Source organism: Phyllostomus discolor, chromosome 7 (genome assembly GCF_004126475.2).
Source record: "Phyllostomus discolor isolate MPI-MPIP mPhyDis1 chromosome 7, mPhyDis1.pri.v3, whole genome shotgun sequence".
Taxonomy (NCBI): Eukaryota; Metazoa; Chordata; class Mammalia; order Chiroptera; family Phyllostomidae; genus Phyllostomus; species Phyllostomus discolor.
Genome location: NC_040909.2, coordinates 31360339 through 31503368, shown reverse-complemented (window position 1 = coordinate 31503368; position 143030 = coordinate 31360339). Strand labels below are relative to the sequence as shown.

General features: G+C 46.6%; 3 protein-coding genes across 17 annotated transcripts; 2 read left to right on the top strand and 1 right to left on the bottom strand.

Moving 5' to 3' along the window:
- The first annotated feature begins 23314 nt into the window (after positions 1-23314).
- On the top strand, positions 23315-70554 carry KY (kyphoscoliosis peptidase). The gene is made up of 11 exons (XM_028518578.2): positions 23315-24136; positions 27275-27331; positions 31742-31804; positions 42611-42685; positions 44461-44523; positions 47458-47540; positions 50588-50696; positions 52054-52171; positions 60277-60465; positions 61856-62046; positions 66049-70554. Exons 1-11 carry the CDS (start codon positions 24001-24003, stop codon positions 66942-66944), a joined length of 1980 nt encoding a protein of 659 aa, XP_028374379.1. The 5' UTR covers positions 23315-24000; the 3' UTR covers positions 66945-70554.
- Positions 70555-88054: 17500 nt separating this feature from the next.
- Positions 88055-130455, bottom strand: CEP63 (centrosomal protein 63). Of its 12 annotated transcripts, none has more exons than XM_036030679.1 (16): positions 129777-129842; positions 127234-127271; positions 121747-121815; positions 120420-120597; positions 112137-112232; positions 111215-111337; positions 107188-107301; positions 102081-102314; positions 101692-101831; positions 100513-100647; positions 97163-97277; positions 96170-96367; positions 94675-94761; positions 91074-91279; positions 89993-90287; positions 88055-88435 (listed from the first exon to the last, which is right to left on the bottom strand). In XM_036030679.1, the coding sequence occupies exons 2-16, from the start codon at positions 127260-127262 to the stop codon at positions 88277-88279; spliced, it is 2178 nt and encodes a 725-aa protein (XP_035886572.1). In that variant the 5' UTR covers positions 127263-127271; positions 129777-129842; the 3' UTR covers positions 88055-88276. The 12 variants fall into 12 exon arrangements, with proteins under 12 accessions (XP_035886572.1, XP_035886568.1, XP_028373985.2 ...); XM_036030675.1 differs by lacking the exon at positions 129777-129842 and adding an exon at positions 129466-129738; XM_028518184.2 differs by lacking the exon at positions 129777-129842 and adding an exon at positions 129466-129737 and having other exon boundaries at positions 89993-90275.
- Positions 129891-137397, top strand: ANAPC13 (anaphase promoting complex subunit 13). Of its 4 annotated transcripts, XM_036030686.1 has the most exons (4): positions 129898-130017; positions 130763-130860; positions 132589-132714; positions 136707-136880. In XM_036030686.1, the coding sequence occupies exons 3-4, from the start codon at positions 132616-132618 to the stop codon at positions 136830-136832; spliced, it is 225 nt and encodes a 74-aa protein (XP_035886579.1). In that variant the 5' UTR covers positions 129898-130017; positions 130763-130860; positions 132589-132615; the 3' UTR covers positions 136833-136880. The 4 variants fall into 4 exon arrangements, with proteins under 4 accessions (XP_028373988.1, XP_035886579.1, XP_035886581.1 ...); XM_028518187.2 differs by lacking the exon at positions 130763-130860 and having other exon boundaries at positions 129891-130017; positions 136707-136865; XM_036030688.1 differs by lacking the exons at positions 129898-130017; positions 130763-130860 and adding an exon at positions 130538-130561 and having other exon boundaries at positions 136707-137397.
- Positions 137398-143030: the final 5633 nt, after the last annotated feature.

Here is a 143030-nt window from a genome sequence, read left to right as displayed (position 1 = left end):
AATATGATTGCAGGCTCATTTTTCCATTATGTATGTTTTAGCTAAAAGGTACCCAGAGTGACCAGCTGACCCCAGAATTCAATTCCCTGAGGCACTTGGACGTGACAGGATGTGGGAATCAATTCTTTTAACCTGCTCTTAAGTGAAACCAATTTGTGACTCAGAAAGGCCATTTACTGAGTGGAGTAGCAGGTAGAGTAGACCAGACCCCGTCCCTGGCATCGCCCAAGGACCTCCCTCCCAGGGGACCCACCCACTGAACACGGAAGGGAGGCAGAGAGCCTCCAAATGGCTGGCAGGGTGCAATGAGAGCAGGCCCAGGGTTCCAACAGGGCTGGGCTGCTGCTCCAGCAAGGTCTGTCTGCTACGTGGGTGACTCCCGGCAGAGTCCTAACTTTTCTGAGCCTCGGTTTCTTCGCAAGTAAACTGCAGCCGTGATACTTGCCCCATGGAGTCGCTGTGGGGACTGACTGAGGTCAGACGTGTAGAGTGCCTGCCGCATCCACGGATAGTGCAGCCTCATTGTTTCGATGCCCTTCCTCCTCCGGGGAAACACTTCTGTGCCCAGAGTCAGCAGCAGCCCCCGGGGGCATCTCCCTCCACAGTGACGGGTCGACTCCAAGCAGTTTTCAGGCTGAGCTTCTTTCCCCAGCTTCCACCATCTCCTGCAGTGACAGCATGGCAGTCGTCCCACTGAAACGCACCCATGGAGGTACCAGTTCAACACTCACCATATTGCACCCCAATCAGAGCTTCTTAACGTTGTAAGTGTCAGACCTACTTGAGAACCTAGTGAAAGCTATGGCCCTTAACCCTGTAGAACTGCCCACACATGTGGGTGTGATTTCCATGGGCTCTTGGACTCCAAGAAGCCTCTTTAGAGGACTTCTAGGGCCACATGTGCCTCAAGGTTAAGATCCCCTGCCTTAATTGACCTTCTGCAGCGCCTGGGCTTGGCTGGCACTCCTGCCAGCCACATGTTCACAAGTCATCCTTGAAAGGTTCAGGGTGACAGTCCCTCCCTCACAGTTTATCAAGTGCCACAGAACAAAGTGACATGTTCTCACCCCTAATTCTACCCCTCCTCAGGTCTCTCTCCCTGGTGTCTATCTCAGAAAATGTGCTTTTCTGGCTCTCCCCTCCAGACCAGAGGGCTTCTCACAGGCACTGAGCCTGCAGAGGGTCCACCTCTCTACCCTCCCCACCCCTGGCTCTCCCAGCCTTGAACCTCATCCCACCCGGAGCCCCGCCCCTGCATGTTCCCAGGCTCCTGTCCCAAGAGCCACCTGTCCTGTGGCTTCACTCACAAGTACCGCTGTCCTGCAAAGCTCCTCCAGGCTCAGCTGCCAAGGCAGGAGGGAAGAATTGAGATACCAGAGTTGAAAGATATCAGGCTTCAGACGCAAGATCTAAACAGACTGAAATAGCAGAAAGTTTCAAAGGTACTCGCAGAAGTCCTTGTAAAACTCCAACCACCTCCCCTGTGAGCTGGCAGTTCCCGCTCTTTCAGATCGCTTTGACCAAGCTCCTTGTCGAGCCATCAGCTCCGGTCCTGCAAAGGAACCAAAGGGCCTTTTGTACTTAATCCTTTCAGTAGAGAGAGACTGGTGGGGCCTTGGACTCTCCCCACCTGAAACATAAATATCTCATAGCCTCAGTAAGCTGGAAATTTCCCACCCTCTCCCATCAGGAAATGACGGCATTTGGGGGTTGGAAGGGAACTTTCATCATATGTCTCAATGTGCTCACCTTGCAGATGAAGAAACCGAGACAGTAAAGTCTGGTTATTTTCTCTGCCCCCTGAGGGAGCAAGTGGTCAAGCTGGACATGCTCATGCTTGTCCAGGATTCTCACCTCATTAGAATGCTGCACAGTGCACAGCCTCCTCAAAGGGTGACTTCAACAGGAGTTACAAAGCCCGTTCCTCAACAGCCAGCGTTTTCAGAAACTTAACATTGTGGATAAGACTAGGACTATTGAAAACCTGAGCATAAGCAAACAGTCACAGAATTAAACGGAGTCTTAACATGCATGTGTGCATTAGTTTGCTAGGGCTGCCATAACAAACCACCACAGGCTGGGAGGCTTAAACGACGGACGTTTGTTTTCTCACCACTCTGGAAACTGGAAGTCTGAGATCAAGCTGTCAGCAAGGTCGATTCCTTCCGAGACCTCTCTCCCCGCCTGCAGACAGCCACCTTCTCTCTGTGTCCTCACACGGCCTTCCCTCTATGTGTCTGCACCCTGGTGTCTCTTTCTCTTCTGATAAGGACACGAGTTTTATTGTGTTAGGGCCCCACCTTCTGCCCCATTTATTTTAGCTACCTGGTTAAAGACCCTGTCTCTGAATACAGTCACATTCTGAGCGATTAGGAGTTAGGACTTCAATATATGAATGTGGGGGGGGGGGGGCGGTGGATACAGTCCCCATAATCATATATATGTTTTTAAAAGAGAAAATGTGTCCTGACCGGCATGGCTTAGTTGGTTGGGCATCGTCCCAAAAAGCAAAGGATTTCAGGTTCAATTCCCAGTCAGGACACATGCCTGGGTGGTGGACTTGGTCCCCAGTTGGGGTGCAGGCAAGAGGCAACTGATCAATGTGTCTCTCATACATCGATGTTTCTCTCCCTCCCTTCCCCTCTCTCTAAATAAAACTTTTTAAAAAAGAGAAAATGTAACTATCTTGGTGATACAAGAGGACAGTGGGAAACCCTCATGGGGGTTAGTGGGGTTCAGCAGCACACTGTGGGAACAGAGTCCTGGTCTGTGCTGAGACACTAATTACAGAGCATCTCCTGCCACCCACCCGCTGAATGACAGTGCACAGTGAGTCAGCCTGTTGGCCAGATAGTGTTTGGATGCTCACATCAAGCAAGGATGAGTGCAGGCTTAGAACAAGCAAACCTGGTCCTAATGAACTGTGGGGCCAGGGGCAAGTTCCTTATTATTGCTCACATTCAGTTGTCTCCAATAAAATGGGGCTCACCTGTCCTGAACACTTCATAGGAAAGTGGGGAAGATCAAATAAGATAAAGCAAATAAGTGGCAGCATTAGTATTATGCCTCGGTATCCTCTCCTATAAACTGTGGACAATTGTGGTGCCCATAAGGTTGTCATGTGGTTTAAATGACTTTCTGTATCAAGAGGTCTTATAGGGTACCTGGCACATAGTGAATGGTCAGGGAAGATTAGCCTTATGGTTCGTCTTTTTCTTTCGTTAAACACTGATTGAGCAGCTGGTATGTGCTGGGCACTCTGCTAAGCCTCAGGAACACACAGCCTGCCCTCCAGAGGCCCACAGCATACACAGATGTGAAGACCATTTAAACAATGTTATAAATAGTCTCACGGAGAGAAGCCCAACAAGCTGTGGAAACCAAAGAGAGCACATGACCTGGCCTGAGTGGGGGTGGAAGGAGGGCAGACGTGTGATGGAGAGTCCAGAAAACATGCCCAATCTTAAAGGAAAGGTAAGAATGTCACTGGCAGAGGTCAGAGGGTAGGAAGGTACCATGTGCAGAGAGGATACGGGGCAGCATCGGTCCCTGCAGTGACCAACCTATGGTTCCTGGTTGGAGGAGTTTAAGCAGAAGCCGAGATGACTCCAAAAAACCATCTGAAAAGCAAGTGGGAGCCAGTGCCTGGTGGCCCGCGTGCCCTGCCAGAACAAAGGCCTGGACTGAATCCTGTGTGGGTATGACCAGGGAGTGCACACACAGATTTGTGTTTTAAACCTGAGCACAGAAAGAGGTAGAGGTGGAAGAGAGTGACCTGTGAACTGACTGGCTTAGGGAGCAATAGTGATGGGGGTCAGAAAGATCAGGGACACCAGGAATACTTAAGAGGGGGCATGGTTTGATATGCTAGGTGACCACATGCGGAGGAGACAGTGGCTCCGCCAACAGGGTGCTTCCAAAAGAGGAGGTGAGAATTGGGCAAGCAGCTGTGAAAACTCAAGCCTGGAGGCAGCAGCCCAGGGAGAGGGAGCAGAATCAGAACACAGGCCTAGCCCAGATTCAGAGGAGGCACAAATGTCCAGGGATGAGTAGATGGGAGCCAAGGTCAGAGGGCCTCGAGAGAGCTCTCCCAGAGGCAGGAAAGGAGGACCTCGACCTCAAGGGCCAGGACTGCAGTGATTGGCCACAAGAGGGCAGTAGAGTGCCCGTGGAGAGTAGGGCAAGGACCTGGAAGCAGAGGGTTAAGAGGGGAAAGGGGTGGTGAGGAAATAAAAGAGCAGGTCTGACCCACTCGCTGGGAGATTTGAGTGAAATGGGGAGGAGAAGAAGGTGTGAAGTGAAGTCAGGGGAGTGTTATCTTTAAATGAAAGAAGCATGAACCAGGAGACAATACAGGCCGAGGTGGAGAAACAGGAGGAAAAAGTACAGTCCCCAGAAGGTCAGAGGGCACAGGTGCCAGCCTGGGCTCCTTTGGGGGTAAGTGTCAGAAAACCTGATCCACCCTGACCTAAGAAGCAGGGAATTTGTTGGCTCCTGTAACTGAAACATTCCAAAGTAGTCTGACTTCCGACACAACCAGATATAAGGCTCACGCAGTATCTCAGGATCTGGTTTCCCTCCCTCCCTCTCCTGCCCCCAATTCCTTTCTGTCAACCCCATTCTCAGGCAGATTCACCTTTTTATAGTCTTCTTTCGAAAAATTGAGATATGATCCACTTATCAAATTTACCCTTTTAAGGTGTACAATTATACTTCGTAATTACTTAAACTACATTTACAAGGTTGTGCAACTATCACCACTGATTCCAGAACATTTCCATCAGGCCCCTCAAAAAACCTGTGCCCTTGAGCAGTCACACCCCATTCGCCCTACAGCCCCTGGCAACCACTAATTTATCCTCTTTCCCTACGTATTTGCTCACTCTGGTCATTGCATGCCACTTAAATCATAAAACGTGTGGGCTTTTGTGTCTGGCTGCTTTTGTAATTTTCTTACCTATGTTGTAGTAGGTATCTGTACTCCATTTTTTATGTCTAAATAATAGTCCATTAGATGGTCATTTTAAATTCCTACCAGCAATGTATGCGGGTTCCAGTTTCTCTAAATCCTCACCACTCTTATTATCTATCATTTTTATTACAGCCATCCTTCTGGGTGTGAGGTGATATCTCATTGCAGTTTTGATTTATATTTCCCTAATGACTAATGATGCTGATTGTGCTTTTATGTGTTTATTGATCATTGTGTATGGTCTTTGGACATGTGTATGTTTAAATCCTTTGCCCATTATTTAACTGAGCTATCTTTTTATTAGGAGTCATAAGAAGTCTTTATATATTCTAGATATAGTTCCTGATGACATACACGATTTGACAATTTCTCCCATTCTGTGAGTTGTCTTTTTATTTTCTTGATAGTGTCACTGGCAACCCAAACATTTTTTAATTTTGAGGAAGTATGATGTATCTACTTTTCCTTTGATTGCTCATGCTTTTGGGCCTTATCTGCAAAACTAAACCTCAAATCATAAAGATTTATACCTATGTTTTCTTCTAAGAGTTTTATAGCTTAGCTATTAGATTTAGGTCTATGATGCACTTTTAGTTCATTTTCTTTATGGTGTGAGGCAGATGTCCTCATGCATGTAGGTATCAGGTTGTCCCAACGCAACTGTTAAAATGACTCTTCTTTCCCCCATTTAATTATCTTGACACCCTTGTCAAAAGTCAATTGACCATAGATGCATGGATTTATTTCTGGACCTCTAGTGGTGTAATTAGTGCACTTTTTTATTGAAGAGACAGGAACATCATTTTCAAAAGTTATTTAATACCCAGCCCTATACACTTATTTAAATATTACTCAATTGGACAACCTGTCTGTCGCTGGAGGTCCCCAGTGGACACCTCTGGCCAGTCCAGGTCATAACACTCACTGTGCATGACTCCATGCTGCCCACCAGCATCCATGCACGCAGCCTCCCTCAGCTCACAGCTCCTATTTCATAAATCAGGAAACTGACTCAGAGAGACAGGGATGACCCCACCACTTGTGATATCTCCTAAGCAGTGAGAGTCGGGGCAAAGTTCTCACGCCCTTTCAAGTGAATTGTGAGGCATTGGTGCGACCTCCCAACACCACCGCTGCACCCAGCAGACACTTGTACAGGCTCTGTTTAAACACTTGCATGAAGGCAAAACTCCATGTTTTCCTTTTCCTTTCACATCTATTATCTTCATGATGAACTATTTCAAACACACAGAAAACTAGAGTTGATAATATAACAAATACCCATGTGCCTAACACTGGGAGGGAACAAAGATTAACACTTTTCTATGTCCGCTTCAGATCATTTTTAAAGAATGTAAACTATTACAGATGTATTGATGATCTGTATGAATCCCTCTTCAGTTCTCTCTGTCCACAGAGGTATCACTATCTTCACATAGTGGTACATTCTGTTCACTTTTTAAACTTTTGCTGCACATACGTATTTATTTATTTATTTATGGAAAAGACATCATATTGTTTGGGATGTTAAAAAACTGTATCTAAACGATATCACACTATGTTATCATTCCAACACTAGTTTATTTATTCAGTTTTATGTTGCAAATGTTTATCTATATAATTGCATGAAGGTCTAGTTCATCCGTGGTCACCACTGTATAGAATTCCAGCATGGAAGGATACCACAGTTGGGCATCATGGACATACCCAGTTTGTAAGTTTTACAAACGCTGCTGTAATAAACAACCTTGCCATGATCTGAGCTAGGTCATGGGGCACATACGTTACAACTTTATCAGATGTCACCAAATTGTGTACGGTTTGGGAAGGAATGTGTTCATATTGGAGGCTAACACCTTACAAAACTATCTATGAAAATAGCTCAGAGAGCCTCAAACATCATATTTGATTTTTGTTAGCTAGTTGATAATAATTGAAAACATTTTATTGTGCTCAGAAATTATTGGCCAGTCCCCAAATTTCATCTTTTTAACATGCGCTGGTTCTATTTTTACTTAAGACCTTTGATTCAAGTACCCAGTTATTTTAGTCCTCCAGAAACCAGGGAACAATAACTAAAGAACTTTATTATGACTGAAATCACCATCAGCCCCATTAGTTAGTTACATGAATTGAGTTACAATTATTCTGGGTCAGAATTGGTGTTATGCAACTTAATGATGCATATCACACAGGAGCTGATCAATCATATCAGGTAGTAGTTGTCAAAAGCCTGGTGTAGCCATACCATGCAAACCAGCTGAAGAACAAACTGGACCCCAGAGTCTCCCATCATTACTGCACTAGCAGACCCTTGCATTATCCAGGCCACAAGCTCAGGGCTAGAGGAGTGGGAAGAAGGGGAAGCCAGGACATCTCTCCAACACAGTGTCTGCCAGAACCCCAAGAGCAGGCTCACAAAGAGGAGGGAAATGACCGCTGCTGTGAATCCATGGTCTGTGCTCCTCTGACTGCACAGTCTGACTCTCTCGTTACCTGCTACTTTGAACACTGAGTGTCTCTGAGACATAGGACAAATTTTTTTGGTGGTGAGGGTAAGAGTGAAGGTAGTGGAGGTGGAGGAAAAAGTGATGGTGAAGGGAGTGGTGGTAGTAGAGGTCAAGGTGAGATGGTGATATGATGGTAGTGGGGGTGGAGGTGAAATGAAGATGATGGTGGAGCTGGTGGAAGTGGAGGTGAAAATGGAAGTGGAGATGGTTGTGGAGGTGAAATGGTTTGTTGTTGGTGGTGGTGGTGGTGAAGGTGGGACAATGATGCTGTTGAAGGTGGTGGAAGTGGTGAAGGTGGAGGTGAAAATGGAAGTGGAGATGGTGGCCTCTTGATAAAAATGTGGCAATAAGATGTGCTTTATTATTTATTGTGGAGATCACATCGTAAGATGTAGTAATATTGAATCACTACATTGTACATATGAAGCTAATATAACATTGTATGTCACCTATACCTTAATAAAAACAGAAATTAAAATTTACAAAATAAAGATGTGTTTTATTAAAAAGGAACCAGTCCACAGAAAAAGTAGAGTAGTGGAAATATACAAGATGTAAATAATGGTCTACCTAAAGAGCCATTAAGTTCAGTTAAAAAAAGAAACAGAAATTATTTTATCAGGAGAGTTAACTGGACACCACTCAGGCAGAAAGCCATTCAGAAGGTGTGGAAAGCCCTCTTTGCTAAAAGCAGCTCTGGGATGTGTTCTTGGCTTGTCTTGAAGGTCAAGGAGTCAGTGAACTCATAAGCCACCTCTTAGTTCTGCTTCCTGTTTTGGGCGGGTCCAGCTCCTGGGGGTCCACGGTCACCTGGCATCTCCCCTCCTGGCTGGCTCACACTTGAACAGCCTTTTTCAATCCTCGACTTCCTCTTCCTGCTGAGCTGGACAGCTGGGCAGACAAGGATGCACATGGTTGAAGGCTTCATGGTTTCTTGCCTCCCAGGTCCTGGCCAGGATCACATGAGAACCAGCAGGTCAGAGCACTCTAAGAGTTTGCAAAGTGCATACTTAGATTTCCACATTATTACAGGCCCCAATCTCCTCTCTCCAGGGCAGCCTCACAGTGCAGCTGCCAGGCCCACCCACACTTCCAAGTCCTGGCACTTCTGTCAGAAGTGTCTAGGCAGGGGCTTGTGCTCTGATGTGGGGAAGCTCCCTGCAAGCCCTGCCTCAGTGGCTGAAGCATAAAGTTAGCCACCACATTTGGAACCAGGGAGTCCCCTTCCAGGATGTGTCACTAGGTAGATACATCTGTGAAGTAGATCCATGGGTGTTCTACTGAATTTTTCATATGGTCAAGTTGTAAAATAATAATAATAACAATAATAAATGTATATATCTGCCCCACCAGTGTCTGCTAATATCTGGGTTTTGAGCCCACTTGTGGACACAGAGCTCCTAAAACCCTTGTCATTTCTTGGGTGGTCGGAGGACAGGTGTTCTAATGAAGTGACTCTTGGCAGGCTCCTGGAAGGGGGCTGGTAACCAAAAAGAGCAAGTATGATTAGAAGCTTAGAACTTCCAAAGGGGGGAGAAGAGCTGAAAAATGAGTTAATAATCAGTCATGGCTATGGTATGAAACCTCCATTAAAAACCCCAAAACAGAGGGTTTGGAGAGTTTCCAGGTTGATGAACACATCTATGCACAGGAAGGTGGTACACCCCAGCTGCACAGGAATAGGAGCTCCCACACTCGGGACCCTTCCACACCTTGCCCTATGCATCTCTTCATCTCTTCAGCTGTTCATCTCTACTCTTTAAAGTCCTCATTGTAATAAGTCAGCAGTAGTAAGTAAATTGATTTCCTGGGTTCTGTGAGCCACTCCAGCAGATTATTAAACTGAGGAGGGGATAGTAGGAACCATTTTGAAACCAGGTCAGATGAAAGTTGGTGGCAACCTGGGGACCAAGTAATTTTGATTGGCACCTGCAGTGGCAGGCAGTCTTGTGGGACTGAGCCCTTAGCTTGCAGGGTCTCCACCAGCTCCAAGCAGTTAGCATCAGAATTGCTTGGTGCAGAAACCCCACACATCTGGTGTCAGAAGTACCATGGGTGTGGTCACAGTGTGAGAGTAAGAAAGTGCACTGAGCGTTCCCAGACCCAAGTCTGCCTGTTTCTAAGTATGATGTGAACTTAAATGCATACTGATGTGTGTATTATTGTCAAATTCACTCCACATCTGATCAGAGGGGAGCCCCTGGTGCCTTCACTTTAGCTCCTAACACTGCCAGCCCTCTCTGCCTTCCCACTGCTGAGGGCTGGGCTTGGCACAGCCTCTCTCACACCCACCACAGTGGGAGCTGCAGCAGCTCCAACAGGAGGAGCCAAGTAAAAACTGGGAAGGGCAGGGAAGTCAATGCCTTTTGGGGTGAACTTACACCAGAGGAGGTTAAGAGACCAGAAGGAACAGGTAGGCAAATTGTGACCTTGGGCATGCTGTTTGTCATCCCTGAGCCCCATATCTTCACTGCTAAGGTGGAGTCAGTGATGACCCCTACCCTATTTAAGAGAGAGAGGTAAAATAATATTCCGCACAGAGCCTGGGCCAGCACACTTGATAAATTGGCGTGTCGTGTTACCTTTATTGCCTTGGCCCAGCTGCCAAGTTTCCTCACCTTCACAGAGTGGCTGGGACTGAATCATGACCTGTAAGATGCCTCCCCGCCTGCCCTTCCAGGGGTAGACAGAGGACCCCCAACTCTCCCTGGGGGTCACTGGCTGATGAACCAAAAAATGTAAGAAATCTTCCAGGTCTGTTGAGAAAGTTCCCTCAGAGCCCTCCCAGCCCTGGCCCCCTCCCACCCAGGAGCCCGCAGTGTGGGGAGAGCAGGGAGCAGGAGAGAAGGACAGACCCTGGCTTTTCCTGCTGCAGTGTCTCTGCCGGTGATTGCTGTGATCACACGACAGGCTCTGCTGGAGAGCCTGCTAGAAGCACAGAGTCCTGGCTTCCCCTTGACTGGTATATCAGACTCTGGGAATGGGCCTGGCACCTGAAATTGAAAATCCCCCCCAATGATTCTGCTGCCTACTAACATCTGAGAACCACTGTCAGGACCTTGGACCAAAGGGGCTAGGGCCAAGTGTGACTTTTTCCCACTGAATGCACTGAGGCTGAAAGGACCTCCATTCATGAGAATTCTCCTTCCACCAGGAGCCTGACCAGAAGCACCTTTGCCTACCTCCCCCCACAACACCAGCAACCCCAGCATTTACCCCCTCTCTTTATTCTATCTATCTCCAGGAATATCTCAGCCTGTCTGTCTCTCTCTCCCCCCTTGAGTCTCTCTGACTCTCTGTCTCTCTGTCTCTCTCTAGTGTCTCCCTGTCTGTCTCTGTCCCCTACCTCTCCCTCTTTCTCTCACCTCTCTGCTCCCTAATTGTCCTCTTTGCTCCTGTTCCTATTGTGCTCTCTTTCTGTCTCTCTTGTCTGTCTGGCTGTCTGCCATCTAGTTCTCTCTCCGTGTCTCTGTCTCTGTCTCTGTCTCTTCTCGCTGTTCCTCTCTCTTATTCTTTGTCTACTTCTTCCTCCCTCTCTTCCCTCTTATATCTCTCTCTTTCTGCCTTTCTGTGGCTCCTGCTTCCTCTCTCTGTCCCTCTGTCTCTGTGTCTCCCTGCCTGAGTATCTCTTTGTCTCTCTGTGCCTCTCTGTCTCTCAGAGTCTTTCCCTCTCTGGCCTGTCTCTATCTGTGCCTCTCTCTCTGTCCCCTGTTTCTCTCTGTTTCTTTCCCTGTCTTCTCCCTCCCTGAAGGCCTTTAGGCTGGAGGCCAGGAACAGATGGCTGTCAGACCTTGGCCTGAGGCCCATGTCATCACAGAGGCTCTTCCCTCAGTGGTGGCTTTTCAGCGACCACCTGGGAAGTGCAAACTGTCCTGCCACAAACAGGCTGCTGTCACCACTTTGATCTGGGGCCTGGCCCAGCCATGGGCCCAGCCTGCCTCCTGTAACCCTGACAGAGGCCAAGCTCCCTGCTTTACTTGCCAAATACCCATTCCAGGGGCCAGAGGCCTAGCCTCAAGGGAATGGCTAGGGGATCCTTGCACCCGGTAGGCTTTTCCTGGGGCAGCCCTGGCAGATGGGGGTCTTCCATGGACACAGGCCAACCTTGATCTCTCTCACTGAGAAGCATGGTCAAGGCCTTCACCCCAGGCCCCTCCCAAGCCTGGAGATGGTAGTGGGCAAGGGGTGGGAAGAGAAGAAGCCAGTCTGGTTGACATACCCTGAAGCCCTCTGCTGATTTCTCCCAGACCTGCAGGGAGGCCAGAAGTGGCCTTATGCTGCTAACCTGTGGCCAGCTCTGCCCTGCCTCAGTCTGCAGAGAGCATCAGTGTCTGGTGAGAGAGAAGCCAGGGCTCTCCACCTGCTCTGTTGCTCATCCTATGTCATCACCATTCCCCCCGCCCCCTTCTTCCCTGGAGCAGACTCTAAAGCAACCTGAGGAAATACTCAGCACCAGATGCAGGGAGGGGACAGATGTCACAGAACCCCTGACTTACTGCATGCCATGGATGGCCAGCTGCTGAATCCAGGCAGCTGCTTCAGGCAGGAATAAACACACCTATTGTTCAGATGAGAAAACCAAGGCCCAAAGAAGTGACATATCTCCCTCAAGGCCCCACAGCACCAGTGGGGACCCATAGTGGCCTTGTTACACACCCGCACACACACTGACTTGTCCTAAAGGAGCACATATTGTGTGCAGGAAACAGGCTGCTCTGAGAAACACAGGTGAATGGCAGGTCCAGGCGGCAGAGTTCCCACACGCAAACACAGGTTCCAGAGATCCACAGTGAGATGCCCGTCCTGGGCTGCTCCTGTCCTTGCTCCTCCTGCACAGTGCACCAGAGATGCCCCTGACTGAGCTCTGTGGCTGTGTCCCAGGTTCAGGGACAACCTGGCACTGCTTGTGAACAGTCACTGCCATGTGCTGGCATGTGCTGGGCCACACTCTGCATCACCACACTCTGCACCTCATTCTGTCTCCCACCTGGCGGTGGGGGTGATGGCCACTGGGTTGCACATGAGGAGACTGGGGCTCTGACAGGCTGGGCAGTGCTGGGACTTGAGCTCACATAAAAACACCCCAACCCAGACCCAGGGACGTGAAGGGGAAGGCACAGCCCAGGGGAGGCAGGAGAAGCTCTGCTGGTCTGAAGGAACCTAGCAGTGTCCAGTCTCCAGTGGAGACCAGAGCAGTCCCTGCATGCTTGTGTCTGCACAGGCTCCAGAGGGAACACCTTCGTTTTCTGGTTTTCATGCATCCAGGAGGCCCCCTAGCCAGGGCCCTGCCCTTCCCTGTCCCCAGCCCCCTCTCTGCGTCCCTCCTGGTGGGAGGGAGAACAGGATGGCAGGATGCAGTGGGAGAAGGCCCGGCTCATGTTTCCCCTCTTTTTCCTGGCAGGGATTACATGGTGAGCAAGGAGACAGCTGAGCTGGCAGGTGGGTGGCCCGGCCACACTGAGGGGAAAGTTGGGGAAGAAGGACGGCTAAGGTAACTCAGGCCCAGAACAACCGCTCTCCTCACACATCCCCCCTTCTGGGCCCTGCATGCCCGTGGTTAATCCACTGGGCAGGCACTGGTATCTGGGCACCTGAATTCCAATCTTCCCAAACCCTGCTCTCCAGAACAGGCAAAGGCATAGCCAAATAGTTTCTCAGCAGAAGATAGACTGACTTCAAAGATTAGAAGACCAACAAGTTTGTAGGAGGCAGCAGGGCTCAAGTGAATGAGACCTAGGCAGTTGTAGCCTCTAATCAGTACGGCACCCTCACCCAGTCTCCATCACACCCCTCACCCCACACACTCTGCAGCTGCTAGAGGCATCTGTAGGTTAAGCGACAGGGCTACCTCACCCCAACTAAGCCCCTCACCTGAGTTGCCAGTAGAACCCTTGGTTGTGTGGGCTACCTCACTGACCATATGGGGATACTCCACCTTGAAACAGAGGTTGTCAATCAGTGGTCCTTAGAGATTCATCAGAACAGCCAGGGAACAATTTGATGGCATCAAACAATGAGAACTGGGAGTGAATCCAGAAAGTGCCAAGAATGATGGATCAGCAGAAAACTGCCCTTCCTGGGTGCCAGAGGGGCCTGGGGCTGGGGCTCATGGAGACACTGCTGAAGCCCTAGCAGATGGGAGGTGACACTGAGCTCCTGCTTGGGGCTCCACTTGGTCTTCCTGGGTCTTCCACCTCCAGAAGGAAGTCTTGGACCAGAAAAGCAAAACGAAGCTAAGTGTTGAACTGGCTGTGTAAATGCCTGAAGATCTGGCCTGAAGGTGGTTGATGCATCCTGGCAGAGAGAGTCCAGGGCCTGGAATCTTCCAGAAGGACTCTGGATCTGGCACAGCCACCAAGGAATGCTCCAATTCCATGTCAAACAGATACAACCTGGCATCAGACTCCAATAGCTGTGCATACCCTCACAATCTCCTTCACATTGGGCACCCTGGGAGCCAAATGACTTTGTAGTTCCTATCCACACACACCTTCAGGCAACACAGCACAGAAGTTAACTGTCAAAAAGCATGCCTTTCAATTGTCCCGGACCTGTTAACATCAAGCTCTCATTCTGATGCTCTGTATTGGCATCATGAACATGGCAAACATGTTCAACCTAGCCCTGCTCCTCATGTTGACTAGTGCTAAGTAGGTGCCTCATCTGAATGCTGATTCCTCATCTCCACAATGCAGAGAGAACTACCTCAAATGGTGTTGGGATAAGTAAGACTAGTGAAAGCACCTTACACGGGGCCCAACTAGAGTGGGTACCCAGTACATCTTCCTTCCTTCCTTCCCTCTCTCTATTATATCTTTCCCAAAAGTAGAGTCTAAGTATCTGACCCTCCTTCAGGCCCCCTCTTCTCCTTCAGCCATATTTTTTCTGTTTCTCCACTCAGGACCCTCTTTAATCCTACTGTTTCCTTCATAAGTGGATCTGTAATACTTATTCTAGGTTTACTCTGAGAGATAGACTCATTGGTCTCCGCGACACCAGACATAAAGCCTGGAACACAGTGCCTGGTTCCAGATGAAATGGAAGAATTTCTAAGTGATGGTGATGGGAGACAAGGATGAATAGATGAGTGAATGGATGGATGGAACATGTGAGATGGGAGGGATAGACGGACAGGGGTGGTAGATGGATTGAGAATTGATGTCCAGGTAGAGAAGAGCAAATCGCTAAGTGAGATGAATGGATGAGAGTGTGCATAGATGGAGTGGATAGACAGACATGAAAGAGTATGTGAAAGGGTGGATAGGTAGATGGATGAACAGATGGACAGAAGCACATGCCATGGTTGGCTCTGGGCTGAGGCAGGGAGGTGCAAGGAACTCATTTCCACATTTTCATCTCAAACTGATGTTTTCACTCTGTCTTTTTCTGCTCTCAACCCATAAAGATTCTGCAGGAGAGGAAGAGAGTGGCTGATAGCAGCTGGAGTGGGGTACTGCCTGCATTCCAGCTTCGCCAAGCCCTCACTTAAGTGAGCCCTGCCCCAGGCTCCAAGCATCACAATGCTCACAGCTACAGGACTGGAGAAAGTGCCCAGGGCACACTTGCTCCACCCTGGCCATGTCCCCTAGCCTCACCCTCAAAAGATACTACCCAAAAAGGAGACTGTCTTAGCAGAATTTTGAAGGTCCTCAGGCTCAACATCAAAGGTTGGAAATCTGCCAGTTTCACTTCCCAGCCTGCCTGTCCCACAGCACAAGCTTGCACACTGGCCACACTGAGGTTCAGCTGGGAGTCACCCCTACGTGGCCCTCACTAAGTCCAGTGCTCTGGAGACCAACAACTACATCATCCTCACTGCCTCATTCCAGTGACAGAGTTCCTGACACTGAGTTGTCATAGAAAAAATGTCGTGGTTAAATAAATGGATAATGAGTTGTGGACATGACTGACCATCATTTGGAAGAAAATGGAATGTCTTGGGAAACACCGGTCGACCTTGATCTGGGAGACTGAGTTTGAATCCCAGCTCTGCTGCTTCCTGTGTGGCCTGGCACAAGTGCCCACACCTCTCTGAACCTCTGTTTTTTCATCTGTGAAATCAGGATAATAGTAGATACTGCTCAACTATCTCCTGAGGCTATGAATATCACACACTAGATGGGCTTTGAAACTAGTCCTTTTGAGGACCTCCCACCCAGGAAGCCTTGATATCCAGTCCCCACAGCCCAACATCCCTCCTGCCCAACCTCCTCACTGGGAGGGCAGAGCGGGGCCTATGCGGAGGAGACTGGCAGGACACAGAAGAGGAACATGCTCCACTTTCAGGTTTCTCTAACTGGGCCTGTGCCAGTCGCCCTGACCTCAATCTTTCTCTGTGAATTACAGAAAGAGGGTTCTCTGACAATGAGGCATGTGCAAAAGTTTCCACCAGGCTCCCTGCCCTCCCCCTCATCTCATCCTTCCCAACTTCATACGGACCGTGGCTTATTAGCTGTTCCCGTCCAGCTCGCTGTGTCCTGTGCCTGCACACGTGAGACTAAAAATACCCATGGCTCCTATTAGAGGCTCTGCCCCAGGAACAGGCAAGGCACAGCCTGCCCTGACATGAAAGACTGGCTCCCTGTGCCCCCCGAGATCCAGGCCACTGGGCCTGTCCTGTGGGGGGCAGATGGGCACCAGTCCCCTCCTGGCAGTCCCCAGGGGTCTATGGGAATGATCAGAAAGGCTGTTCTGACTTCATCCATGTTTTGGCTCCAAAGCCTTTTCTGTGGCCTACTCGCCATCTCATTAGACAACCTGCCCTGAGCCAGGTATGAGGGCTATCTCCCAGGGGACATGCGTCACTCCGAGCCCTGCCCTGGGTCCTGCAAGTGGCCCACCCCAATCTCAGCCTGCACCTGGAAGAGCCATTGTGCCCCTTTTCACTAAAACATGCAGAATGGTAAGTGTGCTGTAGGCTTGGTGCCAGAACTGGGCCCATTTAAGGAGCCAGTGTTGATGCACGGGAAAAACTGTGTGAATCAATTTCTTGACCCTCTGTTGCTTTGTCAATAAAATGGGCACAAAGGCATGGGCCCAGCCTTGGGCTATGGTAAGGACTGCATGAGTTCATGGACATAAAAATGCAGAATTCTCTACAGAAGTAAGTGACTGTCAGAGAACAAACTCTAGAGCACACTGTGGGCATAAGGACTCTTTGTTTCCATTGGAGAGAGAGTGGTGGATCGAGGACTATGCGAGGGGCACTTCAATAGCTGCAATAAACACTTGGCGAAGCTAAAGAGGTAATCTCTCCATGGGCTTTCATGTGCCACTGGATACCTCTCTTGGCACGGCCTGAGATATTTTGGAAGTGGTGGTGAGAGATAAATTGATTTTCATCATCTCCATCCACAGGAAAAGGCCAAGAATGCCATAGAGTAGAACGACTCCCAAACTCAAACCACCTGGAATTTGGAATATAGCACCAAGCACACGTGTGCATCATTCTATGCAAGAAGAGGGTGTTTGAAGTAAGTGAGGGACAGAAAAATAGAAAAAGTCAATGAAGGTGTCGTGGACAGAAATCCTGAAGCGGGGAATGGCTGACGGGCCAATCAGGGAGAGACATATGGAAGGGTTGAGGACGGAAATTGTGTTTAACAGAAAAGTCACAGCTCTGACTCCTGGCTGGGGTGGGACTGAGCATGGCTGTCAGAACCAAGCTCTCCCCAGATTCATGCTCCAGATGGCTCTGTCAGCAGCGGAGGAAGGGGCTTTGGAGCTGCTTGTCCTCATTTAACCTCCTACTCCTCCGCTCCCCGAAGGCCTGAGAGAAAGACAGAAGAGCGTTTGTTCCAAATCTGTGGAGGGCTGTTATACCTCCAGGCTAAAGGGAGAAGTCTTGGCTGTCTCAGAGCATTCGTTCTGTCCAATTTGATTCAAACATTAATCAAGCACCTCTTGTCTACTACACATGTAGAAGGCACCCTAGGTGGGGGGAAGTGGGGGCCTTCAGCGAAGAGGGAGACCACAACCTGGACCTCAAAAAAGCTTAATATGGTCTGAAGTAGTTTGAAAGAGTAATCTTTTTTCAAACTAACATTTAAGTGTTGGTGACATTCCAGTAAGAAGTGGGAACTAAGAATACGAATGCCAAAAAATCACCGCACACATGCACACGCCCACAGGCACACACACGTAGATTTAGGTGAAGAAAAAGATTGTTCAATCTCAGTAGAGATAAAAATAAAAATTTGAAAGAGCTACAATGCAACAATGATATTGTAGCAAAGCATACAATAATAACAGCACGTAATGAAAGCATTCAGTGTTGGTGATGGTGCGTGGGGAAGGTGGCATGCACAGCCAGTGAGGTTGCGAGCAGGCACAATCATTTTGAACAGCAACCTGACATTAGGTGTGTAAGCATATCCAGCCGTAAAATAGTCATAACCTTGGACTAAGTTTACTTCCCAGGACCTACTCTAAAGAGATAACCAGATGTGTGGTCAAAGGTGTGAGCACACAGATACCAGTCAGCACATTATTGTAAAAGTGGAAAACACAAATCGAAATGAAAGCCCAACAACAAGCAAGTAGAAAATGTGAATGCAGCATGTCGATACAATGGGCGATGAGGCAGCCTTTTAAGTTGGGTTTTGAAGAGTTTTTTGTAAACTATTGATTACACATGTTAGGTGGAAAAAATTATGATACCAAACTGTATATGGTATGATCACAACTTTATTTTTTAAATAAATACACACACATGTATATACACAAACATACACCCATTTATTATATATGTATCTTGTAAAAGAAGGAGATGCTAAATAATGAAATGTTTAACAGTAGTTGTCTCTAGATGGTGGGATTTGGTGGTTTCGTTTTCTTCCTTACATAGTTTTCACCCTTCTAAATGCTCAGTAATAAGCCTGAGTTTGATAGAGGGCCTGTTTGACTGGCCCCTAGGGAATGCCAGGGCTCTGCTCACCCAGAGCAGTCACCTGCACCCGAGCCCTGAGCCGGGTCTGCCCTCCAACTCGCCTGCCTGCTCTGGCCAGCACCTGGCACTGCCTGTGTTCTCACTCCGAGCCCAGTTCCCCACGTGGTCTAGGCACCTGGTGCCACACTCCCAGATGCCCTTTCTCTCACCCAGCATGTGTAGTGTTTGACTATCGTTCCCCCTCATGAACTCTCTCTGCTCTTCTGTCCCTGCTGACAAAGACCCCCATCACTGTTCAGGCCGGCAGCCCCACCCACAGCCTCAAAATGGCCCTGATGGCTCTCTGGCTCCCCTCTGACCCCTTCTACTTGTGCTATAGCATCCACCAGACCATCCTGCTTTCACTTCTTGAAACATGTCATCTTCTCTCTCACTTCCAGCACACCCCCACCCTGCCCCTCTTCCCCAAGGCTGCTCCTCTGCCTGGAAAGCCCTCGCCCTTCTTCCATGGTTCTCTCTTACCCATTCATCCCCAAGGTCATTGTTTAGATGTCAGCTCCACCTAGTAGCCTTCCTGGACCCTCCTGTCTAGGAGGACAGGTGCCCCTCCTCTGTGCTTACTCTGCCATTTCATCATAATGTCATTGCACATAGCAGGAGCATGAGAATAAGTTGCTGCCTGGGCTGGACAGCATCTTGGTGGCAAACCAAGCATGATTGGAGAGCCCTCCTTATGGTCTAACTGACCTCACTGCTGAATGCTGAGCCTATGGCAGCACATAATTCCTTGCCAGAGCTTTGAACATGGCAGACATCTGCCTCCCTCTGCTTCCCCAGCAGGATGACCTCACTGGTCCTGAAGGCTGCCGGATGCACCTGACCACCGACTTGTGACTACTGGCCACTGCTACCACTCATGCAACAGAGCCTAGGAAATCTGTCCCCAAAGATCCAGCTCAGGGCTTGAGCTCAAAGACTTTTTCCAAGAGTCTCAGCAAAGATATTAGGCTCCTGCCTTGAGGTGTGTTATCATGACCGTTAAGACCATCTTCCCTGCAGGATGGTGGCTGCTCTACCCTGGACTGAGATGCTAAGCAGCCTCAGCTCACAAGCATGTGATGGTCATGGGGGAGGGGGCCCAGCACATGAGCTTTAGAGGCATGCAAGGTAAGTTGTCAAGAGTTAGGGTGTCACCTGCTGCCTATGAGACACCTGTGGGCTTTTGGATAGGTCACTGGGGCATCTAAGCCTCAGTTTTCTTGTATACAACATGGAGGTAGTCCAGAAGCACATTCCTTTGTTCACAGAGTGCAGTGGGGGCAAGAAGGAGAGATGGCTGTGCCAAGCTGCCAATTCTGCTGCAGAGAGTGCTGCTGCACAAGTCTGGTGTCGGTCCTGCCAGGGATGGATTCTGTGGCTCAGTGAGTATCTCTGTGATGGCAAGAAGGGACATAAGAGTGACACAAAAGGGAAGGCAACTTCCTGCTCCACGAGAAAATCACAGATGTCTCCAGTTTCTTCTGTCCCCCTTCTCCAACTGTGGAACCACATCAATGTGACCCTCCTCAGAGCAGGAGCCTCACAGAGGTCTGGCCAAGATATGGGAAGAAGCTACTATACCTTTAACAAAGTTATAGCTCAATGCTTTATTTTATTTAATCCCAGCAACACCCTCCCCCATTTGACAGATGAAGAAAACAGAAGCTCAGGGAGGTTAAGTGCATTGCCCAAGGTCACCCTGCTAGGAGGTGAAGTCTGGAAACATACAGTTGCCTGGCATAACTGCCCCGGTGGAAATTGACAGGCTTTCTAAATTAATGAGCATAGGAACAGAGCTGGGATAATCTTCCAAGTCTTATTAACTTTTGGGATGATCAAAAAGCGACACACTCCAGAGAGTAAGCATGCCCCGGAGCTCTAAGAACTTGGTGACCAGAAGTCTTCAGGGTGGAGGTGAGGGCGGTATCAGGCCTCGGAGAATGGCTGCACTGTAGTTGCCAGGTCCGACAAGGTCTTCCAGGAATTGGTGACAGCAATAACAAAGGCTCAGAAGAGGAAGGAAGCTGAGCCAAGTTTCTCAAGAGACCACAAGTAGTCTATACCAGCTGTCGAACAGGTTTTTGGGAAAGGTGTCTGCCCATCTCAGGGGACATGAGGGCATTGAGAGACCAGGATCTGGTCCCACTCTTGGTGTGCCCCTACCCCACAGCACCAATGGAGAAAAGCACGCCACGTTTACAAACCGCCTGCTGAAAGCCTCTCATGTATTAGCATGCCTATCATCTCTCTGTGGGGCCCAGAGAAACCTGCCTGTTGGGATCTCTGAGGAGGTGAAAGAGTGGTGGCTGTTGGTCCCTGAAGAGCTCCTATTTTGGAGGAAAAACAATAATGTGAATCAGAACACACCCTCTCTGGTGAGGGCATCATCTACTAGGAGCAAGCCTCCCCCTGTTGCCCACTGCCCATCTCCAGGACGCAAAGTCAGCTCCGGGCTCAGAACCCCACCTCTAAGCAAAAGGGTGGAGCCAGTGTGAATGACAACTAGACGCTCCTAACCATCACCATCACCTGTGATGGAGGATAAAGGCGACAGTACAGCCATGTTGACCACTCTTTGTCCTTTGGCGCCCTCAAGTTTCCAGCTCGTTGTGAATAAAATAATTAAGATTCTTCCCGAGAATGCAGATATCCCCTTGTTTATCAGATCCTAAGACAAAGAAATAGATTAATTAGGTCAAAATTCAGGCGTTCTTGAATCCCAGATTGTTTGAGATGCTGTCCAGATGGAGAAGCTTAAGTATACTGAGCAAAGTCAAGAAGTGGAGAGGCCGGATGTGGGTGGGGACTGGTGGACATGGCTGTGGCTGCAGCATGTGTGGGTTGCTCAGGAAAAGAGGAAGACGTGTGTCTGTAGAAGCTCAAGATACAATTCACAGATGGAGGGTCTGTTCCTTGCCCCAGTGGTCATGGGAACAATTTTGGGTGAGGGCAGCTGAGCAGAAGGGTACACTCTCTGAATTACACCTAATAGCCTCAGTCTTCCCTCCTGTTTCTCCTCTCTTTCGGGATACATCCATATGCCCTCCACCACATCACCCTCCCTGTGCTGTCTCCTCCTCAGGTACCATGGATGAAGGGATAGGTCAACAAAGACCAGGGATAGGAGGAGGGGGGAGTGAGGAGAGCATCTCATCCTTGTGCCCATGCTCCTGGCAGGGAGCACTCTGCAGACCCAAGAAGCCAGCTGCTGGACTGAGGGCCATGGGAGGGAACCTTAGGGAGTGGCTCCAGGTTCTGGGCAGCTTTGGGATCCAGAAGCAGCAGCATCTCCCAGAGCAATTAAGGCAACAACCTCCCCGCCCCGCCCCATTTCATGGATTTGCTCCCAAGCAGTGTTCTCACTGCAGTTTTGTCTCTCAGAAGCATATGTCAACATCTGGAGACATTCTGGGTTGTCACAACCAGGAAGTGGTTCTTACTGGCATCTAGTAGGTAGATCTCAGGGATGCAGTTACAATGCACAGGATATCCCCCTACAACAAAGAGTATTTGGCCCCAAATGTCCATATGTCACAGATAAGAGCTCTGCTCCAAAGGATCTGTTTTCAGGCACTTGAAGAAGCCCCTCGTTGGCAACCCCCCACCAGGTTTCTCCTCCCAAGGCAGCCCTGTGAGGGGCTGTCATGGTGAGCTAGACACCCCAGTAAGACACTCTGAAGCAGAGTGTATGTGTGAGAGGATGCCAACACAAGTTTCGGGTAAAGGGGCTTCAGCTTCCCTGTCGTCCTCACTTCCAGTAAGGAGATGTGCTACACAGGAGCTTCCGTTGGGATCTGCACCCTCGAAGGAGGTAGGCCACACCGTCCCAGCTCAGATGGGGGGTACACTGGGACGAGAGAGCTGCCTGAGCAACCTCCAAGACCCCAGCAGCTTTGAGTAATCCATAGTTCTTACGGTACATTCCCAGCTATCTAGAGAGCAGCAAGGCTTAACCAGCCTCCCAGCCACACTCATGCACACGTGTGCGTGCACTAATGCAGGCAGAACAGGAGAGGACAGGACTCACTGCGTGATGAAACCTGCCTTAGGAGTCACCCCCCTCCACTGGTCCCTCCGCTCAGCTCTCGAGGATCTAGGGGCTCCAGTTCAACAGTGTCAGAAGCCAATGACCTTTCCTTTCCTCAGATGCCCAGTGGGCAAGGGGGTGGTGGTGATGCAATGAGGCAGCCGCCTTGATGGGCAGCCAAACTGTGCACTACAGTCAGAGGGGAGAGATCTTCAGAGTCTGAGGGTACAGCTCTGTGTGCCCCAGCTTCATCACTGACATGTCACTTTACCTGTACCTTTCCTCACCCTTAAAATGAGGTAAGAATGTGAGAATTTATTTGCATTATACATGTGATGTGGGCGAGACAGCGGAGGGGAGATGGCTTGTCCAAGGTCACACAGGCAGTGAGCAGTGGAGCTGGGACTGCAACCCGGGCCTGTGCAATACAGTCTGCCTCCAAGGGAGAGGAGGGGGTTCTCAGGGACCATGCCACAAAGCGGGGTCACAAAATTCCAAGGTGCAAAGGACTTTAGAGCAAAGGCCTCCATGATCTTGGCATTTATTAATGGTGGAAATTTAAGTTAGGGGATCGACTCAGGCGGGGTGGGCCCCCCATGGCAGAGGCTAACTGGCAGATGCCACTGTAAACACTCCTGAGATCTAGAGCCAAAGGCCCTGCTGCCTGTTGGCTGGGCAGACCAGACCCCACTAAAAATAGAAGGACTCTCAGGTCCAGCTCCCTGACCACAGCAGGCAGGCTGCTCCCTGTGCCCCAGCCTCTTCCACTCCCCTCCCCCTTCCTCACCGGACAGGAACCGGGCTTCTAGAAAGAACAGAGATGTTAAGGTTTTTCACTTCCGGCCAGAGAGGACTGTCAAGTTGATGCCCAGTGGGCATGTGTCCAAATTCTTGTGGGCAGTAATCGTGAAGAGGTTCTCACTCTGAGATCCTATCCATTTCCTTCTTAGAGAGGGAACTGTCAACCTCCAAAACCCACCCCAGGACAGAGTAGGGCCAGGGCCAAAAGTTGGCCATTTTCTCCACAGCTTTCAAGTCAATCTGGACCCTGCTTATTGTTTTTCCTTTCCCTGCCTGAACTGGCTCTCACTGTTGACAGCACTGTGCGATTCTGTATTTGCCATGGCTTTCGGAGAAGGTCTGCTACGGGCCTTCTCGGGGAACCCCCTCCTCCCTGGAGACCGCAGGGATGGGGCGCGCTAAGAAGCAGAGGACAATCCTCAAGTCCAGGACAAGTGCTTCCAGCGCTGGGGGCAGCAGGCAGGGGCGCAGGGCGGGAGGCTCTGGGGCCCGTGGCCTCGGTGCAGGTCTGGGCTCAGCCGGGGATTTCCTTTCAAAGGTGACTTAGAGCTGCTTCATTAGGGGAGCGCCCTCCCAGGCGGGCGCTAATGGCGTGTTTGGCAGAGTCAGCGAAACGCGGCGCGCAGCGGCTCCGTGGCAGGGGAGCGCCCTCTCCCGCGCCCTCGCCGTCTCCCGCGCCGGACAGCGGCGCGCACGGGGCCATTTGCAGCGCAGGCAGCCTTGCGAGCGGCCGCGGCGCGCTGGCGGGGAGCGAGGTGGCACCATGGCGCTGAAGAAAGACAGCAACGCCGTGTCCATCGACATGCTGCTGATCGTGCACTCGGAGAAGGGGCGCGCTGCGCAAGGCACGCTCTCGGACCGGCAGGCGGACCCGGGCGCACTGCCGCAGCTCAGAGGAGGTAATCCGCGCCCAGCCCGACCCCCGGAGGCCCCGACACCTCGGCCTCTTCTCTCCAGGGCCCACCGGCCGTGGGGGCGCCCTACCCGCCCCAGATCGAGGTCAGCGACACCAATCCTCTCCCCATGGCTACCTGCACCTCGACGCTATGGTTCTGGCGTCCCTTGGCAACGCGCAGCCGGGTGATTGCCCTGAGTTAACTCCCTGCGCTGGCCTGTGGGTGCTTCCCTCAAACCCGGCTGCCAGTTTCCTCCAACTACTCTCTGAAAGGTGCAGTTTGGGTTGGAAGATGCCCTGAAAGAAGGGGCCCCGAGCCTCAGACCTACCTCTGGGTGGCCAAAGCCTGCTCCCCGCATGGCAGTGCAGGGTGCAGGGTCCCCAAGGAAATCTGCGTGCTGAGTCAGACTTGAAGATGGGACGCTCCTGTCGTGCCCTTGCACAACTCGCAGCCTCAGTTTCCCTTTCTGGAGCCCTCCCCCGCTTTTCTGCAGAAGGCATAACGGGTGTAAAGGGCACACAGGCTTGGATAGGGTTAGGCTTGAAATCCGTTCTTCCCACCTTAACTTTGCTATTAGTTTTCCTTTCCTTCAGACTTTCTGGTGAAGTGCAGACTGGTAAAATAAAGCGACTGTTTACAGAATGATTGTGGAAAGCAGATCCTAGGCCTCTGTATACTCCAGAGAAGAGGAGAGACACAACGTGAAGAGGGTAGAAACGCATAATAATTGTTAACTAAGCCCCTCAGATGTCTGGAAACCTCTGAGTCCTGGATCTAGGAGGAAGCCTTAGGGAACCCCGGGCAGAGTGGAGTGTGCATGCACTAGGCTGACTGTGCGCTTGTGCTTTGAGAATGGTGCTCAGCAGCCTGCACAGTAAAATGGCTTCTGCCTCCAGCCTCCCCTCCAGCTCCTGAGCTCCTCGAAGTCTGTCTTGGCTCTTCTGTCCCCAGAACCCCCTTGCACATTGAACATCCACCTTCCACCTGCCACACTGAAGCAATGATGCCATGGATGGCTTTGTCCCCACCACCACATGGGCTGGAACTGCCCCATAGCTCCTGGTGACCCCTTGGAGAGACAAGCAGGGAAAAAATAGGTTCTAGAGAGCTGAGAATGTTGACAGGTACCCCAGTCTCAGGAGGAATTTGAGGGCCAACAGTTGTTTGCTTTGGTTGGTTCTTCAGTTCTCAGAGCTGCTCCTGGAAGAAGGGGAAATGCCCACCCAGGGTATTTGTAATGAGGAAATTGGCAGAGGCCACTGAGACTGCTCCTACTATACACGACGCAGTCCAGAAGGCCTCCCACTGTGTGCGGCACAGCCAGGGGGCCCCCATGAGGCCCAGCTCTGGGTCAGATCATGAGTCCTCACTTCCATCTCCCGCTCTGATCACATTTCTCCTAAAGTCTCTGTCACTAGCAAGAAAGGTTGAAGAACACGGAGAAGCCCCAGAAATGCCTGGGATCAGCACTGCTCCAGAAGGTGTCAAATGGCTCCCACAAACCCCACATGACTCCTGATCGATGTACTTGATGTGTGTCAGGGAAAGTAGACCCTGCTTGCTGAGCCCTTTCTATTACTTTTCTCCAAAAAGTTTCCTAACAGATGTTTCGTCCAGACCCTATGTCAGTGGAGAGACCTGTGTCACATATTCAGTCAGACAGTTCTGCACAGGAGCAGAGAAGAGGGAGCGTGCACCAGAGCCAAGGCCTGTGCTGGGCAGTGGTGATGTCTAGGAGACCCCTGGCTAAGCCAGCTTGCAAGCCCGTGCAGTCTAAGGAGGGGAAATGCTGAGTACGATTAGTTTGTTCCAAGGCCTCTTGTTGGTGCACAAGATCCTAAAGTCACCCATGCCCACTTCCAGGCATCTCCTCCTATTTTCTCCCCACTCTAGGTCCTCAGCTCTGCAAAGGTGGGCCTGAGCTGAGGTACTGTCACCATGCAGTGGACTGAGTGAAGAAGTGACTAGGTGGCTTTCTGCTGTGTCCTTGTGACAGAAAAGTATCAAAGGGACAGGAGGCAAGGAGTGTGGCACCAGGGATTTGGACTGCAAGGCCAACAGGTGTCCTCTCCCTTTTCCTCTAGGGCCTAGCATCTTCCCAGCCATTCCACTAGAGCAGTGCTTCTCAAAAATATGCCTGGAGGCCTTCAAGTCCTCTCAGGTATTCCTCCAGCTGTGGACCAGGTGGTGTAAAGGCACCAAAAAGAGCTTATTGTTTTAGGTTTTATCCCCAGAGACTATGTGCCATGTGCATTCCACTCCAAAAGTGTATGTGTGAGGGTTCCAGGTGGTAGGTGGTCCCAGACACTGACTGCGGAGGGCTCTGCTGAAAGGAGGGGCTTGGGGTAGCTGAGAGAGCTGGAGAACAGGCCTGAGGCTGCACATCTGGGAACAGCACCATGAGCTGTGCAGCAGAGCTGCCACCAAGGAGCATTATGTGCTCTTTTTGCACCAGGAACTTGATTTTTTTGCAGCTGTTTCCACTGCCAGAACGCATGCCAGCTCTGTGCCAGGAACTTGACCTTGCAGCCACCACTTCCAACTGTCACCAGATAGAGAGCTTTCATTCCCTTCCCTGTTGCCTCACCAGGTCCCAAGACAAAATTGGACACAGGTGCCACTGACCGACCATTCCCAGGCCACACGTGTCCATGCTCTAGCTGCAAGGGAGGCTGGGAAAGCAGGAAATCATCATTTTCCATTCCCACAGGGATAGGCAGTCTTTGCCCACTCTCACCCCACATCAAAACTCTAAAGTGGGAGATTCAGCATGTACAGAAATAGGCAGGCAAAATGAATGGCAAACATCTTCAACAACAATCCCTCTATATTTATGCAATGGAGATGTGGAAGTGAAAAATGGGCCCTATACTGTGAAAATTCATCCTGGATGATCCTGATAATCAACCTTACCACCTTGAAAACTACTCTTTTAATATTTTAAAAAATGTTTTAAATGTTGAGGGCTGCATTCATGCTCCCAAGTGCATCTCATTGATGGGCAGCCTCCCTCGGGTCCCAGGACAGCCAAGTTCCACCAGCCCCACTTTAACCCAGAGACATAGGCAGCTAGTGCATCATTTGCCAGGCCTGGGTCTCCACACCACAGAGAACCTCACGCCACTCCTTTTTATTTCACAGGAGGGGTCGCAAATGGAATACGGAACTGGCAGAAATTAGAAGGAAACTGCTTGGATGGTAAATTCTCTTCCTTTTTTTCATCTCTGCAATTCAATATGTTGAGAAATGACTGGATGCATTGGGTTTCACTTGTTTGAAGACTGGCTCTAGTCACCTAACCACACAGAAGTGGCTGCTTGCGACTGAGCCGGCCTCTGGGGCCACTGTGACCCAGGAAAGTGTTCCCTGACTTCAGGTCCCCCGATTTCCTGGAGGCTGGAGTGGGGGCAGTGCCATAAGCTTTTGTACCTTCCTGTTCGTATGGGATGTGAGGTTTGGGAGTGTCCCCATGGAGGTGGAGCTGTTCCTGTCATGCAGGGCATCTATCTTTTGGAAATTTTTTTGAATGGAGAGGATATAGCATCCTGCCTTTAGTCGCTATTACTTGAGGCCTGGGATGGACTCAGAACACCATAAAATCTGAGAGCAGTCAGCTTCCAAAGCCTCCTCTCTCTGGTGCCAGTTGCCTTTCTCCCTGCAGGCCCAGGATTTCCTGGGAATTCTATGCATGGACTAACTATACTGGGCCTTATCCTGTGCCCTTGAGAGATTCATTAGCCCCACCTCTAGGAAGAAACATCAGAGTAACTGCACTGTGGGTGTGTGAGAATTCTAATAAGAGTCAGATCTCCACTCACAGAGCCCCAGTAGGGGGCTCATCAGGCCCTGGGCCAGATGACTGACTCATCCAAAGCCAATGTGAAGGAACTGCCCTCCATGGCGCTCCACAAATGGGGACACAGAACCACAACTGAACAAGACCAAAGAGTTGTGCTCTGCCATCCTTCTAACAGTAACAAAAGGAAAGGATGGAGTTCTCAAAGTAAATTCATTCGTTCATTCATTGTCTCAGTAAAGGTCTGAATGCTTACTCAGTGCCAGGCAGGGTTCTAGTTGTTGGGGGTGAAACAGTGGACAATACAATCAAGAACCCCTGGCCTTTCAGGGTTACAGTAAAATATTGTGATGGTAATGCCATTTGCTGCAGTTGAGTCTCAGCCTCTTGGAGGTGAACAGCATGACTGTTGTGTGTCCTCTGCCCTGTGCACGGGGACAAGTCATTCTCAAGACATACCTCCTAGAGGCCACCCCTCTGAGACCCAGCTGATGAGCATGCAAGGGTGGGATGGCTTCTTTAACCTTGCTATGGAGCCATCGGATGGGAGTGCACCCGCTCTAGCTCTATGGAAGCAGACGCCAAAGTTAGTGAAACTGTGCTGCAGGCTCGTGAGAATTACATAAGACTCAGACCTCCGGAGACCTGTCAGACGCAGAAATGGATAGCCCATGCAGGCACGTGGGCCTGGCCAGTGCCCACATAGACAAGTGGGCCGCGGTGGGAGGAAAGAGATGTAGCATCTTGGTTCATCGCAGCCCTCTTACCTTGCCTGGGTTGTCTGCAATTCATCTTATGTCTTCTCAGGCATATTATTTCATCAGGAGAGCATTGAAATACACTGAATTCATCCTCTTTTTATCATCTTCAGGGTTTCTGGTTTGGGGGAAGTTTGGTGGAAAAATACAACAAAACACAGAGTGACATAGTAACTCTTACAAGAGTCTTCTAAAAGACCTGAAGTAGGTCTTAGCATAATGTGCCAGCCAATAAAGAGGATGGCTAAAGTAATCCTTACAAAAACTAAGAGTTTCAGGTACATGCAAGGCTGAAGAGTGGCTCCATGGAGGCCTGGAACCCAGACCATTCCACCAATACATGTAATTTAAAGTAAAATCGTATTCTTTTTTAAGTGGCACACTTGCATGCATGCAGAAATTAGAGTCATAGCTGTTTTCTGTGTTTTCTGATGGTGAGATTCAAGGTACATATCTGCCTTGCTGGCGCTCAAGGCACCCAGCCCTGGAAACTGAAGGAAGCAGCTGATGGCTTGTGCTGGTGGAGTGTGCACAAATGTGGCTGAACATAGGACTGATCCAAAAGGGCACATGTGCCCCCTTTTGCTGCCCTGTGCACTCCTTGGGCTGGGGTGTTGGCAGGGTGGGGGGAACCTGGAGTGCTCCAAACTTGTTCCAAGCAGCTGGTGTGTGGGGGCGAGCCACCCGCCCCACACCCCCTAGCTTGTCCAGCAACAGGCTTCCCCTGCTCTGATTGGCTGCTTTCCTTGGTCCTGGCTGAAGTCTGCCTAGCAGCACAGAGACTGACGCCCCACAGCCACAGGGAAACCAATTGTGCAGCCCTGACTATAAATACCCCACAGCAGCTATGCCAGCTAATCGCCTTCCTTGAGGATTCCCTTCCCAGATCTTGTTTCCTCCCTCGGCCAGCAGAAATGCAGCCAGCTGTGCCCGCAGGAGGTGGCCTCCCTGTTCCCTAGCCTGAGTCTGGCCTGAGCTCCAACCCAGCATACCACATCACACTGGGTTGGAGCTCCCGTGGAGCTGGCCCTCAGCCAATCAACCTATTGCAGCCCAGGGGCTCAGGGTCCTAGCCGGCCTGCTTTTAGGAGGAGATTAGAGCCAGGAGGCTTCTCCAGGGCAAGACCCTGCCAGATGGATGGCAAGCCCAGCCCAGTTCCCCTCCCACCCACCATGACTGGCTTCTGCCTGGACCCAGGCGTGGGAAACACTGAGTAGCAGATCTGGTTGAGTGCACGGGGGACATCATCTGAATGGAACCTGGGCAGGCCAGTGCCCTAGAGTCATGCTTGTTTCCAGACCCAGACACTGGTCCCAGTGGTCACTTCCAGTGGCAGTCTTGACAGCCTTTCTGCAGACTGGTGGGAGGCCAGGGCAAAGATGGCTGGCCAAGGTATTAGCAGTGGGGGAACCTCCCCAGCTGCCACACCCTGTCCTTCCCCCACCCCTCTGAAGCAGAGATCCAAGGGCAACCTCAGCAAGACCAGGCTACCTCAGCAGCTATAAAGGGAGCAATGTAGGAAAGGTGGTGCTTCCCATAAGAGGGTCAGGTAAGTCTGTGGGTTCCTCCTCATGGTACATGACAGAAACAGGGCATCTCTCCACAGCAGCCTGACTCCACTAGGCTCGGAGGACAGCTCCGTGTCCTGGAGACGGAAATATCCTTAGCACAAGGAGAGCACTTTCTTTCATATAGTGGATGCCCTGCAAATGTTTGTGCAACTGAACCAAACTGCAAGTCACCCCAACTCCTAGGCTGGAGTAGGAGGCAAGCTGCCCCATTCTCAGAGGGAGGCAGGAGGCTGAGCTAAAAGTCAGAAGGCTTGGGGTTCAAGCCCTAGGTTTGATGCTCCCTAACTGCAGAGTCTGGCAAAAAGTTAACCAGTCTGAGCTGTAAGTCCCTTAGCTGTAGCCCTGGCTGGTATGGCTCAGTGGATTGAGCACCAGCCTGAGAACCAAAGGGTCACTGGTTCGATTCCCAGTCAGGGCACATGCCTGGGTTGCAGGTCAGGTCCCCAGTAGGGGGCGCGTGAGAGGCAACCACACATTGATATTTCTCCCCCCCTCTCTCTCCCTTCCCCTCTGTCTAAAAATAAATAAATAAAAATATATTTTTAAAAAAGTCCCTTAGCTGTAAAATCAGGGCAGGAACTTCTCAGCCTGCTCTCCAAAAAGGTGGGAACATCAAGCATCCCCATGCTCTTGGAGACTGTGCCCAGTGACACCAAGTCTGAAGTTGTGATTACTTAACACATAGAAGTGTCCCCCGCTCCTTTTGAAGAGTCTGTGTTGGGTGGTGAAAACACAATACAACACATAGATGATGTATGATAGAATTGTACACCTGAAACTTATGTGATTTTATTAACCAATGTCACCCTAGTAAATTCAATAAATTTTTTTAAAAGGAAGAGAATCTCATTAGTATCCTCAAAAATAATCCAAAGAACTACATTCCTAATGCTATAAAAGTTTGGATATACGGCGTCTGGCAGAAGTAACACCTGCTTGAGTGTGGTTGGTAGGGTAATAATATGGGTGTAATAATTTATAGTTTTAATTTGAACATTTCACCTAAAATGTCATATGGTATGCTTGAGTGTGCTATTGTTATGTTATGGAATTACATGCTTATGATTCTGTAATAAAAGATTTTGTAATAAAAAAGGGTGTTATTTGTGCCAGACCCTGCATATATTTTGAAAACTATGAGGAAAACTAAAAACCATGACCATGACTCCAATGATCCAAAGAAGCTAGAAGTGAAAGTACAAAAAAGAATCTGTGTTGGCCCTGCTGGGTGGTGTGACAGTGCGTGCACAGGGCTCCCCGTCCCTTGCCCCTGCATTCAGGGGTGTGACTGTGATTCCTGCGTATTCTCGCCATAGGGGCTGTGCAGGTGGGTGGGCATGTGTTCCAGCTAGGCCTGGGATGAACTGGGCCCCCCGCCAGGCTGCTTTTTTTGCAGACATACACAGCTCCTCGCTCTGCCTTGGGGAAAATTCCACTGTGGTCCCAGTAGTCACTGCAGGTCCCTCTGTCTTCCTTAAATAGGAAACCTGGCAGAGAAGCAGCATCCTCAGCAGACCCAGGTCATCACTTCCTACGACAACCAAGGTAAGGAATTCGCTGCCAGTTGTGACCTCTTCTCCAGCTCCTGTGAGCCAGAGACAGCTGGGTGCAGAGCACAGACTGCAGGGAGTGGGGGTCCTCCCTGCCCTGTGAACATTGGAGCCCCCTTTCCCTCTTCTCACATCCATGGGAAGCAATGAGAGCATGTGTGGTAACATGGGACCAAGAAATAGTCCTTGGGCCACAGAGCCCACTGGTGTCATTGCCATCACCATAGCTAACATTTATTGAGCACTAACCATGTGCCAGGCATGTTGCCAAGCCATTTACATGATTATTCTCATGTAAATTAAGCTTCACAACAATGTTATTTGATTGGTGCTCCTATGATCCTCATTTTGCAGTTGAGTAAACTGAGGCATGGAAAGGTTGACACATGTTCAAGATCAAATGGCCAGGAAGATTAAGAGCTGGCAATTGACTTCCCGCCAACCACTACCAAGTCCTGAGCTGTTAACCTTCAAAGCTCTGCTTCCACCACAGCCACCCACCCACGAACCTGCCTCCCCCACTGGCTCACATGGAGCAGCAGGGCTCCACCGTTGAACCTGGAGGCGAGGTCAGGTTAGAGACCCCCACCCTGCCTCAGTTTCCTGTTCTGCAGTAAAGACTCAGGGCCTGGTGTCCAAGAGCTCTCCTAGGATCAGCCCTTCTCTCCGGGAAGGGCCTGTCAATGCAGTCTCCAGCACCTGGCAGCAGGCTCTCCCTACAGCCTGGGTCAGTACCTCTTTAGGCTAGAATTCTAGCATGTAGGCTGGAATTCCAGGACAGGCCCCAGAGCCTCCCGGTGGGCCCACCATGCCCTGCTGCCCACCCTGAGCACCACAAGGACCAGCCTGGGCCCCACTGCTTCTCTGGACTAGCAGCAAGCAGCTGGCACAAAACAAGAATAAACAATATTCACTGAGATGAGAGTGGATTAGCGACCACTTATCTCACTTAGTTCTGGCCACACCCCTTGTTGAGGCCATGGTGTCATTCCTGTTTACACAGGAGAAAATCAAGGCTGGGAGTGCTTCAGTCCCCAAGGCTGGCTCTGGGGCCAGACCTCAGCGCGGCACTGCCTCCCCTGTGTTGTAGGCAGCTGGGGTGAGATGGGGCCTCCATATCACCAGAGCCGCACCTGGTACAGTGTACCCTGGCTCACGTAGGCCACTCACATGCCACCTCTCGGCATTCAAAGCTTCCAGAGGGGCATGAAAGAGGGCAGTGTTGGCATCCTATGAGAAGGAAGGATCCCTGTGTAGATCGGATGGGCCAGCCTGACAGGGTCCTGTGGGATCCTGAGCCACAGCAAGTGGAGGGCTCCCCCTGTTTGGGGCCTAGCCAGAGTTCACGCAGACATTGACCCATTCATTCCACAAAACCCAGTTTCTGAGGCAGCACTGGGGATTTGTTAGAGAAGAAAACAGACAAAGACTCCTGTCCCCATGGAGCTGACACCCTAGTGGGAGAGACAGCTGACTGTAATAAAGGGTGTCAGAAAAGACTGGAAGGGAAGATAAAGCAGAAAGGGGAATAGTGAGTGGGTGTCTGTGCACCTGTGTGTATTAGCTTCCTATGGCTGCTGTAACAAATTATCGCAAACTTGGTGACTTAACACACATTACTCTCTTAAATAGTTCCAGAGACCCCAAGTTTCAAATAAATCTCATTGGGCTACAGTCAAAGTGTCAGCAGGGTGGGGTCCTTTTGGAGGCTCATGGGGAGCATCTATTCCTGGTCTCTCCCAGCTTCTAGAGGCTGCAAAGGCACCAGAAGCCCTGGACTTGTAGCTGTATCAGTCTAATCATTGCTTCTATTGTCACATTGCCTTTTCTCCATGGAAGTAGTTAAATCTTCCTCTGCCTCTGTTTTATAAGAATCCTAGTGATTACACTGAGCTCCTAAGTAACACATAATCCAGGATAATCTTCCTATCCCTACCCCCCAGGCCCCCTCCCTCTCCCCCACCCCACCCCCTCCACCACCGTGACCAAGCTCCTTAACTTAATCACATCTGCAAAGTCCCCTTAGGTATATAAGGTGACATTCAGAGGTTCCTGGAATTGGGACATTGAATCTTCAAGGGCCATCACAAAGCCTCCCACAGGGGACAATTTAAAATAGAATAGTTGAAAAAGGTCTCCCTGAGAAGGTGACATCTGAGAAAGGGAGGAGGTGAGGGAGCATGCTTTGCAGACACCTGGGGAAGAGCTTCCTTCCAGCAAAGGGAGCGCAGGTGTGCTCAGGAAGCTGAGAGCGGGTCCGCTGTGGCTGGAGGGGCGTGGGCAAGGTGGGAGTGGCAGAGATGAGTCAGAGAGGACACAGGCCAGATCCTGCCTATCTTGAGAGGCTACCCTCAGTATGCCGGCTGCTAATCTGAGTGCCATTGGAAACCACTTGGTTTTCCTTATGAGAGCCCCCAAAGACTAGAGAACAAATGTAAGTGGACGAGGGTGGGTGCAGACCCGTGGGAGGCAGCATGATAAAACAAGCAAGAGAGGTCTTCCCACAGTGTGGACTGGGGTGTAAGAAAAAGAGAGGAGTTAAGGTTTGGGAGCTGAGGGTGGAGATGGAGGAGCTGCAGGAGGTGCCTTTAGGGAAAGAATGTGAAGAATTCAGATTTGGCCTTGTTGAGGTTGGTGCCAGTGCCCACAGCCGCATACCTGCTGTTTTGGATAATAGTGACCAGGGACATCAGTATTGCATGGGCCACTTTCCCATTCACCCAGTGGGCCTCGATGTTCACGAGTTCCGTTCTGTGAACCACGCCAGCCCCCAGTGCAGCTTTCTCAGCAGCTGGGCCCCAGGGGAACACTTGGTATGGGCCAGTCAGTGACCTGAGCCCCTTTGGGGGGTCACCTCATTTAATCCCACAGCCACCTTCTGTGTAGGTTATCACTCCCATTTTACAGATAGGGAAACGGGGACCAGAAAGACTTTAGTTACACAGCTGGCACGTGTCAGGCCTGGAAGTTAAACCCATGTCTGTGCACTTCCAAAGCCAGTGGGTATAACTACTCCACCATAGACCCCCTTCCATACTGGGCAGGGACCAACCAATCTCAGGGGAGCATGATCTGGGTGCAATACCCTCTCCACCTTTTGGCTGGACAAGAAATTCAAGATTTCAGTCAGAACTTGTCACTTGCAATAGTTCAGCTTTTCTTTCTCCTCACCTTGTCGTTCAGTGGAAGATTTGATACAATAGATGACAAAAGATCGTTGGAATCTTAGATCTTCCAGGGGAAGGGGCTTCAAATGATTAGTCTGTGATAGGTTTGGGGGTTGAATGAGAGGAGAGCACTCACCGGTGCCCCTGGACATCGGGCCACCATGGAGATTCTTGGCGTCCATTTTCTGCTGAGGCTTTCATCCTTCCAGGTCATCGCCCTTATCCCCAGGCAGACACTCCGCCTTCTTTGGTCATTCAGCACTAGGGTCAAACTGCCCTGTTTCCAGGCCTGGGATATGCCCATGGAGCCCCACGCTGCAGAAGGAATCATCAATAGTTGTGTTCTCAAGAACCCAGTGAAAGTGGAGTCAGTTAGGGCCACAAGAGATGCCCTCTATCACACATGCCAGCAGGGCCCCCTCAGCCTCAACCCTGAGCTCTGCACACTCGGTTGTCATCTCATAACTAGAGCTGCTGAGTGTGGCTTTCATACCGCCTCCAGCCGTGCTGGGTGAGCATTCCATAGAGCTGGACTCTCCCCCGCCACCATCCAGCATGCTGTTCCAGGGATGTCCCAGCTCCCCACGCTCTGCAGGGAAGCTGACTACTGCACTGCTGGGGCGGAAGCCACAGCAAGTCCCTGGTGGACACCTAGCTAGAGTCCGTTTAAGGGTATTTTCAAAATGCTTTAGCTGAGGTTTGCAGGCGCTCAGCTACCAGAGGAAAATATTCCAAGGCAAAGAGTTCAGGTTGTAAATGCGGCAGCCAGTTATGGAAAGAGTTAATGAACACCCTAAGTCAGCAGTGGCAGGTATCTGAGATGAATGCCTCATTTCCTACACAGACCTATGTGTACACTCATATGCACACACATTCACACACACACATGCCTCATAGTCTTTTCTAACTGATCAATGCTCCCGGCAGCCATTTCCAATCAGAGTTAATGAACAACACAAAATCTGTTTGCCATCTCTGCATTAGTAATTCTGAGCAGATTAAGCCATCAGACAAACCCTGATTCAAACTTGCAGAGGCCTGGAGAGAAGCTGTCAGGTGGGAGGACTCTCCTGACTGGGTAAATGGCAGGCCAAAGCAGTGTGCCAGGGACATGCCTGGGCTTGCCTGCTGCATGTCCATTCCTGAGAAGGTAGGGAAAAGGAAGCAGAGCCCACGGCATGTGGGAGAAGACCTGCGAGCCACTTCTTGGGGGTAGCAGAAAACAGTCATTAACACACTTTCACTGAGACAGCCAAGACTGCAGCTTGAGGAATGTTATTTGTGGGACAATTGGTCGAACTAAGGAGGGATGTCGTGAGAAAGCCAGCCAGGTGACCTGAGGAAGGACCTCCATTGAGTTTGGTTGTGACTATTAAGATTAGTATAATGGTGTCTGTATTTAGGGTTTGGATCTTTCTTTAAATTTTGTTCTCATGATGTTCCACTCTTTATCACTGAAGATTGGTCAAATTATTTTTTTCCCTAAATTAAGAGTTTTATTTGATACAGGAATGCTATGGTCTGCAAACTCGTACCATTAGGAAGCATGGGGCTATGCCGCGAATGCTTCTCACCTGGAGACCACAGCCCCATCTCAGGCCCCGTTCCTAGAGCAGTGAGTCTCCTGGAAGGGCCCTTACACGCCCACAAGAGCTGGGATCACGCTCCCGTACAGATCAGGCAGGCCAGTGAGCTTTGCTCTTCCTCTAGAGAGGGTACTGGTCAGCAGCACCTCTTTGGGTAAGAGGAAGGAAGTGGGAATCAGGAGAAGGTTGGATGGCGGCCCCTGTCCAAGAGGGAAGAGAGAAGAGGAAGTGCAGAAAGGAGAGAAGAGATGAGAAGTGGTGACAGGTGGAGCTTCCTGGTCAAGGCTGCGTTCTACATGCGAGACGCCCTCATAACCCACCCTCGGAAGGGCTTCAACGTTATATTAAAGAGCGGGTTTTCAGCTTGCTCATTCTTTGACAAAGAGATGATGAGGCTGAACTGTGTTCTGGACATTAGAAGTTTGGGGAAGAGGTTGGTTGTAGAGCCCTAATCCAACAAGTTGTTCAGTTTCACAGTTTCTCCAAGCTTTTAGAGATTGTTCTAGTGTGGCACATTCCAAATGGTGTGTGACAGAACAGTCCTGAGCCAGTAGCCTTCTTTGCTGCAGGACTCCTCAGAGCACTGTGTACTGAAACCTGCCAAAGGGGAAAGAATGGTCATGTTTCTCAGTTTTTGTTTTCACAAGGCACCTTGCAGCTCAATAAAGTTTGGCACCCCCTTTCAAAAACACCTCAGGCCCTGGCTGGTGTGGCTTAGTGGATTGAGTGCGGGCCTGCAAAGCTAAGGGTCACCAGTTCATTTCCCAGTTAGGGCACATGTTGTGGCCAGGTCCCCTCTGGGGTTCATGGGAGAAGCAACCACACATTGATGTTTCTCTCCCTCTCTTTCTCTCTCTCATCCTCTCTCTAAAAATAAATAAATACATTTTTTAAAATAGATGAATTCATTTAAAAAAAACACCTCAGAGTGTTTCGGGTGGGTAAGTGAAAGCACAAAGGAGAATAGGCCCTGGCCACGCCATCGTGAGAACACACACAGGGAATCTTGGCTGCTGAGGGCAATGGCACCCAGTCCGAAGACCCAAACTAAATCACGCTTTTAACACTGAAACACTTAAAGTCGTCATTATAAAGTCAAAGGCTGATTTTCTTTGAAAATGAATGTTCTAGAAACTATACTCAAAATGAATGCTAACCTCTTCAAAGTAATGCCTCAGAAGGCCACGTTGTATCTTTTAAATCGTCTGAGAATTCCTGTCTTTGGCACGCAGAGCAGAGCGAGTTTATGTGCTGTCCAAGAAAGTCAGGATTGTCACTCTGTGAAAAATAATCGTACCACATTTAGTAGGCAAAGCATTAATAAAAAGAGCTCTTACAAAATTAGTAAGGAAAAAATAATACATCAGTAGGAAACTAGGCTATCCACAAAATAAGAATTTAAAGTGGCAAATAAATATATGAAACATACTAGACTAAAAATTAAAGAAATACACACAAACAATGAAATGTCATTATCTATTGATAAAAAGTTAAAAGGATTGATAAAAATCAAGTGTCATTGAAAGTAGTTGAGATATATTTTTTATATTACAAATCATTCCAAAACTCAGCAGCTTAAAACAATAAGCATTTACCAGCTTATTGTTTGTCTGGGCATTCTTGTCTGAGCCACACTCAGCTGACCGTGGGTCCTGGTTGGGCTTGCCCAGGTGCTATGGTCAGCTGGAGAGTTGGCTGGAAGCCTGCTGGTCTAGGCTGGCCTCACTGGAGATAGCTCTGCTCTGCTCCATGTGGTCTCTCATCCCCCAGGAGGGCAGCCTGGGCTCACTCACATGGCAGTTGTGGCTGGAATCCCAGCAATGAAAGCAGAAGTAGCAAAGTGTCCTGAGACCTAGGCTCAGAGCCTGCATAACACAACTTCTGCCACAGGCTAACTGGCCAAACCAAGCCATAAGGCCTGTCCAAAAAGATCTCTTGATGGGAAGAAGTACAAAGTATTGTGTCTAATTTTGTCATCAAACAGCAAGAATGAGCAAAATGGACATTTCCTTGCACTATAGGTGTGATCACAAACTGATAAAAATCATTCATGAGTAAAGGTTGCCAATATCTAATAAAAGCCTTAAAAATGTTCATACCTTTTGATCAATGTTTAAGAATTTATTCCAAGTTACTGATTTGAAAAGTATGTGAAGGGATGTGTATCAGAATGTTCATCACATCACTGTTTAGAATAGCAAAACATTTGAGAAAAGTTAACTATCCAGTGAAAAAGGGATTGCTGATACGGAGTAAGAACCATCTATAGAACAGAGTACCATGCAGCCATGAGCAATGATGGCGTATGACTACATTCACTGACATGTAAAGACAGGTAAAGAAAGCAAGTTACAAAAAGCATACTTACTATCCTCCGACTTTGGAGTTTCAATTTATTTATCTTGTGCAGATTCTTTGCAATCACATCCTCCCATCAGTCCTCAGAGTCTCTCAGTATTGTTGGAAATTAGTCCTTAATATGGATGTATTGGAGGGTGTTTATCCAATTCACCCACCAAAGGACATTTAGGTTATTTCCAGTTTGGAGTGATTATGAATAGAGCTTATGTAAACATTTGTGTAGAGGTTTTTGTGTGAACATAAATTTTCATTTCTATGGGTTAAAAGTCCAAGAGTGCAGTAGTTGGGTTATATTTAAGTATACGTTTTGTTTTATAAGAAACTGCCAAACTATTTTCAAGAATGGCTATACCATTTTATAACACCACCAGAAATGTATGAGAGATCCAGTTTCTCCACAACCTCATCAGCATATAGTATTATCTCTATTTTTATCATTGCTTGTCTAATAAGTGTGATATTTCATTATGGTTTTAATTTGCATTCTAGTGGTTAATCATGTTGAACCATTTTTAGGTGCTTACTCGGCATTTCTGTTTTGGCAAAATATCTGTTCTTTTACCCATTTTCTAGTTGGATTGTCTTTGCACTTTTGTAAAAACGTCAGCTCTCCATATTTGTGCGGCTCTGTTTCTCAACTCTTTATTATCTCTGTGGATCTATATGTCTACCTTTCTGCTACTATCACACTGTAGTGACTACTGTAGCTCTATAATACATCTTAAAATCAGATAGTTGGAGTCCTACTTTTTTTCAAAAGTGGTTTTGCTTCTCTAGTTGCTGTATCTTTTCACCTAAATTTTAGAATCATCTTGTCTATATCTACAATCTTCAAAATTTCCCTAAGGAGTTCGATTGAAATGGCATTAAATCTATAGGTCAGTTTAGGGAGAAGGCTAACTTGGCAATACTGAGTCTTCCAACTCCTGAATGTGGTACGTCTCCCTACTTATTAAAGCTTTTAAAATTTGTGTGATCATATTTTGTAGTTTTCCAGCATATAGTTCCTGTAACTTTTTTCAAAACTTAAGTATTCCAATTTTTGGAACTATGGGAAACAGCAATTTTTTAAATTCAACTTTCAATCATTTATTGCTAATATGAATATAGTTAATTTTGGGGTGCTGATCTTGTGTCCTGTGACCATGCTAACCTTACTTATTACTTCTAGGAACTTCGCTTATAGATTATGTGAGCTTTTCTATACAGACAGGCATGTCGTCTGTGAATAAGGAAAATTTTATTTCTTCTTTCCCAACTATATGAATTTTTTTCCTTGTTTCATTGCACAAGGTAAGACTACCAGCACAATGTGTATCAGGAGCAGTCTCTAGAGTGGACATCCATGTCTTGTTCCTAGTCTCCAAGGAAGAACTCCATTTCTCACCACTGAATATGCATGAGCTGCAGAATTTTGGTAGATGCCTTGGTCAGATTAAGGAAGTTCCCTTCTATTCATAGTTTGTCGAGAGGTTTTACTATGAATAGATGTTCAATTTTGACAAATGCTTTTTCTGCATTAACTGATGCCGTCATGCGGTTTCTTCTTTGGCTCGCTAATAATGGTGAATGACACTTATTGGTTGTCAAGTATTGAACAGCCTTTCCTTCCCAAAATGAACCACACTTGGTTGTGATCCTTTTACCATATAACTGTATTTAATTTTCTAATATTGTGTTGAGGATCTTTGTGTTCATAAAAAATATCGGTCTATAGCATCCTTTTCTTACACTGTCTTGTTTTGGTGTAATGCTAGCCTCATAAAATGAGTAGAGAACATGCACTACTCTTTTGTTTTCTGAAGGATCTTGTGAAAAAATGGTGTTATTTCTTTTTAGATATTTGTTAGAATTTTCCAGTGAAACACATGGACCTGGCATTTGTTTATTTGTTTGTTTGCTTGCTTGCTTTTGGAATATTCTGAACTACCAATTTAGTTTCAGAAATAGATAGAAGGACATTCCGGTTATCTACTCCTCTGGTGAGTTTTGGTAGCTTGTCACTTTCAAGGAATTGGTCTATTTCATCTAAGTTGTAGAATTAATGTACATAGAGTTGTTTGTATTCCTTCATTGTTATTTCAATATATAAGGGGTCTGTAGTGATACCACCCATTCCATTTCTGATATTGGTGTCTTGATTCTTTGTATCAATTTTACTGGAATTTTCAAAGAACCAGCTTTTGGTTTCATTGATTATTCTCTCACTAATTTCTTTAAATATTTTTTCTGCCCCACACTATTTCTCCTCTCCTTCTGGTATCTCAGTGACATGAGTGTTCGGCCTTTACTTGTAGTCCCACAAGTCCCTGAGGCTCTGTTTACTTTTGTTAGTAGTGGATAATTTCTGTCTTCATGTTCACTGAATCTTTCCTCTGTCATCTCTATTATGCCCTTGATCACATCCAGAGAATTTTTTTTAAACTACCACATCTTTCATCTCTAAAAGTTACATTTGTTTCTTCTTTATATCTTTTATTTTCTGCTGATATTTTTTATTTTTACATTTATTTCAAGACTGTTTGCCCTCACTTTTTTGAGCATGGATGTCTTAAAGTCTTTGGCTGATATTTCCAAAACCTGTGTCATCACAGCATTAGTATCTGTTGATTATCTTTTCGTTTTCAGGTTGAGATTTTCCTAGTCTTCCTATGCTGAAGGGTAATTTTGGATTGTAACCTTTGCCCTGCTATACATACCTGTCACCTACATGCACCACCCAGTGGCTCATCTGAAAATTAGTCTACCCTGTAGCTGAGTTCTCAGAGATCATGGTATGATGATCTCTGAGATCTCATGGTTTAGGATGAGATCCGAGCAAGCACAATTCAGAGGTGACTGCAAGAGTTCATTCATAACTTTGTGGATTTGCTTCCTTGACCTCCCTCCTCTTCACAACCCACCTACCAGTCCTCTGGCCAAAAAGCTGGGGCTTTAGTTTTTCCACTCTGCCAGGCACTTCCCACAACTGTGTCTGCTTCTGGAACCAGTCCATGAGAACAGAGAGAGAAAAAAAATGAAATTTGTCCCCACATTCTTGGGAATCATAGCTTCTCTGGTGTCTTCCCTCAAAGACCCAGGTGTCTGTCCATCTGGCCACCAAAATCACTCTGCACTGCTACCAATAGAATTTCCTGAGGCCTGAGTAGGGACAAAATGGAAAAGGCGAGACAACAGGGTGTTTCCCCTACTCTCTTACTCTTAGAGATTCTCTTTCTCACTCCACAGGATGGATGAAAGGGCTTCTCTTGGAGCATATTTTCCCTGCACACATTGTGCACTTCTGGGCCTGGGGCTGCCATTGAGTCCAGTCTAAGTAATACCATTGGAGGAAGGGAGTGGTAAACTCACTGCCAATTTAGAGATGCTTTAAATTCTAATCTTCCTCCCCAATATTCCTTCTATCATTTACTTTAGAGTCCTCAAATAGTTGCCCCCTGCTTTCTTTCCAAGATTTATAGTTGCATTCAGTGGGAGAGGAGAGGTGGAATGTGCTTACTTGGTCTTGCCTGGATCTGGAAACTGCTTGTTTTTTGTGTTTGTTTTTGCTTTAAACAAGAATTACTTGTATAGTCAAAAGAAAGCTCTAAAACCAATTGTGTTTTGTTGTTCAAACATCTTTCATGAGATATTGCACCATTTCCTAGTAGCATCTGGATGAGAATGTCCCCTCCTCTTCCCTTTCAGGGACACAGTTGACTGTGGAGGTCCACCCTCGAGACGCCATGCCCCAGATGCTCAAGAAGTTTTCCTTGGCTAAACGTACGTACGTATAGGGCTGCTTGTGTGTGGAGGGCTGACAGGGAGGATGGAGGGAAACTTAATGGGCCAGACAGAGCCCAGCCTGGGAACCTGCTGGGGACAGGAGAGGAGTGACCTGGGCCCACACGCTGGAAAGAGGCAAAGGTATGACAGCTTCATGCTAGGGGTCTCTTTCTTCCCCACACCCAGAAGTCGCTGTTCTTCAGTATCTGCAATGAGGCATGGGTAAACAAGGCATTTAGCTAAAGGTGAATTTCATCACAGGAGTTGTTTTTAGATATCATTTATTGAGTGTCTAAAAAGTAGCATGTGTCTTGCTAAGTTTTTTACATTCATTAATTTTTTTAACCCTTTGACAGTATTATCCCCACTTTTTACATCAGCAAACTGAGGCTCAGCAAAGCGAAAAAACTGCCCAAGTGACCAGCAAGGAAGAGGGTCAGAACCCAGGTCCAACCAAGCCATGTGCTCTCACCCACCATACTTGGTTGGCCTGGTGCAGTGTGCACCGGCCCAGTCGCAAGCACACGATGTCTCCTCCACTCCCTGTTCGGTCTTCTGCCTGCATCTGTCCATCCTGTGGCTAAAAAGGGCCTAGGGAAATGCCAGCCAAGGAACAGAGGCTGCAGAGCAGCCAAGGCTCAGGTTCTCTCCGAGTCCACTCAGCAGGCCAAAGCAGACCCTCCAAATCTGCCTGATCCTACAGCACTCAGCAGTCAGGGTCTCAGGAGGGCAGTCAAATGTGGAGAGGACAGGCCCTGGCAATCAGCAGGCTGGGTTTGAATCTCAGCCCCGTGCGTGACCTTGGGCAAGTGGCTGAGCCTCTCTTTTGAACTCAATTTCCTCATCTATAAAAGGAGGAAAATAAGTCAGTGTCTCTCATAGGGTTCTTGTGAAGTTAAATGAGATAGTCAATATAATGCACAAGCCAGGCATAGTAAATACACAAGAAATGTTCACTCCTATTTTGAACCCCCATTATTCTACCAAAGAAGGCAGATGGAAAGAAAATGTAGGTGCAAGAAAAGGCCCACTATTACGCAGAACAGCCTACACACATATGCAATCTTCTGTTGTTACATTGACAACCCACAGTGGGCTTCAAGGGCAGGAAACAACCTGTCCCCCACCACCCAGCTCCTCCTGGTTCCACCAGGGACCCACATCTTCCTGACCCGGCTTCAGATCAGTAGAGAGTTTCTCTCCTGTTGCCCATGGGGGTCAAAGAACTACCAGTGACCATTCTGCCCTGACGGTCCTGGATTTACAGAATTTGGTTACCCTTGAGCCTTCCCAGGGAGTAATTTAATAATTGCTTGGCCTTTCTGGGGTTCAGCTCCATACAAACCAGCTTCCCCTCACCCCACTTTCATGTCTGTGCATGGTCAGTTCCGGGCTGGGGTTATGTGGCATGAGTTCGCTGGTGCTCTCAGCACCCCCCACTGTGTTCCAGGACGGCAGGGGCAACAGGCTCCAGGCAAGCCCACTCAGTAATCCAATGTTGCTGTCGGAGGAAACGCTACCTCTGCTCTCAGGCAGCAGGTGTCTTTCTTGTCACCCACCCGTGGTTCCTGGTCCTCCCTCTGCCCCACCAGGAAGTCCAGGGTGATTCCAGCAGCACTTTGGGGGATTCGAGGATGGGAGCAAGAAGGCTCCGAGAAGGAGAGTGAAAGGGAGGGGCCAGGCGCAAGGACCACCACACAGAGAATCGTCTGTGCTTGCATTTCTGTTTCTTCCAAAGTGTCTCTAACCTCTTGACCTTTGGGATATTGTAGGTTTACAAGGTGATAAAAATGGAAACACAAGACCCCGGCAGCCTGGAGGGAAAGATGCCCATGGTAAGTAGCAGGGTCTTCTCCGGGGCAGTTCCCTGAGACATGGAATTGATTTAACCTCATGGAGAATCTCCAGTGAATTTAAAATGGCTCCCTGGGTCACTGGGATGAGTCTGGGGCCACCTCTGGGCTCAACAGGTGAGGAGTATCATGATTGATTAGCAATGTCTGCCATGGACACGGGCGGGGGGAGGCGGGGAGAAGTGAAAAGCTCACAAACCAGATGTGAGCCTGAGGCTAAAGTACAAACCCCATCGATAACAAGGCAGCCATTATGGGAAACATATTAAAATGAGAATCTAGAATTGTGTTAACTCTAAATAGAATGCCAATCACATGTAAGACTGGAGGCTCACAAATAAGCAGAGTGGGCCAGAGAAAGAAACCCTGAGTGGGGTGATAGACAGCCAGATCATGTGATTGAATCCTGCTTTGGTGTCCCATGGGCCTCAGTTTCCCCTTCAGAAGACCAGATGGCATCTAAGGTTTGGTACAGCTTGGCACTTCTTCCCATTGTTTTGCTTAAAAAATAGAATATTTTAGTTAATGCCACTGGTATTTTAAATTATTTGTGCAAAATTACATTTGGATTTATATAATCTGCTCAGAAGGTGAGCTTAATGAGGCATAAATCATTACAGGTAATTTTAATGCTTGAGTATTACAAAATAGAACCCAGAAAGGGTAAAATCAGTAATAGGGTTTTCAGTTTGATGTTAGAAATGCCATCTCTCTTCTAAATGGGGGCAGGGAGACCTCATCTACAGAGCTATCCTGAGCAGAAATTGTTCAATGCGTAAGTCCCCTTCACACACACTCAGGTCACCCTGACAGATTCCACAGAGGGAAGGAGAGGGCACTGAGGAGTGGGAAGCTCAGCAAGGCCTGCCACCAGGGCCCCGTGCCCTTCCGCAGGGCTGGCTGGGCCAGGGCTGCACTCAGGCCACAAGGGACAGGGACTGCTGTTGACCTGAGTGATGGGAGACAAGAATTCCCAGCTCCGGCACCACAGCAGTGACCACGATGGTGCTGAGCAGCAGGATTTGAGATGCGGGCTCCAGGAAGTGTCTTAGTCATTTTAGAAGGAGCAGAAGAAAAAAGAAAATGCTAGGCTGCTGGGTGAGGCCACAGCTTCCTGGTAGGGTTTACACAGCCTGCCTCCCTGCCTGCCTGCCTGCCTGCCTGCCTGCCTGCCTGCTGTACATCCTGTCCCCTCTTAGAAGAGGAGCAGCCCTCGGATCCTGGATGTCAGAGCACGTGATCTGGCGAGAAAGAAACTCTGTCAGAGGTTTGAAGCCAAAAGGACCAAACCCCCCAGGGGCTGCTGCAGTGTGACAGCAGGGAGCAAGGGAATGGAGTGAGGTGGTCTTGGGGAAGGTGCCAGATCCAGCCTGGAGTTGAGAAGGAGGAATGCCAGGTTCCTAAGAGGAAGGGGCCTTGGAGCAGTGGAGAAATGCAGAAGGATCCACTTGGCCTGTTCCCGGCAGCTCATCCTGACTAGCTGCCCAAGCAGCTGGCACAGCCTCTTGTCCAGAGAGGGCCACGGAGCAGCTCAGGCCAGATCTGGTGGTGACACCCTGTCCTCACCTTCTCACCACACCTCTTGGGTCTACAGCACCAGGGTTCGGGATGCTCACAGCCCTGCGGGATGTGTGGGCAAATGCTCAGGGCAGAGGCTTCATACGCATTCTCCTGCCCTTGCCTGCAGAGGACCCCCGTCCTGCACCCTCCAGGAGCAGAGTGACACTGACGTTATAACATGATCCACTATCTCATTCGCCCTCCCAGGTGCCCCGTAGATATGTGTCTGGGGCCCCGTGGCTGAGCCCAGCACCCCCTAGTGAGGTGGAATTTGGACCCCAACTAGAACCCATGCCTTATGCCACCCCACTAGGCATTTTCCCACATCACTCTACTCTTCCTGGGCTTGTGGCTGCCCCCTGGCACCCCAGCAGCATCCCTTCCTCACCCAACACTTGGGGTGCTCCTGGGATGGCCAGCTGAGAGTGGGGTGAGTGAGTCCACATGAGTCAGGGGATCAATGGCCCCACCCTCCTCTCACCCCATCCCTGCCCTCCCGCCCAGCATGCCTGATTTTGGTCAACTTGTCTCAGGAGGCCTTGAATAAGAGGACCCTGCCAGAACACAGTCTCTCTTCTGGGCTAGGACAGGGGTTTGCTGCCCATCCATCAGTGGATCTCACCACTGGTCATTGAGCCCTACAGCATCTGACTGGGCCTGTCCTGTGTCCAGGCTTCCTATGAGAAAGTCTGGACATACATGAGTGATTCTGGGGCACAGCCTCCCCACAGTGCCTTGGGTGTCTGTTATCAGAACACAGGCTTTCTTGGGGTGCTCCAGGCTCCAGCTCACCAGGGGCAAGGGAGAAAGAAAGCCTATCTGGATGCCAAACCCACTTCAACCTGCAGAGGCCCAGGTGACAGGGCTCCATGATGCCCTCTTCCCACACTCAGAATGCTCTGTGGCACCATAGCCATGGCGTGGACCCTCCCTCGAGCTCACTGGGGGTTCTCAGCATTGCCTTGACTTCCCACAGAGAACTCTTTCCTAGAAAAGTTAGCAGGGATTCTGCAGAAAACTAAATGGTGGGGAGAAGGAAATTTCATTATCAATCTATCCAGGGACCTCTGAGTTAATTGAGGTGAAACCAGTTTCTTACTGATGGTTTCATAGGGTCAGCAATTGGCTTATGTTCCCTGTGAATCTCCAAGAGGACTAGGGGAATTGCCATAGTTCCCAAACCAATTTGACTAAAGAACTTTACCAGGAGATAATAACTACTGGGAGCAGTTTCCAGCTCTGGGAATCATGCCGAAGGTTGGACAGTCACAGCCTCTCAAAAAGACAGGGAACCCTGGGCCAGGCAGCCCTCACCTGCAGGTGTCAACAGCTGACCAAGCCTCCCTGTGTTTCCAGCCTACCCCTGGGATCGGTCCAGCCTGAAATCCATGCCCCTGGACCTGCGGCAGTTTGAGAAACTGGATGCCTATGCCTCACAGGTAGGAGAGCTGGCCCCTCTGCCTACAGGTCCCCCAGTGCGGCTTCAAGTTCTCTGGGCCAGGGTAGCACAGCCTTTCCCCTAGCCCCTCCTGAATGTATCCTGAGTCCTTTGGATGGGTGGCCCAGAGTGCCTCTCTACAGTGTATGGATGGGGGACAGAAAGGCTGTTCCATTCCCCCAACTCCACCCATGACTCTGATGCTCCCATCAAAGGCTACATACCCTGTAGCCACCCCAATGGCAGGCCCCTATGGCGAGCTCTGTCCTGCCCTCTCCCTGCCCATTTGGGCATTACTACTATTGAGCTATGCCAGCCCCAGCCCAGGAAGGAAGGGAGCAAGGGGGTAGGGGAGGACCAGAGGCAGATGGCCAGCTCCCACTGTGACCTTAGCCAAGTTCACCCCTTGAGCACATGTAGGTTGCTAAGCTCTCACACCTCTGGGCCTGGGAACATGTGGCCTGGGGTTAGAAAGGGGCAGCTACAAGACCTGAGGCACTAGGGGCACACTGAGGTGGTGGGAGCCAAGCAGGACCCTTGACACAGAGTCTGATTGGCAAGGCCAAGGAGCTGGACCTGATGGTGATGTCAGAGTGGGCCTCTTAAGCTGGTAAGCTGGGAGGTCACCCACAGACTGCTGGCCAGTCTCAGAAAGCAGTGCAGGAGCCCTGCTGAGGCCAGAGACATGGCCATGGAGTGGTGGATGGCCAGAGGCTGCCAGGCCCAGGGAGGGCGGGGGTGGGGACGAGTGGATCAGAAGCCACAGGACTGAAGTTATGGGTTAAATCAGGAGTCAGCCAGGCCGTAGTGTGGGCCTGAAATGTGTTCTAGGCCCTGAGAGAGGGTCAAAGACAAGGACTGTGGAGTTGGACCTGGACCTGGAAGAAAAAGAAGCAGCAGCAAGGGGAGTGGGAGATGGAAAAGGGGCCCTGGGGTCCCCTTCTGATCAGGGCGCAGGTCCTGGAGTTCCGATGTGAACAGTGGAACAGTTCCAGCAAGAACAGGTCAAGGAGTGCCCTAGTGTGGGGTGAGGGATGTGAGGGCAACTAGGGCACACTGAGCATTCAGTTGCCTGGCTTCCCTGGGAAGATCGCGTAGGGTCAGGGCTGCCTCTCCAACAGCCCAACTCTGACTCCTCCTGAGGGCCCTGTGAGAAAAACTAATTGCTTCCTTTCTTTTTTTAACTGTGGCAAAATATATATCACATAAGATCACCATTTCAATCATTTTTAAGTGGCATTAATTACACTCACAATGTTACACAACCATCACCACTATCTACTTCCAAAATCAGAAACTCTGTACTCGTTAAGCAATAATTCCCCATTGTCCCTTCCCTGAGCCCCTGGTAACTTCTCATTTACTTACTGTCTCTTTAAATTTACCCATTCTAGATACTTCATATAAGTGGACTCATATAATATGCCTCTTTTTACGGCTGGCTTATTTCACTTAGTGTCACCTTTTCAAAGTTCATGTTGCAACACATATCAGAATTTCATTCCTTTTAATGGGTGAACAATATTTCATTGTGTGGATCTATCACATTTTACTTACCCATTCATCTGTGATGGGTAAGAAACAACGCTTGGGTTGCTTCTACCTTTTAGCTGCTGGGAATAATGCTAACAAGCCTCTGTTTCAGTCCCTGCCTTCAGTTATTTGGTGTATGTACCTAGGAGTGGAATTACTGGGTCCTACGGTAATTCTGTTTAACTTCGTGAGGAACTGCCAAACTGTTTTCCACAACAGCTGCACCGTTTTACATTCCCACCAGCAACGTACAAGGTTCTTTCTAATTTCTCCACATTCTTGCCAACACTTCTTATCTATTTTTTTTTTACTATAGCCATCCTAGTAGGTGTGAAGTGGTACCTCTTTGTGGATTTGATTTGCATTTCCCTAGTGACTAATGAGGTTGAGCATCTTTTCATATGCTTATTGGCCATTTATATATCTTTGGAGAAATGTATATTCAAGTCCTTTGCCCATTTTTTAAAGTGGATGTTTTTTTTGTTTGTTTTTGTTGAGTTGTAGGAGTTCTTTATATATTCCTGTGGATATTAAACCCTTATCAGGTATATGATGTGCAAATATATTCTCCTCTTCTGCAAGTTGTCTTTTCACTTTCTTAATAATGACCTTTGATGCACAGTTTTTTATTATTATGAAACCAAATTAATCTATTTTTTCTTTTGTACCTTATGCTTTTGTTATCGTATCTAAGAGTCCATTGCCACATCCAAGGCAATGACGATTTACTAACCCTGTGTTTTCTTCCAAGAGGTTTTTATTTTAAGTTCTTATGTTCAGGTCACTTATCTTTTTTGAGTTAATTTTTCATATGGTGTGAGGTAGGGGTCCAGCTTTATTCTTTTGCATGTGGGTATCCAGGTGTTCAACACCATTTGTTAATGCTGTCCCTTATTGAAAGGACTTAGCACCCTGTCCAAAGTTAGTTAGTCATAGATGTATTATCAGTTTGTTTCTGGACTCTTAATTCTATTTCATTTATCTATATGACATCCTTATATCAGTACCACACTATTTTGATTTACTGTAGCTTTGTGGTAAGTTCAAAATACAGAAAGAAATGTGGGTCCTCCAACTTTGCTCTTTCTTTTTCAGAATTCTTTTGGCTCTTCCAGCCCTTTGGAATTCTATATGAATTTCAGGATTGACTTTTCCATTTCTGCAAAAAAAGGATGTTAAAATTTTATAGAGATTGTGTTAAATCTGTAGATTGCTTTGGGCAGTATTGATCATTGCTAGAGGCTGCTCCATCCCCCCCCAGTGCCTGCCTGGCTGGCCCCAAAATCTTCAAAGGACAAATATAGTGGTTCTAGGGCAGTGGGCAGCTGGTCAGCACTACCCACCATGTCCAGCCCCACCACTGAGGGTTGCCCTCAGCCCAGCCTTTGTCCCTCTGGACCTCTCCTCTTCCTTCTCTGCCTAGAAGAAAGGCAGTATTGGCTGCAGGTGGTAGGATGATGGGCTCCCCACAGCCCTCGTCCAGGGCCTGACACAGCACACCCCTCCCCCCTCCAGGTGACAGTCAAGAGTGGCCTAGACGAGCTGATGGACGACCTGCTCCAGGAGGCCCACAGCGACCTGGAGAGGGTCCGTGCCATCTGGATCTGGATCTGCCACCACATAGGTAGGGCCGCCTGTGGGGTTACTAGTTCTAGGACCCCTTGATGCCACTCCTTGCAGACCCCTGTTCCCAGGGCAGTATCTCTTGGACTCACTCCATCACCAGTGAGTGTGGAATGAGATGAAAGATGAGGCAGAGGCTCCCAGATGGGTAGATGGAATAGCCCAAGACTAAGCAGAGTGAAAGTCATCATGTGCCAATAGTCTCCACAAAGGGTCATTGGATTGGGGTAGGGGGTCCCCCATGGCCCTCTGCCCACAGCAGAGGCCAGAGCAGAGGCCCTTTACCCAGCAGCCTCCTTCCTTCAGTCCTGGCTTCCTGGTAAACCTGCTCCAGAGACATGAGAACCCAGGATAAAAGGTCATCTCAAAAAATGATGACCATTCATTAGGGAGGAGTCATAGCTATTTGAAAAGTTATTGCCACGGGAGGTGGCTTAAGGTAGCAATGCCAGGGAGGGTGGGCTCTCCTCTGCCTGCTCCTGTGCCCACACTGGCGACTTCGGTCACCAGTCTCAGCCCAGTCTCCAGGTTCTCAGAGCCACCTCAGGGGACCTAGGCCTGTGCAGCTGCCTACAGCCATTTACAGGACAGTCTTGGGAGTCTGACCAGGTCAAGCCGAGCCCCACAGGTGGTGGATAAGAGGATAATAGGTACTGCCCTTTACAGGTGATAGAAGGACCAGAGGGTGGGGGATTTTTAGTGTTTTCCCTGTGACATAACAACCAGGGGGCTCTCCTGACCTGCTACCACTAGACTTTTCCTTTGTCTTCCCAAAGCAGAAGTTAGAGATGCAGCTTAGCATGAACTCACCTGACACAGGTAGAGGGCCACCTGTTCCCTGCCCCAACCTCAGCAGCTCAGCCTGGGCCTTAAGGGGGCAGAATCAGAAACAGAATATTTGGCAGGATTTTTTTACTGTGCACGCACACATCACACACACACATCCTTTGTGCTCTCAGTGGCCACTGTGCCTCAGGGCCTCACCGCAGGCCTCAGACTCTCTCCTTAGAGAAGTGACAGGCTGTGGGAGAGCAGTCTTCTCTACCTGGGACTACTGTTGATGAAGTTCAGTGCGCCCTCTGTGGGTCAATGTGAAGCCTTTGCTTTGGGGGCCACACAGGGACAGGAGCAGCCTCACCAGAAGGGCCTGCAGAGCTGTGTGGTGGGGGGAACATGTAGGCAGAGCCCCCCACCCCCAGTGCTTCTCCCAGGCCCCAGGGAGCCCAGCTCAAGTGCTGACAAAAGCACAACCAAGGGCAGGGGCCATGCCATGGGCTGTGGACCCCCTCTCCACTCTGTACTTGCCTTTGTGGCCTCCCAGGACCCGGTTCCTCACAGCTTCCTACTCTGCCCTCCAGAGTATGACATTGAGGCTGCCCAGGAGAAGGACCGCCAGGCCTTCAAACCCAGCAACATCCTGCGGACCCAGAAGACCAACTGTGATGGCTATGCCGGGCTCTTTGAGAGAATGTGCAGGTACCAGAGGGGTCCTGTGAAAGGCAGGCAGGCAGTCCCAAGGCCGACCGCCCACCCATCCCACTTCCCTTCCACGGTGCTATGCACCTTCGCCCACATGCCAGCCCTGAAACCTGAGTTTGCAAACTCTGCTCTGGAACCCAAGTGAATCCTGAAAAGGTCAATTTCTCCCATTTTAACACCAGCATAATTGACTTTGTACCATCTGCCAGGCTTCGCGATGCATTAACATAATGGCAGATGAATGCACAGAGATAATTTAGTTACAAAAGGCCCTTTTCCCACCTTCTCCCATCTCTGTGCAGCTGAAGGTTAGAAGAATGGCAGATTTGGGAATGGGAGGACAGTGGCTGCTGATGCCAAGGGGACTGGGAAATGCTTGTTCTCAAGTCAGGCTCAGGGGCCCCCTCTCAGGGGAAACAAAAAAATCTCCTACTCAGAAAGATTTGTCAGTTGGCAAAGCTGAATAACTAGGAAGCAATGTCTCTCTTGGAGCATTTGGGCTCCATTCTCGTTGCTCTGGGAAGGAGCACCTGGCCAGGTTACCTGGGTGGGTGAGAGCAGCTGAGTGGCTGATAAGGAAACCATTTGTGTTTGGAGTCACCATTGCTGGTTCTGAGTGACTTCAAGAGGGACTCAAGGCTTCAGAAGCCCTGCTAATCCCCGCAGCTTCTTGTACTTGCTCTCTGAAGTCCACCAGGTTTCCCAGGAAACAATCAGCCAGCCCCAGGGGCCACGGAGAAGCTCCCGTCCCAGGGGAGGGATAGACTGCTGGCTACTGTCCCTGCAGGCCCGTGGGAGAGGGCCTTCTCACCACCCAGAGGCCAGCCCCCCAGGACTGCAGGTGGCGAGTCATCAAACGAAGTACTTATGGCAATAAATACTTATGGTCCGCAGGCGGGAAGATGTGATGAGTTCATGTCTCACAGGTGGCTACAAGGTGTCCTACTCCATTAGATTATACACGCTACTGATTCCAGGCCTGACCCCCAGATGTTTGCCTCCCAACTTCAATCCCACACCATGTGCCTGGCCCCCCTGCTGCTCTGACCCTCCCACTCTTTCCATCCCCTGCTTCCAAGGCCCGCCCCTGAGACCATAGCCCCAGAGGCAACCAGGGCAGGGTGCAGAGGACACCAAGCCCACCACTCCCCGTTCACTCCACCAGGCAGCCCACACGACCCGAGCATTCCCACTGCCACCCCACCCCCACCCCAGCCCAGGCCTAGGCAGCCCCATCTGCCTCTGGAACTCTCCAGCCTCAGGATCCCCAGGCCTGAGGTTCCTGAACTAAACTATCCTGTAAAGTCCTTCAAAGTCTGACTTCAACCAGCCCTGTGCCCTTTGAGGCCACCTGCACTTTCCTCTCACTCCACTCCCCTCTCCCTACTGCTCCTTCCAGGCCGCCTGCCCAGATGCCCACCACCTTCTGCTCCCCAATCGGCACACCTTATCCACAAGCTCATGTCTTGCCTTATGCTTGTATTAAATGTTTTCTAAATTTAAAATATATTTGTTAATTGTAGGCAATTTTTAAAGTGCACAGAAACAAAAGAAGCAAATTAAAGTGCTCCAAACCCTCCCACATAGAGATGACATTTTGTCATATTCCTTTCTGGACTTTGTTCTACCATTGAGGTGTTGCCTGTGCTCATTTCTTCTCAGGTGTCTGTGGGCATCTATATCTCCATATGTCGTTAGCCACCTGCCCCCTCTGCTTCTCCTGTGACCACCCATCTCAGAATCCTACACACAGTAGGCCCTTAGAGACAGGACTGGACAGGATATTCCAGCAAACTTGTACGAAATAGACCTTACTCTCTTTTTAAGTACAGAATAACCATCAATCCATCTTCAGCTCTATTTTGTGTGCAGCGTTGTTCAGACTAATTATTTTCATCTGAATTTGCAAAGTTGAAAACACTCAGGGTTTGTAAATCATAGAATATAGCTGTCTCTACCCAGTAAAAGCTTTCTAGCATGGTATAGAAGGAGTGCCAGATTTAAAGCCATAAAGACGTCCCCAGTTCTCCATTTATTAGTCCTTCATTTACCACTCATTAGGTTTGCTCCTTTTGGAAGGCACTTAACCTCTCGGAGCCTCGGTTTCCTCATCTGCACACTGAGGCTGTGTTGCCTACTGGCAGGCCTGTAGGACTAAATGAGAACATGCAGTTTGGGGTTTGCCAGCCAGACTTCGGGGTTGTGTTGTCAAGCTTCCTTTCTTGAGCACTGAAGTGCTTTTGCCCTGTGGAATTTTCCTACAGACCCACAGAGACTCAGAAAATTGACACTTGCCTTGAGTGAAACTGTCAGCTTTTTGGCCTGATCCAGCTGCTTAACAATGGCCATATTCTGGCCTGCAGCTGATCATTAAAACACACTCAAAATTTTGCATCGTTTAAAGTTAGGTTCCAACCTGGCAATTACCACAAGCAAGACTCCTCACGTTGCCCAGGATGTTTAACAATAGCTCACGGTTTCTTGAATTCCTTTAACTTTTGCTTTAAAGATCAGTAACTTCATCGATGCATCACTTCCCTAATTCCCCTCACCTTTAAAATAACTGCCGGAGCTTTGGTAAATTCATTAACTGATTCCTTAATAACTGAAGACATGCAATCCACACTTGCTGATTTATCTCTGCTTCATTGTCAGAATGTTCTCTTAGCAAGAGTTGTACCCACATGGCCATCATTACTGCTGCCAGTCCACTCTGCCTCCCTGCAATGGCCTCATTAAAGACTGATTTAATAAAGTAATTTGGTAGGGAATTCAGATATTTTTACAACATCACTCATTTCCCCATCTTCTTTCCCAAGTAGCCCATGTAGGTTATTTGTTGATGTTATTGCTTGTAACTGCTGGTCCACCTTCTTTCTGACTCTCCATCTTCCAGCATTAATGTCTTTCCTTTTGCCTTAATTGTCACAGCCTTAATGAATTCTGCTTAATTTCCTTGCAGGGCCAAGCTTAATTCCCCAGATTCCTGCCACTGAGTCAGCCTCCCATGCATTCCCTAGCCCTGTTATCCCAGCTCTAGCAGCAGCTAGCAGATTTCCCAGAGACTTCCAATAAAGCCAGGAAGGAGCTTATTACCAGTTTGAGGCTTTGAAGCCGAGGGCACTGGTTGTCACCAATCAGATGTCAGTTGGTTTCCCATCCATCCTTCAGCTGTCACAGAGAGCAAGTGCAGCGACATGCTTCTGTTTCACATGACGTTCCAGACAAACCCAAAAATCCTATTGTTTCCAAAGGCCTCAAAACTAGGGAGTGATTTTTTCAGCTTCCTGAGAGAGGCAGATACATTGGGTAGCCTTAAATTATTCCCCCAAACTGACTTTGTCACAGAAGACCCCCAAAAGAGACATCTACCCCCCCAACCTTATAGATTCATCAAAGGATAGTGCTCACAAATATGAATTGCATCACTAGAGCAAACCCCCTTTAATTTTGCCCTGTATATCACCAATAAGTTTAAAAATAAAATATATCTTGGTGTACAAAAGGGACCATGCAAGGCAAAGCCTCCCAAACTGGGTGTTAGGACAACTGAATCCCGGTGCTGTTTTGGCCACCAACTGGCTCTGTGTCACCGGGCAAGTTAGCCTCCTTCTCTGAACCTCTGTCTGCTCACCTGTCGGAGAGGTGGCCCCTGAGGTCACACCACAAAAAGCTCCCAGTAGGACCTTCCAGAGAGAATTATTACTGTGATCATACTTTCTGACCTTACCATAAGGCGCTGTAAGAAAAGAAGCAGGCAGAAGAATCAACTACCTAAACTGGGAAACATAAGTCATAGTTATGCTTGGCCTGCTGCAGATGGAAATCACAGTACTTTTTGGTCAGTTTAGAATTTCTCCTTATTGCAACAATATACAATATTGACCTTCTTGAGGACCAACATGTGGGGAACAGAAAGGCCCTGAGAACTCTAAGTCACATATGCTTGTCCAGTGAAAGTTTGCTTGGGTTCAAGGTTAATGACACCATACTTCCTCACTTCACTATTTGAAATCATAAGATACCTAAACAAGAGCAGGCTTTGCTGCTTCTCCTGTGACCACCCTTCCCCGCCCTCCAGCACTGTATGTGGCGTGGTTCAGAGGTGCTGGGCGAGGCCATCAGAGCTGGGAAGGCCACGCTGGTCAGAGCCTGGTGGGCGCACCCTGCTAGGGCCTGACAGTGTGGGGTGAGCACAGCCTGACAGGGTTCCTGTGGAGCGGCCTGGACCACCCTGCACAAAATGACAGTTGAGGTCTGGGTCCCCCACCTCCACAAATTATACCCCTGGAATTGGGGTTTCCAAAACTGTCAAAGGTAAAAACCAAGATTCTGCAGCCTGAGGTTATTGGATAGATCTCCTTGGGTGGGACTTCGGGCCCCAGTGGAGCTGACCTGAGTGTTTGCTGTAGGAGGTGGAGACACTTGTCCTCTGCCTCTTCTTCAAAGCTCGCCCAGCTCTTTCCAGCAAATTCCTCCTCCTTTGCATTTCCCAGGGCTTTGTGTGTCCCCAACATTTTAGTGACAGTTCACATATCTACCCCTCTTCCAACTATGAGCACATCTAGGGCAGCCAGTGAGCTTGATTTTTGGAAATGTATTTTATTACATTGTAATATATATGATATATGATATGATATGATATGATATATGATATGGTATGATATGATATGATTCCCTGGGGCCTGGTACAGTGCTTTGCTCATAGTGTATTCAGTCAGTGATCTTTTGATGGCATGGGATGGTCATGAGTTGCCCTGACTAGCTACCAGGAGCTGGAATCACTGGCTCTACAATTTTGCATGAGAATTATGGGATATCAACAATATTGCTCTACATGATGACTGCTTTGTCCAATTCCTCTTGTACGTTGCTGCCAGGTAATGAAATATCCTCATAGCATAGTCAAGCACAGCATAAGCTTATAGCTGAGTCAATTTTCTCATCTTTATTCTGCCCCAGGCATTCCCCACAGCCCTTCTACCTTCTCCTCAGCCTGTCAGAGGAGAATCAACCCCTAGAGATCATTTACTGCAGCTTTTCTTTTTGCCCAGGAGAAGCCTGCCAAGGTCACACTGGAGGTGACTCTTAGGGCTGGGAGTAGAGCTGTGATCTCCTGGCTCAGCCCAGTGAGTGCCCACTCCATCCTGGAGCACCCCTGGAATGGAGCACCCCCTGCCCAAGCCTGGGCAGGTTTTCAGATCTTACCTCCACTTCCTCCCTTCCCACGGGTGGGTACCCCCAGCACACAGCCCAAGGACACGGCTTCACCCAGGAGGACACTGGGGCCGAGTGTGAGCTGGCCGTGCTGCCCACCTCAGCCCCGGCTCCATTTCGCTGTAGAGCTTCTCCCTCCTTCCCTGGCTCCAGGTGGCTGGGAGCAGAGGACCAGCATCAGCGGGGCAGCAAGTCCTGAGGGGCGAGGCTCCGCCCAGTTCACCTGACCGCAAAACGGGCCCTGCCCCCCATCTCCCCCAACACTGTGCTAGGCAGCCTTCTGCACAGACACTCTGGGCAAGAAAGGAAACTAACTCACCAAAGAAAGTGATTTCAAGTAGTATGTATGAACTTTTCCCACCCCAAAGGTAACACATAATCATTATTGAAAACTTAGAAAATATAGAGGCGTTCAAAGAAAATTTAAGTCACCTATAATCCTATTACCAACAGACCAGGTGACTTTTGCTCGCTCTCTCTCTGTCCCTCTCCCCACCCACTTCCCCCTCTGTCTCTTGTCCTCCATGAATTCATACACACACCATGGGCCGACGGCACAGCTCTATAGGCTCTGGTCAATTAGCATCGCTTCAGGAGCATTTCTTATCTCACTAAACATTTTTCACATTTCTTCTCCTCGCATTCAGAGTATATGGAGCCCAACCTCCACCCATCCCTCCATCCCACCCCTCTGGCCTTGCTTTTGACCCTCCCCTCTCACTAGCTGTTTTCTCTAAGACCCTGAACATGTTCGGATCTCCTCATCCTGAGAACCAGGCCCCTCGGCCCTGCATCCCCTCAGCCCCCTCCTCTGCAGCATTGCAGCCATGGGAGGCAGGGGCTCTCCAGGCGTGTCCACAGTAAATCTAGACTTCAGGATCCAGTTTCTCTTGCTTTCTGCCCCCATCTCCCACGTGCCCCTGAATTCCTTCTCACAGGGCCCAGCTGGTCATCTGTTCCCTCAGACGGCCTAGAAGGCCTGGACCTACTTTTGAGAGGCTGCGGGCAGAAGCGCAGGGAGGGGAGCGAGGCGCAGGCTGAGGAGGAGCCAAGCCCACCAGGAGCCTCAGCAGAGGCCCTGCAGGGGAAGGAAGTTTGGGTGGAGGAGCGAGTGTGATGAGCCAGGTCATCCGGTGCAGGTGAAGCGGCGTGTGCCAGGTGGAATGCGGTAACCTGCAGGCTCCACATCTTGGCTCACTGACTGTCTCCAGGAATGATATAATGTACTATAGATAGGTATTACTTAATCCAATATTCTGCTAATTGTTAATTAAACATTCATTTGTAGAGAGGAAATTTCTCCCATTCCCATGGTGGCTGTGTAGCTGCATCACCCCAGTACCTGAGAGTCTCCATGGCACTCTCACTTAGAGCAACCAAGTCTGCAGACCTGGTTCATGAAAGGACCTCTGCCACCAAGGCCTCCTCTGTGAACCAGGCCCAGTGACCCCGGAGGGCAGAATCAGTCCACCTGAGCAGAGCCTGGGGCCAGTGCTGCTGCAGAGGGTGGCCAGGCAGCCTAGCCAGTACTGTGCTCCAAGGCACCCATCTGAGGGGCCACCATGCACACCCTGGGTCACATAGATTTGTGGATTTATTATACCAATTATCCACAAGCAAAAGGAGTGTCTTTTTTAAAAAAATAGGTTCTGTCAAACAATGCATTTCTTTTTAAAAAAAGATTTTATGTATTTATTTTTAGAGAGAGGGGAAGGGAGGGAGAAAAAGAGGGAAAAAACATCAGTGTGTGGTTGCCTCTCATGCACCCCCAACTGGGGACCTGGCCCACAACCCAGGTATGTGCCCTGACTGGGAATTGAACTGGTGACCCTTTGGTTCTCAGGCTCGTGCTCAATCCATTGAGCCACACCAGCCAGGGCTAAAAAGTATCTTGAAAAGAGGCAATTTTTTCTAATTCACACAAAGGCTCCAGATGGGCTAGCACAGGGCATCCCCTCAGTGAGACTAGTGGTCTGCCCCTCAGCTGCCACGGCGGGCTGGATCCTGAAGAGGAAAGCCAGCTGGCCATCGCAGGACTTGCAGGGCTCTTGCTTGGCCTTGGGGTGGTGCCCATCGCTCAGATCCGGGCCTCAGGGTTTCAGCTACTAACACCCAGGCTGTAGCTTGCTGATGATTTCCGTAGTTCCCAGATGTGGCCAGTGCCCATCCATCCCCCACTGTCCAGGCCCCAGAAAGAGTCGCAAGCTTGGTTGTAAGCTCCAGGCAGTGCATCACCAAAGGCCCCAAGCACCTGGACAAGACCGATCAGTTCTCCACGCCCCAAAGGACACCTAAGGGGGACTCCAGAACTGTGGCCAGGGCAATCAGTCAGCACATGACCTTAGTGCACTGTCGTGGCCCGGCAGTCAGACCGGAACGATCCTGGCAGTGGACCTGTCCTCCCAGGTCAGGGCCGCAGACATAGGCTGGCCTGCCCCAGGGGACCCCGCACAGAGGTCCTCAAGCTGGACAAAGCCAGGGGAGTAGGGTTCAGCTTTCTTCCACACCCTCGCTTCCAGCACGCCTCCCTGACACCCCACCCATGTCACCTGGACCCACCTCCCCAGTCACACATGTGTTTGGAGTTGCTCTGGTTCCTCAAGAATGTTGCCATTTCCCTGGTCCCCGTGTCCTTGAGGCGATCCCCACTGCATCACTCCTTGTCCTCATGAGGAGCAGCCGGCAAGCACCAGGCAGCTCTGGGCAGAGATTTTAGTCTTGAGGGGGAGCAGGCAGCAGGACCACAGCCAGTCTTCAGCAGCAGGATCGACTGGCCCCGTGTCCCTGCCTCACCCCCACCCCCCATCCTGGGGCCACTGACAGACAGGCTTGGGGGGTGGGCAGCCCAGTGGGGGCCACCTCTCAGACCCCCGTCCCGCCCCCAGGATCGCTGGAGTGCAGTGCATGACCGTGCCCGGCTACTCCAAGGGCTTTGGCTACCAGACGGGGCAGAGCTTCTCTGGCGAGTTTGACCACGCCTGGAATGCCGTGTACCTGGAAGGGAGATGGCACCTGCTGGACAGCACCTGGGGCAGCGGCCTGGTGGACACCAGCACCTCCAAATTCACCTTCCTGTAAGTACGAGTCTCAGTTCTGCTGGACGTCTGGTCGGTGGAAATGGGGGTGGCGGGATGGGGGGACATCCAAGGTTGAAGGCAGCGGCAGGAGGGGAGGGGAGCCAGGGTGGCCTCAGCCTGATGCTGGCCGCTCCCACCCGTCCTTGGGCTCCCAGCTGATCTAGCTGCTGGCCAGTTCCAAGGGCCCAGAACTTTCTGTCACCTCACCCTCTACTGACGCAGTCCCTCCTCTGGCTCCCTATTACTCCCTCCACCCAAGTGCTAAAAGCCTCCAGCAATTGCCCCAGGGCCACATAGGAGGAAAGGCAGAGCTGAGATCCTTCTTTAACTACCCATGGATTCCCTGCAGGCCTTTGGCCCAAGGGCTGTTTCAGGATTCACAGATACCAGAATTCCCTCCACAGCTTCCCCCAGACACCGAGGTTCCCCTCCTGCTCTCTGGGCTGAGTGCAGCCTTATCACGTCTCTAAGGACAGGGCTAGGGTTTTGCAGGAAGGGGTGCTGTTAGTGTGCAGTCACTGAGCCACACGGGGGCGGGGGCAGGGGTGCAGGGGCCTGGAGCATGACTGCCCTCCGGGGCTCTGGCCAAATCGGCCTTCAGCTAAGGCCATGACATTTGCTGTGGATTATTATGTCCATCAGCAGCTCAGATCTGTCAGAAAAATGAGCATTGTCTCCTATGTTTTCAGTTTAAATCTTGACAGCCCCACACACAGGACAAGTGCAAGCACGTGAACACACACCTGTGTGGGGCCTGTGCATTCATGTGCCTCCGCACCTCTGTCAGCTCCAGCGCTGCTCCCTTTGCAGGGCCAAGTAGAGCCTCCCCATCCCAATCACAGATGAGTCTCTCCATTTTCTTCTTGATCCCCATCCCTGACCCCTGGAGAGCCACCTGTGGTCAACCTAGACACGACAGAAGGGCCTCTGCCCACACAGCTGCTCAGGCATGGGGACCAGCAGGGGGCGATGGTGGACACTAGTGGGGACAATGGAGCTGGCCCACCAAGCATTTCCCCCCCTTGCCCCCCCTCCACTCCACTGCCAGGCACCTGGTCCGCGGGTCACGCCTTTTGCTCCCTTCAGGACTCTGGCTTTGAGAGTAGGGGAGCTCATTCTCCCCTGGACAGGCTCTGGATTGTGGCCTTCTCTTAGAAGGGGCCTCAGATCCTGTCTTGGCCCCTGTTTCTGGATGTAGACACTGAGGGGTGGCCTCCAGTAGTGGAGATGGTGCCTCTTCCCTTTCAGGGCACCAGTGGGACCCCCGCTGTGGGTGCATTAGCTGAAAGAAGGCACCATAGATCCCCCCATGAGGAGCCACCTCCCCCTCCACAGGGCTGGCCCTGCTCACCCCACACGCTGCTGACCAGCTCTCCCTCTGCTCTAGCTACAATGAATTCTACTTCCTGACCCATCCCGCCCTGTTCATCGAGGACCACTTCCCAGACAACAAGAACTGGCAACTGCTTAAACCTCCTCAATCCCTGAGGCAGTTTGAGAACAACATGTACCACAAGAGTGAATTCTACAACAAGGGGATGCTGAGTGCCCACCCGGAGACTCCCATGATCAGAACAGGTAACCCCGGGGCCAGGGGCTGGGGGCCTGGGGCCAGTGCACCGGCCACAGGGACAGGGCCTGCTCAGAGCCTCTAGGTGTCTGGGCCCCCATGGGACTGTCCTTCCAGGGCCCATGAGCTTGGTGTAAGCTGTACTTTTAGGGCCATTCAGGGGCTGCGGAGGCAGCCAAGACTGTCAAGTCCATCGGTCACACTCGAGTGAACCAAGAAGGGGGTGTGCAGGACATCTGTGGGTTTTCTTGCCCGAGGGCTGCGCTCACAGCCCAGCCTGTCAGGGGGGCAGAGCTGAGTTCCCTGGGCTGACAGAGCCTCACTCAGCTCATACAGCAGATGAGGACCACCTCCGCCCTGGCCGTGCCGCCCCCCCCCAGTCCGGGTGCCCAACAGAAGCTGACTGCCCTGCTGTGTTCTCTTCCCAAACCCCTGGCAGAGAGAGAGCATGTGGTGAGTCAACATCGTGTGTCAGTGGTCCAGCCAGGTAGCCGGGGATGGCAGGGGTCTCCCAGGCCTGAGGGTGGGGCAGGCTTTCTTAGGGAGGTGGGCGCTGAGCCAGCTCTTGGGAGCTGGAGTAGAACAGGTATCATGGTCCATGGGGATGGACGTGTTCCAGGAACCTCCGAGCTCAAGCACCCTGAGACCGGGCCAGGCTCCAGGGGGCAGCCGGGCCTCCGCAATGTCTGGATGCCTGTTGGCTCGCTGGCCTCTGCTCTACCTCCCTCCCTCCCGAGCACAGGATCCAGCCTTTTCCAGCTGGATTCCCTGGGTCTGGGCAGTGCCGGACCCCAAGCTGAGCTGTCACCATGGCTGGCCTGGGGTTGCATTTGCTCCCCATGTCCCCACGGGGTCACACAGGCAGCCATCTGGGTGTGTCTGCACACTATGAGGCAGGTGCAGGGTCAGCTCCAGGGACCCAGAATTGTGATCATGGGCCTTGCAAGACTGTCTCCAGAGGACTGACTGTGTCTTATGCGTCTCCACAGCCTGATGGCTGTCTCCATGGCCCTGGTGCCTGGTCCTAGGCTGGGCACATGGCTGGACATGCCCCAGGGCTCCACACAGCCTGGCTAGCGCTCCCCACACTTCAGCAAAGGACTGCCTGCTGGTCCACGCCCTCCCTGCCACCCCGGGCCTGTACACTCTCAGGAGACAAGGCCTGAGCTCCCATGAGTGGTGACACGGGGTGGCCCGTGGCTAGGCCCAGCACCTGTGGGTGAATGGGACACCTGAGTGCCCCCACATTCATTCCAGCTGCCTTGTCCCTCCTATCTCACCAAGGCTCCCTGAACCAGGCTGAATTCTGGCATGCTTTTTTAAAACTACAAACACCTGGTGGCTCCTGCTGTTGTAACAGCAGTGTGAAGCCACTGTCTTGGAGAGTGAAGGCCTTTCCTAGGCCTGAGGCCGGATGGCCTTGGCTGCATCAGGCCTTGTCACATGGGAGCCGCAGGGAAGGACGCACCAGGCACACCAATATCCAGCCAGGGCCCCGGAGCTGAATTTCCTTTGCAAGCAACATAGAAATGTAAACACTGGGCTGTAATAGGTGGTAGTCTACAATGTGATCCATATTCGTGATGCATATTTAAAGACTATTTCTTGGTTGGAGTTAGTTGTGGTAAGAGTGGGGACAGGAAGGAAGCAGAAGACAGAAACTGAGGCACATAAATGCAGGGAAGGAAGAGGGCACAGGACGGTGGGGGCGGAAAGCCCCTGAGAGCCAAGGAGGGTGAGGGCAGGAAGAGAAGGAAGCGGGCAGAGGAGGCCTCAGGCTCCTGCTGTCGGCAGGTGTCCCAGCCCTTTACTTCAAGTCTTCCCAGGCACACGACTCACCGTTGCCAAGAACCCCCTGGACGGGGCACTGGGACAAGGCAGGAGAGGAGACAGGTGGGCCCCTTCGCAGCACCCACACGCAGCAGGGAGGACAGACAGTACACAGAACAAATTCACGCCCTGACTGGTGTGGCATGGTGGGCTGAGCACTGGCCTACCAACCAAAAGGTTACTGTTCACCTCCCGGCCACAGCACGGGTCTGGGTTGTGTGCCGGGCTCCCAGCTGGGGATGTGCAAGAGGCAACTGATGAATGTTTTCCTCCCTTCCCCTCTTTCCAAAACTAAATAAATCAAAATCTTTAAAAACCAAATTTGTGACAGCAGCACTAAGTTCCCTAAGATGGACACAGGGCAGGAGAGGCCTCCAGGGCGCTCAGCCTCATCTGAGGCATCTGGAATGGCTTCTCTGCAGCCAGGCTTTCCCCAGGTTTGGGGGAGGTGGTGGAGGGGCAGAGCAGGTGAGAGGGTCCTGGAGTGTGAAGGGGAGTGTCCCTGGAGGCTGTGAGCGAATGTCCTGTGGCTGCCCCCAGGAGAATTCCCCTGAGCTGGCAAAGCAGGAGGGACAGGTTTCTCCACTGGTCTCCAGTTTGATGGTGACCGCAGAAAAGAACCCAGGAATGACAGGGACGATATTTTCACAGGAGCCCTCAGGCTGCCCTGTGCAGGTGCTAGAGTGTTCCACATATCAAAGGTGAATTGTGTGAGCCCCTCACAACCAGCCCAGTATCAGGTGGACCAGGACAGGGGCTGTGAGCAGTCGAGGGCTGAGATGGTTCTGCCCTCTGAGCTAGTTTAGAAGAAGTGAGGGGAGGGGGTTTCCACTGAAAGAGGATAACAAATCTGTTATTCTTGGTCGTTTTCTTTGGAGGTTACCTTGGGACAGATGTTGAAGACCATGGATAAAGAGTATAGACAAAGAAAATAGCATAAAAGCACAAAGAACCCCACAATTAGCATAACAGATAAGGAAGGAATAACAGTAGAGGTCTGGTGGCAGTCGGAGGCATGGGAAGGGGGCCAGGTTGGAGAGCGTGGCACACGCAGGGGGAGGAGAGCACTTCCAGAAAGGCGTGGCCTGCAAGCTGGATTCTCCGGGAAAGTCACTGAAGACTCTGGAGGGTGGAGACAGAGGCCAGATTTCAGACAGCCAAAGAGGTGCAGTGGGGACAGGTTTGAAAGTAAAGTAGGTGAGGAGGTGGCAGTGCCTGAGGGGCAGGGAAAGCTTCCCAGGTGGAGGAGCCCCGTGAAGATGGTGGGGATGGGGGCATTGAGCTGCCTGCGTGGGACTCTCGTGCCCAAGTTTGGAGTTGGCACTGAATGCAGTAGCTGAACAGCCTGGAGCCGGGGAGCCCCATGGCAGATTCAATGGGAAGTCTCAGAGGCACTTGTCCTAGAGCATGTCAGGGAAGTGCTTATGGGCTGCAAAGACCAAAGAACTGGCCACCTGCCCCTGAAAACATCACCAGGAAGGAGGAGGACAAAACTGGAGGGTACAGGGAGAGGACGAGGGAGGGTGGACACCAAAGACCCTCCCATGCTCCCACAGACCCTCCACTCCACAAACACAGCTGAGATGTCCCCAGGAGAGAAGCATGGGGGTGGGGTGGAGCAAGGAGGTGCCCCACCATGGGGCTCAGTCCCCAGGCGTGAAGCCATTCCAAACAATTTTTAAGGTAACGTGTGGACATGACAGCTGTTGACACTGTAATGAACAGAAACTGGAGGGAGCAGTGTGAAAGCAAGGCTCAGAACCTGGAGGAGTCCGTCCCAGCAGGGCTCCACCCAGGGCTCCTGGCCCTCCTCGCTCCTGGGCCCCGCCCTGCTGCAGAGCCAGGCCAGGCCTCCTTGCGGCCTCATCCACGGTGGAGTGAGCTGAGCACATACCGCTGGGGGCAGGTTGTTTTCTTGAGACCCCAGCCTTCAGTTCCCTCAAAGAGAACCACCTAAGGGGGGCAGGGGGCATTCCAGTGGTGTGCTGCAGCTGGTCGTGTCCAGTGATGTCGTCACACTGGCTGCTTGAAATCAATTGTGGTGAAAGTATTCACACCACAGGAACGGTCAGACGCTACAAGTCGGGGCTTTCTCATCCAGAGAGCCAGCTGCTACACATCGAGCATCACTTCATCCCAGGCTGAAGGCACTTCACCTGACCTTGGCTTTCTCTCCGCAGTGAACGGGAAAGCCACGATCACCATGGAGAGCTGTGCCCCAACGCTGTTCATGTTCATGCTCAATGGCAAGCAGGAGCACGGGCTGCTGAGCCTCCAGAAGAACGGGATGAAGCTGGACATCTACCCTCCCACCATGGGCACCCACAAGCTGCAGATCTTCGCCAAAGGCAACTCTGACATCTACAGCTCGGTGCTGGAGTACACACTCAAGTGTAACTACGTGGACTCGGGCATCCGGCTGCCAGCCGAGCTGCACCAGCCCGTGGGCCCCAGCTGGTTCTCAGAGCAGATGGGCATCCTGAAGCCGTCCCACCCTGACCCCATCATCCACACCACAGATGGGCGCTGCTCCATCAGCTTCGGCGTGGAGGAGGGCATCAGCATCCTGGCCTCCCTGCACGGGGACGATGGCCCCATCACCGAGGAGACGCAGCGGCGCTACATCTTCCAGCTGCACCGGGAGAAGCGGGTAGAGCTGAAAGTCCAGCTGCCCCATGCCGGCAAGTTTGCCCTCAAGATCTTCGTCAAGAAGAGGCAGGAACCGGGCAACTACGTCTTTGTCTTCAATTATCTGCTGTGCTGCTCCAACACCAAGGTGAACTGGCCCATGTTCCCCGAGAGCTTTGGCAACTGGGGGCAGGACAATGAGCTGCTGGAGCCTCTGTCCGGCGTGCTTCCCGCCAACCGGAACGTCCCATTCAAGTTGAAGCTGCACGGTGTCGCCAAAGCCCTGGTGAAGGGGCAGGACACGTGGCCCCTGACCCTGAACGGCGAAGGCTACTGGGAGGGCAGCTGCAGCACCGCCGGCTGCCAGGAAGTCTACGTCATGGTGCTGGAGAACGCCAACCACAGCTTCTATTCCTACATCCTGAAATACAAAGTGAATGACCAGTGAGGGCCGCGCCCGGCGCCCCCCCAGGGAGGGCCCACGGGAAGTGCAGCGAGCCCTGGACACCACTGCGTCTGCATGAAATCACTTCTAGGCCTCTGCCTCCGTCTCCCTGCTCTGCCGCAGGAGCGGTGATGCTTGTGTTCTGGTGGCTTCAATCCGTTGTGGTGACGGCCGAGGGGACAGAGGCAAAGGCCCATTAGAAGAAAAAGGTGCTATGTAAATCCAAGGTATTGTAAACTGTACACCCCCACCCAGATGCCCCCTTCTCGTATTAACGCTGTTGTTGTTGTTATAGGCTTGATGTGGGAAAGCAGGGTGTTACCCCGGCTGAGAGCTCTTCCTGCGATGGTGAGAGAATGAATTCTCCTTGGGGCCCCAGAGGGACAGGATTAGCAAGGCTGAGTCACCATGAATCACAGAGCCCCTTCCCAGGAGCGTCCCAGTGTTTCTCACCTGCCCTGCACCCCAGGGAAGGTTGGACTATCACTTTTTCCCCAGACCCATGTCTTCCGCATTCCTGCTGCCTCTTCATTAGGTGCTTCTTGCTCTTCAAGAGCCCCCCAGAGGAAAAAGCAGGTGTGAAGAGGAAGCTAGCACACACACACACCCCCGTCACTGTCTAGATGCTGGTGGCCCCCACAATCCCTGTGTATATTGGGAATGTGGCAACAGAGCAATTACGAGGAGACTGCAAAGCAGAGATAAGCCAGTGCCCTCTCTTGGGTGTCCTGAGTCGGGGTACCCCGAGATGGCAGTCCTGCACAGGGCTGAGTCCATCTCAGTCCTGAGATGGCAGTCTGCAGGATGAGACCTCCGACTCTGCTCTCTGGGGAACCTGCGGACAGTTGGTTCAGTTGAGGGTGACCTTCCAGGACCTCTCCAAGCTTCCACCCTGCCCAGGGAGCCTCAAGAGGCCTGCCAGCCCTTGGGAGCCTTGTTGATAACCCTAAATACAGACCCTGGCAGGGAGGCCAGGTGAGGGAGGAGTGCAACACTTCAATGCCAGGGAGACTTCCATGTAACAGGGCTCTCCAGGCCCTCAGGATTCCCCGCCAGCAAAGCCCCAGGTGGGGGGACCTCAGCTGGCCCTGGGAGCAGTTTTTGTGTGTGCCCCTATCCCATCTCCCTTCCTCCCTTTCCCTGACAAGAGAGACCCTTGGGGTCCCACCCTCTGTAGGGACAGTTCAGTCCCTTGCTTGCTCAGGACTGAAAAGCTTCAACTGCCCAGCTGGCCCTCAGCAGCACCTCGGGCAGGCGTTGCCATGGCAACAGTGGAAAGGCTAGCGGGAGAGGGGAGGATAGAGAATGCCGTGCATAACGGACTCAACACCAACCCATCATACGGAGACACTCGAGGTGGTCCCTGCTGACCTCCTGGCTTCTCCAGCTGTGTGGCCCCTGCCTATCTCAGTGCCCTCACCCCTGAGAGCCTGCACTGCCAAGGGCTCTCCCCCCATGGCTGCTCCAGTTGCCCCCAGGCTCAGCTACAGCCAGGGCCCACCAGGAATCCTCACAGCCTCCTCTGCCTTCATGCTCACATTTATGTATTTAACCAATGTTCATGGGGCACTTAATAAGCACCAGGCACTGTTCTACTTGCTGGGGCTACAGAGGGAACAAAGAGGGCCCTGCCCCTGTCACCCCAGAGCTCAGGGTGGGTGGCAGCAGTCTCCTCACCCAGGCCTGCCTGAGGTTCCAGGCTCCCAACACTTGAATCCATCATGACCCTGGACTACCTCCCCAAAGGACACAACTGTGCCCCCAGCACAGACCTAGCCCAGAGCGATGTTGCAACAGTGCCCGTCCCTCACCAGGCTAAGGCCCTGGAACTCCAGGGGAATGCCCCCATGGTGGTGCTGAGCTGCCCTGGCCTGTGTCCAGTGCCTTCTGGCAGGCTCTGCCACCCGGCATTCAGCACCATGTCACTTGCCTAGAAAACGCACCAAAGCCCCAGAGGAGGAACCACTGTGCACCCCGACAGGGAAACAAGGAAAGTTTTCACACCCTGAAAACAGCCTTTTCTCACACCTTTGATTTTATGGGCTGAAAGAAGTGCTGTTTCATCAAAATAATAAGTGCCTTCAATGATGCATGTCATTCACTGGAGCCAGAGCTGGCTGCCTTCTGCTGAGAAGGACACGCATCTTTTAAAAACAATATACTTAATCAATACATTGTGGAATATGCAGAGGACACCACCTGGCAAAACAGGAGCTGTCCGGAGAACCAGAGGCAGAGGCTGGGCCTCTCAAAGTGCCTGCAGAGCATCCGCCTGCCTCTCCGTCATCATTTAAACAGGCACCCCACCCCGTTTGTAAAGATAGCTGTAGACACAGTGAGAAAATCACCTACATTTCTTTCCACTGAAGGAAAAATACATGAAATGAAATCCCATATTTATGAATTTTTACACGCATGCTGCTCAGGGTAGAATTTGGGGTTGCATTTTGAAGTCTTTTATTCAAAACCCCATCTTTGTTTCCTGGTCCACGAGAGTCCCAGCGGCCGGTGGAATGGCACGGGTGCCCCCTGGTGCCCAACGTGCAGAACTGCTGTCGCTGCGCACCTCCGTGAGGCTAAACCTACTACCGCCAGGGTTTTTCCGCAGAATTTGAAAAAATGCTGCTGAGATGTTAATGTTAAATTCACTTGGTGCTCTCTCGTGGCTTCTCAGTGCTTCCTCGTGTGTACACCGAGCACATTTTTGCCACACATAAGCTGTGAAGCGAGCCTGGGGGGACTGCCTGGCGAGAAAACACGGAATGTAATAGGATTTGGGCGTGCTTGGTCCAGAACACTGGGCATGGGACTGGATGGGACTGTTTGGACCCTACTCAGTACTACGCCAGCGAGGGACTGAAGCTGATGGAACGCAGAGGCGAGTCCTGGGACGGCCAGCCCTCAGGCCACAGGCGGAAGGAAGGGTGTGGCGGTTGGCAAGGGAGGAAGGGTGCGGGAGCAAATGGGCTCCACAACCACAAGTGCAATTAACTCCTTTTCAGCTCGTTTGGGAAGCGGCACCGGCACAGCTGGACTCCGTTTTCAGTCTGATTACAATCATTGTGAGTTCCCCATATGTTGCATTGTCCCATCAGGACAAACTCTGCACACACAGCCTGCTGAGACTGAAGGGAAATAAAGAGAAGAACTGAAGCATGAAGGATTTAGGCTAGACATAAAGAACCATTTCCTGTTGTTAAGCAGGAGGAACGAGTTGCCGAGAAAGTTTTGTGAAATCCTCTTCTCCAAGGGCTTGGAAAGTGGAAAGGTTTTCCCAGTGGACTGAGGTGTTAGAAGCCACGCAAACCGCGGGGACTAGGCTCTCTCCAAACCATTTCGACTGGAAACCCACTTGATCGCCTACAGGGTCCGTGGTACTGCCTGGCCTTTGCTGTTGGCAACGTGTACGGAAGTGGTGCTCCCCTGTCTCACGTCAGTTTCTCTGTGTTCCATCCTTCCCCTTCCTTTGGAGCGAGCAGTGGGACAGCTGAAGAGGTGATCGCTCCTCACAACGCGAGCACTGACTTGTGGGGGCGGGTGGCTGCTGGGTGAGCTTTTCCCACATTGTTGCGGGTGTTGTTTTCCAATAAAATTTATATTCATTTTTATCCAACGATGTAATTATCGATCCATTCTTATCACTGCTTCACAAAAGGAGGGGGGAAAAAAACACAGGAAGAAACACTTTAATGTTCAAAGGAAGCCCCAGGGGGGAAAAAAAATCAATGTCCCCGCCATTTGAATGCGATGGCGAGATGCAAACGGCAGGTCAGGCAAATAGCTATTACACATTAAAGAAAACATAATTAGGTTAGCTCCAGCCCCGCTCGGGCTCACGGGCCTTTGAAGAACATGAAGGCAGCTTCTTTCATTGAGTCTTGTTTAACTTGAAAATTTTAAAGTCAATCCTAATTTCTGTTTTTAGTGGGAGGAAAAAGAAAATCCACACAAAATGCCTACCACCGTACTTTTCTTGTTGTTTTGAATATATTAATACCTATTTCTTGATATTCATATACATGCAGAAACTTTCCAGCAGGCTTCCTTAAACAGATTATTCATAACTGGACATTTAGGGAAATATAGAAAATTAAAATATGGACACCTCTAGGAAGCTGCCGTAACCATGGAGACCATTCTCATAGCTGTGGTGTGAAGGACAAAAAAGAACTTGTGTTCCCAGATCCAGCCGCGTCGCGGCCCTCACCGCTAGATCCACGCTTCTCCTTAGGAAGCGGGCCCACAGCTGGACCCTGCCTTTACCAGCACGTTAAGGGGAGTCAGAAGAAACAGTCCTCTGCATAATAGAAGGAGGAACTCTGGAATTGTTAGAACAGTCTGAAAATGCCAACCCTGACGCTGTAATGGATGACCTCTAATGTCTCTTTCAGTCCGGAGAGTCTGTGATGCTGTGCCTCCGTGAACAGATGCTGGCAGGCGGTAGACCTGGGATTGTCGGCTGCAGAAAATCTGAAGAGCCCCGCTGTGTTAAGAGCCTGCCCTGAAGCCCCCAGCAGGCTGGGCTGCTGGGCTGCTGGCTTCTCTGTTGCCTGAAGGCAAGGGGCTGGTGAGAACCCAGCAGAGGGACCAAAGGGGAAGCAACAGCCCCTGACAGAACACTGCTTCTCTCTGATTTTTGCAAGCAGAACTAAAGAAAACTAAAAGTCAGGCAGTCGTCTCTCAGGTGTCCCACTGGCATTTCAGAGTCAAAAGATACTGAACCAAAATCACTTTTCTCCCCCAGATGACCTCCAGCTCCTCCTGAGCCCTCAATGCAGTAAATGCACCCCCAAACCCCCAGGTACCTGAGTCAAACTCACAGTGGCCACTAGTGACTCCATCATCCCCACCAAGTGGCTGAAATCTGCTCTGTGCTGGCTGGGTGTCATATCCGACCTACTCTTCCAACTCCACACCCATGCCACTGCATGGCCTCTGCCAGAACTCAAGCGCTCGTCCTCCTCTGGGGCACTGTGGTGACGGTTTCCTGTGATGGCAGGGACCCCCCACCTGCCCCGTGACTCTCCACGTTTCCTCTTCTGTGAACGCCAGGACTATTGGGTTGTGTTAAGACAAGGTTTCCATGGAAGCCTTCAGAAGAACCTTGTCATCTGTGGAGAAGGCATAATTTGTGTCAGGCACTGGTGGAAAAGGTAGGTAGGTCTTCAAACAAAAACCTGCTTTTAATCAGGAAAAATCCAAGAGTCTCCTTGTTTTTCTGGACTTTGAAGAAGCCGTGCGCTGCCGTCTCACTCACAGGTGACAGTGTGTGGGATGGCCTTTGGCACCACAGCCAGGTAGGGACCCAAGACGCAGTGCAGTGTGGGAGCCCTGAAGGTGAGCAAGTGACACCTTGGGAATCAGATTCTTCACAGAAGAAAGGCCACCAGAGAAGGGCTACCCTGCTGGCGAAGGTGAGTGGCTGTGGACAGTCAGGGACCCTTTGGGGCCATAGTTTTATGGAGTTTCCCTTTCCCAGTCTAATTACGATTCCTGCCCAGTTTTCCCCCACCCCCAGCCCTGCTGAAAGGAAATCCTGTAACCTAAGCTTGGTGCTTCTGTTGAAAAGCACACGGGCTGAGCTGAAGGCATCTGCTGGTCCCACCCACACCCACCAAAACGGAGCCTAGCAAACAAGCCTTTCTGCAGAAAAGCTCCTGAAACCCAGGAGAACATGTTATCTTAGGAAAGAGCTGTGGAATGGCGAATCTTTGGTTATTTAAGACTGAACCTTTTCTACCATATGTGGGACTATCTTCAGGAGAATTGCTATTTTAGAAAACGATGCTCAACTGAACACTCAGAGCAAAACTGTCCTCAAGGCCAATCCTGTGGGGATGCACCTGCAGGAAGAGGTGCCAAAAGGCCCCAAGGGTCTGGGTGTATCTGGTGGCAAACCTGAGCCATGTGGGTTTCAGAACGAGAAGGGAAACCCGGACAGGGCCTTCAAAGTGGTTTCATGCTTTACCTTAAACCAGCTCTCTCCAGATAGTTGGCCATGGTTGCGTGCAGCATTAGGTTAAGAAGGATTCTGAAGCCACATTGAGTTCTGCAGGAAGGAATATTGTGATTAGCTAGTGATCCACTCAATTGATGGGAGAGGTATGCCATGCATCAGCCAGCCCTGACTTAAGGCAGCCAAATCAGGCTAAGACCAAAATAACAAAGGAGGTTATTCAGATCAGTGGGTGAGCATCGGCTTCCCAACAACCTAGTCCACTGACTGACACCCAGTCAACTACCAAAGCATGGGTCCACGGATGAGCCAGAGGCCTCCCGACCACCTCGGGGCCCCAGGAGGGTGCCACTCACTTTACCCACCTGGAGCACACGGATGCACCAGAGTCTCTCTCGTTTGCCGTTTCATCCCTGTGGCCAAACAATTCCTTACATTTAGAATAAGTGACCAGTACATTTTTTAAGAGAACATCAGTTTGTCATTTTCAAAATTGAACTAATAGGCCCTGGCTGGGTAGCTCTGTTGGTTAGCACATCACCCTGCTATACCAAGGTTGTGGGTTTGATCCCTGGTCAGCACACATACAAGAGACAACCAGCGAATGCATAAATAAGCTGAACAACAAATCGGTGTCTCTCTCTCTCTCTCTCTCTCCTACCCCCACCTCTTCCTCTCTCAAATCAATCAATAAATGAATTTTTTAATGAATTAATATATCACTGGATCTATGTATGTAGCTGTTGACCAAAAAGGCTGTTGAGTTACAACCTCTGAACAGCCTTTGCCTCCTTCACGCCAGCTAACTAACACAGTGCCTGCTGGGCAGCAGCCCCTCTGGTCCTGTGGGAAATGTATGTTTACAGGGAAAGAGAAATGGCCACTGGCCGGGAGTGCTTGTGGTGTTTGCCACCAGGAAGCAATCAGGACAACCGATCGATCCACCGGAGGAGTGCCTTTCTTCCCTGCCCTTCTTCGCGGGGACCCTCTGCCTTCAGCTGGTGCTGGGATTGCTTTGTTTCCTTTAAGGGGATGGCCGACTGCCTCCGTGACACAAGGAATTAGCCATCACTTCGCCCAGGCTGTGCGGTGTTTGGGGAGTGGGGGGAGGGCAAGGCAGGGGCTCCCCGTCCAGGGTGGCAGGGAGGACCGTGGGGAGGCTTGTGGGCGGAGGGCAGCGAGGCAGCCGCACCGTGAACCACCAGGAACAACGGAGCTGCGTGATGAATGGAGCGCAGATGTCGGGAGTGCGGGCCCTGGCAGCTCCCATACCAACCGAGAACGGTGATAAGGAAACATGAAGAAACGTTTATTTAATGCAAAGTGACTGCAGAGTTACAGATTGCCCAGTGAGCACTTTGCTTTGTGTGCGTATTTGTGCGTATGTGAACACCAGGGGGATCTGAAAATTAACATTTTATGATATTATGAAAAATGAAGTGCAGCCGAGCTGTCGGAGGCATTTGGAGGCCCCACCCCCACCCCAGAGCCTCACAATCCTTTGTGGTCCTTCCACTTGGACCAGGCCCAGCATGGGCACCACCAAGCACTCTGGCACCCATTCCATCAGCATCTGGGCCCCTTCCCCAGTACCCGGGAGAAACACAGTGAGGAGACATGAAACTGATCAGGGCAGGAAGTCCACTCAGTCAGTAAAAGCTCCGCCTGACATATTTAAAGTTCAATAAGAGTGTTCAAAGACCATTTTTAAAAGAAGTAAATGGGTTTCTTTCTGGAAAGGTGGCCTCTTCGCCGCTAGCCCATTTGGCTAAAAGGTGTCCTGCGCAGTCAGGAGCCATCACTGCAGGACTGAAGCCCCTGTCTCCTTCTCCAGATGTGGATTCGACTGAGGAAGCCCTGCAGCTAGCTGGGGACCCCTCCTCACACGCCTGTGTCCTCCTGAGGCTGGGGAGGGCGAGCAGGCCTGGGCTGGGACACTGTGGGACACAGCAGGATGGGACAGGGTTAAGAGCGCAAACTCTGCCTGCAGTCAGCCACTCAGCTCCCACTCCAGCCCGGCCACCTCCCAGCTGCCTTTGGCAAGTGATTGAACCTCCTGCTTCTTCAGCAGTAACCTGGCGATGATACTCAGAACACTGACCACGAAAGTACCTTGTGGGGCTGGAATGAGTCAACCCCCACCCAGGGAACAGAGGAGCCCTCAGCACATAGTAAGTGCTCCGTGAGGGTCACCACCACCACATCGCAGTTGTCGCCCGCATTGTGAAGACGATACTGACAGATCATGTGTTGTTCCCTGAAGAATCCAAAGACCGGGCCGCACATGAAACCATGAAGTCACTGATTTCAGGCTCTAAAAGAAGAAAGCCTGTTTCCAACAGCTGACCACCCCCTCTGCTAGAATCCTTGCAGAGACCAGGAGCAGGCACTGTGCGAAGCAGCTGTTACCTGATTGGACACCTATGTTTAAAAAGCCCTCCTTCACAGGTAACTGCCTTGAATTGGACCACTTGAGCCAACCTGCCCACTGACCCATGAACTTACCTATTCTATTCCAGGACCACCATGTGTCAGGAGCCCGGAGCCCCCCAGGACAAAGCCTGGCCCTAGTCTGGGTCCTGGGATCCGAGTAGAACAGCTGCAACCTGGAGATAGGGAAGGGGAGCCAGAGAGAGGAAAGAAAAGGAAAACCTCCCATTCAAGGAAGCCCACAAACCAGCATCTATGAAACCACATGAAGAAAAACAGTGGTTAAGAAAGGATACACAGTTCACATATGGAATGATGAGACCATCCCCAAGCCTTTATCTATCTACCTTAACACCCCAAAGCTGGCTGCCTGGCTTGTCCCCTCCAAGCAAAGACTAGGAGATTTCTCTCTGAGAAAACCGAGCCACACAAGAAAAAACACCCATAGGAACTAACTGTGAGCTGCACTCCAGCAAAAGGCCCGGGACCCCATGTGACCACCGCTGGCTACAAATGATATCTGTGGTGTTTTAAAACTGCGTTCATAAATTCTCTGGTGCCCCTTCCCTTCATAATTCCTACCCACTTAAAGGGGGACTACATTTGTGATTTTCTACTAACAAGTAGAATGTGGCAAAAAGAAGGGTGTGTGATGTTCAAGATTTGGACATAAAAGGCATCAGAGCTTCCTCCTTGTTCTCTCTGAGAACACTCACTTTTTAGCAAAAGACTCTGAAGCCCGTGGACAGGGCCTCCAGGCAACAGCCATAGGAGGAAGTCCGAGGAGCTGACCCCTATGCAGACCCGGCAGCCCTGGCCAGCTTGACTGGAACCTCCTGAGTCATCCGGAGCCAGAACCAGTCACTCGGACCACCCCTAAATTCTGGATCCGCAGAAACTGTAAGACGATGACAGCTTGTTCTTCGAAGCTGCTACAATTAGGGGTAATTTGTTACCTGACTGTAGACGACTAATAGTGTTTTAGCATCTCAGTCTTCAAAATTAAAGGACCTCCCAAGAGCCCTAGACTTGAGGAGAATGTCTGACTCATAGGAGCTCCAGAAAGAGAATGAAAACGCCAGCAAACACCCCAGTGCCCAGTTTGTGCCAGGCACTGCTGAGGGTTAAATCATTAAACACATCATTCAAGAGAATTTCTCAGTGCTGCAGGACACGAATGGAACTGTTCTGTGGATTAGAGAATGCTGGGGATAAACAGGTCTTCCAGAGACCAAATCGAACCCGTGACCTACGAAGGCTGGGGACTCGAATGGCTTCACCTTGCAAGCAAACACGGGCAACGAGAAGATCGTTGAGCAGTTCCTCCAATATTCTACGAGAACATGACTTCCAATCTGAGGTTCTACACTCCGTCAGAATCTCTCAAGGGTGAGAGCAGAATAAAAATATTTAGAGACATCCAAGCTCTCAAAGAAAACCTGCCTCCCATAAGCCCTATCTCCCGCAGAGGGTGCCACCCCATGAGGGTGTAAACCAAGAACGGGGGCCACTTGGGACGGGGAAATCCTACCCAGACCAGAGGCAAAGGGCCCCTAGGAGGCTGGTAAGGGGAGTTTCCGAGGATGGCTGCGCGGCGAGCACTGTCGCGCCCTGTGAACGGGGCAGACCCGTCCCAGAGCCTGTCAGCAGAAACTGGCTGCCTGTTGCTGCGACTTCACTGAGGGAATTCTACAGGGACAGTAAGGAGTAAGGGGAACTATTTGGTGAAAGGTGTGCAGAGAGCAAAATCAATGCTAACCCCATCATGGAAACATTATTCCCAATCGTCCTGTTAATCAAAGCACACTACACGATACCTAGCTGGTCAGAATGAAGTCAGGGTTGAATACTGTTGCCCCTTTCTCCCTCTCCACCACCCCCTTCAGAGCACTGGTGGGCGTGAGGGTGGGGCAAACTCTCACTTTCTCTCAGTAACGACGAGATTTCCGTACAGTCTTGCATATCTTTTATTACATATTCTTCTAGGTTTTTGCAGGTGTATTTTTCATGATGTGATAAATTCAGTCAGTATTTAAATTCAATTCCTAATTTTTTCTGGTGCATACAGACACAATTACAAGGCACGAAATCAGGCCACGTGTTGTTTTGGGGACATGCACAAACGCGAAGGCATGGCGGTGAAGGGATAGTGCCGTCACCAGAAAGGGCCACAGGGAGCTTCCATGGGAGGCCTGCACACGGCCGCCCCCAGGTCCGCAGTGACTCCGAGGAGTCCCAGCACAGTTTGCGAGAATTCAGCACCAACGCGGATGAGCGTGGGAAACAGCCTTCACTCTCCTTGCAGTGAAGGGCGTGGGGCGCGCATGCGCCCGAGTGGCGTGGGGGAGGCGGACCTCAGCCTCGCGGGAGGGTGAGGGAGAATGTGTGATGGCCACGATGCAGAGCCCGTGCCAGGACAGGATTCCAGGCGGGTTCTGGGGCAGAAGGACTGAAAGGACAGAAAACACAGCCAGGTCTCGGCCGATGGTGCGGACAACAAGCTCCGTGAAGACCGGGGGCAGCAGAAGAAAATCTGGGGCCCACAGAGGGCTGTGCGGCCCCCGGAGTCTTCGCGTCCCAGGCCAGCACGCGGAGACCACGGCCGCCGGGGTTGCACCGGGGGTGCGTCCCAGAAGAAATCAATCTGTAGGCCTTGTCTGCCAATAAATACTTTATACACCAAAAAGGGGGGAGGGGCACAAAGAAATTTCAAAAACTCTTACTCTATGTGAGCTTTGAAGCACATATGGTGAGACGTTGGCATTTCTTAAACCCAAGGGCGAAGAAATGATCCGCGTCGCCGTTTAAAAAAAGAATGTCTGCCTTATCCAGGATCGCAAAGGTTTTCTCCTGTTTTCTTCTGGAAGTGTTATGGTCTTGCTCTTAATAGAAGTCACCCTATCGCAAACTGAGCCCTCTCTCCCTGGAGAATGGAGCGCACGCGCAGTGCGAGGCAGCTTCTGCGGCATCGGTGTCCCGAGCCCCGCAGACAGACGAGGTAAGGCGGCCTCGCCTCCCGCTGCCCTCCCCACTCCCTCTCCAGGGGACCTTGCCTTTGGTATGGCCCCTGGCCCATTTTTATCACCCCAACCCTGGTGTGGGCAGAGGTGGCCAACTTAACTGTTTGGCCTGCACAATGTTAAAAAAAAAAGGGGGGGACTCCGTGATAATCAGGAAATGGCATTAGAATCTGACTGGCCTCCTTTTCCCAAGAAGCCTGTGAACACCTCCAAATGGAACCAAGTTGCAGGCCCCCCTTTGGACAGACCAACTCAACTGTCCAGGTCGCCCCTACCTGCCCCTCTGATTGTCTCCCAGACCCTGAGGTGGGTGCTTTCCCACAGCAGCCCTCTCCCATGGCTGATGCTACCTCTGAGGCCCGATCAATCTACAGCTTTTGCATTCTCTTTCCTTTTCAGCGTCTCACCTGGCCTGTAGCAGCCATGCTCCGGGAAGATCAGAGTCTGCATCCTGCATATGAAGAAACTGCCCAAGGGCGTACTGGGGCTGAGCGGTGGGCTAGCTTTGAGGCCCTCCTCTGGCTCTAAGGCTCTTTCCTCTGGGCCCCTCGCCCTGGGCACTGAGCTGTGGTGAAGCACTGCTGATGCAAATTGCTAAGGGCCCAGATGTGTAGCTAGGCCTGCCAGTGTACTGGTCAGAGGTTCTGGGAGCATGAAAGGGGCTGTGGCCTGTGTGGCAGAGACTAGCAGGAACTCAGTCTTCTAAGATTGGGGGATTGCTCCATTAAATGTTTGATGAATGAATTAATAAATGGATGAACTGTCATCTGAGTAACCCACATATGTTTAATCAAAATAGATTTTGTGCCCTGACCAGTATGGCTCCGTTGGTTGGACCATCATCCTGTAAACTGAAATGTAAACCAAAACATAAACCAAAATGTTGCAGGTTTGATTCCCTGGGCACATGCCTAGGCTGTGGGTTCCATTCCTGTTCAGGGTGCATGCGAGAGACAACCAGTCAATGTCTCTCTCACATCGATATTTCTTTCCCTCTCTTTTTCTCTCCTTCCCCTCTCTCTAGAAATAAATTTTTAAAATCTTTTTTTAAAAAATAGACTTTGTCCTGGCTCAGTTGGTTTGAACACTGTCCCATAAACTGAAAGGTCGCGGGTTCAATTCCTGGTCAGAGCACAAACCGAGGTTGCTGGTTGATGTTTCTCTTTCACGTCCACGTTTCTCTCCCTCTTTCTCCCTCCTTCCCCTTCCCCTCTCTCTAAAATCAATGAGCACATCCTTGAGTGAGGATAAAAAAAGATTTTAATGGCAGAAATATTTTAGCTGAGACCTAAAGGAAGAGGTGGAGGGCTGGCCTACAAGGTGGCAGAGGCCACACCAGGCCCTCGCCACCAAGCCCCTCGCCTCTCATGGCTGCATGTTTCGGAGAGAACCTCCCACAAACAGCAGACAATAACATTTGCACAGCTCTCTGGGGTAAGCTGAAGAGGATTTAAGGGTGTCTATACGGAACAAATTTCATACATTTTCCCTGTAATATTTAGTTATGATGATGAAAATAAAATGCAAGTATTAGGAAAGACATTGAGTTTATATGAAACTTCTTTCATGACCTTAATTTTTTATATCAGGATTTATGCTTGAAATGGTTGCACACAATTGCTGATCAAAATGTGTTTAATTACTAATGTCTTTAAATTCTTCATAGTTTACTTTATTGAGACACTTTGCAAAGTCATGATAGCTTTATTACAACATTAATTTGAAAATTACAACAATAAAAATTGTATTTAAAGACTCTAATTATAATTCCTCTTCTTTCATTGACAAATCTATTGTTGAAGTTTCTAGTAACATTATGGGTAGATTTTGGATCCAAGCAAACATTCTAAGATCTAGTGCTAAATAATGCAGAACACTAATTGGGAGGACTTGCTTTCATTGGAGCAGTTGCCCTGTGGCTGGCTTGGAGTGAGAGGCAGCTAGGCACACCGGCAGGCAGCTATGATTATCTGACCATGGCTGGGGAACACTTTTTTCCTTTGTTTGTAGTACTGATACAAAGGGTCCAAAATACATGCATTGAGATTCCAGGAAGATTCAAACTATTGGATTACTTTGTAAAAGCAGAGATTTGGACTGCTGCCTAGAGATGCACCCACAGGAAGTCCACCTGGACTGCTGACACTGTATGCTGACACTGACTGCCGCTCACCTGTTCCTTGCCCCACAGTCCCCAGGTGTCTGCAGCACTTGGGCTGCAAAATTTTCCTTGGGTGCACAGAGGACCAGCTCCTCCAGTACACAGTGGGTCCCTCCATGCCCATTGCCCACAGTGGACAGTGGCACCCTCTGCTTTGTCAGATGAGATGTACAAGAGGTCCAGCTCCGCCTTGGTCACATGCAGCAAGCCCAAAATGCCATATGTCATTCACTGGGCTTATAATGGTTGCTTAGGTAAACCTGGCTTTCTTCTGTGGACCCCCAGGCTAGGAGTTCTAATCATCCGTGGCTTGACCTGGCTGCCCCAAATGTAGGGGCTTCTAAGACCCCAAGATCCCCCAATAACCCAGGTGGAAGGCTCCACTTGTCTAATGTACAACACTGGTTCTCCAGGATGTCCAAAGTTATGCCACGAATAAGTGTGTAAGTCAGTTTGTGGTCTCACCCATTTAAAGACTAAGTTCTTTGTCACAGGTGATACTAGGCACAAGCGCTGCCCCCGCTACCTAAATGAAAGTTCACAGAGAACCAGATCAACCAGACACAAAGTAAAGCATACATAAGCTTAAAGCCTCTAAATTCTTAACCTGGAGGCCACAGGCTCACTACCAAGGGGGGGCCCAAGGACAGGAGTTAGGACTCCATGGATTTGGATAGGAAACACTGACATCCTTACTCTCAATAAGCTCTCACTGAAATTGAGCTTTTATTCCATTAGGAATCTAGGCCATAACCCACAGCAGTGCTAGCAGCACCTGGGGCTTTCTTCCAAGGGAAATCACGGATATTTTCATATTTCATTACAGTGTTGCAGACATCTCAAAATATTACTTTCATGCATCCCTGCTTCAACAGCATGGTAGCAGATAGACCTGCTGCTCAGTCTTGTTATTTAATGAGTTAATAAAAGGCACATATTATATCACAAATTTGGTGTTTTTTTTTCCTTAGGTTTTGATAACTGAATGACAATATAATTGGTTTCTATTTTAACATTATTTTATGCATTCTGAGGGACCTAGGGACTCAACCAAAGAAGTCCCCTGACACACAGAAGGTTAAGAACTCTGAGTGCCTAAGGCTACCAGCTCCCAGTGATTTGGGAAACAATAGAGGAGGCCATCAGGGAGAGAGTTGGAGGATCTGGCCCAGAGGAGGGGAGGCAGCTCTCTGAGTTCCAACCTGGCCCTAGGGCTATAATATTCAGTGCTTCCCATTCTGCTTTGGCACATTTCTTTCTAAGGAGTATATGAACACATGGAAAAACTTCAGATCTCTGAAAGACAATTTGAGAAATGTGAATTTAAGGAGTGATTAGCCTGGGAAGATACTAGAATTCCTTGATGTTGTCAAAAATGTGTTCCTGTTAAACCTTTTCGAAGAAGAATAAAGAGATCACGTGATGCCTTCTTAGTCTATAAACATTAGCTCATGCAAAAGGTGGCAGGTTGAAGCTATCAGCCATCTAGAACTTTACCCATCCTTTGTACAGTCCAGCACATATTAATATGAACAGGCTGCTGCTAGGGTTTCCCACAGGGCTGAGGGGCCTCACAGCCAGGAGGGGGATCCCTGGGGAAGTGACTGGGCTTCTGCCCCAGTCACCGCTTACTGCCAGGTTACATGGGGACCAGCACATTTGGATACCTGCTCCTGCTGGGGGCAAAGACTATGTTCGGTCATGGCTGAAGAGATTAATGGGTTCTTGCTTTGTTTGTGGCATTTACTTTTAGGCTGAGAAACTGAGATACATCTCCTAGATTGCAGAAGGATCCAGGGACTGGTGACTTGTTTTACTTTATGCTCTACATCAGAGGCAAGACAAATCCAAGCAGGACAGCACTGGGAGCCAGCACTGAGTTCGCCCACACTGGCTGCCTCCTACAGGCATGCTGTTCTGGAAGAGCACTGGACAAAGTAGTGTCGTAGCTGATCTGTTTTTCACAGCTGAAGACATGAGCGGGCCTGGCTTCTCCTTCTCTCTTTTGCCTGACCATGCTTGTAGAGACATTGGGGGGCTTGCCAAGCAGTCTTAGGGCACAGTCCCTTAGTCTGGCATTTCCCCATCAGTGGTCTATAACTCTTTCTAAAACATTCTGTAAACAGTCCACCTCTGACTTCTGAGGTTAATACCTAGCATTACTGCTGCCCCTACATACAATGTGCTTAGCCAAGAAGCTCTGCCTGGCTGATTAAGGACTTTGCTGCCAGAACCCTCAGTAACCCTGGATACTGCTCCCCTCACAGGTAGCCCAAGACCATGCTCCCTCGGAGGCAAAGCAGGATCCCTGCAGTGTGTGGGCCAGGCAAAGCCCCTCCCCAAGTTATCTCCCTGTGCAGAACTGCCCACCCCCCCCAGCAGTTATTCAGAGGAGCCTGACCCCACTCTCTAAAGACAGCTCCCACCCTCGTCCTGAGTGTGAAGTGAGAGTGAAGTTCTAGAACGGCACATACTGTGTGTGCCGTGATGTTTTCTGAACATACGCTTGAATTGTTAGGTATTGCCACCCATCAGTCTTTTTTTTTTGGTAACAGTTTATTAAGATATAATTTACATACCATATAATTCACCCATTAGAAGTGTACGATCGGATAGTTTCAGTGGTGTGACATTCAGAGTTATGCACCCATCACAACCGATTCAGACATTTCCGTCAGTGCAAAAGGAAGCCTGTGCCCTCAGGCACCGCCCTCCTCACCCGGCGATGCCTCTTCACTCTGAAACTCAGCCTCGGTGGCATTGGGTGGCCTCCCACAGTTTTGTCTCTTTCCCAGGAAACAACGCCATTCTGGGAGAGTTCCAGTCCTCAGAGTTGTGGTTCTTAATCTCTTTTTGGCTCACAGATAACTCTGAGAGTGTGGTGAAAACTGAGGGCACTCTCCCTCCGAGAAACGCACACGTGCAGATTTATGTGCTGCATTTAACACAAGACAGTTCCTAGAACTAACACCATTCCGGCATGGCCTTGCCTGGGTTCTTTGCTTTCATGAGAGTATGAACCTACTTCTGACCGGCTTGTCAAGTCATTTGAACGTGGCCTTAATGGGCAACATAAAATTTCCAAATTCAAGATTCCCATGGAGAGAAAAGAAGAGTGAACTGTGTTATCTGAATTATCAAAATTGCACTGGGGAGAAATAGCTTTTAAGAAGATTGCTTTAAAGGCCTGCAGTCCTTCATTCTTTTAAATTTCTCCCTTTGACCGAGCAGGCCACCAGAGCTTCCCACCGTCCTGCTGGGGTCTCTCGAAGAACTAGCTCTTCCAAACTGCACGTCAGCCCGATGCCATCAGCCCACACTGAAGCCCCACCGCCCGCCCGGAAGCTGCGCATTCCCTGGTCATTAGCTAAGAAGAAAGATGTGCTTCTCCTGAACCCGAGTCTGTTTTCATCTCGGGGGCACCATAAAGCTTTTAAGTCGTCATGTTTTCTTTCCTTTCACCCTGAAAAGCTTGGAGGCAATTTTTCTACCTGCCTCTAGCAGCTGGACTGGGCTAAATGTTCGTTTGTGAGTCAACATTTACGGCCCTCATTTCCCCTCTGGCCTGAATCCACGGTTTGTTCCTTTTTGATGCATTTTTGTATTGCTATCTCAAACTGCTTCTAGAACAAGTCAGCACATTTCTTTTCCTAACCTTGCCATTCTGCACTTCAATGCTATTCACGACAACTGTTTGCTTGATGTACATTCTCAATGACAGAGCTTTATTTTAGAGTTATTTTTCTCACCTGCAATGTTTAGGTGCTAGACTCAAGGGCATTTGCAAACAGCTAAGCATCACGCATAGTTTACCAGGTTTATATATCTGTGTATGAGAGGGAGGGCAGAATTTTTTGGACTTAAGTAGCCATAACAGAAACACAGAGAGTTGTATTTTTTCTATTCAACAAGATACTTTCATAGCACTAGGCCAGGCATGGATCCAAGGACTTTACACGTGTTAAATTAATCTTCACAAAAACTCTGAGCTGGGTATGATTTTCTTATTTGCTTATTTGTTTTAACCTCACCCAAGGACATTTTTTCATTTCTTTTAGAGAGGGAGAGGAAGAGAGAGGGATATTAGGGAGGGGAAGGGAGGGAGAAAGAGAAGGAAACATCGATGTGAGAAACATCAGTGGTTGCCTTCTGTACATGCCCTGACCAGGGAACAAACCTGCAACCCTGGCATGTGCCTTGATCTGGAATCAAACCCTCAGAACATTCGGTCTGTAGGATGACAACACCCAATCAACTGAGCCACACCAGCCAGGACAGGTATGATTTTTTGTTTCCCCCACTTCAAGGATGAGGAAACAGGCCTGGAGATGTTAACTTACCCAAGGTCACGCATCTAATAAATGGCAGAGCTAGGATTAGGAACAGGGTCTTCTGCCTGCAGTCCACACTCTCTACCCTTAGTCTCTGCAAGAGCGAGCCTGGGCACTGGGATCCTGGGCAAGCTACTCACCTGGGGACAGTGAAATCCCTGCATCCTAGACTTTTGGGGACTAAATGAGGCTCCATGGAAATGTAGTGTCCACCCCACAAAGGGAATTCAATTCTGTCCCCTTCAGCTAAATCTGCACAGAAATCCAGACAACACTTCAGTAGGCATCCGGGCTAAGAGACATAACTCACCCAACAAAAGATTATTGGTAAGCAACAAAAGCAGACTACGCACCCTCACCTTTGCATCTCAGTGGGTACCTGATCACTGAGAGGTTTTCTAAAATGTGTATGAAGAAAATAACTCAAATTTAGTTTTGACACATTTTAATATTGGGCATAATCTTTTTAAAAGTGAAGCTGAGAGATTAATTTACAATCAAATGTCCTGACAAACTTAGTAAGTTAACTACTTCAACTTTCAACAACACAGTATAAATTTAAGGGAGTACACCATACCTCATGATTCCATGGGTATTTCCAGTAACAAGAGTGCATGACTGTGCCTTTTAGTCAACACGTTCTATGACCATTTCAGAAGCAGGGTGTGGATCCTACATATTCTATGCAGAAGCTTGGGACAGTCTGAAACTCCAAAATCCCCCCATACCTGGATGCAGTATTTTTAGAGCCTGCCAAGCCCTGTCAGAACTATATTTTCAGTAAATCTAACTCCATGAGGTACTATCTCTATTTTACGGGTGAGTACAAGGAAGCCCAGAAGGGGAGTGATTTTCATCCATCCAGCATTTGCTTAGTGCCTATTGTGTCTTAGGCAGCATGCTGACTGAGGATCCAGCAGGACCTGGCCCCTGCTTTTAAGGAGTTTTCAGTTGAAAGTGGGAGAGACGAAATTCATCGAGCACAGCACAGTATGGCCAGTGCTTTGAGGGGGCACACACATGAGAAATGAGGAGGAACTCTTCCTGGGTCTGGTCAAGGGGTATGGGAAAGTTTTCCCAAGCAAGATAAAGGGACACAGGCAAGTATGTGGAAAGAGGAAGCAGAGCCAAAGGACAGCGTGTACAGAGGCACAAAGCAAAAATGGAGTGCATCTGAGAAAGGACAGGTAGGTAGCACTGGTTTGTACTCTCTGAGCACTAACCAAGTGTGGGGCTTGTGCTGGGTGATGAGGACCCCACTCTGAACAAGACAGGCAATGCCCTTGTCCTCAAGAAGCTTAATTCTAAGGTAAAAATAAACAATAAAGATAACTCAAATGAAAATATGATTTCAGAGAGTGGTGAGCACTATGAAGGAAATAACTCAGGGCAAGAAGCAGGTCTTAGACACAGCAGTCAGGGACTGGACACCTGAGTGCAGACCTGAGAGGGGGAGCAAAAGTCAATCAAAGGCGAGGTGAAAAAGGGATTCCAGGTAAATCACAAGCACAGGGCCCTAACAGGTTAAAGCTGGCTGCAGCTGATAAGCAGGAAGGAGGACAGAGAGGCTGGAGCACAGTGAAAGACCGTGCAGTGGGGTGATGGGGTAGGGGCCAGGATTGCAGACTGTGCAGCAATTTGGATTGATCCCAGGTGCACCCAGAAGTCTTTGCAGCATTTGAAGGGAGGTAGGGGTGACACTGTTCACTTACATTTCTGAAGGACAACTCATTCTGAAGAATGAATGAGTTATTGGGATCAGGAGGGTCCGGCCAGAATCTCAGTGAGAGACTGGGTTAGTTTAGATCAGGGTGATGGCAGTGGAGAAGAGGCGGCAATGGCTGGACCTGAGGATTCTGGAGAGAGAACTGACAGGACCTCCCAATGGCTTGGTCACGGAGGTGTGGGCAAGGAAGGGATTCAGGATAACTTCTAGCCACTGGCAAACAGGATACTGTCCTCACAGGGAATACTGCGAAAATCCAGAGTTCTCTCTTGCAAATGTTCAACATGAGATGCTTATCAGACATTCACGTGAAGATATTCAATAAGCAAGTATCTAAGCCAGCAGCTCTGGAAAGAGATCAAGACTAGTTTTGAATGCAAGGGCCACTGGCCTGTAGATGGTATTCAAAGCTTAAGAATCAAATGGAATATCCTAGGGGAGTGTGCTGAGTAAGAAAACCCACGTCAGCCCAGGGGCTGGAGGGGGGAGCTTTAGAAGAAGAAAAGCCAGAAAACTACAATGAGATGGGGTGGCCAGTGAGCTAGAAGGGAAAATAGGGGTGTCAGGTCACAGAAACCAAGAGACAAAGTGGGAGAGGCCAACTGGGTGAAATAACACTCAGAGACTAACTAGGTCACTGGTGACCTCAAGAACATGACAGCAGTTCCATGGTGGGGGCGGGGGGGAGGGGGAGTGCGGCTGGAGAGGGTTAAGAAGAGTGGGAAGGAAGTATTAATAGTCACTGCAGAAATGGGGGTGAAGGGGACAAATATATGGAGCAGTAGCCAGAGAGGCATACGGAACCGAGGTTTGCTTGGTTTTAGAGAAAGGAGACCTCAGGATGCTTACATGCTGACAGGAAAGATCCACTGGAGAGAGAGCCACAGGAGCATGTCCTTGAGCTGGTGAGGACACTACGCATCACCTTCTTGTCTCTAGTCGCACATTCTAGCTCTCTGCTGACCCCTTTGCTGTGGTCCTCAGGTGCTGGCATCCTTCAGGGCCCCAGGCATAGCATTCTGCTCTTCTCTCTCCATGCCCTCTCCAATAGATCCTATCGGGTGGAGGGGTCCAACTCTGCAAGGTTTCAAATGCCTCCTGCACACTGGCACCTCTGTATCCCATTCAATCCTCTCAGAAACGGAACATTTCCATCGGATGTTCCAGGTGCACTACTCACTCAAACCAGCCCTCGCCTGCTTCCTCCACCTCTGTCTTATACTCCTGCCCGGAGCAAGAGAGGCCTTCGTCAAAGTTCTTTACCCATTTATGTACCTCCGGCTTGACTTCGCACACTACCAGCCCAACTGGCTAGTAAGTGGCAAAACCAATATACCAAGCCACCTCGGTTTGACTCTGAACCCCAGCTTCTACATACTTCCCTTAAAGAAGTTCCTGTAGGTACTTTATTTTCAACATGTACCATAAAATCATTTTAGTCAGCAAGAAAAAGTATCCCTTTATGATAACAAATATTACTGAGAAAAAAGTCTGGCAAAGTGGTTTATTACAAGTTATTGCTGGGAAAAGCCCTTCAAACAGACCAGTGCGGTAGAAATGCCTTAGAGAAGCACCCGTTTTTCAGATTTCCTCACAACAGCTTTGTGATTTTTATGCATTTGCCTTTTTAAAGAGCCGCTGCCGTTGCTTCAGATGACAGTAACTCTTCAGTGCTTGTTTTTATTTCCAAGTTTGTGATTTTTTAAAGAGGCTACTTCAGGGCTGTGAATTGCTTCACTGTCTTTTCACTCTCTCTCTTCAGTTCCTCAATGTGGGCGTCCAAGCGCTCCAGAATGTGATGAGACCTGAGCTCCTCCTCTTCCAAAAACCTTGTGGCTATTGAACCAAGGGGAGACACAGGAAAGGGACACTAGAAGAGAAGCAAATTTTGACATATCAAAATTGAATAGTCTCTTTCTAACACACATTATGCATGACAGTTTCTAACTAGCAACATTAAAAGGTGATTTTTTAAAAAAATACTTTTTCCTCTGAAGGGATTTTTCTTTTGTTTTTATTCTAATGAGAAGACTACATTTTTTAAAAAGTTCTGCAAAAATTCATCAGCTCTCTTCCTCTCTGACCCAAGCTATGTAAGTGTAAAGTCCATATAAATATAATCACTAGCCTAAAGCATATCCCATTGTAGACGTGTGCACCTTTCTACAGCCCAGAAGAAAACACATTTATGCCTGTTACTCAAACTTGCTTTTAAAATCTAACTATGTTACTTTTACTTTAAGACACAAAATATCCACTTATAATATATTAGACACCATTAAAATAGACTCTTTTTCCCTCCGCCAAAATTGCCATCTTGGTCCCTTGTTTGAACCCCTTGGGGGGGGCAGTGGTATTCAGAGTGACAGCTCCAGTTGAGAAGGGCAACACAGCCCCTGCACACCTGCAGCCCCTCCTCATCTGCAGTGGTGGTTGCCTGTGAAGTGACCTCAAACACCGAACCAGTGAACAGAGAATCCGCCCCCAGGGGAAACGCACACACATCTATGTCACAGCGAGTATCCTGCTAAATCCCACTCAACCTGGTAGATTCTACTTTCTTTATTCTACCAAAGAGAAAACGAGGTTCAGGAGCAATTAGTGACTTGCCTGAGGCCAGCCTGCTGACGGATGCCAGAGCTGGGATTCAAACTCTGCCAAGGGGCCCCAGAGCCCAAGCTCCTTGCTAAACTGCACTGCCCCTCCCAGCCCCAGCCTGTGGTCCTCTCACGAGAGCTGAAACAAGAGGACAGAGCTGCCTCGGCCACCTCAGCTGGGAGTGCAAGTCTAGTCACCTTTCACAGCCTTGCATCAGTCCACAAATGCTGCGGCAGAGCTCTGAGTACTGACTGGGGGGTTCATGGATTTCAAGCAAGGAGGCAGGTTCACAAATACCAAATCCATGACTAACGAGGACCAACTGTGTCACCCTGGTAGAGTCTGAGGTAACGTTCTACAACCAGATGCAATTCCTTCCTCCACCTCCGCCCACCCCCTTTTCCCTCTCCAACAGCCCCTCTTCTCCTTCCTCACTGCCCACGCCTCAGAACTGTCCTGCCATCCAGAGGTACTCCCTGAACCAACCGTTCCAATACAAAACTGACCCGCTCTAAAAAAGAAAGGAAGGGAATTGCCCACTAGGGTTAAAGACAAATGACTATAGCTTATAGTCAGCAATAAGTTATAGCAAGACTATAACTTATGCTATATTTCAGAACAAAGATGTACTTTGAAAAGTAATCACAGCTAATATGTCTTCATCAGCAAAACTCTAAGACAGAAATGCATGAGAATAATAAAGGGTACTTCAGATAGAGAACAAATAAGAAAATGAAACAAAACAAATCACACTCCTCACCCTTCAAGTAAAAGATAAAATCAAACTAACTAAACTTAATAAACTAGTAAGATCAGAAAGTTTCCATACCGAAGACATAAACTCTTCTTGGTCATTTATACTCTCAGAGATAGAGTCAGAAAAAATGGCTTCGTTTGGGTCTAGCAATGAAGGCAAAGACTGAGTTTTGTACAGAAAGTTGGAAGGCAAAGAGATGCTGGAGCTGCAAGAGCTGATGTGAACACTCAGGGGGCTGAGGACCCTGAGCACGGGCTCTACGCTGCCCGGCGCGCGTCCTCTCGGAGAAGAAGAAAGACCTGTTTTGTAGAGCTCAGTCTTCCCTCCACCACGTCTGTGCTGGCCATGGGATGGCCTGGAGAGCAGATTGGGAAACAAAATAGATAACAGTTGTAGCAGTTTTTCTCGATTAAAACAGAACTGTTATAGGAAGTTCACTTAAAAATAAATGGAAAGGCTAACTAGTAAGGCTGTAAGTTATAAAATAAGCACCCCACTCAGACCAGGTGTTCCTTCATTCACTCAGGTTCCAAATATCCAGTCCCCACTGCCAGGACCCTGCCCTCACACACTTACAACATAGCAAGGAAGACAGACAAGCTGCCAGAGGGATCTAGCGTGCTCGGTGCTAGAAGAAGGGGACGTACTGCGCACACAGGAGGGGCACAACCAACCCTCCTCTGCGGGTGGAGGAGGGTTAGGGCAGTGAGGGTGTCAGCAAAGGCTTTTGGGAGGAAAACAGGTAAGCCCTAGAGTAAGACCTGAAGCCAGGTGGTTTTCTAGCAAATGCTGACTTATGGTAACAGGCTATAATTAACTAACCAAAAATACAAAAGAAGCTTTTTGTATAAAGCCACCTTGTCATGGGGCAAGTAGGTTGGGGAGGTGGCAAGCAGCACGAAAGGCTCAGGGAACTAAGGATGATGTCTGTACCCACATCCAGGGCGTCTCGCACACAAGCCTGCATGAGAGGGGGCTATGTAGCTCCCTCTGTTTCTCTAAGAGCAGCTTTACTTGTGGACAGTGTACTTCAGAATTAAACATACAGTCTTCTGATGAAGATTTAGTATCTATAAGTCAGAAATTATTCTTAAAGAAATGAGCATTATCTTACAATGATACACATTTTAAATAAACCATGAAGAGATTTTACTTGAACTCTGTCTTCTTGAACTCAGGTGCTCTGCTGTGTGTTGGTTTTAAGAGCACATCATGATTTTTTTTGCACATCTGAGTTGAAATCTCCAGCTTAGATTTGGTATCCATCAAATCTCTCTGTAGTTGTTGATTTTCAGACACTAGTTTATTTAATGTCTCAATATAATTCTCCTGGAGGTCTGCTATTGAAATCTCTTTTGCCTAATAAAAAAGAATACTAGAGTCACTTAATTTGTATAAGAATACTTGTGATCTGTGATACCACTGCTAGTGGGAAATCACATTTTTTAGTTGTAACTAGTTCACCTGTGCCTTTACTTTGGAAAAGTGACACTCTGGTGTCGGCTCTCTTAGACTAAGAGAGAAGAGGAGCTCTGCCTCTCGCAGCGAATGGGGTGAAACATTAGGGCACTGTGGGCTCCCCCGCCGTGTCAGGAACACGCACAGGGCAGGAGGGAGGCTCAGAGCCCACAGGCAGGAAAGCTAATGTGAGAACCAGAAACAGAGAAAGTAAGATAGCAGCAGAGGTTCTTAGAGAAAGGGAAGTTTGAGAAGCCCCCTAACACCTGTGGAAGAAAAGTGAGAGACTAAAAAAAAAAAATTGAACAAAAGTTTCTAAAAAGGAACTCTGGTCATCAAGGACACTTAAATAAATACTCTCTGGCCTTAGATATTTTTACGTTACATTGGCACCTCTTCATGTGTGTGAAACCAATTTGAACAGGACAAAGCAGCACTCACTTATAAAGTGGGAATTACTGCTCCAATCTGGCCTGAGTTTTGTGATCATCAAGTTATTGCTCTTTAATCCTAGGTGTTGCCCGGTAATACAGTAAAAGTGGTGTGGACCATTTTTTTCTAACGACAAAATATTTTCATCAGCAGTCTGAGAAATGATGATAATCTCTAGAGTTCCATACAATGTTTAACTTGGTCTTTTCTGTAAAGAATTTTCTGAAAATAGGCTGATCAGGGTGGTTTGACATAGAATTTACCTAACAAAAACATAAACTTTAAAATACAAACTTTTAACTATCTGTGTCCCATTAGTGACAAGTTGTAAAATCTTTCAATAAGTTGTCAATTCCAGTTCAAATCCACCCCACCTAAAAAAATTTGGCAGAACATAGGATTTAAACTACAAACTACTGTCAATTTTTAAATAAATGTGGTAAATAATATATTTTACCAGAGCTATTGTGTTCATTAAGATAACTAATTTATTAAAGTAGTTATTTAACACAAACATTCATGTGTAAAAGCGATTCTACTTTTCTAGGTGGTAAAATGCAGTACGACACTTCCTAACAACTATTCCTAACACGTACAAAATACGTGCACTGGGTGTAACTTCTAAACCACAGGAAGTTTTACTGCTGACAGGATTTTCACCAGAATTTGATACCTGATGTCATTAAATATATTTTTTTTAAAAAGAGAATGCTTGCCTTTGCCAAGCATCCTTTCAAATGTTCTCGAACTTTATTTTATTAACAACAATTACAGGTAAATGAATGTGAAAGGTAACATAAGAACTGCGGCAAGCACACACCTGGCTGTACAAAGAGAGGACAGCACCACCACTGTCTGATGGAGGTTTCAGGAGAAAGCAAGCTGAACAGAATCTCTGGTCATGGTAAGGCCTAAGCGCTGTGACAATTCCCAACTCATATGTGAACAGGTCATCACTGCATAAAAGAAGATTCTATCAACCAGTTACTGCCAAATCCTGGGCCTTTTGAAGATTCTGTGTTATAAACCGGCTAGTTCTTGGCGTTCTCCACTACCAACTACGTATTGGCTTTGTCACCAATACTACCAGTTAAAGTATTGGCTTTATCAGGACATATAAAGCCATTTCCATCCCTCCATCCATCTTCCCCATACAAGATGTTTACCTGTTGTCTCTTTTCCTATCTTCCTATTCTTACCTGGCTCGTAAGTCTGTGCTTTAAAAAAATTCCTTTCACTATAGATTTGGAGGGCTTACAGGAGGGAGCAAAGCTAGAGGCTTATTTTCCTTTGCCATCTTAAGTTACAACCTAACATTTCATAGTATGGAAAGCTACAAATTAACCACCTTTCTATAGATCAACATTTAGTTTATTCCAAAATTTTGGATACTGCAAACAATGCTAAAATAACCATTTCTGTGCATTTGCTCCTATAGGATGGGTTCTTCAGGAATGCCAACTGATATGACCGTTCCAGAGAAGTATTCCTCAATGACTATCAAGTCCAGAAATGCGCAGGACTCAGCAGTTTGCAGGCTCTCTATATTTACAAGTTTGCTGGGTATTGCTGAACTGCCCCCTCGAAAGGCCCTATCAGTTCACTTCCTTATTAACAGAGCACGAGAGGGCCTGTTTCCCCATATTTTTACCAACACTACTACCTTAGTTATTAAAAATCACTGTCAATCCAATTAGCAATAGAATATTTATTTGTTCTGTTTTGATTATTAGGGGGGTAGAGCAGCTCTTTTTTTTACTGGATTTTTGTATTATTTCTATGTATTTTCTATTTATGCCCTCTGACTATTTTTGTACTGAATAATCTTTTATTATCTTTATAGAAAATCTTCATACATTAATATTTTATGTTAACCTTCTGTCTGTTTATAGATTGTTTTCCCCTGTCTATTAGTCTTTTATGGGATCTTTTGCCACCCAGAAATTTTATATTTTTATGTTGTAAAATTCCTTATAGTGTAAAATTCTTCATGGTTTCATGATGTTAAGAGAATCTTACATTATAAAAATAATAGCCCATATTTTCTTTTAGTTGAAAGTATTCATCTAGAGTTTCCCACTTCCGCCCACCCAGCCTCCATAATCCATAATTATGAAATCAGAAGTACACGGGAGCAAATGGGGCAGGGAGTAACTCTCCATCTTTGGAGGCACGCATTCCCTCAGAAGTACAGAAAATAGAATTTCTAGTCTTTGAGCATTTGACCCACATCAAAAAAGATGGGTTAGAATAGATGGATCACTTTCCAAATTGTAAGAATTTATAACCGAATAGTTAAAAGAGCATCAACACTTTATAACTCCCTGTTAGCAGCTAACCACGTTCCCTCTGGTTCCACAGGAATGTGTACGCGTTTCCTGCCCTCCCTACCAGACTATTCTCAGTCTCTCAAAGCAAAGAGTTCTCTTATCATTCTTGTCTCATCGCCTACTAAAATGCTCCGAACATACGACTTTGGAATATTTGATTAAATTAATTATATCTTATAGAAATGGAGTTAAAACTAAATTACTTAAAAGGTTGTACAATTTATAATAAAAATATTTAAAAAATAATAACAACAGTATCTAACACTTACTATATGCTAAGCAGTATGCCGAGCCCTTTATATACACTCTCCCTATTAAGAAAACAGACTGTGTATATGTTTTATCACATACATAATATTAAAATACCTTCCAGCGACTAGAATGGAGAGTCATATTTTGCTCACTTCCACCACTATTTTCTGCAGAAGGATCATTCCATGTTCAATCTTAACTCTGTCTTTACCATAGGAATATTTACAAAGGGGTTTCCTTGAAGGCTTCAATAGTAGAAAAACGTAAGTTTCTACTACGTACCTCATGCAAACCCAATTCCAATTTCGTCACCATTTCAGAAAGACGACGATTTTCTAACTTGAGTGACTCCAGCTGATCCAAAATGTCCTGAGAAAGGAAAAGCAGACAGGACAAACAAAAATAACAAATAAATCTTACAAAATTTTTTCATACATAATTTTCATTGGGCAGAGTTACATCTTCATTGAGACATATAAATATTTTCTAAAAAGATTTCTTTAAAAGGTGTTTCAAGATGAATTAACACACATGTAATTAAAATGTTGTTCTAAGAGAAGGAAACAGTTCCCTGGCAAACCCCTAACCACTCTCCTCGGTCGGCCTCCCCTGACGGCTTCTAGCTCCAATATCACGGCAACTGCACTCTTTGCACATAACAATTCCTTACATTCAGCCCTCCTTCTCCTTAGCTTTTCTGCTTGGCCATAAATTCCTGCCTTCCTTGGCTTCCTGCTTCCTTAGTGAGGATTGCTTCCTTCTTAGTGCTACTATTTTTTTTTTAGCTCCATGGCAACACCTTTTTTATCCTAAATGAGTAATATCCTAAGTCGGTTCAAATCTCTGCCCATCATACTTTGTGTTTTCTTATTAAAATCTCTAAGTCTCTCGGGGTGTTTCAAATGTCAATGTCATGCAAAGACTTTCACAGCTAAATGTCTTACTCTCGTTTTAATCTTCAACTCCAGGCCATCTGTGGAACTGACTACTAGATATTTATTTCCACATGCAAGTCCAGCCTTTATCACAAGGCAAAGGTGCCAAACCAGTGTCCCCTCTACCAGCTTCCCCATTTTGTATACCTTTCATACAGATTCATTACTCTCTCCAAAACTGCTCCCTATCTTTTCTCTCTTTCACTAAAGTGCACCAGTTTCCACTCAGTTGCCCAAACTAGAATCAAGTTAACACCTTTCGTTAACTCTATCTCACCCACCCTCCCTGTCCTATCAGATACAAAGCCCTGCCAATTTTACCAGCCAAATACCTCTGGCATTCACCCACGTCCCTCTCCCTCCACTGCCCACTGCTCGAGCCACCATCTAACTGTCAAAACAGCATCTGGGTGCTCTCTTTGCCTTCTTGCTTCTTTCCCATATGATGACCAGAGAGATTTTTTTATCCTAAGTAAAGCCATTCTCTACTGACAACACTCAATACCCAGACTCTTAAACTTGAATGACAGGGCCCCTCAGGAGCTAGTCCCTGCTTTCTAGTCTCATCCACTGTCATTTGCCCCCCACCCTTGGAGTTTGTCTTGTCACGGAGAACACGTCACATTCTCACCTCACTCCACAGCAACAGTCTCTTTCCTTGTCTGTGTCTACTCTCACCCCTCCACCAATCCTCACTAGGATGCTTATTACCCACCATGCTCTCAGCTCGAAGCAGGTGTCTACAAAATTTTACTGAATTAAATACTACAAAAATGGTATCTTTAATAAACTCAATCCTCAAAAACAAACTTCAAATAAAAAAATGTTTTGTTCCCATACACCTTGTGCTCTACAGCTTTTTTTTCAGCCTTTTGCATCTCTGCTTTGAGTCGCTTTTCCATGTCGAAGGAAGATGTTTTGGCAGAAGCAATAGTGATATCTCGCTGATGTAACTCCTGAGTTAAACGAGAGATTTCCATCTTCATTCCTTCCAGTGCAGAACTGTAACTTTGGTCAGCCTGTAAAATCTGTTCTTTCAACTACAAAGAAACAAAAAGGAAAGTATTAAAAATTAAGAGAAAGTATGTAGACAGAAAAATATATTAATAGTTAGAATAGTATAGTAATTTTTACCTTACTTCAAGACATGAATTTTCCCCCTAGATTACATCTGCAGAAAATTAGCAATTTACCATGTTGCATACCTGTACTGAAGGTCAGTTAGTTGTACCCGTAATCACTTATATCTCAAAAGAGGGAGAGATAACTTATTCAAATACTGAGAACCAGCATCAAGGCCCGTGAACACATTATTTAGAGGACAGCACCTGTGACCTCCACTCTTTAAGATGCAAATCTAAAAATGAGTCAACAAATAGGATAGCCAGAGCCCACTGATGCAGAGACAAACAGCTCTGCATACCTCACTAGCCAATGAGAATGTTAACTACACCACAGCACAGAGGACAAGACAAACCCAAAACCACCTTTAGTCAATAAGAATATAGTACATGCTAGCTCATATAATATCTTTTTGCAGCAAGAAAATATATATAGCTTAGAAATATTTCCATTTAACGATGTATTTTAAAATAAAGTTAAAGAGTATGAAGAGGAAAGGCTTCAACTACCCTGAAAACATTGATATGAAACCCCTGAGGATGACAAAACAAACACTTCCCAAGCACACACAAGGTGCTCGTGTACTACTGAGTACCAAGTGGCCCTTTGGACTGTGTTTTTCTGTCATTAAAAATAACTCCTACAGCCTCTCAACCCATGGCTCGGTCCACAAGTACAAACACCACCATGACCCCAAGCATGCAGATTTTTACCTTCTTAATCTCTGTCCTGTACTCATTGTTATGTGCTTCCACCTTCTTCAGTTCTTCATATTTTTCCATTAGTTCTTGGCTCAGCTGTTTACATGTTGTACTCACAGACTCCAAGCTGTATGACAAAAACAGGATCACATATTTAAAACCCTGAGCCCTGAGCAGTGTGGCTCAGTTGGTTGGGTGTCTTCCTGTAAAGCCAAGGTCACTGGTCTGATTCCCAGTCAGGGCCATGCCTCGTTGTGAGTTCAGCCCCCAGTCAGGTTGTGTATGAAAGGCAACCTGCTGTTTCTCACATCAGTGTTTCTCTCCCTCTCTTTCTCCCTCCCTCTGCATCTCTCTAAAAATAAATAAATAAAATCTAAAAAAAACAAAACTAAAACCCACAAACTGAATGATCTAATTTACCTTTTTGATGTCTAAGACATATCTGACAGATCATCTCCCACCCCAAATTAAAACTCATTTCCAATTTTCTTATCACAAGGGGCAGCTAAACCCAATTCCAACTTTTGAAGATACTTTTGATTTCTGTGTTTACCTACAGTCTTTCCTTTGGCTTAAAATTTACCGGGTTACAAAATTCTGACAATTACAGCTAATTTTTTTCTCTCTAGTTGTACAGGAGCTGCCACCATAATCTAAATCTTCACTACACTTAATTACAATTCCATTCTACACACAGCTGCCAGAATAATCTTCTCTAAAGAGTTTCCAACTTGTCCTCCTAACCTAAGAATCAATCCCTTATCAGATATAAGAACATCAGGGGCATCTTACCTCTCCTCTCTCAGTGCTCATTTCTACAAGTAAAATCTTTTTGCTTCCAAATCAAAAGGCTGTGCTGTCTGCCACGTGCCATTTGCTACACCTGACTGCTTGTCTCTGCATATACCATCCCCTTGACCACAAAGTACCTTCCTCCCTGGCCTGGCAGTGGGTGGCCAACATCCTCTCAACAATCAGAGGAGTGTTTTCCCAATAGAGCCACCCCAAACCTCATCCCCTAATCACCTTAAATACAGTTTATTTTCGATTTATATAGCTTGAACATACAAATTTTCCAGAACTGTCTACCTTAAATGTACTACTTTAAATTGCTCTCAGGTCCTGTAACATGTACATTTCGCCTCTTGAACTACCAATTCTATGATTAAAATAATGTCTTTTACTCCTTATTTCCCTCCAGCTGTGTCCACCATCCCTTCAACTCCTGGATCAGTTGGTTCTAGACTGTTTGATAAATGCTTAATAACTACCAAGATTGTCTTACCAATGCAGCCAATTTACCAGATAAACTATCATTCAAAAATACAATCTTTGCAATACAGCAATACAAAAACAACTATATACATTTCTCCAGTTAAGAAATATTTTATTCAAACTGAGTAACACCAATAAACTATCTAAAAGGATCCTTTTCCACCCTGATTGTTATGGTTCAGTTGTTGGGTATCATCCTGTAAAGCGAAAGTTCACCAGTTTAATTCCCAGTCAGGGCACATGCCTAGGGCCTGGGTTTTGGGTTCCGGGTTCTGTCCTTGGTCAGAGCGCATATGAGAAGCAACCTATTGATGTGTCTCCCTCTTTTCTTCCCACCTTTCCCTCTCTCTGAATAAATATTTTTTAAGAAAAATAAAAGGGTTCCTTTTTCTAGTTGTTTTTCAATACAAAAAAGGATTTTTTCTTTTATCCTCACCCAAAGACATTCCTTTTTTTTTTTTTAATGCTTTTAGACAGTGGAAGGGCTAGAGAAACATCAATATGAGAGAGAAGCATCTACTGGTTGCCTCCCATATGCACTGGGACCAGGGATCGTGCCAGACCAGGGATCAATCCACAACCTAGGTATGCACCGTACTGGGAATCAAACCCACAACCAACTGAGCCACACCAGCCAGGGCCAAAAAAAGAATTTTTTAAAGCCATTGTTTTAGTACAGAGCACTGGTGTTTGTATCTGTTCATTCCAATTTTACATGTTTCTAAAAATGCTAGTATATTCATTTACCTGGAACTTAGTATATGATTACAATATATCAAACACTGAGTTAGAAAGCTTAGAGATAACCTTGTCCTGTCAACAGGTGGGAAAACTGGGGCCTAAAGGTCACACTGCAAGTCAGAAACAAGAGGCAAGCCTTCAGAGCCAGAGGACAGCACAGTAAAACATACATACATGGAAAAGATTACTCAAACGCCAGTAAATGGAAAAATCTACAATAAAAATGTAAAATTAGTCCTGTCAAAAAGAATAGTAAGATTTAAATTATTTTATTCACTCTAAAATGTACACATATACCTCAATAATGATAACCAGGACTGTGTTAAGTATTCCAAGGTGGAAAAAAACCCACTATATATGCATGTGTGTGGGCACATGTATTTATTAGGTAAAGAAAATACTTGATAGTTTCTAAAAACAGAAATAAAAGTAAGACCAAAAAACATATTACTTAATGATAAAAGGGTAAAACAGCAACAGTTTACATATTTTATCTTTTATAAGTACCGCGCGCTAACCGATTGCGCCACTGGAGCTCCATATTTTATCTTTTAGATACAGAAGATATTAGTGTATGAATGACCAGGATTCATGTTTAAAATAAAGTATCAAACTCCCCGGTCAAAACATTTAGAGGTATGACAAACAAAACAGTTCCCCAGTAGGACAGCAACATAAGTGAGCTGGGCATGGCACAGCAACATCGGGATGACATTAACACCCAACAGCATTTCAGAACAGAGGGAAGGGGACCTCGTATCCAGAGTGACCTTGCCAAGAGCAGTTCCGGGGAGCTGGCTGGCAGAAGAAAGTGCTAACTGAAGGGCTTCCACACAGGTGAAAGGTGAAGAAGTAAAGACAGCACAGGCAACTCTTGAGGAATTTGGTTTCGAAAGAGAGCAGAGAAATATGGAAGTAACTTGATGGGGATAAAGGATTAAAGGAAGGCTTTCATTGTTCCACTATGATGGGAAATATTAAAGCTTATTTTGTACCACTAGCAAAATAATCAGATAGGAAGAACTTTGTGATGCAAAAGAGAAGAGAAAAACTGTGGAAACAGAAAACAAGTGGAGTTTTAGAAGAAGAGACTTGTCATCCATCAACTGATCCAATGTAACAGTTTATGGGCAGGCAGACAGGTAGACTCAGTGACATAAGAATTAGGAAGTTCTTTAATTGCCTCTGTTTTCTCAAAGAAATAAGAAGTCAGGCCATTTGTGGATGCTAGTGAAAAAAAACTTGTTTTTTTTACTGACCATTATATTAGTTTACTTTATCAATAGGATGATCAAAATCATTTTTAACAACTTGACCATTTTGGAAATGTGCATGCAAGCGTCTACCTGCTTTCCAGACGAGTCACCTCTGCCTGCAGCAGTTCCTCACTCGTGTGGGTTAGATCCAGTGGGGAAAGCACGTGGTCTAAGTCCTGCTCTCGAGAGCTGTACCTCCTCTCCGTCTGAGACTCCTCCGGGGACCTAGGGACGGGTACAAGAGGGTCAGCAAAGGCCTTTTATCTTTGCAAACAAAAATAACGTGCAAAACATTCAGATGTCCCAACTGTTTCTGGTAACAAAGCTCTTCAAGATTCTTCAGTTCGTCTCCTGCTTTAATGAAAAGAGCACTGGGAGAGTAAAAGGGCAAGAGATGATGCCACTCAAAATGCCAGCAGCAGTTTACTCCTTTCCCAACTGGCACTTTGGCCTGATTTTCAAGGGGAAAAGACAAAATGACAAAAATCACTTTGTTGACACTTGATAACCTTTAGTCAAATAAACTGGAAAACTACCAGAGTTCTGGCAAGAAGAGAAATGTGCACCAGAGTTAAATCCAGCAAAAGGGGCACAGCTCCTTCTGTTTCCTTCCACTACAAACCTCACAGCACTAATTTATATACAGAAATAAAATCAGTTTTAGGAATTTTCTTAAAAGCGCCATCTCAGTAGTAGGCTTATCAATGATAATCATGATAAAGAGCTAATAATCATAACCTAATCTACATCTCAATCCAGGAGATGTGGACTATAATTCCTTTCACATTTGGAGTTTGCCCAAAGATCAGATTGACCAAGAGGTTCCTAACTTTCTAAACATTAGAGTCTCTAGATTAGGGACCCAAATCAGAGGCAGAAAACCACACAAAACTTTATAACACTATAAAACTTTAACTCAGAACTTAGAACTAAGCCCTGGCTGGTGTGGCTCAGTGGATTGAGTGCCGGCCTGCAAATCAAAGGGTCGCCAGTTCAACTTCGAGTCAGGGCATAGGCCTGGGTTGCAGGCCAGGTTGCCAGTAGGGGGCGTGAAAGAGACAACCAGACACTGATATTTCTCTCTCTCTCTCTCTTCTTCCCCTCTCTCTAAAAATAAATTGATAAAATCTTAAAAAAAAAGAAATTAAAATTAAGTAAGAAAACCCATTATATGAGCAAACATAAAATTATAAATACACAATATAAAACTGGTGCTTGTTATCAAAACACCAAGTGGCTAAGATTAATAATATTTAAGATGAAACATACCTTATGGCCTCTACTGTATGTTGAGTGTCAGTTGCCTTTAATTTTGCTTGTAGCTTCTCCTTTTGCATATTTGCCTCATGAATGACATTTTCTTGAGAATGAAGAGCTGCTTTCAATTGTCTCTTTTCTTCCTGCAGAACCTACAAAAATACTCAGAAAAAAAGTCAGATGTTAGTACAATTTTTCTATTTCAAGAGAAAAGGAAGCCAGACTGTGAGTTATATAATAGGCACAACATTAATAAAACTATCAATATCTGATCCATTGGCCTCAGAATGGGAAAAAAGCCCATAAATTCTGGGAATAGTTCTAGGTTAATTATTCTCTCTTAAAACATACATGCACACATTTTTCCACATTTCCCCAATTACAGTAATTTTAAAACACACCTCTAACAGTTTTTCAGATTCCCTCAATTTTTCTTCTTTTTGCCGCTGCTCTTGCATAACAGTCACATTGGTTCCAACCAAGTCATTGACCTTCATGGTGAGGCGCTCGATTTCCATCTCATTGGCACAGATCGTGTCGTTGGCCCGCTCCAGCTGACTGCTCAGGTGCTGAATTTCCGACTGGCGGGACAGCTCCACAGACTCCAATTTCTGTTTCCGATTGGCAAGCTGAGCCTAGAAACACACAGATTGCCAATAGGTAAAAAGTGAAATGATGAAAGAATAATCAATGAATAAGGAAAACTAAAATGAAATTGAGTTTTACTTCCATAAAAATATAAAGCGTTAGCTCATTAAAAATATAACCCATTCATAGAAAAAAACTCTCATGAATGATAAAAACTAGGCACGGAGGGAAACTTTCTCAACTTGATAAAGACTATAGAACCCATACAGCTACAGCATAAGGAATACAGTCAATAATATTTTAATTACTATGTATGATGTCAAGTGGGTACTAGATTTATCCAGGATTATTTTGTAAGTTATATAGCTGTCTAACCACTATGCTGCACACTTGAAACTAATACAAAATTAAATTATCAACTGTAATTTAAACAACTAAAAAAGAATGAAAAGATAAACAAAGAAAAACCGGCCCTGGCTGGTGCGGCTCACTTGGTAGGAACATTGTCCCATAAACCAAAAGATCACAGGTTTGATTCCCAGTCAGAGCACATGCCTAGGTTATGGGTTTGATCCCTGGCCAGGGCACATATGAGATGCCACTGATTGATGTTTCTCACATCATTTCTCTCCCCATCTCTAAAATCAATACGCATGTCCTCAGGTGAAGTTTTTTTTTAATGTACAGCTAACATTATCCTTAATAGAGAAACCTGAAGCTCTCTCACTACAATCAGGTATAAGGCAAGGCTGCTCTCTCTCACCACTGCTTCTCAACATCAGACAGGACGTCCTTGCTAATGTAATAAGGCAAAAAAGGGAAATAAAAGGTAAGCAGATTGGGAAGGAAGACACACAACTGTCTTTGTTCACAAGTAACATGACTGTCCACGTAAAAAGTCTGAAAGAATTAACAAAAAAACCTCCTGAAATTAATAAGCAATTATAGCAAAGTACAGGTACAAGGGTAACATATAAAAGTCAATCAATTTTCTCCATACCAACAATGAACATGTGAAATTTAAATTAAAAACAATACCATTTACATTAACACCTAAAAAATTAAATGCTAAGTACAAGTCTAACAAAATATGTACAAGTTCTATATGAGGGAAACTACAAAACCTTGATGAATGAAATCAGAGAACTAAATAAATGGTGAGGTATTCCATGTTCATGGACAGAAAGGCTCAATACTGTCTCAGTGTCAGTTCTATTCAACATGCACTACGGATCCAACACAATCCCACTCAAAATCCCACCACATTCCTTTATGGACATCAACAAACTGATTCTAAGGTTTGTTATGAAGAGGTAAAAGACTAAGAATATCCAATACAATATGGAAGGGAAAAAACAAAGTTGGATGACTGAAGCTACCTGACCTCAAGACTTAATACAAAGCTATGGTAATCAAAACAATGTGGCATTGGCAGAAGAATGACAAATAGATTAATGAAACAGAATACATGGCCCAGAAATACAGCCCTATAAATATAGTCAACTGAGCTTTATTGATAAAGGAGCAAAGGCAATGCAATGGAGCAAAAAGCCTCTTCAACAAACAATGCTGGACAACTGGTTATCAACGTGCAAAAAAATAAATCTAGACAAAGGCCTTACACTTTTCACAAAAATTAACTCAAAATGAGTCACAGACCTAAATGTAAAATGCAAAACTGTAAAACTAACATAAGAGAAGATAACGTAAGAGAAAAACCCAGATCATAAGGAACAGAGATACCTTTTTAGATATGACATGAAAGACACACTCCCTGAAGTTAATAAGCTGAACTTCATTAAAATTAGAATTTCAGCTCCTCAAAACAAGGTCAAAAGAATGACAAGACAAGCCATAGAGTGGGAGAAAATATGTGCAAAAGACAGACTTGATAAAGGACTGTTGTACACAATTTGAAAAGAACTCTTAAAACTCAACAATAAGATAATAAACCACCCCATTTTTAAAATGGGCCAAAAAGCTGATCAGACACCTAGCTGCATTCTGCCAAGTCCCAGGGCTGCTGTGCAGGGTAAGTATAGAAAAGGTTAGAAGAATTTACTCAAAATATTAATCACAGTAATTGTCATTTCATCTACATTTTCTCATTCTTCTAAAATGAACATGTATTATGTAATTTCAACAGCTGACTAAAGAAAACAACTCAAGCAAATATATAACTCAAGGGGTAGAGTTATTATGAGCTCTCCTTTTATATGTTATAAATATATAAGAAAAAAGTTTACATCAAGAATTTTTTTTATTGGAGAGAAGTATGAATGTTGATATCCATTTACCCAATCTCCCATATATTCTACTTTTACTGTTCAAAGCGACCCACATATGAACAAAATGCAGTGTTTCAACTTTTACTGGATGTTGATTTGGGCATCCAATTGTAAAAAGACATTATTTCCGACAACTGGGAAAATCTGAACACACCAGATATTAAATTATATTAAGAAGTTAATTTTTTCTGCTAATGTGATACTGGTATACTAAAGTTATGTTTTATTACGTTCTTATTGCTGGGAAATAAGACAATGTCTTTTACATGCTTTGTAATATTCTAGCCAGAAATAAAAAGTAGGAAAGGCTGAAACAAGATTAGCAAATGAGTTAGTTGTTCAATGAGTACAGAGTCTTAGTTTTGCAAGTTGAAAAAGTCCTAGAGATCAGTTACACAACAATCTGCATATATTCGGTTGGCCAAAAAGTTCATTTGTTTCTTTTTTCTGTATGCTGGCTCTAGTAGTGCTTAGTTGTCTTTAGCTTCATTCGACTCAATTTTGTTAGACTGTATTGTGACAGCTGTCACATCAGCATGCATTAAAAAAATTTATCCAAATTGATGAATTTTTGTGTAGCCGTTTTAATATTGAAGATGGAAGAAAATATGCAACATTGTCAGCATGTCACACTTTATTATTTCAAAAAAGGTAAAAATGCTACTGAAGCACAAAAAAAGATTTGTGCAGTGTATGGAAAAGGTGCTGTGACTGATCAGATGTGTCAAAAGTGGTTGTGAAGTTTCTTGGTGCTATTGACATTTTGGCCCAATAATTATATTTTGCTGTGGGACTGTCTTACGCTTTGGAAGATGTTTAGCAGCTCCCCTGGCCTCTACCCACTAGAAGCCAATAGTAGGAGATAGCCAACATACGGTACTCAAAATACCCAAATCAATAAAGTTTTCAGTGAAAATGAAAATTGTGTCTTTATTTTATGGAAAAACTAAGTGGGCTTTTTGGCCCACCCAATAATTAACATTACTGTACTATATATTCTTTAAAATGGTTAAGATGGCAAATTTTAATGTTTTTTACCACAATTTAAAAATAAAACTGGCAAAATGATAACCATTAATGCTTGGAAAAAGTAAAAAGAAGTTTATTTAATTCTTTTTTTTTTAATGAGGACCATACAGCACTGCCACAAGCTCAATCAGAGAAAGATTTCATTTGTTTAGTTTGCTAAAGGAGGAAGAGAAATATAAATAACATTTTTTTAGTTAAAGAAAACTGTAAGAAGAATAATTCAAATATCCTTCAAAGGGAAAACAAATGTTGGCATTTTAAAAGCTTGTTATTGCAGCCCTAGCTGAATTTTGATAAGTAAAAATCTCATTTTTACAACAATAAAGTTTTAATTATACAGAATAATTACAAAAGAGCAATTTGAAAATAAAAGATCTGCAGTCTATAATAAGTACACACCAAAGATGAATAACTGAGAACTATTAAAAACTCAGTTTTCTTTTTTGCCAATCTGAAGACTACAATTAGAATATAACAGGATCTTAGGGTTATTTATTTTTGTTTAGTGCTTTGGGTTAAGTAAAAAAGCTCAGGGCTGGACACCCCGGCCCCTCCCGCTGCTCCCAGCGGCTCTCTCACAGCAGAGCCCTAGTGGCAGCTGGTCAGCCAGCTAGTATTTCGGGGCCAGGGGTGGGGAGGAGGTCCGAAGCCAATACAGTATAGAAACTTGAAGCAGAAAATAGTGCAGATTGGGTTTTTTTAATAAATAAAGAAATAAAGCTTACCCCCAGTTCTCTTAGTTTATTCAGTCTGTTCCCTCCTTCTACAAAACAGATAACTACCAACCTCGACAGATTATCACATAAAATAGATAACACATAATTATATATCCTAGAGAACTGCACATAAAAGAAGCATTGAGACAGTGTCCACCATAAAATATATTGTCAGAAATATTCATTTCCCTCAATGTTTCCCTTTATGGTCTTGGTTCTTAATTGAAAAAGCAAACTGAATGTGTCTCACAAAGAAATATTCCTAAATTGGTGGCTATATTTTGGGTTTGCTTAGGCCATTAGTTCTTCTTTAAAGAATGGTTTATACTAGTATTCTAAAAAGTGTGTCTGCTGCCACAAGATACTGCTTTCAATTAATGTGCACACCAATGCAGTGTGAATCTCTCAGCATTTGTGTCTAAATAGGGAGACTCGCTGAAGCTCCCTGGCTGAGGCACCTGAGCCAATGTGCCCCAGCTATTATGGTGTCAAACAAGACACAGACAGAAGTAGAGCCAGGGCAACAGCCAGAAACAGCCAGAACGAGTAAGCCTGAGACACAGAGAAATGGAGAAGATGAGAGAACAGGGGTAGAAAGAGAGAAGTGGAGGGTGAAGGGGAAAGCCCAAGATTAGGGGAATGAACTTGAGTGTAAGTGTAGAGCAAGCATGAGAATGCGGGAGTTTGGCAGAGTGCGCAAGCAAGCGACAGAACGTGCATGAGTGAGAAAGTAAGGACGCCAGGGAGGAAAGCAGGCAAGCAAAGGAACAAGCTGGGCATGAGGACACACGTGGAAATGAGCAAGCACACATGTACTGCATTAAGCTAGTTCAAATGTAATCAAAACCTCTCTGCCTTTCTTTCTTTTAACATGTCTTAAAACCTACCTGAATTATCTCTGATTGTTCAGCCAGAGCTTTCCTTTGTGCCTCCAGAGAAGATAGCTGTTGCTGATAAATCAAACGTTGCTTCTCCCAGTCCAGAGATTTCTGACGAAATTCCTGGAGAGGCAATTAAGGTGCTTAACTTCTAAATGCTTCCCCATGCTGTCATACTTGCCAGATTCACTTTTACTTCAATTTTTCCCCACGTCAGGAGCCCCATTACTCACTTAGCTGATAGAACTGCAGAGTAATACTTAATTCCAGACATACTGTGCTTCTGAAGGTCTGTCTTTCTAAATTTAATACCCTAATGATGAAGCGTATGAAACACAGAGGTTCAAGATGATTTTCACAGATGTGCTGCCACCTACAGGTTGTTATAATTTTTTAGTGATTTTTTTCAGAAAACGGATGCTCAGATAACTAAACTTTGAAAATATGATTACGGATATCCCTCACTACCTAAATTCTTGATATTCAAACCCACAATTGAACAGATTCAGATACATTTTTAGATAAGTCCCTTGGTAGCCAAATTCTTCTCAGCATCTAAAACTCAGGAACCAAAGAGATCCAGATAACACAATATCCTTTGCTATACACATTTTGACTGTCTCAACAGAATAACTACAAAGACTTGAAGAACAAGAGAAACCTGTACTAAATTTTAATAGATATTTATAACCCAAAGCAAATAGTTCAAAGTTAATGATGGGTCACTAATACTTTGAGTTGCATGATCAAGAAAATAAGCCCAATATTTATGAAAATAGGGCTAATGAAAGGGATGAAAACTCAGGCTTTCTATCATTGTTCTCCTTCAACTCCAGAAGCCTCATGCTAGCTTAGGGTAATTATTGTTAACCAACTTTCAGATCATCACTCACTCATTCATTCATTTATTCAACTGTTCAATCATATATGCCAGGTATAGTTCCAGGTAGTAGGGATACAAGAGATAAGAAAACAAACAAAAATCCCAGCCCCCCTCAAAGTAAGGGCAATAGACAACACATTCATTGTCCATAGTACATTAGATGGTAATGTGTTTTAGAGAAAATGGAGCACAGAGTGCTCAGAGGTTGGTGTTGCAATTTTATAAATGGTGGCCAGACTAACTTTTACACAGAGAGATGGGAATGAAATTATACCGTTCTGGGGAGAGGGACCAGCAAGTGCAAAACATTGAAGTGGGGGCATCCTGGTATGTTTAAGGATGAACAAGGAGGACAGGTGTGACTGGAGTGGAGTAAAAGAAAAAATTAGAGGGAAACGGTCATCAGAGTGCAAGCAGAGAGCAAGACTGTGTAGGGCAAGGATGTCCTGCCCATGGCGCATGGGCCACATGCAGCCAAAGATGGCTATGAATGCGGCCCAACACAAAACCGTAAATTTACTTAAAACCTTTTTCCTGCTCATCAGCTTTTGTTAGTGTTTGTGTATTTAATGTGTGGCCCAAGACAACTCTTCTTCCAGTGTGGCCCAGAGACACCAAAAGGTTGGACTGCAGCTTGGGGTATTCCAATGTTAAAGGCTGGGGAGCAAAAGAGATTGAGAAGAGTGGCTCACAAGGTAGGAGAGAAATCAGAACGGCATGGTCGTTCTCCAGGCCAAAGCAGGAAAGTGTTATAGGGAGGAGGGAGCGACAGCTGGGCCCAATGCTGCAGCAGCTAAGATAAAAGAGATGAGAGCTAGCCACCGGCTTTAGTAACGTCAAAGTCATTGGTCACAACCACGTAAATAGCTTCTGCAGAGTGGGGCCAAACGTCTTACTGAGTTGGGGGCGAGAAAAATGGAGGAAAAGGAGACAAGTATAGATGTCTACAGTAGTTTAGTTATAAAATGGAAAATGGGGCAGTATTCAGAGGAGGAAGAGAGGTCAAGGGAGAATATTGAAGAGGGGAGAAATTTGGATGTTGGTGGAAAATACCCAGTGCAGGATCAGGGTTGGAGGAAGGGACTAAGGATGCAGAAGAGAGAAAGAACACTTCTGGAGCAATGTCATGGGCAGGGAAGAGGGAGCATGGACAGCTCCTCTGGAAGGAAGGCAAAGCATCTGGGTACAGATGCAAATAGGTTGGTAGAAACAGTGTTGGAAGTTTGTGAAATTCTCTTTGCATTGCTTCTAGTTTCCCAGTGAAACAGAAAGTGAGATCATTACCCAAAGGTGAGAATGTGGGGGAGAGTGTTGCAAATCTGAGAAAAGAGAAAGTATGAAACAGTCATGGAAAGCAGGAGAATGAAAGGGAATGAGTAGGAGTGACCACAAATTTAAATTGAGGCCAGTCTGCTTGTTATTTTCTCCAGCCATGTTCTGCTGCACAGGGCAAGTACAGAGTGGGCAGAGAGCTGGGTTTAAGCAGAGTTATAGTTTTGCCAAACAAATGCGATGAAGCAAGAGAGAAGCACAGGTGCTGAAGGGGGATGTAAGGAATGTAACAATGCAATTTAAGCTGAGTAAGGATTGGTAAGTGAGGACACGAGGTAGCGATGGAGCAGTGAAGAGGTGGCAGAATTCATTCACCATAAGGGCTGGGGTCAAGTGATGACTGAGAGTCCAGGGACTAGAGGGAGTGAGCTGAAAACACAGGGATGGGAGTCAGAGAATGAGAGGCTTAGTGTGTGACTCCAGGAGGGGTGCAGGTACTGGTAATAACAACACCTAAGGAACAGTGATAGGAATGGATGGATGAGACAGGAAGGAGGTGAAAATATCTACGGAGGAAAGAATACTGAGGAATTCAAAGACCACGAGTATTATGAGTATCACTCTTGTGAAAGCCTCAAGCACTCTGGGGACAGTAGTGTTGGATAGAGTGACAGTGAACTAGGAGCTGAAATCTTTGAGCCAGGGAGTAAACCCAGGGATCCAAGGATGACTGTACATTAGTAGATGACATAGGCTGATGGCATGAAAACAAATGATGGGGTTTTTGAGGTAGAAAGAAAAGAAACTGGTCAGGAAGTGGTAATGAGGAATCTGGGGTGGGGGGAAGCCCAGGTGTCACTGAAGAGGGCTGGAGAGGAAGCAGTAAGTCTGTAGTCCTCAGGTTCTAAGCTCTTCAAATGTATAAAAACACTGAGATGTAGAAGAATATTAAACAGAGACTGCAGCTCTAGGTAGTAATAACATATGGGCATTTAACAGGTTGCTCTGAGTAGAAACACTGTAAGTAATTATAAAAAGATGGTGAACAAGGTTTCTCAAGTTAGAATCAGCTAGGGGAGCTGAATAACATGGAGATTCCTAGGTCCCATGCCATACTACTGGGTCAGAATCTCTGAGAGCCTAAGAGGGCCCTGGCTGATTCCCAGGTACACTGCAGAGTGCACCTACGGTGCAGTGGCAGAGACAGAGGAGGGAGTGGCAGGTGCCAGGGGAAAAGAGTGACAGCCCCATGCTGCCCTGCATCTACTCTTTGCAACGCTAACTCACTGCCTCCCTTCAGCCCATCAGGGAATCAATCCAGCATACAATAGTCAAAGTCAGCAAAAGGGGAGGTAAATGGCTTATTGTATCTAAATGGGGACTGAGGATGAACAATCTGGTGTGGGACTGCTCTGTACAGAAGAGCCATATGCTCTGAACAGTTACTAAGCCTCTACTGTATTAGGTAATAAACAGGACAAAGACCACTGCCACCAAAGACTGCTAGTAATTATTGGTCACTGTTTCCCAATATTGGCATTTTGGGTACAATAATCCTTCCTGTGTGGAACAGCCCCAGTGTATTTAGAGTTCCTGGTCCCTCTCCCCTAAACACCAGTTTCACTCCCAGTCATTCTGACAACCAAAACAGTGTCTCTGAACATTGCCAAGTGCCCCCGAAGGGCGGTACTGCCCCGCTGAGAATCACTGACATCTAGTAACCCCGCGGCCACAGGGAACCCCTACGATGACAGGAAGGGAGAGCTTGGCCACAGTCCTGGAAATGGTAGAAAACTGATCTGACACAAGCACCAGCAGAAACATCACTTTGCTCCAAGAAGGCTGACAATCACTATGAAGAAATTGTTACTACAGACATACCTCTATTTTTCCGGTTAACCTCTCAATTTCAGACCGATCTTCCCTGTGATTTTTGGTGTTCCCTCTGAAGTCCTTTATTTGCTTTTTCTGTAGTTTTTCATAGCTTCTCTTCAGTTTGCCTAACTGTAGACACAGTTATTTCTAGACTTAAAATGTAAGAATTTATAAACAGTGGTGGTGGAACAAATTGGTATTCTGAAAGCAAGAGCAGTGCTGAGTAGTACTATTATAAAATAGCTTAAGAGCATGTTTGATTTGCAAATTAAAATACAAAACAACTCAAAACTACATATAAAACACAAACCCTAGAGAAGGAATACAGCAAGTCAAAGAAAAATACAGGGAAAATGCTTTTCTAAACAAAACTGTAATTCTTGTGACAAAAGCCTTGTCCTCGGAGCCCCACAACCCACGCGCCCCTGAACTCAAAGCCTGCAGGCCGTGGCCCTGAGCCCTCTCCTGTGGAACGCTGACAGTCAGTAAGCAGGAGAGAGGTGTTTGGGAATTACATAAAAATACAAGCAATTTCTCTCCATCTGAAGAAGACTGGGTTAATAGATATTACAGAATTTTCTCACTTCTCTTATTTATCCCAAAATGCTTCTGAGCCCTTTGGATCCTCCATTACTTAAAATGTAGTAACTAATTTAACTCAAAAAGTAATATTTAATATAAGTTTTTGGTGTCAATGTGCCACCACATCATACAAAAATAGCTCTATTTCTTTCAAATACTCAACCAAGAAACACATTTTGGCATCTCTGTTCTAGGCAGTATAAACATGTAATTAGGCAAAATTTCCAACCCTGTTCCTCCCATGGAACATATATTTCCTGCTTTACAAGTCTGAAACCAGCCCATTAACAAAATTCTCAAGGGCTAAAGAGACAAAATGATACAACACATTGAATTAAAATCTCACTTCTTCATGTAGTTTCTTTAGCTCCTGCTTATAGTCCATGGCCATCTCTTGCTTGACTTTTTCAAGTTCTTCTACCTGCTGGCGCAGTATTCCAACCTAGAAGTAGACAGGGGGTAGCATTTTTCATTATTAGCATTGAAGCAATATCCCTGAAACATGAAAATAGAAAATAAACTTGGCACTTACCTGAAAACACAATTTCTCAAATGTATATGGTATTACCCCACTTTTCAGTAAATCAAATATATAATTATTTAATGATCCATAATATTGCCAAAAAATGGAAAACAACTTCTATTTCTAGGTTTAGGTGAAAACATGCTCTCACTGATTTATTTTCCCCAACCCCTTTTATATTAAAAAAAAAAAACATGAAAAGATTAAGAGCTATAAAGTTATAAGAACCTTGGAAACTAAGAATATTGAACAAAAATCTAAGACATCAGGAATAAGTTCTATAAATCAAAATGCAAAATAGTAGCAGCAGACAAAAAAGATGGTAGGAGACCTGCACCTGCTCTACCACATGTCCCACTCAGAGAAATCAGTTCCACCAACCAGCGCAAGGACGTTCTATTACCCCAACCCGTCTCCCAACAGTCTGACACCAGCCTCAGCTAGTTCATGTCCAGCCCTCACCTCCAGCAGTAACCACCAGTACTTCTCGACCTCTCTCCCAGCCGGAATTGCATCTATCAGTAAGTGAGGAGGGAGAGGGAGAATAAGGATCAGGAAGTAGTCATCTCAAGTACAACATAGAATGGTAACTTCAGAAACAAAACTAAAAAATAGATCTTAAAAGTTTCCATCACAAGAAAAAAATTGTAACTGTGTGATGATGGATGTTGAGCAGACTTACAGTGGTGATCACTTTGCAATATATACAAATACTAAATCATTACTTGCACACCTGAAACTAATATAATGTTATAGCTCAATTTATTCAGTTTAAGAAAACAGAAAAACATTATTTTTAGAACAAAAAGTTAATGAAATTCCAATGAAAAATTCCAGTAGGATTTTTTTAACTTGAAAAAGTGATTCTGAAGCTCAAATTAGAAGAATAATTAAATATAGCCAATAAAATGGAAAAGAGTAAACTACTTTTTAAAAAGGATCTAAGTGAACCTTTACTTGACTTCTGGGTAGGAGGGAACTTTCTGAGCTTAAAATTAATGAGTCATTTAAACATGTCAGATTTGACTGTGTAAAAAATATAAAACTTCTATATTTTTAAAAATCCCATTAAAATTAAAAAGCAAACAGAGAAAACCACATATAAAAATATTTCAGAAGATTTTAATTTTTAACATATTTTCTTCTAATTTGTTCCCACTATGTTCGGAGACCATACTCAATGATTTCAAGCCTTTGAATTGTGTCAAGATTTACTTTTTGGCCCAGCAAATGCTCAGTTTTGGAAAGAGGTCTGTTTGTGTTAGAAAAGAATGTGTGCTCCGCCGTCCCCTTGTGCAATGTTCTGTGTGTATAAATTAGGTCAAGTGTGGTCATGACACTCAAATCTACATCCTTACTGATGTATGTGTATCTCTTGTTCCATCAGTTACTAAGAAAAGTGGGTTAAAATCCCCAGCTCCAATTGTGACTTATTCTATTTCTCCTTGTGGTTCTGCTACTTTTTGCATAGAGATAAGGAAGAGCAAGAGAGAAATTTCTTTGAAGATGATTTTATTAGATACTTACATGTTTACATATGTTTTGTCTTAGTTTGAGTTCCCCCAAAAGTGTAGCCTGAGACATGGACTTTGAGGAGGTAGTTGAAAGTGACCCCAGGTAGCACAGTGAGGAAATGAAAAGGGAGACCCAGGGAAGGAAAGAAAGCCAATAAAAGGGTGTGTTATTGAGTCAATTTCTGCAGTTAAGCAGCTGGGACTCAATCACACTGGGAATTCAACAAGGAACCAAACAGAATGTGGTTCAGAATAGTCACTCTAAAGGACAGGAAGCTGGAGAATTTATCCACGGATTCCAGTCCCTCCACTGCTTAAATGTTAACATCCCATAAGTGTTAACATCCACATATTCTAGGTTTCCCTGAGCAGCTTCCTAAGGCTCCAGAGAGAGAAGCACAGTGCAGGGAGAGGCTGGCAGTGCACAGGAGCTGTATGAGTATAACAGCCAAGATGAGATCAGGAGGCAAAGATGCGCTACGGGCCACAGAGAATGTCGGCTACAGCTACGTACACCAAGATTTCGTATTTTATCATTATAAAGTGTTTCTCTTACCTAAGGAATGTTTGTTGCTTCTGCTTTAAGTGTTATATACTTTTTGTAATATGAGTATACTTACACAATATCTCTATTCAAAGTGTTTATGTGATACATATTTTTATTTTACCTTTTACTTCCAACTTTGCAGCACCTTTATAAACCCCAAATAATTGAGTTTAATTATTTTTACCCAGTTGGACCATTTTTATCTTTTAATTGGGCCATTTAGTACATTTACTTCAAACTAATATAATGTTATAACTCAATTATACTTCAGTTGAAGGAAATAGAAAAAAATTATTTTTTGAAGAAAAAGCTAATGGAATTCCAATGAAAAATTCTAGTAGGACTTTTTTGAACATGAAAAAGTGACTCTGAAGTTCCAATTAGAAGACTGATTAAAGAACGTTTTATTTGGATTTAAATCTATCATCTTATTGAGTGCTATTTGTACTTAATAAGCTCTGTTCCTTTTTCTCTTTCTTGCTTTCTTTGGAACTGATAACTTACCATTTCATTTTTTCTCCTATTAGCTTGGAAATTATATATTCTATTAAAATGTTAATATACACTTTTAATGGTTCTCTCAAGATTAAAGCATGGGTCTGTGATTGAACAAATCTAATATTTATTAGTAGTTTTACTAATTACCAGAATCTCAAGGACTACAGAAATACTTCCATTTACCCCCAACCCAACTTAAATACCATCAAAACCCCACACACGTGTTCGGCCGAAAAGGGTCATGATGTTAGATACAGTTATACTCACTTAGATTTGCCCACACTTACTACTTCCTCTCATTTCTTCCTTCATCTCTCAGACTTCCATCTGGGATCACTTTTCTTCTGCCTGAAGAACATTCTTTAGTATTTCCTTGGATCAGGTCTGTTAGTGATGAATTCTTTCAATTTCTGTTGATTTGAAAATTTCTTTTGCCTCTTTTCCAGGTATAGATTTCTGGTTTGGCAGGGGAAAGTCATTTCTTTGTAGATACCACTCTCCTGTCTTCAGGCTCTCACTGTTTTAGCTGACAACTCAACTGTTGGGAACTGTTTGTAGATAAATATGTCTCTTTTCTTGGTAGATAAACTTTTTGGTTGTTTGTTTGCTTTTCAGATCTCTACTTTGTCTTTAGTTTTCAACCTAGGCAAATATTTCTTCTTATTTATCTTGCTTGAGAATTCCTGGATTCCTTAAAAACACAGTCTTCCTCACTTTTGGCAAAATTTCAGCCAATTTATCTTCAAACATTACTTCTGCCCAATCTCATTCTTTTCTTTTATTGTTGTTCAGTTACAGTTGTCCCCATTCCCTGCCACCCCCATTGTTCTCTTCTTTCTCCCTCAGGGATTCCAAAAGCAGCACATTTACCTTCTCTGCATCCTCTTTCTCTTGCTTCCTTTTCTATATTTGCTGTCATTTGGTCTGTTTTACAATAAACATTTTCCTCTGTGCCCTCTTCCAGCTTACTAATTACCTCAGTCTTTAAGACCTTGATTTCAATTATTCTATTTCTCAATACTTTCATTTCCACTCCTTTTGGGTTTACCATTTCTAATTTTTCCTTGAATTGCTTCATCTTGTGTTTTATCCCTCTGAACACCATAAAGAGAGCTACTGAGAAGTCTGAGCGTGGCAGTGCTCCCATCTGGAACCTCCGTGGGTCTGTTTTTGTCTTGGGATGTCTCTGCTTTTTAAAAGTGTTATTGTCTTGTCTCCTTACGTGTCTAACCTTACTTTTTTCAGTGGTTATCAAGCATCATATTTGCGAACTTATTAGAAGAAACACTTCAAAACACAGAATGGTGGGGTTTTTTTCTTATGGAGAAAATGTAAGTTTGCTTTTCCCAGGTTCCTGGGAGCCCTAGCACTTTGGAGCTGCCTGGGGACAGTACATACTCCTGGGTCATCTTCAACTCAGTCACAGATTTGAACATCTGTAGCTCAGCAGCAATTTGAAGCGGGTCAGTTCTACAACCGGCCCATCGGCCCATCGTTATTCCTTTCAGGTGACCCAACCCAAAAGGAGGAGGGGTTTCAGAGCCACCCTGGACACCAAATCCTTTATTCTCTTAACTCCCTGAACTTATCAAAACCCTATTCAGTCTCTATCCTCTCAGCTGCCTTCTCAGGTTTCAGCTAATAATTGCCCTAAAGTCTGGCCTCACATCCACGGACCTTCAGCACCCCCCTCCCCCCATGCAGGCCTGGTACGTCTTCACTGTCTTGTTAGCACTCAAATTCCAGCAGATTTTGTTTTTAAATCTAACTTACCTACTTGTCCTCGGTAGGTGAATTGGCCCAAATTACCTAATTTACCAAATGGTAAAGTCTGAAAGATGCACATGTAACTAAACACATTCTGAGTGAAATTTACTCCTAAAGCAGAATTCTATAGCCGATCAAACTTTCAATCAGACGTGAAAAAAGGACAAAGATATTTCCAGACATGTAAAAATATGTTCTACCAAAATGAAGAAGTAGGCTTATAAAACCTCCGGAAAAGTGGCGAAGGGAACTCCCACAACGAAGCTCTACCACTGGCGTGGAGAGTAACGTGTCCACATTTGAAAAGGGAGAGCTCCAAACAAAGAAGAAAACAGATGAATCACCTAATATGTCTGAAAAAACTAATAAAAGACTCATATCTGCGTCAGAGAGTTTGGGAAGAATCAATGGTGGGTATTTTTTTTTAAACCTCACGCAATGATATGTCTTCTACTGATATTAAAGAGACAGAGGAAGGCGGAGAGCAAGAAACAGGAACATCGATCTGTTACCTCCCATGTGCCCCCAGACCAGGGATCGAACTCACAACCTTCTGGTGGACAAGGACGACCCTCCACCCAACCAAGCCAACCGGCCAGGGCAATAGGTACATTTTTTAAAAGCAAATATAAATGAGACAATTATTAATTCCAGGGAAAACAAACTGTACAAGAAATAAGTTTGATTATCATTATACTATCTGATTCAGCTGTGAATAATATTTACAATCTTAAAAATGATGTATATATTGAATATTGAGCTAAAAATTAAGATATACAATCCTGGCAGGATGAGGGGATAGCAGTTGTATGGAAGAGAGAAAACCCCTTCATTCTCACAGTAGGAAGTCATTAGATAAATAAGGAAAACCTGAAAATGAAGATATGCCAGAATAAAAATGTTACTCTGAGCCATGGGGAGAACACCAAAAGAAAGAGCTAAAGGCACTGAAATGACTGCTTCAGAGCAGCTGGAATCCCAGGCTCAGGGGGTGGGGCAGATAATTACTGTTTTTCCTTATGAGCCTTGTAGAAACAATTTTCTTTGTATTTATTATACACAGCAAGCATAAATATTACATATGAAGGAAAGACTGTTTAATTGTATTTATGTACCAGGGTCTGGCTCATAATGGGCACTCAAAATATTTAAATTCCTTAGAGGAAAGGAGGAGAAAGGGAGAGGTGAAATGCTGAGTGAGGGATGGCCTTAGGTGGAGAAAAAGGACCAAGGTTTGAAGCAGCTGTGAGGACATGGAAGAGCTGAAATAATTGATTCTAGAAACAACGTATAGTTTCCAACATGCTTTCTTACAAAGTAACTCAATCTTCACAACAACACTGCGACCTGGGGTTTTTATCCTAATTTTACACATGATGAAATGGGCTCAGAGAAGTTAAATTATTTGTTGGAGGTCAGCCAGCTGGAAAGAGGCAGAGCCAGGACTCCAAACTCTTTGCTCCTTTCATTAAGTCTGCCTGCTCTGCGCAGCGTGAGAAGGTAACCGCAGCACCAATGTCCACTGAACCAACCCACTCCCAATAGTGTAACCAGAAAACACGGAACACGCTCACTCACGAAGTGGGTTGTTTATACGAGTGCCCCTCCAACAACAACCTGCAGACGGGCTGGTGCTGGTCACTACAGCCACCCAGCACGATGTCAGGGACTTGAGGCAGAAAGAAATCGCCTATGTCACGAGACACACTGTTTAGTGCCACTGACATTTTTATATAGCAACATTTCTATGAAGAGAGAAAGGTATTATATACTGATTTACATTCTGGTGCAAGCTCTTTATCTCACTGTGGGACTATCACCTGAGCAGCACTGGTTTATACCATAGGACTAACTGCTTCTAGGCTGTCAAATCAAAATGAAAAAACACAAGGCCCTATTTTCTAGTTCTTATGTGATTTACTGTTCAAAGTAGAATTGAACATGGTATTACCAACACAATTTCAGAGACAAACTCTATGGAATAGAGTCCCGTGACTAGTGTTTGGTAAAAGCACTTTAGTTCTAGAAACTTCAACTTTCAGCAGCCCATTCAGTGAAGCGGCAAATCGACCAAACAGCTACCATTCTAAATTTCTTTTACGTGCCAGGCCAAACACTAGGCCAAATCCTTAACAAGGGCCTGATCATTTCTCTTTAAGGTACTAAATAATAGCAATAATGCCCTTAACATCCAAACTAAGCTACAGAAATAAGTTCAAGCAGCCCCAAAATGATTAAATATTCTCATCGTCACACACACAGGAATTTCTTTAATAGGTTTCTAACAAAATAAATGACTTGGATACCTATATATAGTGTTTTTCTTAACTAGGAAATCACTATCACTTTAACATACTAAACAAAACTACTTCTGTTTTGCTCTAAGGGTGTCAAACTCATTTCCATCAGGGGCCACATCAACCTCGCAGTTGCCTTCAAAGGGTCGAATGTAATTTTGGGACTAATAAATGTAAATGTAACTGCTCCTTAACTAGGGGCAAGGAGGTCAGCACTGCCTCCAAGTAGAAACAAGGTGCCACGCCAGATAAAACAAGGTGGAGGGCCAGATTCAGCCTGCAGGCCTTGTGTTTGCCACCTGTGCCTAAGAGAAACAAAGAAGTGGTAGCTAAAGCAGCTTACTGGATAAGGAGCACAGATCATATGTAAATTAAAATTAAAATAAACGAATGATTCCAACTACTTTTTACTACTTCCAGCTTTGCATGAGGTATAATTTTAAAATACACTCTCAAAGTTGTATCCAAATTTTGAAATAAATTCCATTTTACCAAGTGGCATTTACAGAAAACTGAATTTTACACAACCAATATTACTTTGTACTATTTTGACATAAAGTGCAAATGGCCACCCAATGAGAGAGTCATTCGACAAGCATTAAACCAATTTTATCAAGCCCAGCTCTCTCCTTGTTAAGTGAAATGGTCTAAAATACTCTCGGTAAGTGTCATCAACAGAATCACAATTTCAGTGTGTACGATTCGTGCAAATGTACCTCCATAACCTGAGTGAAATCACTGAGTGGTGCCGGTGCTGGCAGGGAAGTCCATCAGAACGGGGCCTGGGACCAGTGTTTCCCTACAACTCTCCCGATACGTCTGAGACCAACAGTCATGCAATTTAGGGGCAATTCTTGCACTTACAAATGCTCTCCGCTTCCTTTCCAATATTCAGTGTACTTTACTGTGCCAGCTAAATCATGAGGAATCAATCAGCAAGTATTACTAAACTTTGCCCCCAAATCGCCAATACCTATGGGTGGCGGGATTGCAAATAATTTTTTATTTTCTTCTTTCCTTTCCCCTAATTTTGATCAAGAGCAAATACAAATTTTTTAAAGGGTTTCTGAATTTTGTTTGAAATCTAACCAAAAGAGGCAAATTATTGAATCCTGGGCTTAACTTTTTTATACAAGGCATACAGTGAGGCCAAACACAACGTTCACTAAGCTCAGTGAATGTTGATACGGACACACAGGGCGAAGGTTATAATGCAAAGACCGTGTGACATGGTTTACATTTCCCTGAAGAAGTCATGCAGGTGTTACATGTGACCAAGGTAACATGATCATTGAAATAAATGACAATATTCTTGGGCATTTTCACAATGAATTTTTCCTCTAATCGAAACTGTCTGAATTAAAAGACAACATAGAAACAAATGACATAAAAATGCTTTCTTCAACAAATATTTAAGAAATAAATATACTGACTATAAAAGGTAAAAATATCAAAAAGAGGAAAAAATCAACTACTGCTTTACCTCTTTGTGTTTTATATCCAACTGACCCCTAAGAGTCTTCAGTTCCTGCTCACGGATGTCCAGGCAAGTCTCTAAAGCATGCGTCTGCCCTTCCCACTCGGATTTTTTATGAGCCACCATTATGTCAATCTGTTTCATGAGTTCCTGTAGTTCTGCTTCACAGGACGTCAAAAATCCCCTGGAAATAAGAACAGACCCTTAAGAACATGGAACATATGTCAAAGTGGCTTTTCATCTTTCAGATGCAAAAATAGAGCAGACGTAAACCTACTTGAGGTGGAACAACGTTGATAAATAAGTTGTCAGAAGCAAAGAACAGGATTTCCGAGCTTTTCCCTTTGATGTTCATATTAAGGTGATGACTTACCCCACAAAATACAGGTTCCAGCAGAAGTAAGGCCTGCATGAGCGTGGTTCATAGAGTAATAATATGGGTGTAATAATTTATACTTTTAATTTGAACATTTCACCCAAAACGTCATATGGTGTGCTTGAGTGTGATATTGTTATGTTACAGAATTACATGCTTATGACTCTGTGATAAAAGATTCTGTAATAAAAAGGGGGCATTATTTGTGCCAGATCCTGAATTTTTGTCTTCCTCTAAGAGCCAACCTAAAACCTTTCGGTCACACGCAAAATCGATGTTTTAAATCTGGCTGTGAGTGAGACTTCGACAACCAACAACCAGCACTTCTGTAATACTTCAGGGAAGCCTTCAGGAAGAATCCAGGCCAGCCAATGGCACATTCTCAGCTGGCCAAAATCAAAAGCCTTGGAAGCAAGTAGGCTATTGGGGAAATAACACAATTTTAAAAGCTGTGTCAAGAAATTCATCCTTGAGTCAGATTTATATCAACTATTTTTTTCCACCCTATTATTAGGAACTTACTGCAACCTGTGTGATTATTGTAAACTTCCTGATGTCCGTCAAAGTTTCAGGAAATGCCAGATATTAGACTTGGAAACAGAAGTGGACACAGATGTATGGGATGCAAAAAGGTTTCCAGGAACACTTACAGAGTTGTAACTAGTAAGGCTTAAATACTTTTTAAAAACAACATTGTTCTTAGTGTCACAAAGCCTCTGTCCCACTTTTGCTTTTAAGCGTAGAACATTTGAAGAGGGGTAAAGGCAAGCCACCAGCTTTACACCGCTGAGGTGAGGCAAATGCTCCGGGAAGAGATGCTACCCACGCATAACACGGATCAGCTCGGCTTTGGCTGGACACTTTTGCTTCTGTACCCAAAGCACAAAACAGTCAGAAGCATAACTCAAACATGCTGTTTAAACTTGGTGAGAAGCTTCAGGACAAAAGCAAACTTACCCATCACGTCCCCGATTTTGTATTCCTTCCAACAAAGCCTCCATGGCCAAATCCCCTTTGCTTTGGCAACTGGAGAAATAAAAACAGTGATCAGGAAAAAATTCAGTTTTTAAGTTCTAACATTTCCACTGACAAACATAAGAATGTCAATGAAAGCACACAAATAACAATAAGAAACTGTAGCGCTTCTTAGGATGACTATAGGAGCAGCCAAGGAATATCACTTCAAAAAATACTAGGAGCAAATGCACTGCAGACTAAGATAAAATAACTTAAAAGTGATCTGAATTGCTGTTGACACTCTCCCTACAGGACTGAAATCAAATACCTCATTGCTGTACCCCCGCTTCCTAACACAAGGGTGGACCAAGGCTGGAGGCGGGGTGCTAGAAGTAGAGGATGCTAACATAAACCCTCATTCATACAGGAGAAATTGGGGGTCACACATCAGAGAAAAAAGTGTAGCTTTTTGTTGTTGTTGTTGTTGTTTTTTAAAGAAAGATTACAAACAGGCTGAATGCCCTAAGCCTGAACTCCTTGGTCCATCACAGAAGTCCCTACTCACCCTCAACATGACAAATCCTTGAAGCTTCTTGGAACCCCCTCCCCTGACAGGCAGCTACGAGGGCCCCTCCTTCTCCACAGTGCACCCTTCCTCATCCTTAATGGGTTTTCACAACAGTTACACCACAGGGGAACACATCCTTTCTCCTTACCATCCATCCCTCAAGGGCAGAAAACCCATCTTACTCGTCCCTGATGCTCCAAAGCTTAGTGTAGCACTTCAGCATGGCTAGTGCTGGATGCATTCCACTAACCTCTGGTCAATCCCCCTCCCTTTTGTCTATCTCCCCACCCAAACTGGTCACAGCTGAAGAGCTACAAGGAGGAGTCTGGCAGAGAAAGGAGAAGGGAGACCAAAAAGACTGTCATAGAAAAGGAAGGACACCACAAAGGAAGGAAGGTGAGGAGAGAGGAAAGACCACCCTTAAATTAAGAAGCACTGGTGAGTGGTAGTAGCTACAGTATGATTCTCACCTACTGTCACAAATCTTCAAAGCATTAATCAATGTCAAACCACTTCTCACTCCTGAGACAATGCTTGTCTCCTTAAACCTTCAAAAACTCAATCATGAGTTACTCTTTTAGGTCATTCCCAAATACAATGGTGTGGAGGACCTGCCTCTTTGTCCTAACGCCTTGTCTAAAAATTACAAATACTTCTCTGAGGATTCTTTCATTCAACAAAGAATTCAGTGTTTACTAACCACTAGATACATACTGATGAAAGACATGGCCCTTTTCAAGGAATTAACAGTCCAGGATGGAAAAGAAAAAACCAAAAATGCGCTTGTTGAGGGAAACTTTAGTGCAGGAGGCATTCTCCTGAAACTCAGAGGATGAGAAAACTGGAGAACACGGCCACGGCGCGTTCTCTGCATCTGTTTCTGAAGTTCTAACAGGAGTGTTACACTATTCATGCATAAACATGGCAGAAAGGTTTTTTCCCAGTGAGTGAGTCCTTCATTAGACAAAATAAAAAGCTAAAGAGAAAGGTTTCCATGTCCTACTCCACTTTCTTTCAACCACGGTATGGCCCATTACAACACAACCCAGGCTCTGTGTTCTGGTCCACTCTAGAGGGCTGAGAGGCAGCAGAGAGTTCACCCAGTATCATGGAGATGGAGACCCAGCATACAGTCCCACTCTGCAACTGACTAGCTTTGTGTCCTTGGACTTCGGTTTTTGCTTCTATAAAATGAGGAATATGAACTATAATCTCCTAGCTCTTCCAGCTTTTTCAGGGGATTCTAACAGTCAGTTAAATGTCCACTTGTAACTAGCATCCTCTTAACAACTATACATGGATATGTATTAAATATATAGGAAAGTACTATTATTTAAAATTATCATTAGTAAAACTATATTTCTTTAGGTCATGTTATTCTTAGACATTAATATACTTAAAATACATATTATTAATACACATTTAGTAATATACAATACATTGATATATTTTTTGGATGGCATTATTTAATAATTAGCAGCATTTATAACAGAAGCTAAAAGTCATTGAGTGCTCAACGGTTCTGCCTTATACCTGCTGTCTAATTCATTATCCACACACTCCTAAAGGACAAATACTACCACTCTAAGGAAACCGAGGTTCGGAGGCTTAAATAACTTGACTGTGGTAAACTAAAATTATAGTTGTAGGATTGAAATGCAGGCAGTGTGGCTGCCGACTCTCAGCCAATGTACAATATTTATATATTATACAAAATTCCAGATTTTAAAATACCTTTATATCTTCTTTTGGTTCAACAGAGTCTTCCTGGAAATAATCGAAATCAAACCAAATCGAAATCAAACCAAATAGAAAAGTCTAAATACAGGAAAAATGTAAGCAGAAGTATGACAGGACTATCATGGCCACCAGGTGGCAGCACAACAGTAAAAACAGCCCACATAAGGGGAGAAATTTCCCTTTCAGAAATCAAACCAATGATCTAAGACCAAGAGATCCATGTTTTTAAAGGTGGGTGGGGAGGGGACCAGCAGCATCCTCTCTGTAATATAATCTTACTAATGTGTAGTGTGTTTCTTTAACAAGATTCTCACCATCTATGTGAGTAGCTGTCAAACAACATCAATTCTCATTCCTTAAGAGTCCTGTAAGTAGCAAGGACTCAGACTATCTGTGGACCTTTCTCATTTTAGTTTCTCATAGCTACATCTCTAACTCCTTTCCTAACCCTCATTCAGCTCTATGCGCTATGTCACTCTGCTTTCTTCTTTGCCTGTGCCATGTGATAATTATGTGAAATTACATATTCTTTGCTCATAGTACTGAATATAAATTTCAGTAATTAGTGTTTGGTAATCTGCCTCTAACCCCTAGCCTCTAACATCGATGCTAATGTGGTTAAATGGAAACTGTGCAGCTCTGCAGTTGTTACAGGGCAATCTTAGTCTTCTCTGCGTTTGGACCAAGACATCGACAGACAAAAGTTATTAATTATTAACTCTCCTCTGGAATGAAAACTGTTTAAAATCAGTGAAATCTGGAGTAGGATGGTTAAAGGAAATACAAGGTTTTTCACAAGTCTGAGAAGCAGGGAAACACACTATATTAGGGAAACAAATAATCCAAATAGGATATCTGATAATGGATCCTTGAAATCTGAGATCTGAATCCTTGAAATTCATTAACATATTTCTAGGACTTTAAGAGCTAGAAAGGACCCAAAGACCCCCAATTTAACCTCTTCATTTTACAGATCAGAAAAAAATAGAGAGAGTACACAGCCACAATAAAATTACTCACAAGATGGGACACAGGAAGAAAAAAACTCTGAGCAGAATTACAAATAAATGTGTACTAATAGAAAGGACATGCCTAGCCATCAAATCTCACTGAAAGCAGGAGAACAATGCTGTCCCTTACCTGCCTTGGTGTTACTATGATTACAAAGGTCTACAGCTCTCGGATATACCAAGGCCAGTCTAATAAACTATTGGTATAATTTACCATTGCCCAGAAAGGCCCCTAAACTTAAGGGGGGAAAAATCAGCAGATAAAGTATCAAAGAAGTTTTCCAAAATAAAAATGTAAAGCACTTTCTAAAGTGTGACTCAAAATCCAGAAGAAATAAAGGAAAAGACTGACAAATCTGAGCAAATAAAAATACATTTTTATCCAGGAGCTATGCCATAAACAAAGTTCATGACAAAAGACAAATGACAGTGGTATTAGAAAATTTTAAATCACAAAGGCTTAGTTATCCCAATATACTGAGAACCTAAAAATTGAAGGGGAAAAACAAATCTATAGAAAAATGGGTATAAAGCATGAACAAGTAGCTCATAGAAAAAGAAATGTAAATAACGTTCAACATATGGAAAGGTGCTCAATCTTGCTGAACAAATTTAAAATACACTAAATCACCCTTTCTTCTGTATCTGATTAACCACAAATTAAAAGCCTGACAATATATATTCTCAAGGCCTGGGAAGACCAGCAGCCACGCACACTGCACACAGGAACGCAGAACGGTACAGCTACTACAGAGGAGATTTTGGCAGTACCTAACCACTGGTCCATATGCATTTATTACCCTTTATCCAAAAGTGCCACTTCTAGAAAACCATTCCAAAGATACACTGGCAAGAATACAGAATCACATGTGCACAAGGATATACATCACACAACTATATGGAATAGTAGGAAAAAACACGAACACTTATCAATAGGAGACGATTTCAATACCCATCCACCAATGAAACACTAAAACGCTGTAAAAGGGGTAACACCCTCTGCACGCTTCCATGGAGGAATATACAGGACATATATTAGTAGGTAGGAAAAAGCAAGATACAAAACAGTACATGCGAATACTACCTTTTATTAAAGGGGAGTACATATATGCGTGTGTGTATATATATATAAAGTGAATATATATAAAATGTATATGTGTGTATATGTACACATACAAAGATATAGATATATATCTAAGATCTACAGATATAATGCAGTTACTTTTAGAAACAGATAAACCCAAAACTAGTAATTATGACACCTATAATTAAGGGAATAGGAAGGAGGAAACAGGAATGAAAGCTCGACTTATCTGGATGTACTTTCTTTTACAGACACTTGTTTTATAGAAATTATGCCAATGTTTTACATATAATAAAACAAATCCAAATGGAAAAAAAGCAGGATTGAAAAAATGAAAATAAAATGAAATAAGTCAACTATCAACTAGATATCAGCCTAGCCACAGAACAAATTGTTTCATGCCTTTAAAATGCAACAGTCGCAGAGCGCACATCCAAGAGGAATACGTACTAAGAAAAAAAGAGTACTGCAAAAAAAACCCGAACACTATTTAGGAATCAAATTGTTGATAATAAAACTGGTAGTGTTCATTTGAAACTGTAACATATAATATTGGATAAGAAAAAAGTAATTATGTTAATGACATTAGGTACCAATATTTTCAGCAAAAGAGAAAAAGATACAAACATAAAACCAAATATGCAAAAATATATAAAATTAAAATTAAATTAGAAATACCATTGTGAATTCTGTATATTCCTCTTTTAAAAATATATTTCCTAATTCTGGCCACTGTAAACCCTGGAACAAAGGACCAGCCCAGCAGCAAGAGTCCTTCCAGCCCCCGACGCTGACCTTTGAACACCACCTCCCACTCAAAGGAGCCAGGCTTCTCAGTGGCCAGAACGTGTAATGGCCAGGAATATGTTTTACCAGAAAATGAGAAAATTATCAAAGACTGCTGGTCATATTAAAGTGGACAGGACCAACTTACAGGGGCCACCACTAGGCACAAACAGGATAATTTGAGTATCCAAAAAAAAAAAAAAAAAAAAAAGGCTGGCCAATAGGTTGAAACAGTTTAAATTTATGCAAGTCAATAAGCTGATGATTTTTTTTAAAAAGTCAAAAACCCTCATGGTTACCTTTGGAGGTTGTTATGCCACCAACTCATTACTGAAGTCTGAAAATAGAGGGAAAGAATTAAGCATTTTTCTTGCCTTTCCTGTACAAATTGTATTTCAAACAACTGATGGTAGTTAAATAAATAGTTCATGGGAAAAAGTTCTTCATGAAGGATTTCCAACTAACAAATACTGAAAGAATGACAGAATATAATATGGTGATCAGAAAATCACCATATTATAACCCCTAATGCAATAATGGATATAGGCCATCTAAATCCATGAAAAAACTTCACCAATAAGTGAAAGGTTCATGAGGGGTTTCATGATGGATGGACAGGGCTGGCAACACCTAGGCCCATTACGCTGCTCAATCTTAACATCACAAAAAGAAACAACTCATTGCCTCTATGATAATTAATGCAACAGGAAGTGTACAGCACCACCTAGGATATCTTCCTGTCTCCCCAACAACAAAAAAGTCAAGGCTGAATCTGATCAAGCTTCTAGACTAGTTCTGTTCAGCAGAATTTTCTGCAATTATGGAAACATTTTATATCTACACCAGTCAAACGGTAGCCACAAGGCACCTGACTGCCCAGCACTTGAAACGACGCTGACATGGAATAGGGACTGAATTTTTAGTTTCACTTCGATTTCATTCATTTAAGTAGTCACAGCTGACTGGTGGCTACTATAAGCGGATAGTGGCATTCTAGGTCTAAATGTTGTTTTAAAGAAAATAAAGGAAATAGATTTACATGTTAAAGGATACCATGCGGATGCAATCAGCTAACTCTAGAATATTAGGGGAGCAAGGAATTGCTATATTTAAAATTTAAAAGGTGTATCAACCAAATGCAACACATGTATCTCTAAAGGATTTTGATCCAAATACGTTAATTATAAAAAGACATTTAAGGGACAGTGGGGAAATCTAAACCCAGACTGAATGCTGACATTATGGAATTTTTATGTATTTTCATAGGTGGGTGACAGTACTGTGCTTTTGTAAAACTGAAAAAACAAACCTAGGTCTTGGAGAAAAAAAACTAAAACTAATGTAACATAAAAATAAAAAATTCAGTTCCTGAAACGTATGTCAATGTTGGCTTCAGATGAACTTTAAATCAGGCTGACTTTTTTTTTTGAAGTAGGAAGCTCTGAGAGTGGACTGCTGATGCTGTGACTACTGGCCACCTCTGCTGCATACACTAAGAAGGACCAAGGACAGGTCTTCCTTTTAATGGGAGAAAATGGCGTCAGTACAATTAACATGCACAGTTCCTACAATCCAGTTAATTTTTAAACCCAGAATCTACACACATTTTAAAGAACTGTGTGACTGTTTATAAATCTCTAGCACATTTTACATTGTATTTTTTACTATATTGTACTGACCACTGTTAATGATACAATCAAAGAGCAAGGTCAAGATGGCACTACACCAAATAAGAAAATAATACACTCTTATTATATCTTTAAGTTACACTTTTAAATCTAAATGTAAATATTTGAAGGTAACATGTACTGATGATCCCTATTATGATTTCCTTTTCATATCTATAACAGTAAGTGCAAGCATGTGGAGGACACTGTATAACTATAAGGTACCTACCCACACTTGATTAAAGGAATAAAATAACACTTAAGATTTCAGGAATCAGATGTAAAGCTCAAAAAAAACCATTTTGTGCAAATAAGTATACTGTAACTACACATGAAGTCTAGTCACTGACAACAGACTCATCTTCACTCTCTGATGTTGTAAGAGACATAAGAAAAAACACATAATAAGCCTAGTATTTGCCGTCTTCATATCTTCATTATTAAAGTGTTCCTGAGGAATCACCCCTTTCACACCCTCACTCTATTTTACTTCCCAACTCGTGACTTGCATGAAACAATCCCTAGTTCAAGGTTCCCGAACTTCAGTCCCTCATGACTTCTACCACATTTCTGTCCCTTCCGTACTAACATTAACGTTTTTAAACTAGCTCACTTTTAAAAATTGCTAAACTTCCCACCATAAATGAGCCAGCATCCCCTGCTTTTGATGATCTAAGTTGCAACAATGCTAGCAAGCTAATAAGGTAGGACCTGCTAGGCGGGAAGGTAGCCCCCAGGGATCCCTGCCCGGAAGAGGTGGACAGACCCGCGGGTGGCTCCGCCCGGGGAGCTGAGGAGTCAGGAGCAGCTCATCTGCTCCGCCATCCTCCTAGCCCCCCAGGGTCTCAGGGAAGGGCTGACCACCTGGCTAGCCCGGGCGGCACAGCGCCTGGCAAGGCCATATCCGCCTTCCCGGGACCGCTGGGTGTACGCGGCGGGGCCGAGGGGCGGGGCGCCGGAGCGGGCCCGGACTGGTGGAGGCGGGCCTGGCGGCCTCCGGGCCGCTGGGGAAGCCAGCCCCGGGCCATACAGCCGCTCGGCCAGCGGCACCGCCGCGGCCAGCTCAGCCTCCGGACTTGGACACGCCCGCCCCTCGCCTGCCCTCCTTGCGCACATGCAGTTAGAGGGCTGCCGCGCGCGCTCGCGCGCGTGCGCCCGAGCCTTCCCGCCGTTACCTCCGGCCGGGGACGCGCACGCGCGTCACCGCCAACCTGACGTCCAGCCTCCGCCGTCCGCACGTTCGTTCCTCCCCCTGCCCGCTCACTTTTAATGGAAACCACCTCCTTCCTGCCCGCCCCGCTCCGCGCAAGCAAATAGGCTCACTCACTTCCGGGGATCGGAGGAAAAGGCGTGCAGATGACGTGGTGCCGAGGGTGGGCTCCGGCGGCCGCGGGTACAGCGCCGGGTCGGGTGTCGGTAAGGGTTTTCCGCACCCCTAGCCTAGGTTTTGGAGTGCGGGAACGAGTTCGTTCCACAGCGTCACATCTCCCCCCCAGTCCCATCGGTCGAGGCCGTGTCTTCATTTCATCCGCTTCATCACTGCTCTTACCGCACGCCTGATCGAGTAGAAAAGGACTTGGGTGGCGGGCTGGGACGTGTTCCTCTCTAGCCACCCTCCCTCTCCGCCCCGCTTCCAACTTTTGTATATCCAGCCTGAGGCCGGAAGTCGGTGCTGTGAGGCGCCTCGCACACCTGTATAGATGGTGGTGGCCTGCGAGGGTCATTTCTAGGGAGGAAAAAAGGCCTTGCTTTGATATTGTAGCTATGTATTTACAGAGATGGATAAAAGATGCCCCTGCCCGGGGGAACGCACGCACCGGTGTCAGAAAAGAGCATGAAACAGGCAGTGTGACAAACTCCCCAACGGATCGTTCAGTGTGCACGGGGACCTGGGAGGGCGGGTACCGCGCTCCGCTCCGCTCTGCGTAGGGCAGAAACAGGGCCTCCTGCAGCAACCAAGGTTTTTTTAGACCGGCTGTGGGTTAGTTGGGGGTGGGAAGACGGGGTGCGGAGGAAGAGGAGACAGCATTCCAGGATTAGGACTATCACACACGTGTAAGAAAAGTTTATCAGGAAACTGGTAGTAGTTAATGCTGTCGAGTAGAGCAAATGCCTGGGACAGTGGCCCCGTCCTGACGTTGCCTCTCATGATGTTTTCCAGCCCCTTAAGAGTGAAAACACCTTAGCGCCTAACTCTGGAAATGGGGTGTTGACCCTGATAATCTAACGCCCATGTTGAATTTGGAAGGAAAACTACAGGTTAGTGATGGGGGAAAGAGTCATTTAAGTGTAAAGGATGGAAAGTATGACAGGATTAGAGGTGTCTGAAAGAGTAACAGGTGAAAAACATTGAGGCCAAATTGGGGAGAGAGGTGTTAAGGAGTCCTTGATACAAAATTTACACATAACAGTGGGAGATGATAATACCTGAGCAGTCAGTCACAGAGCGGGCCAAATAGGTGTTTGGTGGACAAGAAGAAAGTATTTGAGGGCAGAATGCCTGCTGCAGCTAGAATGATTTGAGAAAACTTTGCCAAAAAGGGAAAATCTGTGTGGGCCTGGGAAAACCAGCATGTTTTGATCAACAGAGAAAAGGGAGGGAAGGTATCACAAAAGCCAGAGCATGAAGGACAAAGGAGTGGCAGCCAGAAAAAGGAAGGATCCTGTGAGACAGGGACTCTGGAAATATAACTGGAACTAAGGGTAAGGACCCCTTGTGTGTAAATTTCCTAAAGATTGGATCCTTCTTGTTTTGGGTTAGTCACTGAGTACTTCTGGATTAATTCTTGTGTGAAACATCAAGACCTTATCTGGTTCCCTGGTTGCAAAAGTACCTGGGTACCTTTTGCTTCAGTTTCGCCTCATTCTTTATCATAGGGGTACAAACCCTTCTCCCATCCCAACCTGTATAATTATTACCCAAGTATTAGGGCAATTTTGCAGTCATACTGTTGGGGACAAGCACAGGCCTATGTGAAGGAGTTGGATTCCACTCCCAAAGATTGTGTCTTGTATGAGTCTTCATACTCTAAGAAGTGGGGGTACTGTGAGTACCTTTGGTGCCATGGAATTCCAGGCTATCGGGAGGGCTGTTTGGAAGCAGGAGGCATGGTAGGGTGACACCTGTGATGAAAAGTAGCCCAAACTTGGAAACAAGGAACCCAGAGGTACCTTCCAAGCTGACTACTGCCATTTAGACTTGGGCAGGGGGGATGAGGAATCAGCCATGGTAGGTAAGCATCTTGTCTGGGCATTGAAGGGTGCGCAACATTGAGAATCAGAGGAACCCCAAAGGGAAGAAGAATCAAGCAGCATAGGGTCCTGCCACCATTGCTCACCTGGAGGTGTTTCTTCCAGGACCCAGTCTGGGCGCCTTAAGAAAGGAGGCCTTGTCCTTTACCAGCTCAGTGGAGGATTTCTGTCAGGTCTGTGGTTGGCCAGTCTGTATAACCCGGTTCAGTGTTACCTCAGTATGTTCATTTAGCTTCTTAGCCTAAGAATGCCAATATTAGAGCCAAGGCAGGTGGCAACTCTTGTAAAAATGGTGCAGGAAAGGCAAGAGAGACCGGAGAGGAGACTTCGCTGTGAGTCAGAGACTCATCAAAGGCATCCTGAACAGGGAAAGGTGAAAGTGCAAGTTAGGAGAGAAGAGCTACATGCTAGGTGTTTTATGGCGTCATAACAGAGGACCTCAGATATAGTGCCTTCCTATCACACTGTGACACTGGTGTGTCAGCTGGGCTGTGTCCGATGTCCAGCGTACACTGCAAAGCATCCATCGCCAGAAGGGAGAGGAGGAGTGGAGTGGGGAAACAGGAGGGACTGTGATCATAGAAATAAGTTGTCGCTTGACCCAGGTGAGATGAGCCTCCAGGGTGGTCCTCTGTGAAAAGACACGTCCAGGCTAAAAAGCCTGGGAAATCCTAGTGCTGGGTTACAACACCTCCTGGGTCTTTATGTGTTAAAAATAACTTCTTTGGCTTACAGATTTGACAAGATCGAAGCTGCAGGAGAATGGACAGTGAAGTACAGAGAGATGGAAGGATCTTGGATTTGATAGATGATGCTTGGCGAGAAGATAAGCTTCCTTACGAGGATGTTGCAATACCACTGGTAGGCTATAATCGGTGCTAGGGATGATGGGTTAAAGGGGTGACCTGGTGGGCCTTGTAGAGGTAAAATGTCAGTGGGCAAATAAACTAGTAGAGCAAAGCAGTGAAAGCTCTGGAGTCCACTAACTTGAGAAGCTTCAGGAGAGCATCTAGACTCTATTTGAAGAGAAATGTGGGTCAGAGCTGACGTGACCAGCTCAGGTAGGGGTCATTTCAGGACTGGAACCCCGGTCTTCTGAGCCATTTTCTGTCAAGTGCACCAAAGCTAGTAAGCCAATAATGAGAGTTCAGTGCATCAGGCAGGGAAGGCTACAAAGCAGTGGCATATAAGCAATGCAGTATTTCTTACTTCCCTGCCTATGGCTTGTCAGTCTGTTGACATTTTTTAAAGCTCACATTCTTGGAACACACACCTGTCCTAAGTTCCCTGGAAAATCTTCAAAAGACATCTGGCTTTTCTTCTTTTGCCTTTAGACCAGCAATCTCCTGGAATATGCCTTTCTGCCCTCTGGGAAACCGCCCTGCAGGGAGTCTGTTAAACCTTATGTCAGCAATGGTCTAAAAGTTTTGCTTGTGTACTTGCTTATTAAATACCCCGTTTGTGTCATGGAGGCCTAGAAAGAACACAGAGCTCAGACACCAGGGACTGTTTTTCTTTGGAATGTTCTGGCTGTCCCAGGAAGAGCTATTGATAAGACAGAGTTTGCGGAGGGACTGCCGCCCCTATTACAGAGAACGAAACTTCGGTTCACCTACATTTTCACTGAAGAATAAGAGATGATAATGTGTTCAGTGAGTAACACACATATCAAATAATAAGCCAGGGCTTAGTTCAAGTTTACAAAAATAATAAAAAAAAAGAGAGTGTAATGAGAATTAACAGCTGCAACTTGGTGAGCACCAGTTCTTTGCAATGGACTAGGGCTGAAATTTGACGTGCATCATTTCTGATCTTGGAACAGCTTTGCCAGGGCGGTGGTGTCATCCCCATTTTCTGGGAGGGAAGTAGGATCAGAGAGGCAGAACTTGCCCTGGGAGGGGTATCTGAGGAATTAGACTTCATGCCTAGGTCTGCGAGGCTCCAGACCCTGTCCTGTAAACTTTGGTTTCTTTCATTCCACAAGCATTATAATAATCGTGATAATTATTTACTTATATATGTTACCTCTCTAGACCTTCAGCGGCTAGATTATGTGCTGGATTATGTGAGCATAAAATACAGTGTCTGCCCTTGGTGTGTGTGTGTGTGTGTGTGTGTGTGTGAGTGTGTGTGAGGGGGAGGGGTCTATAGAGGTAACACATAGACATAAATAATTATAATAATATAATCGTAAGTGTTCTAAGTGGGGGTCATGGATGGCCACCATAGTATAAAGTGGCTCATTGCCTGGTGGGCATCAGGAAAGGCCTCAGAGAGAATGTAATATTTAAGCTGGTCATAAGGGAGGGCCCAGAGTTTCATGGGGGTGGACAAGGGCACCCCAGCGGTGGGAACACATGTGCAGAGGCTCAGAGCTGTCAGCATCTTCAGGGAGAGCAAGGTATTCAGTGTGAATGGAGAATATGTTTGTCAGGAAAGGTCAGCATGAAAATTTGGACCAGGTTTTGAGAGGAACACTTGATACCATGCTTGGACCTCATCCTGGGGATACTCAGGCATGAAGGGTCTTCAGAATCGAAGTCTGCCATGCTTAAAATCAGGTTTTGGAAAATCAGGTTGGCAGCATTGTCACAGAATGTCTGCCTTGGAGAAAGGGGCAAGTGACAGGGCTGAGAGACCAATGAGGAGACCATTAGGCAAGGGAGGAGGGTCTGGACATGCTTGGCAGGATTCAGGGACCATTTGTGTGATGGGGGATGAAGGAGAGGGAAATTTCCATGCTGACTCCCAGGTTGCAGCCTGGCCCTGACATAATCCATGTCTTTTCCCTTGTCTTGTGATGCTAAGGCATTGTGCATATCAGCTTTCTGTGCTGCCTAGCAAGTCACCCTGAAACATAGTGGCTGAGAACTGTAGCTACTTCTGTGATTTTGTAGCTCAGCTAACAGGTCTTCATCAGCTCAGCTGCTCCCTGCTGGACTTGCTTGTGTTCTGCAGTCAGCCAGAAGGCTAGCTGGAGTCTGGGTAACTCAGGACTTCCTCACTCTGGCAGTTACGCAGGCTGTGAGCTGGGACAATCAGGTGGCTAGGCCACAGTCTCTCATTATGCAGGAGACTAGCCCCGACTTCTCATGGCCATCTCAGGGTCCAAGAGCACCTTCAGAGCACACCACAGGCTTCCTGGAGCTGACCCTCTGGCCCTGCCCCTGCTTCCTGTTGGCCAGAGCAAGTGACCTGGCCAGTCCCTGTCCAAGACTGGAGAAATAGACTGCCTTTCCTTTTCATAAGAGTAGCTGTGAAGAATCATGGTCATTTTTACAATATGCTGTAATAGATGGTTGCATTTATGATACTTTGTTTTCCAAGCACACATGAAATTTTATGTGTTGGCATTCATTGCCAAGAGTCAATAGTGACCAAATGGAAGACATCATTTAGAATGTATGTCACAGATGGGGTGACGTTCAGCAAAGTTGCCTGCCTCTGAATTACATAGTTTATTAAGCAAGGACTTGTTTATGCTTTGAGAGCTATAGCTAATTATTGGAACCAAACTTTCACTTCAAGTTTAGGTGTACTATTGCTTTACAGTAAATGGTAGTTCTTTCAATTTGTACAAGTATGTTTGAATTTCAGTCTTAATACTTGTAGAGCAAGAAGATATATGTGATTCAAATATACTTGTCATAAGTTGTTTTATGTATACTGAACATAATTCTAAAGGAGAAAACATTATTATATTCATATACTGTAAATTGGAATCCATTGGAAAATCTTAAGTCTGGATATTGAGTAAAAGGTTTCCCTAAAAAAAGTGTAAATTCAGATAATTAAAAAGAAGTATATTGGTATCAGTGAACTCTGATACAAAGAAGAGTCCTGGTAGTAATGAATTTAAATTTGAAATAAAAGGAAACTTTGTTAAAAGTTCTCACCACACACACAAAAATGGTAACTGTGAGGTGATGGATGTGTTAACTACCCTTATTGTAACTGTTTTACAATGTGTATGTATCAAATCATCACACTGTACACCTTAAACTTACAGAATATTATGTGGAAATTAAATCTCTGTAAAGCTGGGCAGAAAAATATGTGTATAGGAAAATTATTCCATATTCTACAGTAAGTGTGGCCTGTGATTTACCATTTTAAGCAAATGCTGGCAGCGTGTGAATTGGTCATTTGCCATGTTTTATGTTGCCTGACTCCACCACTAGGGGGTGGTCTCATATCATGTTACCTTTTCACAGCTCCCCATTTAGCTCCATTATAATCTAGGCATGTTGGGTGCAGGAGAGTTTTTGAATACATTTGTGCTTAAGGACTATGCAGCGAATGTGATATTCTATTAAGCCCCCCCCCCCAAAAAAAGAGACAGTATTGGCTCTTCTCAGCTCTCCCAGCCACTACTAATAATAGCAAATACTCCTTGAGCGTGGGATGTCCCATGCAGTGCTGAGCACTTGTTCTGAATTACCGCATTTAGTCTCACAACAGTCCTCTGAGGTAATGGCTCCGTTGTCCTCTCATTTCCAAAGAGGGAACAAAAGCTCCAAGGGTTTGAATATCTTGCCTGAGTAACCCAGCAAGCAGTGGAGTCATGGCCTTGGATCCTGGTGGCTTCTGGAAGCTCATGCCCTTAGCCTTCTGCCGCGTTGCCTCCTGCACAGCAGCTGCAAGGCCACAAGACCTTCCTGGAGAGGACCTGAGCAATAACTCTGACACTTCCTCACCTCTCCTTATTCTGGCTCTTTCTTTGGGATACACTGGTATCAATCATGCTGCCTATTTCTAGGAACTCAGGTTTTAATTCTACACGCTTTTGAGTTTTAAGGAGTTTGTTAATGTACAGGATACTGTTGTTCTGAATGTCCCTTGTACCTTTTCAGAATGAGCTTCCTGAACCTGAACAGGACAACGGCGGCACCACAGAGTCTGTTAAAGAACAGGAGATGAAGTGGACCGACCTGGCCCTGCAGTACCTGCACGAGAACGTCCCCCCCGTGGGAAACTGACGCCTGGCTCCCTTCTTGTGGATGAATTTTTTTTTAAATACGTAGATACTGAAGGTTTTCTTTTAGTCTCCTAATTCAAATCTTTTAGTGATAGGTCAGCACTCAAAAATGTACACCCACTTAGTTTGTGGCAGCAAAGTGCAATGTGCAAATACTCACCAGAATGAGAAACTGGTTGAGATTTCTCAGGAATGCAGAATATTTGGCTCTTTGAACCTAAAGTTCTTTATTCCCAAGCTTGTGTTTGAACATATTTGGTTAAACGTTTGCCTTTAACTCTAACTTTGCTTTACTTACCAGAGTTTAACACTCCCCAACTGCTTAAATGTGTCCTGTGACAGGCGATGGAAGGTATGACAGGGAGGGCTTAGAAAGAGGAAGCCAACACAAGGAGAATCGCCGGCTTCTCCTGCACCCCCTAGGAGAAGCAGTCTGAGTGGGTGTGTGGGAAGCCTGGAAACGTAATAGGTATTTGGAAGCACATTCACTGACAACTGGGGTTCCTGAGACTCCCCGTGATGTTTTCAAACTTTGGATACATCAATAAATTAAAGAGTATCTGACAGTTCCCTCTACTTTCTCTACCACTTCTTTTGATGTTTCTAGAAGGGATGATTGGCTGGATGGACTACTAGTTTTATCCAGTAATGGGACTTGACTTCTCAAAGCCCTTTGAGACAGAACCGAAACACTGTGAAGTCAACATTTACTTATACAATTGTATGAGAACTTGTATTTTGCAAAACGTGTATCTCCTAGAATTATTTGCCTTAGTTAATTGGCGTCTGTCTTTTTCTCTATCCAGATTATAAACTCTATGGGAGGAGACCCTGGTTTATACTTTTATCTCCATCATTGAAAAACTGAAAATACTGAGTAATTGAAACCTCTCTTATCTTTCGTTACTAGATCTTTCTCTTTACCTGGCTTTTAGAAGGAGAAGTATATCACAAAACAAGTGAGCTGATTTTAGGGTTGCAGTGATAACACTGTAGCAACTCTCCTGTAATCCAAATACATCCAGGCTAAGGGAGATCCCTGTGCACCAGCGTTTTGCTGAGAAGTCATTCAGCTTAGAATAAAGACCCCAAGGCACCAGTCCCTCCGATGACTAAAGAAAACAACCCAGTAGAAAAGAGAACTACAATATTTGGAAAAAAATTTTATACCAAGAGAAAGCTTTTCAAAAAAAACTAAAAGTACCTAGAATGTTCTTCCACATTCTAGTTAAATGAGGGTTTTACTACAACTGTGTTTATGGTATGTAATATCTAAAATACTGACCTCTACTTAAGAACTTAGCAGCCCTGGCTGATGTGGCTCAGTGGACTGAGCACAGGCCTGTGAACCAAAGAGTCGCTGGTTTGATTCCGAGTCAGGACACATCCCTGAGTTGCAGGCCAGGTACCCAGTAGGGCGCACATGAGAGGCAAACACACATTGATGTTTCTCTCCCTCCCTAAATTAAATCTTAAAAGAAAAAAAACTTAGCAGACGTTCCTATGAATCCAGCCTTGCTTGTGGGCCCAGCCTTTCTCAGGAATGTTGGTAGACCCATGAAACTAATTTAAAGTAGTCTTGATTTCAACTGAATCAGTATGATACCTGAAAGGTAGACAGCAGCTGTCGGTTTATCTGCTTGTCTTATTACCCTCACCTGAGAACTGCCCACTCGCCAAGTTTGTGACCTGTGACCTGTGAGATGGCAGAATCAGCTCATTCCTGTGATTTCCAATTGTGACATTCTGGGAAGAAAAAAATAGAGGATGTCACTTAGGTTGGGTTCCTAGAAGCAAAGCCTGAGGCACTTTCTTGTGCGAGGGATTTTATAGAGGCTGTGCTCAGGAGAAAGCTGTGAGAGTAGCAGGAGAGGGCGAGGGCAGGGAGAGGTGAGCAAAAATGAGGCTTCGGCTGAAGTCTGACCTCGGGCATCCCACAGGACCTATGGAAAGTGCACCCAGACTTTTCCCACTTGAGACCAGAGAGGCCTGGCCTTTGTGTGCAGTATGCTGTGAGTTGGTCGTTGCCTGGGTCCCTCCCAGGTGTGGCCATGGGGTGTGACTTCTGAGAACAGGGCAGCTCTGAGCTCTTACAAGCAAACACAGTAGCTAGGGAATGGGCACAGACAGTAGATAGAGAGTGTCTGGGCCCCAACAGTGCCTGCCACAGGTACGAGGTGTGACTGGGAGACCTGATTCTGATTGGTCCCCAGTTAAGGGGAGTTATGGAAAGACCTTGTGACAAATAGCTTTTATAGCACATGTTTTGAAATTTAATTTTGTTTCTGAATTTGTCCTACTCTCCAAGGAAGTGGCCAGGCCATTTGTGGTCCTGTTCACAGCAGAAAGCAGACATGCTCAAAAGCCAGCCTGCCCCTTGTTCGGGAAGCAGGGAAGCGGGGAGAGAAGGAGCCTCTGCAGAGTAGTAGGAAGCAGTGTCCCAGTGGCTGGTGGTACCCAGGGACACGGCGAACTTCAGAGAGTCATGGTCTGGGGGGTGCCCAAAGGAGACCTGAATCCCAACACTGAGTCTTCCAGCTGAGACAAAGACCCTGATGCCTTGGAGCCACCACCTCCTTCCAGGGTGCCTCAGAGTTGGCAGTGAGGATAGCAGCAGCAACCCAGATGGACTGAAGAGCAGAGGTCCTTGCACACTTTCCAGATCAATCACGAGCATCCTAAATGCTTGTGAGACCCAGAGAAGAACGGAACACTCTAGTGACCATAGATTTAATTTCTGCTTCAGCACTGCACATTGAGGCCAATCAGATTTGGAGAAAATGTGATATTTCTTGACCCTCCTTGAGTTTTTGAGCCAGCACCTGGAGGATGAGTAGGAGTGGCCAGGGGATGAATTGGTGGGATAAGGGATGATTGCAGAGAGAGGGAATTGCACAGAGCTGGGAGCTGGAACTGGTACTACAAGCAAGGTGGGCGGGAGGGCTGGAGGAGCTGGGGGTGGTCTGATCAGATTATATTTTATATTTTTAAATATAAGGCTCTGGTTTTGAGTAGGCAGGAATAGAAGTGTGGAAAGGCAGAGCTTTGCATTGGCTCAGGTGAGGGGATGGTAGCTTGGACTAGCAAGATGGAGATGGAAATAGAGGAACTTGGAATAGCGCTTACAGGTAGAATTGTCCTGTAGATGGGTAGATGTGCCTGCTGAGAGGTGTATTCATGAGGACAGCGCCCTGCATCGGTTTGTGTGGTTTTAAAGTGACTGGAGTGCCCAGTGTGAGCCCCTGCCTTGTGACCCAGGGGAGAATTCCCTGAACCAGATACAGAACTCCAGATGCAGCCTCTGTCCTCTGGAAGCAGAATCTGGGTCCAGGAGCTGCCTGCCCTGGACCCAGTCATTCTCACCGTAAACGAATTCCAGTGTGGGCTGTCTGATCCCAAAGCCCATGTCTTCTCCCCAGACTACGTGACTTCCCCATAAAGCCTTCTGTGATCACTCCATTCCGAAATGGGAAGAAAATTCCATTGCGATATCGAGAACTTCAAAATGTTGACCTTGTGCCCTGGCTGGTGTGGCTCAATGGTTGCGTGCCGGCCTGCAAATCAAGGGGTTGCCAGTTCAATTCCCAGTCTAGGGCACATGCCTGGGTTGCAGGTGGGTGTACAGTGGCAGGGCGTGCAGGGGGCAACCACACGTTGTCATTTCCCTCTCTTTCTCCCTCCCTTCTCTGTCTAAAAGTAAACAAAATCTTTTTTTAAAATGTTGACCTTGTTTCTATATTTGAGATAAAGAACTGAATCATTTTTATTAGGAACCCAGGAGTCACGCAACATTTAAAAAATTAACCTATTACCAAACCCATATATAACTCATAACTTCAGCAGCATGAACCATATTGTTGTCACTGGTTTGTATACAAGGTTAAATCCCCAGGGTGTGTTTTCCAATTTTGGTACATTGAGAGTGGACAGTTTAGTGTCAATGCTAGTTAGTGCTCTACCAGCAGGGGGTGCTCAATTCCTATAAGAAAGTCTGAATCACTGGCAGATCTTTTAGAAAATGTGAAACCGAACAAACCGAATAAATGTGTTTTGCTTGGAAGTGATTCTGCATCGGTGAATCCCTGGGATTCTGGCCACCCACCCTTGGGCCAGGCAGCTCACCTAGTGGGCTTCTCACCCGAACTCCATAGGAAGCCAAGTGAGGGCACCTGAAAGGCAAGGGCAACTCAGAAATTTGCCAACCTGTGACCCCAACTTATACTCTTAGTCAGAGCTAGGGACTCTCATTAAGCATTTCCCCAGGTCTTTGTGTTAAATCATTGAGATGATTTAGGCATCATCCTGAATGACTATTTTTCCAAGGCTTCCTTTTCTGATTTGGCTCTGCCCTACCCATGGTTAAATTCTTTCCCCAGTTCCTTCACTCCGTAGGCCAACAGTGAGCTCCTGTAGAAACAGTGGGGAGTTAGGGGCTGACACGGAAAGGCAAAGTGTTGCTCATTTATGCACTCATTGGTTGATTCTTAAACGTGCCCGCACCAGAGATGGAACCCACAACCTTGGCCTAAGGGGATGATCCTCCAACCAACTGAGCTACCCAACCAGGGCCCAAATGGGGAGTCTTGAGGAAGCTTCATGTCTGTGGCCTTCCTGCCCCCACATAATGACCTTGGCCCTTGACCCTTGGCCAACAAGGACTGGCTTTGGGAGCCTGCAACCTTGGCAGTCACATGGTCCCACACTCAGAAGGACCAGCTGTGGCTGTCTTGAGCTCTCAATAATTTTTGATTAAGGGGCCCACATTTTCATTTCATATTAGGCCCCCAAAATTATGTAGCTGGTCCTTAAATCTACGGTAACCATCTGTAGGGGTTCCCTGCCAGATGGTGACTGACTCAACCCAGCAAATGCCCTCACCTTGGGGTTGAGAATTCAAGAGACTGTGAGAGTTGTCCTTTAGGGTGACAGAAAAGCAGGCAGGTCCAGGAGAAGTGGCAGGGAAAAAAAGCTGCGGCAGACCTCCAGGCTCACTGCAACATCTCGAAATTCAGCAGATGCTGAAACTGTTTCCAAAGCTCGACTGAGTCCTGTGTCATTCCTGCCACTGGAGCGCTAGCCTAACTGACCTGTGGGGAGGAGGGGGGTGGGGAGGAGGGGGAGGTGCAGAAGTGCTGGAAGTGCAGCAAGACAGATTTTGTGAACGACTAAGAGAATCTGAAGCATGGTTATCACCCAATCCCAGGGCATGTCCTTGCCTGAATTTTACTTGGGTCTTAATCAACTACCATATGAACTTGCACCCTGTCGTTCTGGGTATACCAATGAAGTTGTCTCAGAACAGCCTCTGACTGAAATGAGATACCAGAAACCCAATTACAGAGCTGGGAACAATAGTCAACGCATTAGTTTACAAAGGGTTTCTCTACCTGGGTTTTAATTTACCCTATTGTGTTGAACCAATGGGGGGGGGGGGGACGTTTTCATAGGTCAAAAATGGTCAGTTACAATTTCCTGTGTTCTAAGCTAATTTTATTCTCACCCAGAGCCAGCTGAGCACATACACACACACACGGACAGACACACACACACAACACACAAGAACCGAATTTGATGGGTAGAGGCGGGGAGCCAGGAAAGGGTGGAGAATTTGAAAACAACCAAATGACTCGAAAGGAAGTGAGGGAGGTGGGTGTATAAACCCATCCCAGTTATTCCATGCCTTCCCTGGTGACTCAGATGCCCTTTCTCATGGTTCCACCACCCAAGGGCAAAAGGGGTTTTCCTCTACCCATGCCACGGCCTTGCCTCCAGTCTCTTGGCATCTCCACTATGCTCCTTCCTGCCTTCATCTGAGTCCCCAGTGGTTCCCTGCCCCCACCACCATGCTCACACTACCTGGCATAGACTCCAACTGTGCAGGGCTTCCTGAGGAACAGTGAGGTGGCGGTGTCCCAGTCTCTTTGCCAGTGGGACGCCCTCACACCTGTCATCGACTAAGACCCCACATGGCCACTGTCAGCTGAGCCCAGACAGAAAGGCCCAAGGGCTGGTCTGCTGAGGCACTCCTCTCCAGACCCTCGTGTTCCCATCTGCCCTCCTCCTGGCCTCTCTGAGGGCTGTGCAGGTGTTGAGACATTCCTTCCTCCCACTCACAGCTCCTGCTCACCCAGGAATGCCCTCTGGGAGGTTAGGTGCTCAGGACTCTGAGTCCTTAGCCCAGGAGGACAGGCAACATCGG

Bases quoted from the DNA above. Each gene is read 5' to 3' on its own strand.
- CEP63 (XM_036030675.1), bottom strand. From the start codon at position 129,717: ATGTGCGCAAGGAGGGCAGGCGAGGGGCGGGCGTGTCCAAGTCCGGAG. The intron at 97,278-100,512 runs GTAGACGCTTGC...TTTGTCATACAG, and splicing joins GTGACTCGTCTGGAAAGCAG to CTTGGAGTCTGTGAGTACAA. The intron at 90,288-91,073 runs GTAAAATCTCTT...TTTGTTTCCCAA, and splicing joins TTCAAGAAGACAGAGTTCAA to TCTGCTCTCCAGGCCATCCC.
- ANAPC13 (XM_036030688.1), top strand. From the start codon at position 132,616: ATGGACAGTGAAGTACAGAGAGATGGAAGGATCTTGGATTTGATAGAT. The intron at 132,715-136,706 runs GTAGGCTATAAT...GTACCTTTTCAG, and splicing joins AGGATGTTGCAATACCACTG to AATGAGCTTCCTGAACCTGA.
- KY (XM_028518578.2), top strand. From the start codon at position 24,001: ATGGCGCTGAAGAAAGACAGCAACGCCGTGTCCATCGACATGCTGCTG. The intron at 42,686-44,460 runs GTACGTACGTAT...GGGATATTGTAG, and splicing joins GAAGTTTTCCTTGGCTAAAC to GTTTACAAGGTGATAAAAAT. The intron at 50,697-52,053 runs GTAGGGCCGCCT...TCTGCCCTCCAG, and splicing joins CTGGATCTGCCACCACATAG to AGTATGACATTGAGGCTGCC.